Source organism: Hyperolius riggenbachi, chromosome 10, assembly GCF_040937935.1.
Source record: "Hyperolius riggenbachi isolate aHypRig1 chromosome 10, aHypRig1.pri, whole genome shotgun sequence".
NCBI lineage: Eukaryota > Metazoa > Chordata > Amphibia > Anura > Hyperoliidae > Hyperolius > Hyperolius riggenbachi.
This window is the reverse complement of record NC_090655.1, coordinates 229,908,283-230,052,461: the sequence shown is the minus strand read 5'-3', so window position 1 is coordinate 230,052,461 and position 144,179 is coordinate 229,908,283. Positions and strand designations below refer to the sequence as shown.

The 144,179-nt window shown below is 44.9% G+C and overlaps 4 protein-coding genes across 6 annotated transcripts; all 4 read right to left on the bottom strand.

Moving 5' to 3' along the window:
• Nucleotides 1-26,037: 26,037 nt before the first annotated feature.
• On the bottom strand, nt 26,038-46,693 carry LOC137534727 (zinc finger protein 605-like). 3 transcript variants are annotated; one of them, XM_068256347.1, is made up of 6 exons: nt 46,632-46,693; nt 38,046-38,212; nt 33,685-33,763; nt 33,464-33,561; nt 32,878-33,361; nt 26,038-27,656 (listed from the first exon to the last, which is right to left on the bottom strand). In XM_068256347.1, exons 3-6 carry the CDS (start codon nt 33,716-33,718, stop codon nt 26,128-26,130), a joined length of 2,145 nt encoding a protein of 714 aa, XP_068112448.1. In that variant the 5' UTR covers nt 33,719-33,763; nt 38,046-38,212; nt 46,632-46,693; the 3' UTR covers nt 26,038-26,127. The 3 variants fall into 3 exon arrangements, with proteins under 3 accessions (XP_068112448.1, XP_068112447.1, XP_068112446.1); XM_068256346.1 differs by lacking the exon at nt 38,046-38,212 and having other exon boundaries at nt 46,632-46,676; XM_068256345.1 differs by lacking the exons at nt 38,046-38,212; nt 46,632-46,693 and having other exon boundaries at nt 33,685-34,519.
• A 10,901-nt stretch (nt 46,694-57,594) lies between these two features.
• On the bottom strand, nt 57,595-66,039 carry LOC137534735 (oocyte zinc finger protein XlCOF6-like). Its single transcript, XM_068256358.1, has 5 exons — nt 66,002-66,039; nt 64,333-64,411; nt 63,770-63,867; nt 61,291-61,723; nt 57,595-59,219 (listed from the first exon to the last, which is right to left on the bottom strand). The coding sequence occupies exons 4-5, from the start codon at nt 61,646-61,648 to the stop codon at nt 57,904-57,906; spliced, it is 1,674 nt and encodes a 557-aa protein (XP_068112459.1). The 5' UTR covers nt 61,649-61,723; nt 63,770-63,867; nt 64,333-64,411; nt 66,002-66,039; the 3' UTR covers nt 57,595-57,903.
• Nucleotides 66,040-70,713: 4,674 nt separating this feature from the next.
• On the bottom strand, nt 70,714-105,996 carry LOC137536885 (uncharacterized). The gene is made up of 9 exons (XM_068259067.1): nt 105,958-105,996; nt 101,686-101,811; nt 96,165-96,243; nt 95,973-96,070; nt 95,423-95,849; nt 91,380-91,676; nt 81,551-81,766; nt 77,657-77,819; nt 70,714-72,411 (listed from the first exon to the last, which is right to left on the bottom strand). The coding sequence occupies exons 1-9, from the start codon at nt 105,994-105,996 to the stop codon at nt 71,676-71,678; spliced, it is 2,181 nt and encodes a 726-aa protein (XP_068115168.1). The 3' UTR covers nt 70,714-71,675.
• Nucleotides 105,997-107,656: 1,660 nt separating this feature from the next.
• LOC137536884 (zinc finger protein 852-like) lies at nt 107,657-141,934 on the bottom strand. The gene is made up of 7 exons (XM_068259066.1): nt 141,827-141,934; nt 140,209-140,287; nt 140,001-140,098; nt 139,070-139,490; nt 126,163-126,251; nt 112,426-112,615; nt 107,657-109,091 (listed from the first exon to the last, which is right to left on the bottom strand). The coding sequence occupies exons 1-7, from the start codon at nt 141,932-141,934 to the stop codon at nt 107,746-107,748; spliced, it is 2,331 nt and encodes a 776-aa protein (XP_068115167.1). The 3' UTR covers nt 107,657-107,745.
• Nucleotides 141,935-144,179: the final 2,245 nt, after the last annotated feature.

The following is a 144,179-nucleotide window of genomic DNA, read 5'->3' as shown; positions in this document are numbered from 1 at the left end:
TTACTCCAGATAAAATTTTGAAAAATTTTATGCCAGTTTTGGAACCATGACTTGGGGATAGCCACTGGCAGGCTCCGCAAGAGAAAAATAAGTTTTGGTAAAACCAGCATTTTTAATATGCTGATCCTACCGATGACATTAAAACAGGGTCGATCCCATGATTGGAGTTTACCCTTGTACTCTTTAACAGTCTTAGAAAAGTTAGCCGTGAACAGGTCGTTAGGGTCTCTAGTGAGGGTAATACCAAGATATTTAATTGCTTGATCACTCCATCTAAATTTACTGTGTGTTTTAATAGCATTCACGGTGTCATGTGAACAACTCAAATTCAGGATTATAGTTTTAACCTGGTTAATCTTAAAATTAGAGTGTAACGAGAATACCTCGAGAAGTTTCTCACACCTGGCGATGGATTGGATTGGTTTGATCAAAGTTAGTAATAAATCATCGGCGAAGGCAAGTATTTTAATCTCCTCCGTCTTTGTTTTAACTCCTTTTCCGCCGGAAATCGCGGAAATTCTGCCCGACTTTAACATCGATTTTCTCAAAAACTATAAGGTCTTTTTGAAAACAGTTTTTTGCATCTTGTTCAGGAGATTCTGCTTAATAAACCCTGAAAATTTGGTGTTTCTATGACTTACAGGGGCTTTGCTATTAACCGCTAAAGTCGGAGGATTTTTACTGTAATGTAAAATGATCTGCATCTGCCTATTTTCTGCATTTTACATTACAGGAAAAATCCGCCGATTTTAGCGGTTAATAGCAAAGCCCCCGTAAGTCCTAGAAACACCAAATTTTCAGGGTTTATTAAGCAGAATCTCCTGAACAAGATGCAAAAAACTGTTTTCAAAAAGACCTTATAGTTTTTGAGAAAATCGATGTTAAAGTCGGGCGGAATTTCCGCGATTTCCGACGGAAATTCCGCATTGGAATGCGGAAATTGGTAGCGGAAAGCGGAATCGGTATTTGGCAATGGCGGAATGTGGATTTACCGCAGAATCAGAAATTGGCATTTCCGACCATCCCTATTCTGAATTAGTTGTATAAATGCTTCTAAACTAAAATTGAAGAGCCATGAAGACAATGGGCAACCTTGCCTAACCCCATTCTTAATATTGAAAGTATTGGATACGGATCCGTTTATATTGACACCTGCACTTTGATTGATATATAATTTCTTTATTCTGTTTATAAAGTTCCGGCCCAAACCCAATCTTTCCAATATAGCAAAGACCAATTCCCTTGATAGACGGTCAAATGCCTTTTCTGCATCTACTGCAACCATAACTGCTTCTATTTTTCTCTTTTTACAAGTATGGATCAGATTTGTTGCAGCGTAGATATTGTCTTGAATTTGGCTATTTTTGACAAAGCCCGATTGTTGTTTGCCCAGAATTCTATCGGCAACCCTGGTCAGTCTATTTGCCAATATTTTTGCATAGATTTTCACATCGCAATTTAATAGTGAAATTGGCCTAAAGTTTGCACAGTCTAAATTTGATTTCCCTTCTTTAGGGATTAGTGTTAGTATAGCTTGGTTAGATTCTTTTGAGAAGGTAGCAGTTCCTTCTTTGTTATTGACCAAGTTGCAGAAAAGAGGGGCCAAAATATGAGCAAAGTGCTGATAGAATTCTATGCAGTAACCGTCAGGGCCCGGGCTTTTCCCCTTCTGAAGCTTAGACACTGTTTCCAGAAATTCACTTTCAGTCACTGGTGTTTCGAGCATTTCGCGGTCACTGTTATCTAAGACAGGTAGGTTAATATTTTCTAAATATTCTCTTGTGTTTGTGGGTTTTGGTATGTCAGTATTGTATATACCTTCAAAGAAACTAGAGAATATCTTACCTATGGTTTCGGTGTCCTGAACAATGCTTCCATCTTGATTTTTTATTTGGTGAATGAAGTTATTTCTTTGTTTTTTGTTGAGTAGGTCTGATAGTATTTTACCTGGTTTGTTCTTCCCGTGTATGAACTGTTTTTTTAAATTTTTGTACTCCTGTGAACATTTGTTATCAAGCAACTGATTTAGTTCTGTCTTAATCTTTGTGAGCTTAAGCAAAGTTTTAGATGAGGGCCAGATTTTATGTTCTGCTTCTTCTGATTGTAGGTGGGCCAGAAGCTCAACAATCCTTTTCTGTTTTGCCTTTTTTTTTCCTATTACTTACCAGAATCAGAACTCCTCTAGATACACATTTTAAAGTGTCCCAGAGGATCAATGGTGACGTTACAGACGTCAAATTGAATTTAATAAATTCATTTAATGACTCAGCTATCTGACGTCTGGTGTCTTCTTCCTCTAGTAACGTTTTATCTATTCTCCAGACTTTTTTCTGAGGTGATTTAAGGCCTAAATAGATTGTCATAATTACGGGGGCATGGTCTGAAAAAGTAATATGGCCAATTGAGACGTCAGAAACTGAAGTGATAAGATTTTCAGGGACTAGGAAGTAGTCTAGCCTGGAATAGTTTTGATGTACGCTAGAGAAAAAAGTGTAGTCTTTTTCGTCTAGATTTTTAATTCTCCATATATCGACAAGTTTTAAGGTCTTGAGTTCATTTTTGAGATTAACAATGTCACGTTTGGGAATACATGATAGCCCTTTGGAGGTATCATATTTGGGATCAATCGTGAGGTTAAAATCCCCACCAATAACGGTTAAACCAACTGCTTTATCTTTGACTTTATTGAGGAAGTTAGTCAAAAAGGCCACTTGACCTTTGTTGGGGGTATACACATTAGCTAATGTTATTTGTCTGCCATTAACCGTCCCCAACACTATCAGTTCCCTGGCTTCTTTATCTTTGTATACGCGATTTATACAGAAGTCCATCCCAGATCTTATTGCAATCGCAACTCCGCATGTTTTTTTTTGCTCATTGAAGTTAATGATCCATTCTTTATGTCTTTTGTCAAAGAATCTCGGGGTTTTTCCCTTTTGAAAATGTGTTTCTTGAATAAAGGCTATGTCAATTTTATTCTTTATTAATTCATCAATAATTCTTCTACGTTTACATCCGGAGTTGGCACCTTTAACATTAAGTGTAAGAATTCTTAATTTATCAGTCATATTAAAGGTTTATTTATTAAGGCCAGAAGAGAAGGGAGTACACTCTGTACAGGTTGCGCAAGATGGAGCAGAAGGGCGGGACCGCGTCGACAGATCAGGTCAGAATAAGCAACAACACACTCGTACATACCATTCAAAGACTCACATCCATTCAACCTTTCGACAAACAAGCCAGTCTTGTCCGGGTTGACAACTAAGGCCCCGTTCACACTTGCGGTTTTGCGAAAACCGCACCGGATGTCCGGACCGCACCGGAACCGGATCGGACCTGAACCGTATGGTTCCTGTCCGGATCCGGTCCGGTTGCATACGGTTTCCGTGCGGTATGAACACGGTTGCGGTCCGGATCCGGATTTTTAAAGAGATAACAACCTGTATAAATACCTGGGGTTCTGGGAGGTCAGCAGAAGCTCTGGGGTCATTGTTGGAGACAGCTGGACGTGTGGAGACCATCCTTGGATACAGAGACAGCAGTTGGGACCATGGATCCAGTCATTTTTTACGCTTATTACCTGGGAATTCTCTCCTTCCTGTTGTTTACCTACTACTATGTGGGGAGAAGGCGTGCTCCTCGCAGGAGATGGTGGGTGCACCCTCTACTAGCCAGGAGGCAGAGGAAGGGAGAGTTCCAGGCCCTCTACCGGGACCTCAGACGACACCCACAGAAGTTCTACAGCTACACTCGGATGTCTATTCCCCTGTAAGTATATAGGCCTAAATACACCAACCCCCACCATTCCTAAACACCCCACCCTCACCCCCACGACACCTCATCCCTGTATACCTAGCTAAACACACCACCCTGACCCCCACACCCCTGTATACCTAGCTATACACTACACCCCCACCCTCCACAACACTCCCAAACCTCTGTAAACACACCTCCCCCATCCTCCACCCAACACCTTGTCCCACAACATACTTTACAGCTTCTTCCTTTCCATCTCCTGACAGGTTTGATACCCTTTTGGAGATGGTGAAGGATGACCTTAGGAAGAAGGATACCACGTTCAGGAGAGCAGTCACACCACAAGAACAACTACTCATCACACTGAGGTATGTAAAAACAAATTTTTTTATTGCAAAAACAACCACTTTCCAACATGGAAACATTCTTCCAACATGGAAGACAAAAAAATAACATATCTATGGTATAGCCCGGTCAGTTTTAAGGAACACCAACCACCAACTTTGTGCTGGAAGAGTTGCAGGGCATAGCTGCCCAAGTGTCTTTCGGGGACACCAGTCCCTAATATTAAAGTGCTTCAAAAACCTAACCACTGGCACAGGACCCTCTGAGCCATGGATGAAGGACACAGGTCAGTGAAAAGGCTAGGCCTCTCACCGACCAGTCAAGGTGTCCTTCATCCATGGCTCCAAGGGTCTTGTGCAAGTGATTAGGAACAAGAACAAAGTGAGGAGCAAGAGGAACCGATGGCAGAGGTGCATGACTACAGGTGCAGTGCAACAGGCACAAGGTTGTGACCCAGGTAGTGTCTTTCGGGGACACCAGGCCCTAATAAATTGAAGTGCTTTAAAAACCTAACCACTGGCACATGACCCTCTGAGCCATGGATGAAGGACACAGGTCAGTGAAAAGGCTAGGCCTCTCACCGACCAGTGTAGGTGTCCTTCATCCATGGCTCCAAGGGTCTTGTGCAAGTGATTAGGAACAAGAACAAAGTGAGGAGCAAGAGGAACCGATGGCAGAGGAGCAGGACTACAGGTAGTGTCTTTTGGGGACACCAGGCCCTAAATTATTAGTGCTTCTAAAACCTAACCACTGGCACATGACCCTCTGAGCCATAGATGAAGGACACAGGTCAGTGAAAAGGCTAGGCCTCTCACCGACCAGTCAAGGTGTCCTTCATCCATGGCTCCAAGGGTCTTGTGCAAGTGATTAGGAACAAGAACAAAGTGAGCAGCAAGAGGAACCGATGGCAGAGGTGCATGACTACAGGTAGTGTCTTTTGGGGACACCAGGCCCTAAATTATTAGTGCTTCTAAAACCTAACCACTGGCACATGACCCTCTGAGCCATGGATGAAGGACACAGGTCAGTGAAAAGGCTAGGCCTCTCACCGACCAGTCAAGGTGTCCTTCATCCATGGCTCCAAGGGTCTTGTGCAAGTGATTAGGAACAAGAACAAAGTGAGGAGCAAGAGGAACCGATGGCAGAGGAGCAGGACTACAGGTAGTGTCTTTTGGGGACACCAGGCCCTAAATTATTAGTGCTTCTAAAACCTAACCACTGGCACATGACCCTCTGAGCCATGGATGAAGGACACAGGTCAGTGAAAAGGCTAGGCCTCTCACCGACCAGTGTAGGTGTCCTTCATCCATGGTTTCAAGGGTCTTGTGCAAGTGATTAGGAACAAGAACAAAGTGAGGAGCAAGAGGAACCGATGGCAGAGGTGCATGACTACAGGTAGTGTCTTTTGGGGACACCAGGCCCTAAATTATTAGTGCTTCTAAAACCTAACCACTGGCACATGACCCTCTGAGCCATGGATGAAGGACACAGGTCAGTGAAAAGGCTAGGCCTCTCACCGACCAGTCAAGGTGTCCTTCATCCATGGCTCCAAGGGTCTTGTGCAAGTGATTAGGAACAAGAACAAAGTGAGGAGCAAGAGGAACCGATGGCAGAGGAGCAGGACTACAGGTAGTGTCTTTTGGGGACACCAGGCCCTAAATTATTAGTGCTTCTAAAACCTAACCACTGGCACATGACCCTCTGAGCCATGGATGAAGGACACAGGTCAGTGAAAAGGCTAGGCCTCTCACCGACCAGTCAAGGTGTCCTTCATCCATGGTTCAAAGGGTCTTGTGCAAGTGGTTAAGGAACAAGAACAAAGTGAGGAGCAAGAGGAACTGATGGCAGAGGTGCATGACTACAGGTGCAGTGCAACAGGCACAAGGTTGTGACCCAGGTAGTGTCTTTCGGGGACACCAGGCCCTAAAATTGAAGTGCTTTAAAAACCTAACCACTGGCACAGGACCCTCTGAGCCATGGATGAAGGACACAGGTCAGTGAAAAGGCTAGGCCTCTCACCGACCAGTGAAGGTGTCCTTCACCCATGGCTCCAAGGGTCTTGTGCAAGTGATTAGGAACAACAAAGTAAGGAACAAGAGGAATCAAAGGCACAGGTGCAGGACTACAGGTGCAGTGCAACAGGCACAAGGTTGTGACCCAGGTAGTGTCTTTCGGGGACACCAGGCCCTAAAATTGAAGTGCTTTAAAAACCTAACCACTGGCACAGGACCCTCTGAGCCATGGATGAAGGACACAGGTCAGTGAAAAGGCTAGGCCTCTCACTGACCAGTGAAGGTGTCCTTCACCCATGGCTCCAAGGGTCTTGTGCAAGTGATTAGGAACAACAAAGTAAGGAACAAGAGGGCACAGGTGCAGGACTACAGGTGCAGTGCAACAGGCACAAGGTTGTGACCCAGGTAGTGTCTTTCGGGACACCAGGCCCTAAAGTTCAAGTCCAGCAAAAACAAAAGTTCCCTGACATGGTCATCTGAACACCTCTGAACCTTGGTTGAAGGAGATGGGGCAGGGAAAAGGTTGGGCTAAAAAGCCCTGTGATGGTATCCTTCCTCCGAGGATCGGAGGTATTCAGAGGAGCATGTCCAGGAACAATCTGACTTTTTTTTTCAAATTGTATCGGCACCACTACTAGAAAAGGTGGGAGTTGATGCCTGGAAATCTGGACTCTCTTGGGTGCTGGTCGTGGATGAGCTGGACCCTGACAGCGGTGGCCCATATTGACTGCCTCTGTAGCCGGTGTACATCTGTGATGATTGCCAGGTGGGCACCGCTGTTGGTTGTGGGGGTCTAAAAATTGGTGGTTGCAATAATGGCGTGTCCATGTGTTGTTTGATCACCTCCAGCAAAGTGGAATGGCACGCCATCATGTTTTGGGAAGGCACCTTTTCCAAATATGGTATTAGAGACATCACAGTGTGAAAACACGGGTGTGCCTGCAATTTCAGTAGTTCCTTGCTTTGTTGATGCATTTGCTGCATCATGTTCTGCAGCTGGCCCACCGACTGATGATGCTGCGCACGCAGTTGGTCGATTTCTCCTCTGTGCATCTCATGCATCATTTTAAGCTCGTCCCTGTAGTGCCCATGTACAGCGTCGAGCTCACATTGCAGTGAAGTGATGTGAGACTTGTACTGCTCCATGATATGGCCCCTGTCCTCATCTTGCAACTGCCGGGTTATGAGAGTTTGGTGGCTCTGAAGAATCCCGAGAAGTCCGGAGACAGCCCCGGACATCTCGGACTCTGTCTCTCTCCTTGTTGGGGGGAGGGTACCTCGACGCCTCACTGGTGGGGTGGTCCTCACTGGTGGTGTGGCAGCATCTTCCCGTCCTCTGGCCTGTGTCGGGGTTGCCCTGCGCGCTGGTTGTGCTGCAGTCTCTCGGTGCTCCTCACTTTGTTCTTGTTCCCCTGGAGCTTCCATAGCGGTCGATTGTGGAGGTGCAGCTTCTTCCACACTCGGTCCTGCAACCTCAACATCCAAGCTCTCTTCTCCCAAGTCATCATCAAAGGAGAGAGCTGGGATAGCTAAGGACTCCCTCCTCCTACTCCTCTCCTCGGGGAAATAGGTTACATCGGCGACGTCATCATCCACCAAGCTCTCCTCACTGCTGAACCGTGCCTCCTGGGTCGGTTCCTCTTGCTCCAAATTGTCTTCAGTCCTGTAGATAAAAACAATATTTATTGGTGTGCCAAACAGCATGTGGCGTCAATTCACAGAGCTAGCAAACACTAGCAAACACTTTATCAACCGTTTCTACCAAACATTTGATAAAGCTTGTGAGAAAAGTTCGCTAGCCATGGGAATTGAGGCCAGTTTATAGCAATACATGGCCGAAGTCATGGTAGTTGTCTGCTAAAATGAGCTCTCAGTTCCTGCCCACAGTAGTGGTACTTACAGTCTAGGTTCCAGGCTTGCATTGATGAAAGACAATTGCTTGGCAAATTGGTAGTCTTTTTGTCGCTTTCCCCCGCCACTGCCACTTCGTTCGGCAAGTTTTTTCTTCCGTAGCCATTTCACGTATGCATCACGTATATTGCGCCACCTTGTCTTGAACCTTTCTCCTGTAACGACATGAAAAATTGATTTCGATTATTTCTCTTGTAGGTACATCGCAACTGGACAAACATATACATCGCTACATGTCACATTTCGTATTGGGAAGAGCACGGTGGCAGGCATCGTCGTGAGGACTTCGAGGATCCTTTGGACGCGACTGAGGGCCAGATACATGCCTGTGCCGGACACCACGAAATGGGAGGAGATCGCCCAGGGCTTCTGGACCGAGTGCAAGTTTCCTAATTGTGTTGGCGCACTGGATGGGAAACACATCCGGATTCAGAAACCCGTGGGGAGTGGCAGCCATTATTTCAACTATAAAAAATACTTCAGCATTGTTCTAATGGCAGTGGCAGATGCGGACTACAAGTTTGTGTACGTGGACGTGGGGTCGTACGGTAGTTCCAATGACTCTGGAATTTTCCAGCGTACGACCCTTTGCCGGCTGATGGAGGAAGGCAGACTGCGCCTCCCCCGTGACAGACCCTGGCCTGGGACAAGGGCACCAGCCTACCCCTATGTGTTTGTGGGGGACGAGGCCTTCGCCCTGTCCGACCATGTAATGCGTCCGTACCCAGACAGGGGACTTGATGCCAGCCAGCTACACTTCAATGCTCGGTTGAGCCGTGCAAGGAGAATGGTGGAGTGCACATTTGGGATCCTGGTGTCAAAGTGGAGGGTGTTCCACACGCCCATGCTGCTGAAACCGGGCAACGCAGTTGTCGTGGTGAAGGCAGCATGCATCCTCCACAACTTTGTGCGGCAGGAGGAAAGAGAGACTCCGGAACCCCCGAATGTGCTTCCACTAATGCCCCTGCGGAGGTATGCAACCAGGCCAAGGGTAGTGTCACTGCGGAACAGGGACCAACTGAGACTTTATTTTACCACACCACCAGGACGAGGGTGAATGTTTGGTTTTTAATATGTTTTGTTGAAATGTGTTTATTTTGGAGTTTCAAGTTTTTAAGTGATTTTAAATGTCTTAATTTTTTACAATAAATTGATGTTTAATAATTGGTCATTGTGTATGTTTTATGTGCACAGGTGGGGTACATCGCAGGTGGGTGGGAGACATCACAGGTGGGTGGGATACATCACAGGTGGGTGGGATACATCACAGGTGGGTGGGATACATCACAGGTGGGTGGGATACATCACAGGTGGGGTACAGGTGGGTGGGATACATCACAGGTGGGTGGGATACATCACAGGTGGGGTACAGGTGGGTGGGATACATCACAGGTGGGGTACAGGTGGGTGGGATACATCACAGGTGGGTGGGATACATCGCAGGTGGGTGGGATACATCGCAGGTGGGTGGGATACATCACAGGTGGGTGGGATACATCACAGGTGGGGTACAGGTGGGTGGGATACATCACATGTGGGTGGAATACATCGCAGGTGGGTGGGATACATCGCAGGTGGGGTACAGGTGGGTGGGATACATCACAGGTGGGGTACAGGTGGGTGGGATACATCACAGGTGGGTGGGATACATCGCAGGTGGGTGGGATACATCACAGGTGGGGTACAGGTGGGTGGGATACATCACAGGTGGGTGGGATACATCACAGGTGGGGTACAGGTGGGTGGGATACATCACAGGTGGGTGGGATACATCACAGGTGGGTGGGATACATCACAGGTGGGGTACAGGTGGGTGGGATACATCACAGGTGGGTGGGATACATCACAGGTGGGTGGGATACATCACAGGTGGGGTACAGGTGGGTGGGATACATCACAGGTGGGTGGGATACATCACAGGTGGGTGGGATACATCACAGGTGGGGTACAGGTGGGTGGGATACATCACAGGTGGGTGGGATACATCACAGGTGGGGTACAGGTGGGTGGGGAACAGGTGGGTGGGCCACGGGTGGGTGGGCAACACGTGGGTGACACAAATCCATAGCAAAAGTGGAATACATCACAAGCTAACCACAAGCCAGCCCAAAAACTTCTAGTCAACATACCCTCTGTGCCCTGCTGTCTCTTGCTCAAGTTCTCAAAGTCCTCCACATACAGCTTGGCAATTTTTTTTTCCACAGGCCTCTGCATTTTTTGATGTTGCTGTGGTCCGCATCCCCCTTGTCCCACAGGGCTGGTACCTGCTGCACCTGTAGGATGAGGTCTTCTGATGTGTAGGGCCTCACCCCCTCGTTATCAGACATATCGTCAGACATGTTGCTGCCAAACAGCTCCAGCATGAAGTCACTGCTGCTCCACTCTGTGAACGCTGGTGCCATGTGGTCCCCATCCAAAATGGCCACCATACCATAGAGTCAGCATAGGAAGTGTGGTATAACATCCGGTTTTTATAGCCAGTGTGTTGTGCGCTCTCCGGTTCTCATTGGTTTCCATTGGCCGGATGCAACATTCCGGCTCCGGTCCGGATACGTCAGCCGGACCAGCCGGACCAAAAAATAGCGCATGTTGGAACGGACGCCGGAGTCCGGATCCGGTCCGGCTCCGGACGAAACGGACGCATGTGAACGGTCGCATAGACTTTCATTGCTATGCCGTGCGTCCGTTTCGTCCGGTCCGCATGCGGTCCGGCTCCGGCACGGCGATTCCGGATAGCAACCGCTAATGTGAACCGGGCCTAAGAGTTGCCGTAGAGTACCGGACTTTCCTGTTCCAATATTGATTGACATCAACTGGAACAGAGCCCCGCTTATCAGGAAAGATGCCTACAATTCCTCCTATTTGGTAATATGTTTAGAGCGGTGAGGGAAAGTGCAAAAAGTAGAGAAGGGAGAACAAACATAAAAAAAAATAACATAACAAAATTACTATGCGTTTTAAATGTCCTCCCATCCTGGGCTCGTCACCAATGGTAGGCCGAGGTTGTTTAGGAACTTTTGCGGTGGTTCTCCATCATTAACCATTTACCGCCATCCTAACGTATTAAAACGTCATGCTTACCGCTATTAACAGCAACATGACGTTTTAATACGTCGCGCATTCCCGCCGCTGCTACCGCCGTGTGTCCGCCGCTACCGCCGCCATTACCGTCGGGATCCCGTGCTGGGCGATTGGGGAAGAGGACTGAACAGTCCTCTACCCAATCGCAGTGCCTGGAGTGAATGGACGTGACCGCGAACAGCGGCTGCGTCCATTCACATAAACAGGAAATGTAACAGTTTAATAAAGTGTGTAAAAAAAAAAAAAAAAAAAGTGAACACGTCCTATGAGTGTTCACCAGCGCCATCTTGTGGCCAAAAAGTATATTACACTTACAAAATACATACATTTTCAAGTATATACACATCATTAATAAAATTACACTTCCAACCCTCCCCCCCAAAAAAAACACTTGTAAAAAAAAAAAATCAGCTTAAAAAAAATAAATAAATAGTTGCCTTAGGGACTCAGCTTTTTTTATTCTATATTTTATGGGGGAAAATTAATTTTAATTTATTACATAGGGGCTTGTAATTATGGCCAGAACAAACAGAAAAATAACCACTTATATTTCAAAATAATATACTGTCGCCATACATTGTGGTAGGGACATAATCTAAACGGTTTAATTATCGGGACCACTGGGCAAATAAAACGTGTTTGTTTTATCCACAGGAGAATGTTTAATTTTAAAACTATAAAGGCTGAACACTGAGAAATAATGATTTTTTTTTCTTTTTTTTTCTGTTTTTCTCATTAAAATGCATTTAGAATAAAAAAATTCTTAGCAAAATGTACTATCCACAGAAACCCTAATTGGTGGCGAAAAAAACGAGGTATAGATCATTTTCTTGTGATAAGTAGTAATAAAGTTATTAGGGAATAAAAGGGAGGAGCGCTGACAACTGAAAATTGCTCTGGTCCGTTAGGATAAAAACCCTTGGGGGTGAACTGGTTAAGAATGCATGTCTTCCCATCAATCGTGGCTCTCAGGGAAAGAGGGAAACCCCACTTATAGATTCCCCCCTTTTGCTTGATTTTTTCTAGCAATGGTTTCAGTAGTCTCCTACGATCAATTGTTCTTTTGGACAGGTCTGGGAATAGCTCGATTTTCCATTCGTTGAACTTAAGAGAACCTAGGGCGCGTGCTTTAGTTAGAATCTGTTCCTTTTCATCACCTTTTGATTTTCAAAGGGAATGTTTCATCTGCTACCATTCTCTTATACTGGTAATAGCAGATGCCTCAAACCTGGTACAGTTGGTCACTGGGTGATTAGGGTCCAAATTCAGGAAGGGGGCGGAGCCACAAACAGCCAGATTTGTTTATTTTTCAATGAGAATATACAAAGTATTGATACCAAGGACCCCAAAGCTGATAAACTTGATGATTGAGTGACTGTATGTCATGGTTAGAAAAAGTGGGCGGTGCCAACAACTTCATTTTTTTACATTGCAGGGTTCCCAAACTTTACACAATTGGCCACTGGGTGACTGGGATGAATATTCAGAAATGTGGGTGGAGCCTACAACAGCCAATCAAAATGTACCTATTGATTTTCAAGGGGAATATTCACATTGCTACCATTCTTACACTGATAGTGGCAGAGGCCTCAAACCTGATACAGTCAGTCATTGGGTGACTGGGGTCCAAATTCACTAAAGGGGTGGAGCCACAAACAGCCATTCAGATTTGTTAGATTGATTTCAGCCATTCTGTTATTGGCAGGGTTCTCAAACGTGACACAGTTGGCCACTGGGTGACTGGGACTAATATTCAGAAAAGTGGGTGGAGCCTACAGCAGCCATTTAAAATTCACCTTTTGATTTTCAAGGGGAATATTTACATTGCTGCCATTCATGCACTCTTAATGGCAGAGGCCTAACATCTGCTACAGTCAGTCACTGGGAGACTGGGGTTTAAATTCTGATGGTAGCGGGCCAAAAACAGCCAATCAGATTTGTTTAATTTCAATGGTAAAATGCAACTTTTTGATGCCAAAGACCCCAAAGCTCATAAACTTGGTCATTAACTGACTGTATGTCAAGATTAGAAATAGTGGGCGGAGCCAAAAACAACTAACTTTTTACATGGGGAAATGTAAACTGCAGCTTTTCTTACATTGTTAATGGCAAGGTTCTCAAACTTCACACAGTTGGTCACTGGGTGACTAGGATTAATATTTGGAAAAGTAGGTGGAGCCTACAAGAGCCAATCAAAATTAATCTATTGATTTTCAAGGGAAATATTGAAACTGCAGCCATTCTCACACTGTTAATGGCAGAGGCCTCAAACCTGCTACAGTCGGGCGTTAAGTGTTTGGGGTTCAAATTCAGTAAAGGGGCGGAGCCAAAAACAGCCAGATTTCTTTGCTGGATAAACTGCTTCCATTAGCACAATTTTGATGCCAGGAACCCAAAAGCTCACAAACTTGGTCATTGAGTAGTGACTGTGTGTGAAGGTTACAAAAAGTGGGTGGAGTTAAAAACAGAATTTTCTGGGAAACTGCAGCCCTTCTTCACAGTTAATGGCAGGGTTCTCAAACTTAGCATAGCTGGTTACTGGGTGACTGGGATTAATATTCAGAAAAGTGGGTGGAGCCTAAAAATGCCAATCAAAAATCACATGTCACTTTTCAAGGAGAATATTAAAATTGCTGCCATTCTTGCACTGTTAATGGCACAAGCCTCAAACCTGGTACAGTTGGTCATTGGGTCACTGAGGTTCAAATTCAGAAAAGGGACAGAACCACAAACAGTTATTCAGATTTGTTTCATTTCATGGGAAAATACAAATTATTGATGCCAAGGACCCCAAAACTCACAAACTTGGGCATTGAGTAGTGACTTTGTGTCCAGGTTACAAAAAGTGGGCGGAGCCAAAAACAAATTTCACTGGGAAAGTGAAACTGTAGCCATTCTTACACTGTTTATTTCAGGATTCCCAATCTTTGCCCTGATGGTCACTGAGTGACTGAGATTAATATTCAGGGAAGTGGGTGGAGCCTATAATAGCCAATCAAAATTCACCTGTTGATTTTCAAGTGGAATATTTAAATTGTTGCCATTTTTACACTGTTAATAGCAGATGCCTCAAACCTGCTACAGTTGGTCATTGGGTGACTGGGGTTCAAATGCTGGAGAGGGGTGGAGCCACAAACAGCCTATTTGATTTGTTTAATTTCTATGGGAATATACAAATTATTGATGCCAAGGATCCCAAAGCTCACAAACTTGGTCATTGAGTGTTTGTGTGTTAGGGTTAGAAAGTGGGCGGAGCCAACACCAGTCAAATACATACACAGGCAACGCCGGGTCATCAGTGGCTGGAGACAAATACAAATTTCACTGGGAAAATGTACACTGCAGCCATTCTGTTAATGGCAGGGTTTTTAAACGTTGCACCGTTGGTCACTGGGTGACTGGGATTAATATTCAGAAAAGTGGGTGGAGCCTACAAAAGTGAATCAAACTTCACCTATTGCTTTTCAAGGGGAATATTTAATTGCTACGATTCTTGCACTGTTAATGGCACAGGCCTCAAACCTGGTACAGTTGGTTATTAAGTGACTGGGGTTCAAATTCAGAAAAGGTGGTGGAGCCACACACAGCCAATTAGATTTGTTTCATTTCATTGCAAATTATTGGTGCCAAACAATGCAAAGCTCACAAACTTGGTCAGTGAGTAATTGTGTGTTAGGGTTAGAAAAAGTAGGTGGAGCCAACACCAGCCAAATACATACCTGGGCAACGCCGGGCAATCAGCTAGTACTTAATATTAAAACAAAGTGAAAAAAAAAAAAAGGCACAGAACTGATCTACATTCTCTTCCATTAGTTTTGTTTTTTTCTGAATGAAAGTGAAATTTCCCTTTAAAGGAATACCGAGGCGGGGTGAAAAGGTACAGTATGTTTTTACTTACCTGGGGCTTCTTCTAGCCCCTGTAGTTTGGAAGATTCCTCGCTGTCCTTCCAGGTCCTCTCCATTTATCCGCCCTTAGCCCTGGTAAAGTAAGTGTGTTGGCTGGGCTGTGCAATACTGCGCATGAGCTGACCTTGCATTGTGCCTCCTCAAGTGTCCTCCCAAGTGCTAGAACTGTTCTGCACATGCAGTTACAAATCTTGGCAAGCCTCATCACTTTTCTTTTTGGCAGAGGACAATGAAGAGTTAAGTTATAGAGGACAATAGAGATGGCTCGAACCTCCGATTTTCGGTTCGCGAACCTCGAACGCGAAAATCCGCAAAAGTTCGGTTTGCGCAAACTTTTGCAAGCCGCAATAGACTTCAATGGGGAGGCGAACTTTGAAAACTAGAAACACTTATGTTGGCCAGAAAAGTGATGGAAAAGATGTTTCAAGGCTTCTAACATCTGAGTTTTTGCATGGATGAGTGGGATAGACGCCAAAAGGCCCAGGGAAAAATCTGGATTTGATGCAAAGCAGCGTTTTAAGGGCAGAAATCACATTGCATGCTAAATTGCAGGCCTAAAGTGCTTTAAAACATCTTGCATGTGTATACATCAATCAGGGAGTGTAATTAGTGTACTGCTTCACACTGACACACCAAACTCACTGTGTAACGTACCGCAAACAGCTGTTTGTGTAGTGACGGCCGTGCTGGACTGGAGCGCACCATGGCGAGATTGCTCTTCCTCAGTGATATCAGGTAATGTCTGACTGCCTTATCAACTTTCGATGGTTATTTCTCTACCATTGTTAAAGCTTACATCTTTTTTTTTAAAATGACTTTTTCTGCTTGTTGTTCAGTACCTTCAACGAGAATCTATTATGGAGGGCAAGTCTGCCATTGTGACCACGGGTAATGGCCGGGGAATCAGGGTTCGATTCCGGTCCAGAGTGGGAGCCTGAGAAACGGCTACAACCACACATCCAAGGAAGGCAGCAGGTCTGCCATTGTGACCACGGGTAATGGCCAGGGAATCAGGGTTCGATTCCGGTCCAGAGTGGGAGCCTGAGAAACGGCTACAACCACAAATCCAAGGAAGGCAGCAGGCATGGCATGCAGGTCCCAAGGTAGTGACAAAAAATAACAATACAGGAGGACTTTCGAAGCCCTGCTGTATATGAGACTAATCAACTTTAATACCTTTAACGACAATCTGTTATGGAGGAAAAGTCTGCCATCCATTCAGGTGAAAGGTATGCACTGACTGCCAGGTATAATGCAATGTGCAGTCACAGACACAGTGAAAGGTATGCAGTGACTGCAAACAGCTGTTTGTGTAGTGACGGCCGTGCTGGACTGGTGCGCACCATAACGAGAGTGCAGGTGATGGCGGCTTTCAAGCCCATATGGTCACCGGGCTGAGGTAGCTGAATACCAGAACAGTGACTGTCCAGCTGATCAAATTTGGTCTGTCCACAATGAAGCAACAACCTTATTATCTTTGGTGTGTCAACCCCCGGGACACTCATATAGCCGGCGGTCATTGCTTCATTGTGATACGCAAGCCCCTTCACAGCGAAAAGGTAACGATCACGAAGGGGAATTGGCACATGTACATGCCTTTTGTTTTGTTGTTGCAGCTGCAGTGCAGTCAGAAAAATTAGGCAGGCATGTACACGCACCAGAAAAAATAGTACAGTGGCAGCTGCTAGCAGCAGCCTTAAAAATTCAGGAATCCACCTGGAGTCCTGGACCCTGTTGGTGGTGGCGGAGAAGGCAGTCAAGCGGCCTGCAGGCAGAGATGCTGTGTGGGGAGCGACTTAGTCTTGGGGCAGGCCTGACCGTGCTTTGCAGACCACGTGGTCAGATGGACCCTTGATCCAACGCTGTGTGCCAGAGATGACACCACTTGCCTTTCAACATCACGATACAGTTTGGGTATTGCCTTTTTTGAAAAATATTTTTTGGTTGCAGGTGGCAGAGAGTACAGATGGCATTGCTCTCATTTGAGGCAGCAACACAAAATAAATTCCCCACCGCTGAGCCCTGGGGTGATGGCACTTTGGTGGTGGCAGCTGACTGAGTGTTAAGTGGGGTGCCAGAATCAGAGCAGGAGGAGGAAGATATGTCACGCTTCCGTGCGGAAGCTGAGGAAGATGAGGTGTTCTGTCTTAAATAGTCAACTACTTCCTGACACTCCTGGGGGTTGATGGCGCGTGCCTTCTGAACACTGTACTTTGGTCCAGGGCCGCACAGAATCACGACAGAACGACCTCGAACAGACCTGCCGGGTGGCCTGCCTCTTCCTGTCTTGCCCATATTGGGGGGGATGAAGTGAAAGGTATGCACTAACTTGACTAATACAATGTGCAGTCACACAGGTGCAGTGAACAGGTATGCAGTGATTGTTATCAATACAATGTGCAGCTGTGTCACACACACAGGTACAGTGACTGGTGGTATTAAATATCACACTGCATGCAGTGATGGGTATTAAATGTGCAGCTGTCACACACACACGTACCGTGAACAGGTACAGTGACTGGTGGTATTAAATTTCACACTGCGTGCACTCACGTAGGTAGGTGGGTGCACTGAACAACAGATAGGTATATGCAGTGATGGGTATTAAATGTGCAGCTGCCACACACACACGTACCGTGAACAGGTACAGTGACTGGTGGTATTAAATATCACACTGCGTGCGCTCACGTAGGTAGGTGGGTACACTGAACAACAGGTAGGTATATGCAGTGCTGCTGGGTATTACAAATGTGCACCTGTCACACACACGTACCATGAACAGGTGCAATGACTGCTGGTATTAACAATGCGTGCGCTCACGTAGGTAGGTAGGTAGGTGCACTGAACAGTGAACAGTTGCAGTGATTGGAATGGGATTACAAATCTGCAGCTGCCTGTCACACACACAGGTAGATACTGAATGTGCTGGGTCTGGCAGTGGCACAGTAGGAATTACCCCAAAGGAGATTGCGATTGACTGACAGGCTGTATATAATGCAAGTGGGCCACAAAAAAAAAAAAAAAAAAAAAAAAGGATCACAAGAACAAGATTAGCTCTCAAAAGAGCTGTTGAGGGGTGCTTTTTTAGCAATAAGAATCAGCAAGGAGCAAGCTAACAAGTTTACAAGAGCCTAACTAAGTTTTCCCTATGTGAGTCTGCAGCAGCTCTCCCTTCTCTAATTACTGCAGGCACACGAGTGAGTAAAATGCCTAACTCTGCCTGCCTTTTATAGGGGGGGGGGGGCTCCAGGAGGGAGTGTAGCCTGATTGGCTTCACTGTGCCTGCTGACTGTGATGTAGAGGGTCTAAATGAACCCTACTGATGTAGTATAGGAGGTCGGTCAAACCGCCATAAAGTTCGCATTTGTTCGCAAACGCGAACCACCAAAGTTTGCGCGAATAAGTTCGCGGTCAAACCATTCGGGCCATTTCTACAGGACAATAGCCTCAATTTACTAAGATCATGCCAGTGATAATAAGGACAGTGAAACTTATCACCACACATCGATCAGTATTTTCAGTGTTAATTCACTAAAGAAGCTTGCCTTATTAACCACTTGAGGACCACAGTCTTTTCGCCCCTTAACCTCCTGGGCGATAATCCCGAGCTGAGCTCGGGGTATATTGCGCAGGGGGATTTCTCAGGCCCTGGTGGGCCGATTTGCATAATTTTTTTTTTGTTACACGCAGCTAGCACTTTGCTAGCTGCGTGTAACTTCCGCTCGCCGCCACTCGCCACCGATCCGCCGCTACCCACCGTGCCGCGCAGCCCCCCCCCCCCCGACCCCTTGTGCAGCCTGGCCAATCAGTGCCAGGCAGCGCTGAGGGGTGGATCGGGACTCCCTCTGATGTCACAACGTCCGTGACGTCATTCCACCCCGTCGCCATGGCGACCAGGGAAGCCCAGCAGGAAATACCGTTCTGAACGGGATTTCCTGCTTACTCTCATCGCCGAAGGCGATCGGAGTGGGCGGGGGGGATGCCGCTGCACAGCGGCTATCATGTAGCCAACGCTAGGCTAGCTACATGATTTAAAAAAAATAAATAAATTAAAAAAAAGTGCTGCGCCCCCTCCTGGGTGATGTAAATGTATCGCCCAGAGGTTTAAGGACCAGAGCCTTTTTCTCCATTCAGACTACTGCAGCTTTCACGGTTTATTGCTCGGTCATACAACCTACCACCTAAATGAATTTGACCTCCTTTTCTTGTCACTAATACAGCTTTCTTTTGGTGCTATTTGATTGCTGCTGCGAGTTTTAGTTTTTATTATATTCATCAAAAAACACATGAATTTTGTCAAAAAAATGATTTTTTTTTTTACTTTCTGTGCTGACATTTTTCAAATAAAGTAAAATTTCTGTATACATTTTTGTTCAAATTTATTGTGCTACATGTCTTTGATAAACAAAAAATCCATTCAGTGTATATTTATTGGTTTGGGTAAAAGTTATAGCGTTTACAAACTATGGTGCCAAAAGTGAATTTTCCCATTTTGAAGCATCTCTGACTTTTCTGACCACCTGTCATGTTTCATGAGGTGCTAAAATTCCAGGATAGTATAAATACCCCCCAAATGACCCCATTTTGGAAAGAAGACATCCCAAAGTATTCACTGAGAGGCATGGTGAGTTCATAGAAGATTTTATTTTTTGTCACAAGTTAGCGGAAAATGACACTTTGTGACAAAAAAAAAAAGTTTCCATTTCTTCTAACTTGCGACAAAAAAAATGAAATCTGCCACGGACTTACTATGCTCCTCTCTGAGTACCTTGAAGTGTCTACTTTCCAAAATGGGGTCATTTGTGGGGTGTGTTTACTGTCCTGGAATTTTGGGGGGTGCTAAATTGTAAGCACCCCTGTAAAGTCTACAGGTGTTCATTGGACTTTGGGCCCCTTAGCGCAGTTAAGCTGCAAAAAAGTGCCACACATGTGGTATTGCCGTACTCAGGAGAAGTAGTATAATGTGTTTTGGGGTGTATTTTTACACATACCCATGCTGGGTGGGAGAAATATCTCTGTAAATGACAATTTTTTGATTTTTTTTTTACACACAGTTGTCCATTTACAGAGATATTTCTCCCACTCAGCATGGGTATGTGTAAAAATACACCCCAAAACACATTATACTACTTCTCCTGAGTACGGGAATACCACATGTGTGACACTTTTTTGCAGCCTAGGTGCGCTAAGGGGCCCAACGTCCTATTCACAGGTCATTTTGAGGCATTTGTTTTCTAGACTACTCCTCACGGTTTAGGGCCCCTAAAATGCCAGAGCAGTATAGGAACCCCACAAGTGACCCCATTTTAGAAAGAAGACACCCCAAGGTATTCCGTTAGGTGTATGGTGAGTTCATAGAAGATTTTATTTTTTGTCACAAGTTAGTGAAAAATGACACTTTGTGAAAAAAACAATAAAAATCAATTTCCGCTAACTTTTGACAAAAAATTTAATATTCTATGAACTCATCATACACCTAACAGAATACCTTGGGGTGTCTTTTTTGCAAAATGGGGTCACTTGTGGGGTTCCTATACCGCCCTGGCATTTTACGGGCCCAAAACCGTGAGTAGTCTGGAAACCAAATGTTTCAAAATGACTGTTCAGGGGTATACGCATCTGCAAATTTTGATGACAGGTGGTCTATGAGGGGGCGAATTTTGTGGAACCGGTCATAAGCAGGGTGGCCTTTTAGATGACAGGTTGTATTGGGCCTAATCTGATGGATAGGAGTGCTAGGGGGGTGACAGGAGGTGATTGATGGGTGTCTCAGGGGGTGGTTAGAGGGGAAAATAGATGCAATCAATGCGCTGGGGAGGTGATCGGAAGGGGGTCTGAGGGAGATCTGAGTGTTTGGCCGAGTGATCAGGAGCCCACACGGGGCAAATTAGGGCCTGATCTGATGGATAGGTGTGCTAGGGGGTGACAGGAGGTGATTGATGGGTGTCTCAAGGTGTGATTAGAGGGGGAAATAGATGCAAGCAATGCACTGGCGAGGTGATCAGGGCTGGGGTCTGAGGGCGTTCTGAGGGTGTGGGCGGGTGATTGGGTGCCCTAGTGGCAGATAGGGGTCTAATCTGATGGGTAGCAGTGACAGGTGGTGACAGGGGGTGATTGATGGGTAATTAGTGGGTGTTTAGAGGAGAGAACAGATGTAAACAATGCACTTGGGAGGTGATCTGATGGCGGGTCTGCGGGCGATCTGATGGTGTGGGTGGGTGATCAGATTGCCCGCAAGGGGCAGGTTAGGGGCTGATTGATGGGTGGCAGTGACAGGGGTTGATTGATGGGTGAATGACAGTGGGTTAATACAGGGGGTATAGATGCATACAGTACACGGGGGGGGGGGAATAGGGAGAATCTGAGGGGTGGGGGGTGATCAGGAGTCCCCAGGGGGCAGTTTAGGGAATAAAAAAAAAAATAGCGTCGACAGATAGTGACAGGGAGTGATTGGGTGCAAACAGTGGTCTGGGGGGTGGGCAGGGGGTAATCAGTGTGTTTGGGTGAAGACTAGGGTGGCTGCAGCGTATTATACGCTACCTATGCGGCGATCGTCGGCTTAACAACACACTTCTGTTTGGCCGGCGGGTTGACGACGCAGGTGGGCGGAGCCTATTGCCGGAGGATGCGCGCGCATAACAGCGCGCGATCCCCGGCCAGCAGCCACATAACGACCCATCGGCTGGAGGCGTTCATTATGTGGTTAAGGTGTAGAGATAAGTTTTCACAGGGACAGTGTTGTCTTATCACCTCAGTCCTTAAAGGGAACCTAAACTAAGAGGGATATGGATGTTTCCTTTTAAACAATACCAGTTGCCTGGCAGTCCTGCTGATATCTTTGGCAGCAGTAGTGGCTGAATCACACACCTGAAACAAGCATGCAGCTAATCCACCTGATCTGACTGCATGCTTGAGGGGCTGTGGCTGAAAGTATTAGAGACACATGATCAGCAGGAGAGACAGGCAACTGGGAGGCCTGGTGCACACCAGAGGAGATTTTCTGAGCGTTTTGAGTTTTTAAATCTGCTGCTAATGTTATCCTATGTGTCTGTGCACACTGGAGCAATGAGGTTTTGTAAAAAAAAACCATAGCATTACATTGGGAAGAGCTTTTGAAACCTGTAAAAGCTCTTCCCAATGTAATGCTATGGGGTTTTTTACAAAACCTCATTGCTCCAGTGTGCACATACACATAGGATAACATTAGCAGCAGATTTAAAAACTCAAAACGCTCAGAAAAACTCCTCTGGTGTGCACCAGGCCGTATTAAAAGGAAAAATCCACATCCTTCTCAGTTTAGGTTCCCTTTAAGTTCTCATATCTGTAGTTATTTTCACATGCAGTATATAGGAAAGGGGAGGAGCAGTTGCTGGCAGAATGTAGCTCCACTCCTCCTGCTGCCTCCTCTGCCAGGACGATTACAGCTAGCCTGTGTAGACAGCCAGGGTAGTAGAGAGAGAGGCTGTGAATGGGTATGTGTGTGCGTGCCTCAGTGTGTGAATGTGTATGTATATATATATGTGTGTGTGTGTGTATATATATATATATATATATATATATATATATATATAGTATATACACTTGGTGTCTCTCTCTTCCTCCCTCTGTGTGTGCCTGCTGTGTATATTTATCTCTATACCCACTTAACGACCGCCTAACGCCGATAGGCGTTGGCAGGTCGTAGTGGTGTTACCATGGAAACGGCAGCTCGTTCGAGTGGCCGTTCCAGGTCAGTTCATGGAGGGTGTCTCCGTGAGCAGCCTCCGATCGCGGCTCGCAGACTAAATGTAAACACGCGGGGAAGAAATCCCCGCTGTTTACATCATACGGCGCTGCTGCGCAGCAGCGCCGTAAAGGAGATCGCCGATCCCCGGCCTCTGATTGGCCAGGGATCGCCGGCATCTGATAGGCTGAAGCCTATCCTAGGCAGCGCAGGACGGATCGCCATCCTGTGCCACCCACAGCGTGAGGGAGGGAAGGAGAGGGAGGGCGGAAATCGCTGCGAAGGGGTGCTTTGAGGAGCCCCCCCGCAAAACACAGATAGCCGGCGGCGATCAGACCCCCCCAGCAGGACATCCCCCTAGTGGGGAAAAAAAGGGGGGGGGGGGGGAGTCTGCTGATCACCATGCTGCAAACCTGATCTGTGCTGTGGGCTGGAGAGCCCACGCAGCACAGATCAGGGAAAAAGAGCCTGGTCCTTAAGTGGATACAGAGTCCCCGTCTGCATAAACCAGTAAAAAATAATGCAGATCACTCACAATGCTTCTCTTTACATTGCGGTCTGTAGTAAAGGTAGCCAGACATCTAGCGATGATGGGCAGATTCGACCAAGAGACAAATCTCTCTCCAATCAAATTTGATAAGAGAGATCTGTCTGCAGCCCATACATCACAAGTCGATTCCCAATCAATTTCATGCTGAAATCGATCCAGAATCGGCCTTGTGCGCCGCATCCATCCGCCTCGCTGCTGTCCCCTAATGTTAATACTTGTACACGGCCTGCACTTGTCCCCCGCTGGCTTGCATGATTCCTCCTCTGCATACACGCGCGCCCCACATGGTTTCCTAGTAAGGGCGTGCGTTTGTGACGCCACACTCGCACCCTTACTATAAAACCACCTGGGTCATGCGTGTATGGAGGCACCAGGGGAACATTTCTCATTGGGGGGACAGCGTCAGGGGTTTAGTTGTGTTCGATCGTCACAAAACCGTCTGCCACTCAACCGATCAAGCAAGTCAGACTAACATCTTGCAGCATCCGTGGTCGACAATGCAACCAATTTTCATCCCGAAATTGGTCGCTCAGTCGGCCGGGCATGCACCGATTCTCATCCAATTCGTTTACAATAATCAAATTGGATGGTCGATCAGCTCTCTGTGAATTAACAGCCTGTCTTTAACTTAAGAATTCTGTCATTATTTTAAGAATTGAAATGTCAACTTTTGAGATCTCTCCTTAACTTAAAGACAGAATAGTTAACTTTAGGTTTGTCTGAGGTAAATTGTTTAGTGAATACTACATGCCTTATCACCATGTTCATAAAACTAGAAACAGCTCAGAAACGTTATTAAAGACAGGAGATGAGCTTAGTGAATTGACGCTAATATTTTTTAGGGGTATCTGCTCAGCTTTTGGGGAATTATAGCTGTGTAGAAAAAGCCGTCTAGACATGACTGATATGATAGCAATGTTTTCTATTATACAGCCAGAAATATATGCAAAACTAAATTCAGCCAATGCCAAGGCAGCCAGAGGTGCCTATGGTGAGAATCCGGTCTCCTTCTGCTGTGAAGTCCGCAATCCATGCACGGGTCCAGCTGTCTGTATCATCTGATTGCGATTCCATAGAGGAGTGTGTTCTGCACAAGTGCAGTTACAGGATATGGAAGCTGCAAAAGATGCTGTGATTAGGTGGCGCACACAGCTTAGACCCCGCAGGCACAGTAGTCTGAAAGCAGTGCAACTGTGGAGACAGGGAGGATCGCGAAGGGAAATGATGGACTACAGGAGGCTGGAAGAAGCCCCAGGTCAGTAAAAATTATTTTATCAATTTATCTCAGCCACACTTTAAACTTGGAGGGGCACTACAGCGAAAAACTGTAAAATTTAAAATATGTGCAAACATATACAAATAAGAAGTACATTTCTCCCAGAGTAAAATGAGCCATAAATTACTTTTCTCCTATGCTGCTGTCACTTACAGTAGGTAGTAGAAATCTGACAGAAGCGACAGGTTTTGGACCAATCTATCTCTTTATAGGGGTTTCTCAGGGATATATTTATTTTCAAAAGTCAAAAGCACTTAGTGAATGGCAGTTGCTCTGTCCAACTGCCAAAAAAACTGTGTAGGGAGCAGGTAAGCTGGCCAGCATCATTGTTTAAACCTTTTTTAGGGAATATCTTTATAAAGAATAAAAGCCTTGCTGAGAATCCCCTATGAAGAGATGGACTAGTCCAAAACCTGTCACTTCTGTCAGATTTCTACTACCCTACTGTATGTGACAGCAACATAGGAGAAAGGTAATTTATGGCCCATTTTAATCTGGAAAAATGTACTTATTTGTATATGTTTGCACATATTTTACACTTTACAGTTTTTCGCTGTAGTGCCCCTTTAATAACTGCAGCCAGATAACTGATATTAGGCTGTCACATCACTAATAAGTAATTGAAACTCACAATTGTTTGCCAAACTTAGATTAATACACATTGCCAGATTTTAAGCTGGCCATACATCTACCAATATTGTGGTCCATTCGACTGCAGGATTTGATACTTTTATCAAATCAGATGAAAACTGGTGCCACAACAAGCTTGCCCAATCTGCAATTCAACCAATTTGGGGCCAAAATCTGTGACGTACCCTGGAAGCTAAAAAATCTTGACGCAACATGGTCCATCAGGTGTGGCGGTAACAGTGTGTGATGTTGCAAAGACCGCAGAATGCCACAATCCCCCAGCGGATAGATCTGTGTCTTGGTCGATAACAAACTGCTTGTTCCGATTTATCACCCAAATTGGGTTCCTTAATTGTATATATATATATATATATATATATATATATATATATATATATATATATATATATATATATATATATATATATTATATAAATTTTATTCCTTTTCTAACTTATCTGTATGGTTTTGGGATGTTGGGGAACACTGGAGTGCCCGGAGGAAACCCACACAGGCACCGGCAGACCATACAAACAAAGCAAGACTGATTTGTGCTCTGTTTAACATTGTTAAACAATATCTTAATTATGTTCATTACCTTGTGGATATTTTTTGCAATAATTTTATATAACTTGCTAAGTTTTTTTTCTATGTATAACATAGTTACTGGTTACAATGTGTACAGGACCTTTGTTATTTGAAATTGTTATACTCGTCTGTCACTTGCTCATTAAATAAAAAAAAAAAATCATTGCCATTAAAAAAAAAGTAATAAAAGACTCTACCCACATACAAAATATCACATCTCAAGCAAACAATGTATTAGAAACTCATCTCACATGTATATATGTTTTTTTTAATTATTAGCAGAACAATTCTCTTTACTGATAGATTAATTCAGTATGTGAAACACCAGCATACATACATCCCACCAGCGTCAGCGGGAATGAATTTTCTGATGGTCAGTTAGACTTCTTTTCCTTGTGAAACATTTCCCACATTCTGAACATGAAAAAGGACGCTCACCAGTGTGAGTTCTCTGATGTGCGATGAGGTCTGATTTTTCAAAAAAACTTTTCCCGCAGTTTGTACATGAATAAGGCCGCTGGCCAGTGTGAACTCTCTGGTGCCTGATGAGGCTGGCTTGCTGAATGAAACCTTTCCCACACTCCGAACATGAAAATGGCCGCTCGCCTGTGTGACTTCTCAGGTGTCTAATCAGGTCTGTTTTTTCAATAAAACTTTTCCCACACTCTGAACATGAATAAGGTCGCTGCCCAGTGTGAATTCTCTGGTGTCTAATCAGGTGAATTTCCTGTATGAAACCTTTCCCACACTCTGAACATGAAAAAGGCCTCTCGCCTGTGTGAAGTCTTCGGTGTACAATTAAATCACGTTTAGAAATGAAACATTTCCCACAAACCACACAGGAGAAAGGACGCTCTCCAGTGTGGGTCCTCTGGTGTTGAAGAAAGCTAGAGTTGAAAATAAAACATTTCCCACACTCTGCACATGAAAAAGGACGCTCAGATTTGTGTATTCTCTGGTGTCCTATAAGGCTTGATTTGTGACTGAAACTTTTCCCACACTCTGTACATGAGAAAGGCCCCTCTCCTGTATGACTTGCCTGGGTTTCTTCAACCTTTACTTTCACGATAAGACTGTTCCCAGACTCTACACATGTAGAAAGCTGATTCTCCAAGTGACTCCGTTCATGCTTCAAAAAGTCTCGTTTAGAGTTAAAACTCTCCCCGCATTCCGTGCATGAAAACTTGCGCTCTTCTTTGTGCTTCTTCTGATGCTGAAGAAACTTTGATTTGTGTGTGAAAGATTTCCCACACTCTGTACATGAGAAAGGGCGATCACCTGAATGAGTTGCCTTGTGCAGTCTCAGGCTAGTTTTATAACTGAAGCCTTTCCCACACTCCAAGCATGAAAAAGGACGCTCAGTTTTGTGAATTTTCTGGTGTGCGGTAAGGTTTGACTTCTCAGGGAAACTTTTCCCACATTCTGAACAAGCAAAAGGACGCTCCCCCGTGTGACTTCTCTGGTGTATAACAAGCTGTGATCTCCGGAAGAAACATTTCTCACACTCCGAACAGGAAAACGGGCGCTCACCTTTGTGACTTTTCTGGTGTGCGTTAAAGTTAGATTTGTTGCTGAAACTTTTCCCACACTCTGAACATGAAAAGGGGCGTTCCCCGGTGTGGAGCCTCTGATGTACAATCAGATAGGATTTCTGTTTATAACTCTTGTGACACTCAGAACATGAAAATCTCTTATCCTCTGTAGTCATAGTGTGAGACGCACCAGCAGACAGTTCCTCATAGTTACAGTGGTCTGGTGATTGGTTTGCACAGGGAAATCTTGGGATGACAGGGTGTGATTTATTAGAAGAGTTCTCAGGATTAGAACGATGCATTGATCTACTCTTGTGGTAAAGTCTGTGATGTACATAGCGTCCATCTGTTGGGAAATAATAATAGTTATAGAACATTCATTCTCCTGTGTGCAGTCAGCAGTCATGTACAGGTGAAACTCGAAAAATCAGAATATCGTGCAAAAGTCCATTTATTTCAGTAAGTCAACTTAAAAGGTGGAACTAATATATGAAACAGACTCATTACATGCAAAGCAAGACATTTCAAGCCTTTATTTGATATAATTTTGATGATTATGGCTGACAGCTTATGAAAACCCCCAAATCAAAATCTCAGTTATCAGAGTATTGTGGAAATGTTAAAGAGCACCTACCATATTTTCCACTGTATAAGACGCTCCGGAATATAAGACGCACCCAGGTTTAGAGGGCAAAAACCAGGAAAAAAAAAAAATATATATATATATACTAAACCTGGTGCGTCTCTATTCAGAAGCGTCTTGTAGATGTCCTACAGTGTCCCCCATGTGACCTCAGATGTCTGCATGTGCCCTTAGGTGTTCCCAGGTGTCCCCCATGTGCTCTCAGGAGTCCCCAGGTGTCCTTAGGTGTACCCCATGTGTCCCTCGTGCCCTCAGGAGGTCCCACTGTGGTTCTTAGGTGTCCCCCATGTGCTCTCAGGAGTGCTCCGTGTGGTCCCAATGTATACCCCGCTACCTGTGTGGACTGCCCTTCCCGTGTTCCTGTATCGGCATGTATGAATATGCAGCCCATATACTAACTCCCCGTGTGTGGTCCGCTGCCCCTCGCTACCCTTGCCGCTTGTGTCCGTGTCCGCTCTGCAGGTGGGGACCGGAGTTCTGCAGGAGGCGGGGAGAGCAGCAGACTGACACTATAGAGATAAACACAGCCAGCTCTGACAAGCTGTTTGTCAGCAGCGTGGCTGTGATTTATGAGGGATTGCAGAGTGCAGGGGGACCTTAGGGGGGTTTGGGATAGTAACAGAGGCTGGGCTGTATAGGCAGATCCAGCCTCTGTATGCAGATAACATTCTTCAAACCCACCTCGGGTTCTCTTTAAGCTTAAGTCAAACTTCACCTCCCTGCTCCACCACTAACTGTAACCCCTCCACCATATACTTATCTACCCCCTTGTTCTGTGACTAGCTCCTTGTCTGGCTCCTAACCTTTGCCTAACCAACTTCACCACCCTGCTCCTCCCCCCCCCCCCCCTTGTGCCTATCTTCAGCCAAATGCTGGTTACACACTATGTTTGTTTGATCAATTTTCCATCCAATCGATTTCCGATTTGATTCTGTTATCTTTTCTTATCTATTTCCGTTCACTTCTATGAGAAATCGATCAGAAAAACAAACAATCGAAAATAAGATCGGACATGTTGGAAATTATCTATCGAACCCTCTAACACAAAATTGTATGGTGTGTCCCTAGCATAACAGTACACGCTAACTCTAACCTCACCTGATGCGCTATGTCTTACTCTAGAGATGAGAACGAATTGAGATGAACATTCGATATGATATACAGTATCTCCTCCTCATTTGTTGGTACTATGTTATACTGAGGAATGGAGATGGGCCTTTCATATGGCGTACAGTATCTCTCCTCATTTGTTGGCACTATGATGTTATACTGAGGAATGGACATGGGCCTTTCATATGGTGTACAGTATCTCCTCCTCATACTATGATGTTATACTGAGGAATGGAGATAGGCCTTTCATATGGTGTACAGTATCTCCTCCTCATGTGTTGGTACTATGATGTTATACTGAGGAATGGAGATGGGCCTTTCATATGGCGTACAGTATCTCCTCCTCATTTGTTGGTACTATGATGTTATACTGAGGAATGGAGATGGGCCTTTCATATGGTGTACAGTATATCCTCCCCATTTGTTGGTGCTATGATGTTATACTGAGGAATGGAGATGGACCTTTCATATGGTGTACAGTATCTCCTCCTCATTTGTTGGCACTATGATGTTATACCGAGGAATGGAAATGGACCTTTCATATGATATACAGTATCTCCTCCTCATTTGTTGGCACTATGATGTTATACTGAGGAATGTAGATGGACCTTTCATATGGTGTACAGTATCTCCTCCTCATTTGTTGGTACTATGATGTTATACTGAGGAATGGAGATGGGCCTTTCATATGGTGTACAGTATCTCCTCCTCATTTGTTGGTACTATGATGTTATACTGAGGAATGGAGGTGGGCCTTTCATATGGTGTACAGTATCTCCTCCTCATGTGTTGGTGCTATGATGTTATACTGAGGAATGGAGATGGACCTTTCATATGGTGTACAGTATCTCCTCCTCATGTGTTGGTGCTATGATGTTATACCGAGGAATGGAAATGGACCTTTCATATGATATACAGTATCTCCTCCTCATTTGTTGGCGCTATGATGTTATACTGAGGAATGGAAATGGACCTTTCATATGATATACAGTATCTCCTCCTCATTTGTTGGCACTATGATGTTATACTGAGGAATGGAGATGGGCCTTTCATATGGTGTACAGTATCTCCTCCTCATTTGTTGGTACTATGATGTTATACTGAGGAATGGAGGTGGGCCTTTCATATGGTGTACAGTATCTCCTCCTCATGTGTTGGTGCTATGATGTTATACTGAGGAATGGAGATGGACCTTTCATATGGTGTACAGTATCTCCTCCTCATGTGTTGGTGCTATGATGTTATACCGAGGAATGGAAATGGACCTTTCATATGATATACAGTATCTCCTCCTCATTTGTTGGTGCTATGATGTTATACTGAGGAATGGAAATGGACCTTTCATATGATATACAGTATCTCCTCCTCATTTGTTGGCACTATGATGTTATACTGAGGAATGGAGATGGGCCTTTCATATGGTGTACAGTATCTCCGCCTCATTTGTTGGTACTATGATGTTGTACTGAGGAATGGAGATGGGCCTTTCATATGGTGTACAGTATCTCCTCCTCATGTGTTGGTACTATGATGTTATACTGAGGAATGGAGATGGGCCTCTCGTATGGTGTACAGTATCTCCTCCTCATTTGTTGGTAGTATGATGTTATACTGAGGAATGGAGATGGGCCTCTCATATGGTGTACAGTATCTCCTCCTCATTTGTTGGTATTATGTTATACTGAGGAATGGAGATGGACCTTTCATATGGTGTACAGTATCTCCTCCTCATTTGTTGGTACTATGATGTTATACTGAGGAATGGAGATGGGCCTTTCATATGGCGTACAGTATCTCCTCCTCATTTGTTGGTACTATGATGTTATACTGAGGAATGGAGATGGGCCTTTCATATGGTGTACAGTATATCCTCCCCATTTGTTGGTGCTATGATGTTATACTGAGGAATGGAGATGGACCTTTCATATGGTGTACAGTATCTCCTCCTCATTTGTTGGCACTATGATGTTATACCGAGGAATGGAAATGGACCTTTCATATGATATACAGTATCTCCTCCTCATTTGTTGGCACTATGATGTTATACTGAGGAATGTAGATGGACCTTTCATATGGTGTACAGTATCTCCTCCTCATTTGTTGGTACTATGATGTTATACTGAGGAATGGAGATGGGCCTCTCATATGGTGTACAGTATCTCCTCCTCATTTGTTGGTATTATGTTATACTGAGGAATGGAGATGGGCCTTTCATATGGTGTACAGTATCTCCTCCACATGTGTTGGTACTATGATGTTATACTGAGGAATGGAGATGGGCATTTCATATGGTGTACAGTATCTCCTCCTCATTTGTTGGTACTATGATGTTATACTGAGGAATGGAGATGGGCCTCTCATATGGTGTACAGTATCTCCTCATTTGTTGGTACTATGATGTTATACTGAGGAATGGAGATGGGTCTCTCATATGTGTACAGTATCTCCTCCTCATTTGTTCATATTATGTTATACTGAGGAATGGAGATGGGCCTTTCATATGGTGTACAGTATTTCCTCATTTGTTGGTACTATGATGTTATACTGAAGAATGGAGATGGACCTTTCATATGGTGTACAGTATCTCCTCCACATGTGTTGGTACTATGATGTTATACTGAGGAATGGAGATGGGCCTTTCATATGGTGTACAGTATCTCCCCCTCATTTGTTGGTACTATGATGTTATACTGAGGAATGGAGATGAACCACTTTGTTGGGAATGACTAGTTTAACAGAGGCACCAGTGTTGAGTAAAATAAGATTAATTTTTTTTTAAAAGAGAGGTAGTGGTGGACTTACATCCCCAGAAGACTCAACATTTGGTTTTATCAGTAAAATTCAATTTATTTGTAGCTCCAACTTTGCAACGCGTTTCACGGGCCTAAGTCCGCTTACCCAGGCCATAAAACGAGGATTGAGGTTTAGCAGTAACATGTATGTGTGCCTCACTGTATGAGAGAGGAGCTCATACATGTTTCTGCTAAACCTCAGTGCTCCTTTTATGGCCGGAGGAAGCAGGCTTAGACTTGTGCAACGCGATGCAAAATTGGAGCTATGAATACATTGAATTTTACTGATAAAGCCAAATGTTTAGTCTTCTGGTGAGGTAAGACCATCCATTTTTTAATAGTTTTAAATTTTATTTGACTCTACAATGGCGCCTCTGTTAAACTAGTCATTCCGTAAGTCTACTCCACCCTTGTTGGAGGGGTGTTACCCTATCTTTTTTCCTGTCTACAGAGGGCAACTTTTACCTGAGTGGGTTCGGGTTAGACTCCCCACCTGCAGATACAGTGGCTGCCTGTGTGGTAACCCACCTTTGTGAGTACCTTCCTTGTAATCACTCACGTCATACTACATGTCTTAACCTACTACACTATTGCGGGCTCTCGATTTTTCTCTTTGTGTTTTGCAAGCACTTTGTTGGGAACATGGTGTTTTGTTGAGGATGGCTGTATATAGTTAAAGGATACCTGAAGAGACGGAGTCAGCCACTTACATACCTGATATTTAACTCTTTCAGGCAGAGAAAGAAAAAAAAGGAACACAGCATAGTTATTTATGTGCTTAGCATTGTACATACACATATATATCTCATGTCACATGTCACTTCAGGTATCCTTTAATATGGACTACTGTACTTCCATCCATTTGTTGGTTACATTAGTGGTATGGTATGCAAAAAGTTGACAGTTTTCTGGTGAGGACTAAATATACATTTACTACAGGAGGTACAATTTTCCCATCTTAATCTGTTTGGACTCTGATTATAGTGTAGGCAATAATGATGATTTCTCAAAGGGATACCTACCTGTGCTGATTTCTAGAGAGCATTCCTCCTTTGTAGTTGGCAATGTCAGAGTTTCTTCTGTAGGGTCACCTCTCTCATCTGTCAAATCTTCTTCCACCTTTATAGTCCTGATCATGTCATCCTCCTCCATGCACTGCTGGTCATCCATCACACATGTCTCTTCTTCTTCCTCTTTCATTGCCATCAATTCTTCCTCCTGTGTCAACGGTTGATCACATGTCACATACATATCTTCTTCTTCCACTTTAATTGTCCTCATCATGTCATCCACCTTTATAGACCTCTGATCATTCCTCACATTAATCTCTTCTTCTTCCTCCTCTTTTATTGTTATCATATCACCCTCCTCTGCAGACTGATCACCCATCACATATGTCTCTTCTTCCTCTTTAATTGTCCTCAATGCTTCACCGAACTCTTTAGACTGCTGATTTTGCCTCACGTATATTTCTTTTTCCACTTTCACATCAATTGGTTTACCATCCTACATCAATAAAATGAGATAGATGAACATAATTTCATAGCAAAATAGAATCTCACACGGCCTGGAGTCACTTCTCGGTTCTAGACCTTGCGTTCCACCTACCTGATAATGGTGAGGGGTGGTGAGATCTTCTGCTGTACAATCCTGGGAATAAAGAGTACCTGTACATCTCTCTGGAGGATTTCTGCTACTGGATCCATCTGTAGGAAACACACACACTGACTGAATACATTGCCTCTATGTGATTATCAGATGATGGGGTGGATCTAGGTGGACCCTCCGTACTGCTCTCTCCTTCACAAGAAATGAAAGTCTCCTCTTACCCGGTGATGTGAGGGGTGGCTTATTCTCCATCATGATGTTGATGAAGAGGTCCTTGTGTCCTTCTAAATACTGCCCCTCCTGCATAGAGAAACAGACATGACATCCTCGCATAAGTAGCATGTGGCCCACAATGACCTTCTGTGCGGACCACAGTAGGATTACAGGCACATGATGGGTATTGTGTGTTTTATTAACTCCCCCATTCTGAGAGTCTCCTCCACATGAAGTTGCATCTCCATCTGTGTTCAGCAGAGATGGTCAGTGAGATGCAAAGAATACCAGCTTGCATGCATATTTAACAAAATTTGTATGCATCTTAAAATTGGGCCAATCAAATGTACATGACAACTTGGGCAGCCCGGTGGCGTAGAGGTTGGTGCTCTCGGCTTGCAGTGCTGTGTCCCTGGTTGGAATCCCAGCCAGGTCAACATCTGCAAGGAGTTGGTATGTTCTCCCCGTGTCTGCATGGGTTTCCTCCAGGCACTCCGGTTTCCTCCCACATCCCAAAAACATACAGTTCAGTTAATTGGCTTCCTCCTAAATTGGCCCTAGACTATGATACATGTACTACACGATATATACATAGACATATGTCTATGTGGCTGTCAGACTCCTGCAATGCATTGTGGGACTTGTAGTTCCTTAACAACTGGAGGGCCACGTTTGCCAATGCCTGGTCTAGCATGTCATTTACCCTCACTAGTGTTTAGCGACTGTCACATGGCAAAACGACACTGCTTGAAGCAGGAGATGTGGCCACACAGCAATCAATGCAATAGAGAAGAGTCTAAGGCCTGTATGCAATTAACTTTTTCTCCTGAGTTTTCTCTTACAAGATAATTTTTATCTTATCTTTAAAATAACTTTTCAGCATTTTACAATTGAAGAAGTACCCAGAAATCGGTGAAAAGGTAATATTAAAATTATTTTGAGTATTTTCTTGCTTGCTGGTGGTTTAAAAAACATTTTATGCAGAGCTGTGGAGTCAATATAAAAATAATTTGACTCCAACTCCTCATGAAACTGTACCCCTTATGAAAACACCGACTCCAACTCCAGGTACCCAAAATTGCTCCGACTCCACAGCCCTGATTTTATGACAAGGGGGTTGATTCACTAAAGTAAATAGCGATTTTTACAGCGTGCTTTACATGTAATGGGCTGCACACTTCCCCCATCTTCCTCCATCCCTCCATTGCAGCGCTCAAAGCTCTCAAACACCGGGGTGGGGGAGGGGGGGGGGGGGGGGAGGGTTGTAAGTATTTACCTACTGCGATCCAGCGCAGGTGCAGTAGTGGATTTCCATTCGGGCAGAGGCGGAAATAGCCGAGCCCGATTGGGTCTGCTCTAGTACACAGACGACTTGTGCCTGCGCAGTACAGTGGACGTGATCTGCCTGAGCCTGAATGGAAAGTCACTACTGCACTTGCTCTGGAGCCGGGGAAGGTAAATACTGCAGAGGCTGCATCTGTGCCACAGTCAACAAGCTTGTCAGCTGTAGTTCAGGAGCAGTCAGCGCTGGAACAGAGGGAGGGAGGAGGATGTGATAGCCTCATTAGGATCCAGAGGCTTCCCTCCCCCGAGTATCCCCCAGGTGTTTTTTTTTTTTCATTATAGTGTCTCTTTAACCCGCCAGCAAGCAAGAAAATACTCCAATTAATTTTGACAGTACTTTTTCAAATACTTTTTCAATTGCTAAGTGTTAAAAAAGTTATTTGAAATTAAAAATGATCTCCTAGGTGGAAAGGTGAATTGGATGGGTCCCAAAGTGAACTGAACAAGGGTCTTGGAAAAGGGAAGAAGTAACTAATACACAAGCACTTCCCCACTCTAGTCTGCACTCTGAGGGGTGTAGTGGTTAGCTCTCTTGCCTTGCAGCGCTGGGTTCCCTGGTTCGAATCCCAGCCAGGTCAACATCTGCAAGGAGTTTGTATGTTATCCCAGTGTATGTGTGGGCTTCCTCCGGGCACTCCGGTTTCCTCCCACATCCCAGAAAACATACAGATAAGTTAATTGGCTTTTCCCTAAAAAAAATGACTAGGATACATACACACACACACACACACACACACACACACACACACACACACACACACACACACACACACACACTTATTCGTATAAATGATCAGAAATGATTGTTGGGGACCACTAACAAATAAAAGTCTCCTAAACAATTAGATCAGATTAATAAAGTTGACCCGATCGATCCATTTAAGCTGATTGCATTGGTTAGGAAATTTTTGTCTAGTAGTGGTGCCAACTGATCATTTCCGATCGTTCATACAAATAATCATTCGTAAACGATCGTTCAGCAAATTGTATCATTAGTGGCCACCTTAAAGGACAATTGTAGCAAGGGCTATGGAGGCTGCCATGTGTTACGCTCGGTGGTATATTCTCCAGTCAGCACGTAATGCATAACCTGACGTGAAGGAGACACACACGCAAGCACAAGGAACCAGGATATCCCCAGTGGAGGAGAGGACTGACTCCACGCACAGAGCAGGCGTAGATCCGAGCAACCACAAACAATACTTAATATACAATGGATATGATATTCCTAGCGTATTATAATTACATCTATCAATGAAACTACAAACGACTGACTAACATATGTATATATCGGCGAGGAACCGATATATAACATAAGCAAGGAACACTAGCTAGGAACTGGAGCAATACAAGGAACAGGACTAGGAAAGATTCACTACTTCTACGCAGAAGTGAGCGCAATCCACGCAAGGTTACAGGAACAGGCCTGAACTAACTAAGCACGGATGAACACGATAAGCGCAACCTACCGAAACGTGCTGGAACCTGACTGACTGAACAGTTCGAGTATGTATATATCAGCGACAATGATGTATTGACGTAACACGAATACAAGGAAAATAACAAACGTGCTAGTATGCGTATATATCGGCGATGAACCAATATATGATGCAAGACTAGCAAAGTAACAAATACTGACAAACAGGAACAGGACTAGAAGGACTCACTGACTCCTACGCAGGAGATCAGCGCAGTCCACATGAATTACACTAGAACTAGGAACACGGTCTGGGGCCAGAGTAACAGCAAGAGGGGCTGATGCTGAAACTATGATAGCCCGAGGAGCACTGCAGGAAGCAGCTCTTTATACTGAGGTCATCCAATAAGAGCAGACATGCAGATTCCCACACAGGTGAATGATAATCAGTCACAAGCTGGCAGACTAAGCTATGCAACCTGCATGAAAGGGATTGCAGCTCCACTGCAACAGACAATGTTTGACTTCACAAGAGCATCTTAAACTGTCATTAACTTCAGGAGCGAATGCAGATGGAATCAACACTTAGTGTGATTGCAAGCAAAACTATGCGAGCAAATGCATGTAAAAAAATCTACAACTGCTTGTCTACAGTACACCTGCAGCCAGCAGTACATGCTGCAGAAGTGATCATAACACCATGTTTATTTCCTTTTAAGTAATGCCATTTGCCTGGTTGTCCTGCTGATCCTCTGCCTCTAATACTTTTAGCCATAGACCCCTAGCAAGCATGCAGCAGATCGGGTGTTTCTAACATTATTGTCAGATCTGACGAGATTAGCTGCATGCTTGCTTCTGGTGTTAAAGGGAATCTAAACTGAGACGGATATGGATTTTTCCGTTTAACATAACACAAGTTGCATGACTCTCCTGCTGATCCTGTGTCTCTAATACTTTCAACCACAGCCCCTCAACAAGCATGCAGATCAGGTGCTCTGACTGAAGTCAGACTGGATTAGCTGTATGCTTGTTTCAGGTGTGTGATTCAGCCACTACTGAAGCCAAAGAGATCAGCAGGACTGCCAGGCAACTGGTATTGTTTAAAAGGAAAAATCCATATCCCTCTCAGTTAAGGTTCCCTTTAAGCAGACACTTCTGCTGCCAAATACATCAGCAGGGCTGCCAAGCAACTTGTATTGTTTAAAAGAAATTAATCATGGCAGCCTCCATATATCTCTCACTACAGTTGTCCTTTAACATTAAACTTGACACTATAATCAGGACAGAGGGGTTCAATGGGATAGTATAATGGAACAGCATAACTAGGGGGAGTACCATAGCAGGACAGCAAAACACAGACGATGTTGTTATGGGAAGGGCAATCAAGGGCCAATATAAAGGGAGGACATTAATGATGACAAACTAATAGGGAGAGCATAATACTGGGGGGCAATATGATCATGGGAACGCCAGACTGGGGGGCAGGATAAAATGCAGCCAGCCTGTAGATAAGGCGTCACTTGTCTTATAGGAATGTGACACACACAAGTCACCATGCAGAAGTATCTCTTATTACTGCACAATGCTCATAAGTAAAGCAATACTCACCTCTCCCGCAAGCAGCTCAGTAATTATAATCTCAGTGCTGATAATCTTATTGCCGTTTCTGTAAAGTGGCAGGCGGAGAAGTGAAGGCACTGTGATGGGGAGCAGCCAATGGAAACAGGTTGTGAGGTCTGAGCAAGTAATCAGATGGCTCCTTCAAAATCCTGTGACTAAAAACATAGCAACAATGACCACCATGCAGTTTCCCAGAATGCTCCTCACCTCTCCAGTCTAGACTAGGGTTAGGGTAGGTGAACTTCCTCTTCCACTGGGAAGATCCAGAGCCGAAAGGAAGCCAGAGGTGAAAATAGACTGATGAGATAAATAATTGTATCTTTTTCCCTTGGGCTCATTTCCACTAGGAGACACAGCCGTTTCCGATTCGGCCACGACTCCCATTCTGCTGCATAGCCTCAGCCTGAATCGCTAAGCTGTGCAATGCATGGCTGTAGGGATTCAGCTGTGTGCTGCATAAAACTGCAGCATGCCGTCCTCATTCGCACTGTAGTGTGATCTGTACGGCAAGTCACTAGATGGATAGCCAGTATTTCCCCGTCCCACTCTTATGCAGGTAAAAGCTGGAGATCCAGTCCAGATTCAGGCATAGTGGAAATAGCCCCTATCCTAAACATGACATTTTTAAAGATCCCATAGCTTCATTTTACTTGTATCAGCTAAAAAGAAAGTATATTTATTGTTGTATTGTCTCAAATGCCTGATGCAGTTTTTCAGTGTCCCAGAAGCTAAAATCTATGAACTATTGACCTTTTCAATCTATCCCCTGCACTCAGAAGCGGTTATCTGCCAAGAAAGCGGATCGCTCAAACTCAGTCTTATCACGCGAACGACAGTCTGTACACACGCCCGATTTAGCGGGCGAACGACGGGACGTTCAAACGACCCGTCGTTCACGAAAATCCGCCGTGTGTATGGGCCTTTACCCTATAGCCCCAATAGAGATAAACCTTCACTTGCAAACCAGATTTTAAACTCTTTCAGGCATAAAAAGAACACAGCCTAGTTACACCTCATCATGGCACATGCCACCTGGGGTACATTATAACCCATTGGAGATAATGGTTCTCATGGAAGTCTGGTTGAGGCTTAGAGTCAGAGAATAAGGCTTAAAGTGGACCCAAATTAAAAATACAAGAGTTCAGAAATAAAATCTATTTTCTAAATCATAATAATAAATAGCAGCCTTCTTTCAGCTGCATGATGACAAATACAAAATATTTTACATTTATTGTAGGAACCCCTCCCTTCCTGACCCAGACAGGAAGTGACTACAGTGTGACCCTCACTGATAATAAATTCCAACTATAAAACACTTTCCTAGCAGAAAATGGCTTCTGAGAGCAAGAAAGGTAAAAAAGGGGAATTTCTTATCAGTGAGGGTCACACTGTAGTCACTTCCTGTCTGAGTCAGCCACTTACATACCTGATATTTAACTCTTTCAGGCAGAGAAAGAAAAAAAGGAACACAGCATAGTTATCTGTGTGCTAGGCACTGTACATACCCATGTCTATCTCATTATGTCACATTTCAGTTGTGGTATCCTTTAAGGAAAATATCACATTCGTCATACTGAACTGTGTTATGTAATATAAATGCCTTTATAACCCTTTCTCCTGTGCTTCCCATTTCTACTCACAATTCCTCTTTGTTTTGCCCATAACACCCCCTGCATTACCTGGGCTCACACCTACTCATTTTATCATGAAAATCTTCCACATCCAGCTAAAGGTGGGTACACACATCAGATAAAAGTCTTTGGAAAATGAAAGATCACAGACCAATTTTACCCCCTACCATGTAGTATGAGAGCATACTTTACACAGTCTATTCTATTGAGCTGAACTCTCCATCAGATACAAATCTTTGCAAGATGCTGCACACAAAGATGCTGTACACATGCAACATGCAACAGATCTGTATCTGCAAAAGATCCATTCCTGCAAAATGCATTCATAGTCTATGATATCTGCAGATCTCATACACACCTTGTTTAATAGACATTCATCTGCAGATCAGACAATCATCTGTAGATCTGAAGATCCATCCTGGTGGATTTGCAGATGAATGTCCATTAAACAAGGTGTGTATTGAGATCTGCAGATATCATAGGCTATGAATGCATTTTGCAGGAACGGATCTTTTGCAGACACTTTACCCTCTACTTTTGCAGACACTGATCTTTTGCATGTGTACAGCATCTTTGTGTGCAGCATTTTGCATAGATTTGTATCTGATGGAGAGTTCAGCTCAATAGGTGTAGGTTTGGCTCTCATACTACATGGAAGGGGGTAAAATTGTTCTGTGATCTTCCATTTTCCAAATACTTATCTGATGTGTGTACCCATCTTTAGTTCTGCTTACTCCTCCTCCTGTGTCCTTATTTCTGCTCACTCCTCCCCCTGTGTCCTTATTTCTGCTCACTCCTCCCCATGTCCTTATTTCTGCTCACTCCTCCCCCTGTGTCCTTATTTCTGCTCACTCCTCCCCCTGTGTCCTTATTTCTGCTCACTCCTCCCCCTGTGTCCTTATTTCTGCTCACTCCTCCCCCTGTGTCCTTATTTCTGCTCACACCTCCCCCTGTGTCCTTATTTCTGCTCACACCTCCCCCTGTGTCCTTATTTCTGCTCACACCTCCCCCTGTGTCCTTATTTCTGCTCACACCTCCCCGTGTCCTTATTTCTGCTCACACCTCCCCGTGTCCTTATTTCTGCTCACACCTCCCCGTGTCCTTATTTCTGCTCACACCTCCCCCTGTGTCCTTGTTTCTGCTCACACCTCCTCCTGTGTCCTTGTTTCTGCTCACTCCTCCTCCTGTGTCCTTGTTTCTGCTCACACCTCCCCCTGTGTCCTTGTTTCTACTCACACCTCCCCCTGTGTCCTTATTTCTGCTCACACCTCCCCCTGTGTCCTTGTTTCTGCTCACACCTCCTCCTGTGTCCTTGTTTCTGCTCACTCCTCCTCCTGTGTCCTTGTTTCTGCTCACACCTCCCCGTGTCCTTGTTTCTACTCACACCTCCCCCTGTGTCCTTGTTTCTGCTCACACCTCCCTGTGTCCTTGTTTCTGCTCACTCCTCCCCGTGTCCTTATTTCTGCTCACACCTCCCCCTGTGTCCTTATTTCTGCTCACACCTCCCCCTGTGTCCTTGTTTCTGCTCAATCCTCCCCCTGTGTCCTTGTTTCTACTCACACCTCCCCCTGTGTCCTTGTTTCTGCTCACACCTCCCTGTGTCCTTGTTTCTGCTCACTCCTCCCCGTGTCCTTATTTCTGCTCACACCTCCCCCGTGTCCTTATTTCTGCTCACACCTCCCCCTGTGTCCTTGTTTCTGCTCAATCCTCCCCCTCTGTTTTTGTTTCTGCTCACTCCTCCCCGTGTCCTTGTTCCTGCTCACTCCTCCCCCTGTGTCCTTGTTCCTGCTCACTCCTCCCCCTGTGTCCTTGTTCCTGCTCACTCCTCCCCCTGTGTCATTGTTCCTGCTCACTCCTCCCCCTGTGTCCTTGTTCCTGCTCACTCCTCCCCCTGTGTCCTTGTTCCTGCTCACTCCTCCCCCTGTGTCCTTGTTCCTGCTCACTCCTCCCCCTGTGTCCTTATGTCTGTTCACACCTCCACCTGTGTCCTTGTTTCTGCTCACTCCTCCCCCTGTGTCCTTGTTTCTGCTCACTCCTCCCCCTGTGTCCTTGTTTCTGCTCACTCCTCCCCCTGTGTCCTTGTTTCTGCTCACTCCTCCCCCTGTGTCCTTGTTTCTGCTCACTCCTACCCCTGTGTCCTTGTTTCTGCTCACTCCTCCCCCTGTGTCCTTGTTTCTGCTCACTCCTCCCCCTGTGTCCTTGTTCCATGCTCACTCTCCCCCCTGTGTCCTTGTTCCATGCTCACTCTTCCCCCTGTGGCCTTATGTCTGTTCACAACTACTCCTGTGTCCTTATTTCTGCTCACTCCTCCCCGTGTCCTTATTTCTGCTCACTGCTCCCACTATGTCCTTATTTCTGCTCACTGCTCCCACTATGTCCTTATTTCTGCTCACTCCTCCCCCTGTGTCCTTATTACTGCTCACACATTCCTGTGTCCTTTTTTTCTTCTCACTCCTCCCCGTGCCCTTGTTTCTGCTCACACGTTCCTGTGTCCTTTTTTCTTCTCACCCCTCCCCGTGTCCTTATTTCTGTTCACACCTACTCCTGTATCCTTACTTCTGCTCACACCTTCACCTGTGTCCTTATTTCTGTTCACACCTCCACTTGTGTCCTTATTTCTGCTCACTCCTCCCCCTGTGTCCTTATTTCTGCTCACTCCTCCCCCTGTGTCCTTATTTCTGCTCACTCCTCCCCCTGTGTCCTTATTTCTGCTCACTCCTCCCCCTGTGTCCTTATTTCTGCTCACTCCTCCCTCTGTGTCCTTATTTCTGCTCACTCCTCTCCCTGTGTCCTTATTTCTGTTCACACCTACTCCTGTATCCTTACTTCTGCTCACACCTACTCCTGTATCCTAACTTCTGCTCACACCTACTCCTGTATCCTAACTTCTGCTCAATGTCCTTATTTATGCTCACACCTCCCGCTGTGTCCCTATTTCTGCTCACACCACCCCCAGTGTCCTTATTTCTGCTCACACCACCCACGGTGCTCTCCATTTCTCTTTACACAACCCCTTGTATTTCTGCCAAAAGGTGCTCCCCTCTTTGGTGGCCAATGTGCTTTTATCTCACACACAGCCATGACAATAATTACCGGAACAGGTAACCTTCTGCCAAGTGGCCACATACACTGGAACCCACCTGGAGAAGACTAAGGGCTCGATTCAGTAAACCGTGCTAAGTGTTAGCACGCCTGTGAAAAGCCCTATATCATGCCTAAAGTTGGTTTAGGCATGATAAATTCACATCTAAAGACTTTAGGCGTGATAACTAGGGTGCTAACTGGGTTAGCACCCTTTACTAAATTCACATCGCGCGCACAGTCCCGCACGCAAAACTTTGCGCGCGCACCACGAAAACAACGCACCCGATGCGCCTATAAGGTCGCATTGGGTGCGACCTTAATGTCGCACCATGTGACGTTAAAGTCGCACGCAATGCGACCTTATAGGCGCATCAACGCACCGTTTTCGTCGCACAGCGATGCGACATTTCGCGCACACCGCGCTGTGGGCACGCAAAGTTTTCAGTGTGGGACTTTGCGCGCGATGTAAATTTAGTAAACGGTGCTGACCCAGTTAGCACCCTAGTTATTACGCCCAAAGTCTTTAGGCATGCTAACTGGGTTAGCACCGTTTACTGAATCAAGCCCTAAAGGTGCAATTACAGTTCATGTCGGGGTGCTAGTCTGCTTGAGGTGACCCAGCGGGAAACCTCATACGGATATTCCGCTAACGTGATTGGATGACAGCCCTGTCTAAAACTTTTAGGTTTCGGATAGATTGTAAAGATAACTACAGTATTCATCCAATTAGAACACTTCAAGTTGTAGAGGGTGCTGGGATTGGATAATTGTTCCCATGAGGTTTTCTGCTGGGTTTCATCAACCATACTAGTAGCCCCATGTAAGAAGTGTTGTGTGTGACTGCATATCTTACACAGAGAACCATTATATAGAACTGGACAGGTTATGGCATGGCATGTGCAGCAGCCTGGCAGGAGGGTCACATTGCCCAGCAATTATGTACACCGCAGTAGCAGTTCAATACGAGCCCAGAGAGTCGGTGGGTTCAGAGGGTAGTTGTTGCATAAGCAAAATGTAGGCAGCATCGGACTGGGAGGTGGAAAACCTGAGGAAATCCACTTACTGGCCTAGGTGTTGCTGCTCACAGTGAAGACTTGCTGCAGGTGTCTATTGAGAGTGATAACACAGGGTTTCTGCTGCTTGGCCAGTAGGTGGATTTTCCCAGCTTATCCACCTCCCAGTCCAACACTGAGGGCTAGTTCACACTGGGCGCTCAGAGTGCCGCTAGCCCGCGATCGTGTTCAACTCACAATCTTAACTTAAATCCTGCGATTCTTGCGCTTGTGATTCCCGTTCAAAACGCAGGGCTGTGGAGTCGGAGTCGTGGAGTCGGGCAATTTTGGGTGCCTGGAGTCGGAGTCGGAGTCGGGAAAAAATGCACCGACTCCGACTCCTAATGAATTTGTAACTGTAATTAAAATAGAAAATATGATAAAATGTTCTATTTCTCAGATAATAGTCATTAAAGGGAAGGTCCAAGCAAAAAAAAAAAAAATGAGATTCACTTACCTGGGGCTTCTACCAGCCCCATGCAGCCATCCTGTGCCCTCGTAGTCACTCACTGCTGCTCCAGTCCCCCGCTGGCAGCTTTCTGACCTCGGAGGTCAGGGTCAAATTGCGTACATTTTTACACATTCCCGCTAGTGCAGGATCATTAACACATACATTTTTACGCGTTAGTGGTGAAACGCGTAAATTTTTGTTCCTGCACTAGCTGGAATGCGTAAAAATGTATGCAATGTGGCCCTGACCTCTGAGGTCAGAAAGCTGCCAGCGGGGGACTGGAGCAGCAGTGAGTGACTACAAGGGCACAGGATGGCTACATGGGGCTGGTAGAAGCCCCAGGTAAGTGAATCTCATTTTTTTTTTTTTTGCTTGAACCTTCCCTTTAAAAATAATGTATATATACGCAGTATATATACAGTAATAGCTGTGCTTAGTCCACAAAAATGAAATAAACCAATCAAAATTAGTTACTTGTGCTGCTTCAAAAAAAAAGCAGTCCCCGTATTTTTAAGGACAGATATACATATCTGATTGTGACTGTACATATGATGTGTACAGAGGAACCTCTTATATATACTAAATAACATCTATGCTGTAAGAATAAAGCCTGATGTGTAGCTGTGTCACTAATAGAGATGGTCAATGAGATGGAAATAATTCCGCATTGATGCTGATTTATGCAAATGTATGCACTCCCTTTGCTGATGAAATCAAATAATTTGATATGTTATTAAAATTTTGGTTTGGTGACTACAAATTAAAGGGTAACTGAGACGGATGAAAAGTAAAGCTTTATACATACCTGGGGCTTCCTCCAGCCCCCTTCAGGCTAATCAGTCCTTCACTGTCCTCCACCACCCGGATCTTCTGCTATGAGTCCTGGTAATTCAGCCAGTCAGCGCTGTCCGGCCGCATGCCGCTCCCACGGCCAGGAACATTCTGCACCTGCGCAATACTGCTGCACAGGTGTAGTATGCTCCTGGCGGCGGAGTGTGTGCATGCGCACTACGCCTGACTGGCTCAAGTACCTGGACTCATAGCAGAAGATCCAGGTGGTGGAGGAGGACAACGAGGGACTGATTAGCCTGAAGGGGGCTGGAGGTTACCCCAGGTATGTATAAAACTTTAATTTCATCTGTCTCAGGTTTACTTTGTTACACAGTAGTACTATACTCTACATATGCACTCCCCACAGAGCTGCAGGGAATCCACTGAGAATGCTGTGCACATTGAACACAGAGGTGTTGTCTGTTTACAATCTCCTCATTCCCCTGCAGAGTACCTGCACATCATGCTTACATGTACCCACACTTACATTGCCTAGGGCCTGATAGATGTTCTTTGTTCCGGTTTGTACCTTTTACAAGTACTCTTACCAAGGACTAGTTTTAGTCTAAAGGGAATAAATATAGTAGTTTACATATCCTTCTCACTTCAGTTGTCTTGTAAAATTCCTAAGCGTTGGCAGTTAAGAGACGAATTTCATGTTACATACTTTTAATCAACAAAATTGTAATATGCAAATTAGAGGAGTCTGAGTCGTGGAGTCGGTGGAATCCTAAACTGAGGAGTCGGAGTCGGAGTCGGTGGATTTTTGGACCGACTCCACAGCCCCAAAAGAACAGCAATCACAGAGCAATCGCCCCCAAAATGCTGCAATTGCGATTGATCGAAATCGCAACCACTGCAGTGTGAATGTATCCATAGGGATACATTGTAGCAGCGCTTTGCTGATGGTCGTCGATCAGCAAAGCACTCAAGAATCTCCCCAATGTGAATCAGCCCTAAATGTAGGTGAAAGTAACCATCAACGGTATTGTGTTGGGGTTATTTTTGATTTTGAAGCACTCACGTCTCTATGATATGAGTGTTTGACCGTCCCTTGGGCTATTATGTATAGTCTTAATCACCTTCAAAAGTGGGTCAGAAACGCTGGATTTGAATGACCAATATGGCTCAAATAAACGTTTAAATGAAATCTAATGATTATCTGGAGACCTTTGTAGGAAAACAATTATGTGATTGATGCTTTAGGTGGCGGCATCCAAACACCAGGTTACTACACCAGGACCACAAGGCCAACTGGAGGGCAGGATCTCTCCGGTACTTCCCGGACACGTTATAGGGTTAAATTCTGGGCCATAATTGCTGTTTTTTTTAATCTCCGGGTGGAGGGAGACGAATCAGAAGTAGGGGGAGGGGAGACTGCACGGATTTGCTATGAGGCTCTACGGAGATTAATACATACACAATTCTGCTCTATTTGTATAGCAGCTGCTGCTGGTGGTGGTAAACAAGGGGGCATTACTGGATGTAAATATATTTATACATTGGTACAATAATATCTCATTACCTCCTCTGCTGCCATCACCGTCTCCTCTCTGCTTCCTCCAATTGCAATTTCCTATCTGTACTGTAGATTCCGCCCCTTCCTGTGCATGAGTGCGCTCCACCTTGTGGAAAATAGTGGCACTGCAGCAGCCATTACAAATCAAAATAGTTTTATTGGCTTGTCCAAAGTAGAAGCAAGCAAGACGTTTTGATTCAGGATGCTAACATTTATTGGCTAATTGAAAAGATATAAATTATTGGCATGACCAACGTTTGCCTTCTTAAAACAAAAGGTATTTGTGATTGTTAAAGTTGGAGTGAGCTTTGAGGTGCCCACAAGTGCATCATTGCTGAAAATGCAAATCGTCTCTTTGTTGTCCCTGATAGCTAATACAGCAGTGAGTATTTGAATGACCACAGAGGCGCTGAGCTTTGCATCAGACTTATTTGAGTTTTATGCTCCGTTTCTATTGCCTGATGAAGTGGGAGATGCCCACGAAACGCTTTGCACTTGCACTTTCTGGAGTATATAAATACATTTTTGTTGTTTTGAATATACACAACAGTCGTGTGTGTCTGCTTGGGGGAGGTCAGTCCACCTCTGCCTCCTCTCATTCTAGAATATTTTATCCTTTTGGCACCTCTGTCTGCTTATACAGTTCCTGAGTCCACCCTTGGCGGAGGGATGTTGCCCCTTATTTCCTATCTACAGAGAGCGACTTTTTAACCCTGAGTGGGGACAGGTCTAATCTCCTCACCTGCTGATATAGTGGTTACCTGGACGGTAACTCATGTTTGTGAGTATAAATAGATACTTGCTTGTCATATCCACATACCAGTACATACTACACTATATTGGGCTCTCTTTGTCTCTATTCTGCAATCCATTTTAATGATCTCCCCCTCCTTTCCTAAGCTCTGCCATTTCCATGCACTGTGCAGTGTGTAGGGCTCATTACTTGCTGCTGAGCCGCTGGAATCCTGTGGGCCTCTACCTTCTCACAATAGTGTAAGGGGGTGTCCTGTCACTCGGTGAGGGGGGGGGGAGCAGTGCCCTCTAGCTCCGCCCCGCAATGCATGCACTCCAACATAAAACATTATTATGCATTGCAGCATGGTACCAGACAATGTAGGTGGCCCTAATACCCTCACATAATATTTGTATTACAAGCCGCAGCAGCAGAGCCGGGACAAGGTCCTCCAGCACCCAAGGCTGAGACACCAAAGTGCGCCCCTCCCACCCCAGCTGTCACACACTGATTGCTATTAGACTAAGAGGCACCACAGGGCCCACAACCTCCCCGACACCTTAATATCTAGTTATCTGGCTTGCAGTCACTGCCATGTATCCCCTTTTCTTATTTCTTTCTGCTTCATACACAATTAGGAATGGCAGCTGAATGAATTGTGCGCCCCCTCCTACACTGCGCCCTGAGGCTGGAGCCTCTCCAGCCTATGCCATGGCCCGGCCCTGCGCAGCAGCACAGCTTGGTGGCGTTGAGGGTCAAAGTTTCAAACGTAGTCTCTGTCGTATCACACTATTTATTATTTGTATTTATTGTACATACATTGCTGACGCAGTATGACAGTATGGGACTAATAGTTTGTATTTCTACAGAACCGAGTGTCCCAATTGCTAATGTCGCCTGAACAAATGACACGGTATTGTAAAGCAGAACTTGAAGAAGAACTACGTTAGCTAGCACTAACATGGGCCTGCATTCTGGATCTATGCCCTGGATGAAAGCAGTAAATGCCAGCAGGATTCAGTAGTTGGAAATACAGGTGATTGAATGCTAACTATTCTGAAAGGCTGCTCAAGGCAGATAGCAGAACCTTTCAGAAGGGATGAAATACACAGTGTGCACACAGCACAAAAGCATGCTGATGAAGCTCATCGGGAATGGCTCAAATGGAGTTTTGTGAATAGAGATGGTCAATGAGATCCTATAAATGCAGCAACATGTAAACCTGAATCATTTGCACCTCATTGCCCATCTCTACCTGCCAGTCTGACACTCCTCCTTTAGCCACAAGCAGGGGGGACTGTCATTGCTCCATCAGGTGAAGCCACGCCTCCCTACTGCCTGATAACTCAAGTTGCTAGCAGATCAGTAATATCACTTGATCCCTCCCTCTATTGATGACTAACCACGCCCCTCCCTTTCCCTTAACTTACACAGACATACCTTTTTCCCTAGACAGCTCTACATAAGCTTCAGTGGAGAACTGCCTTGAATGGCTCTCAGCTGTTCTTGAGATGTGATTGCTCCAGCATATGCAGGGCCAGCATCCCCTTGAGTGTGAGGATCCCTCCCCCCATGTGCAAGTATTATGTCACTGCAGTAAATACAATGTAACAGTAGAGATGTGAAATGAAAACATTTTTTAGTTGACTTTGTGCAAACTTCTATACCAATGAGACCAACAGGGTCGGGAGAAATCTAGTATCCTTTTTTTCTTCTTTTTACCACTGTTGCCATGATTTCCTGAAAGATTCCTAAAACTGGTGTAGGAGTTGCATCTTGCTGAAAGATGTCTGGAATGGTTTGTACTAAAGTGAATGTTACAGCAGGTTTGAAAGTTTCATCCTACCTGGAGACTTCTTTATATTAATATCAAAGCAAGTATTAGCAATAATAGGAATGTTTTGTGTGTTCTATTTGCAGTTTGCTTAAACCTACTTACAGCCACACTGTGCAGTCACCTTATACACATTGCACCTCTATTACTTCTCACATTCCCTGTTCACATAGTATACATAGTGTATAACTTATTTAACATCCCTATTACTTCTAACCTTGCCTGTGTACACATGGGCGTCGCTAGCCCTATTTTAGGGGGGCCTGTGCCCCTAACATGTCCGCGGGTGCCCTCAATCTATTTACTGGGGTGCCCCGCTGTCTCCCCCGGCCGCCGCTGCCCCCCACCCCCCCACTAGCCGTCGCTACCAGCATCAGACCTCGATCATCCGGTCTAGTGCGGACGCTAGAACCTAGCAGACACCGCACTGATATGCGGAAGTGACATCACTTCCGCATATAGAGCATGGTGCGTCCGTGCGCCCACTCTAACTGGTCGGGTCGCCGGCTGATACTGAGGTCTGACACTGGGCTGCTGCTGCTGGGAGGTGAATGAGGGGCACCTGTCACTACCTAACTGGGGGTCCCTGTCACTACCTAACCTGGGGGGTGCCTGTCACTACCTAACCTGGGGGTCCCTGTCACTCACTACCTAATCTGGGGGTCCCTGTCACTCACTACCTAACCTGGGGGTCCCTGTCACTCACTACCTAACCTGGGGTCCCTGTCACTCACTACCTAACCTGGGTTCCCTGTCACTCACTACCTAACCTGGGGTTCCCTGTCACTCACTACCTAACCTTGGGGGTGCCTGTCACTCACTACCTAACCTGGGGGTCCCTGTCACTCACTACCGAACCTGGGGGTCCGTGTCGCTCACTACCTAAATTGTTGGTCCCTGTCACTCACTACCTAACCTGGGGGTCCCTGTCACTCACTACCTAACCTGGGGGGCACCTGTCACTCACTACCTAACCTGGGGGGCGCCTGTCACTCACTACCTAACCTGGGGGTGCCTGTCACTCACTACCTAACCTGGGGGTGCCTGTCACTCACTACCTAACCTGGGGGGTCCCTGTCACTCACTACCTAACCTGGGGGGCTTTTGTCACTACCTAAACTGGGGGACTCCTGGCGCTACCTTAACTAGAAGACACCTGTCACTACCTAAACTATCCAGGCCAGCCAGCCCAGAATCACCACCAGCCAACCAGCCTAGAATCACTGTCAAAAAGGCCACAGCATCACCACCAGTCAGGCGAGCATTTACTTCAACCAGCCAAGCACAGCCCAGCATCACCGCCAGCCAACCCAGCCACAGCATCACCGCCAGCCAACCCAGCCACAGCATCACCGCCAGGCCAGCCAACCTGGCCACAGCATCACCACCAGCCAGGCCACATCATCACTGCCAGGCCTTTCAGCCCACACATCATCCCCAATCCAGCCAAAAACAGTATTGCCAGGCACAGCAGCCAGTAGAGGAGAATTCAGAAACCAGATGAGAGGTGTCTACCATATTAAGGGGGCATTCTGCCTATTTATGTGAAATGCTTTCTATTTATGTGCCTCATGGCTGCTGAATTTGTCTTGTAGGGGGCCTCATGATTTGTTGGGTGCCTCAAGATTGCTGAATTTGTCTTGTTGGGGCCTCATGATTTGTTGGGGGCCTCAAGATTGCTGAATTTGTCTTGTTAGGGGCCTCATGATTTGTTGGTGGCCTCATGATTTGTTGGGGGCCTTATGATTGCTAAATTTGACTTGTTGGGGGCCTCATGATTGCTGAATTTGTCTTGATAGGGGGCCTCATGATTGCTGAATTTGTCTTGATAGGGGGCCTCATGATTGCTGAATTTGTCTTGTTGGGGGTGGTCACATGATTGCTAACTGCGAGACTATGGGAAAAGCTGAATCATCATCATGTGAGACAATAGCATTAAACCTACTTTTTTAGCTTTTTAAAACAGAAAATACAACTGGGAGGTTCTAAAAAAATGAATCCATTTTTCAGGAGTAGGAAGGATGAAACTGTTTATCTTCACAGTTTGTTTTCAACTTGGATTTTCCATAATGTTCATGTATGAGTTAAAACGTTTGTACAGTATTTAGTTTAAATTGCTGTTGCCACTTTGCGATAGATAAGTGACTTTTGGAATGCAGTTTGGGCACTCGGCCTCCAAAAGGTTCGCCACCACTGTCCTAATCTAATGTCCCACCATTGCTTAGTTCATGTAAATTTGTCTCCACCCGTTACCACACTTACATTCTGGTCCATGGCCCTCCCAGTTTTCGGTGCAGCGCGCTGTACAACGTAACCCTCATTTTTCGGCGCGCTAGCTGCAGTGTGCTGAATTCTGCTGCCTACAGTATGTACAGTATAAGCTCTTCTCTAGTGCCTGCACTGTGTGCTGATCTACCTCCAGTGTGTACAGTATAAGGTGTTACTCTGTGCCTTTACTGATTGTAAACCAGCTGTATTGTATGCTGATCCCTGCTACTTTCAGTATGTACAGTATTAGCTGTAAAGCCTGGTACACACATACAATTTTGATTAGCCAATTTTAGCTCTGTTCATCAAATTCATTGTCTGTTGGCCCACTTACTGCATGTGGGTGGTAAAATTGGTCAGTGATTGACCAATCAAAATTGTATGTGCGTATACATCTTTGATCTATGCCTATACTGATTGTAAATTATCTAAATAAAGGACAGGGGGCTCCATCCAATATTTTGATGGGCAGGCCCGTTATCTGTAGCTTACACCGCTGCTAAGTTCATGTACATTTGGCCCCACCCATGGCCACACCCACTCACCACATGGCCACGCCTATTTTTTTGCTGCGGCGCATATACTCCCCACCTAGTGCTCACAGGTGCCCCCAATCTCCAAGGACCCTACTAATGCCCCTGTGTGTACATATAACTCTTAAAACACATCACACCCCTATTACTTCTAACTTTGCCTGTGGACATATAACTCATTATGCACATCACACCCCTATTACTTCTAACCTTGCCTGTGTACATATAACTCATTAAACACATCCCACCCCTATTACTTCTAACCTTGCCTGTGTACATATAACTCAATACTGCCACACTATGCAGCCACATTACACAACATACTGCTTTTTACGTTCATGTGTCCAGTGATTTTAATTTAAGCTGTTGTTTCCTTTAAATATAAATATCTCAGAGCTTTCTTGAGGCTGAAGAGTTCTATTTCCCACTGGCAAGTTTATATCCCTGGGCATTGGCAGTGGTGAGAACCCAGCGTTGGGGCTTCCATCTCTGCTTCCACCATTACAAGGGGCTACACAGGTCGACACTGCCTTATCAATCGAGCCACTGATGGCTCGATTGATAATATCCGACAGGTCCGATCACCGCGCGGATCGATTCCCCGCTCGATACCCGCGGGCGGACAATAGCGGGGAATCGAGCGGAAGATAAGGAAGCGCCCGTGGGGACGAGCGGGAATCGAACCGGGCGGCCGTGGGGACGAGCGAGGACGGGCGGGGACACAGCGGGAGTCGATCCGGCGGCTAGACGAGCCGCCGGATCTAAACGTGTATGCATAGAGACACTATCCCAGAGAGGACATCCAATGTCCAACAGTAACCAGGAGGAGAGCCAGGAAATATGGCTGAAGGTCTTCTCAAAGTGGCAGACCCAGGACCACGTAACGCAGATTGGCGTCGGGTCCTGGGTCTCTCCTGGGCCGTAGTATGGTGAGTTCATAGAAGTTTAGAAGTTTTTATTTTTTTGTCACAAGTTAGTGGAAAATTACACTTTGTGAAAAAAATCAATTTCCGCTAACTTGTGACAAAAAATAAAATCTTCTATAAACTCACCATACAACTAATACCTTGGGGTGTCTTCTTTCTAAAATGGGGTCACTTGTGGGGTTCCTATACTGCCCTGGCATTTTAGGGGCCCTAAACCGTGAGGAGTAGTCTAGAAACCAAATGCCTCAAAATGACCTGTGAAATCATAAAGGTACTCATAGGATGTTGGGCCCCTTAGCGCAGTTAGGGTGCAAAAAAGTGCCACACGTGGTATCGCCATACTCAGGAGAAGTAGTATAATGTGTTTTGTGGTGTATTTTTACACATACCCATGCTGGGTGGGAGAAATATCTCTGTAAATAGACAATTGTGTGTAAAAAACACAGAGATATTTCTCCCACCCAGCATGGGTATATGTAGGGCTGATCGGGAACAGCTGAATTCCGATTTCGTTTAAATTTTGTGTACTGCATGCGAAAACCGAATTTCGTGTTCCGAGTGCATTTCTATAGAAGTCAATAGTGCCAACTTCTGCGGTTAATTGTAAAGCCCCTGTACATGCTATCATCACCACATTTGGCATGTGTAATAAGCAGATGAGTAGGAACATGGTAAAAAAAAATATTGTGAAAAGACCTTATAGTTTTTGAACAAATAGATTTCAAAGTTTCATAGGAAAAATGGTTTTTAAACTGTGTAAAATTACACTGCTGCAGTACAGGTTACTGCATTCCGAGTTCTGTATACATATTGTATACATTTCATGACAACAGACAGCGTGGGGTCCCCCCTCCCAAGCCTCCTTAACTCCTTGTCTCCCATGCAGCTGGGATAGCCAGAATGCGGAGTCCCGGCCACGTGGGGCATCGCACCCTGAGCTATACCAGCCCGCATGGTCCATGGTATGGGGGGGCTCTGGAGGAGAGGGGCAGTCAACCTCCCCCTCTCCCCTAGAGCCCTTGTCCAATCCATGGGCAAGGGGCTCTTCCCTACCTCCGGTGCCCCAGGAGGAGGTGGGGCCGCCGACGACCTGGGGGGTTCATGGTGCCATCCGGGGTTCTCCTTTAACAAGCGGACCCCGGAAGCCGCCCCCACCCCAGGAGAAATGAGTATAGGGGTACACGGTACCCCTTACCCATTTCAGCAGAGTTAAAAAAAAGAAATAAAAACACTACAACGAAAAAAGTCCTTTATTGTTCTAAATTAACCAGGGATACTTACCTTGCAAAAATCCCACGCCAGTATCCTTAGAAGTGGTTCCATGCCAGTATCCTCTTAGGACATCTCACCACCCTCCCACACCGACGAACTCCCGCCACTGAATGGTCACAGTCAGCCTCTGCATCTGTATAGCATAGGCTATGAACACGAAAATGTTGCCTTTGAAACAAGAAATTTCGGCAAACAGTGATGTAATCAAAATGGCCACTGGGAAATCCCGGAACGCTGGAGGCCACACTAGAGTGGCGAAACCAGCCATTTTTCACATAGATGGTGGGTCCAGGTGACCAGAGCAGGAGGTGCCCTGGTCCCCTGGACCCACCTATTTATGTGAAATAACGCTCAGTCTGACTCTCTGAGGTGGCCTCCAGGGAACAGGAATTCCCCAGCAGCCATTTTGTTTATGACACTGTTTGCCAAAAATTCTTGTTTTAGCAAACAATTTTTGTGTTTCTAGCTTATGCAATACAGATTGCAGAGGCTGTCTATAGCCATTCAGCCCCGGGAGTTGGTCGGGTGCGTGTGACTATTCCTGACTCCTGAGGATACTGGCGTGGGACCACTCCTGAGGATACTGGCGTGGGATTATTGCAAGGTAAGTATCCCTGGTTAATCCAGAGCAATAAAGGACTTTTTTCGTTGTCGTGTTTTAATTTCTTTTTTTAACTCTCTGCTGAAATGGGTAAGGGGTACCGTGTACCCCTATACTTTCTCCTAAGGAGGGGGCGGCTTCCGGAGTCTGCTTGTTAAAGGGGACCCCCGGATGGCACCATAAACCCCCCTGGACGTTGGCGGCCCCCACCTCCTCCTGGGGCACCGGAGGTGGGGAAGAGCCCCTTGTCCATGGATTGGACAAGGGCTCTGGGGGAGAGGGGGAGGTTGGCCGCCCATCTCCTCCAGAGCCCCACCATAACATGGACCATGCGGGCTGGTATAGCTCAGGGTGCGAAGCCCCACGTGGCCGGGACTCCGCATTCTGGCTATCCCAGCCTGCATGGGGGACAAGGGGTTAAGGAGGCTTGGGAGGGGGGACCCCACGCTGTCTGTTTTCATGAAATGTACACAATATGTATACAGAACTCGGAATGCAGTAACCTGTACTGCAGCAGTGTCATTTTACACAGTTTAACCTCCTTGCCGGTCTAAAAAATCCGGCAAGGAGGCAGCGCCGCACTTTTTTTTTATTTTTATTTTTTTTAAATCATGTAGCGAGCCCAGGGCTCGCTACATGATAGCCGCTAAGCGGCGGCATCCCCCCACCCACTCCGATCGCCTTCGGCGATCAGAGTATGCAGGGAATCCCGTTGAGAACGGGATTTCCTGCAGGGCTTCCCCGGTCGCCATGGCGACCGGGCGGGATGACGTCACCGACGTCATAGACGTCGTGACGTCAGAGGGAACTCCGATCCGCCCCTTAGCGCTGCCTGGCACTGATTGGCCAGGCTGCGCAGGGGTCTGGGGCGGGGGGGGGCGGCTCGGCGCGGTGGGTAGCAGCGAATCGGCGGCGAGCGGCGGCGATCGCGACCTACACGCAGCTAGCAAATTGCTAGCTGCGTGTAGGGAAAAAAAAATTATGCAAATCGGCCCAGCGGGGCCTGAGATATCCTCCTGCGCAGGTTACCCCGAGCTGAGCTCGGGATAACCGGCAAGGAGGTTAAAAACCATTTTTCCTATGAAACTTGAAAATCGCTTAATTCCAAAACTATAAGGTCATTTCACAAAAAATGTTTTACCATGTTCCTACTCATCTGCTTAATATACATGCCAAATTTGGTGATGATAGCATGTAAGGGGGCTTCACAATTAACCACGGAATTTAGCACTATTGACTTCAATGTAAACGCGAATTCGGTACTCGGAATTGCTGAATTTTCGAGTTTCGAGTGCTTACTCGAAACTGCCAAATTCCGATGGCAAACTCGAAATTTGGAATCCGAGAGCTCAGCCCTAGCTATATGTAAAATACACCACAAACCACATTATTCTACTTATCCTGAGTACGGCGGTACCACATGTATGGCACTTTTTTGCACCCTAACTGCGCTAAGGGGTCCAAAGTCCAATGACTACCTTTAGGATTTCACAGATCATTTTGAGAAATTTGGTTTCAAAACTACTCCTCACGGTTAAGGGCCCCTAAAATGCCAGGGCAGTGTAGGAACCCCACAAGTGACCCCATTTTAGAAAGAAGACACCCCAAGGTATTCCCGTTAGGGGTATGGTGAGTTCATAGAAGATTTTATTTTTTGTCACAAGTTAGCGGAAATTGATTTTTATTGGGTTTTTTTTTTCACAAAGTGTCAATTTCCGCTAACTTGTGACAAAAAAAAAATCTTCTATGAACTCACCATACTCCTAACGGAATACCTTGGGGTGTCTTCTTTCTAAAATGGGGTCACTTGTGGGGTTCCTAAACTGCCCTGGCATTTTAGGGGCCCTAAACCGTGAGGCATAGTCTTGAAACCAAATGTCTCAAAACGACCTGTGAAATCCTGAAAGGTACTCATTGGACTTTGGGCCCCTTAGAGCAGTTAGGGTGCAAAAAAGTGTCACACATGTGGTTTAGCTGTACTCAGGAGAAGTAGTATAATGTGTTTTGGGGTGTATTTTTACACATACCCATGCTGGGGGGGCGAAATCTCTCCGTAAATGAACAATTGTGTGTAAAAAAAAAATAATCAAAACATAGTCATTTACAGAGAGATTTCTCCCACCCAGCATGGGTACGTGTAAAAATACACCCCAAAACACATTATACTACTTTTCCTGAGTACAGAAATACCACATGTGTGGCACTATTTTGCAGCCTAGGTGCGCTAAGGGGCCCAAAGTCCAATGAGCGCCTTTAGGCTTTACAGGGGTGCTTATAATTTAGCACCCCCAAAATGCCCCCATTTTGGAAAGTAGACACTTCAAGGTATTCAGAGAGGGGCATGGTGAGTCTGTGGCAGATTTCATTTTTCTTTTGTCACAAGTTAGCAGAAATTTTTTTTTGTCTCAAAGTGTCATTTTCCGCTAACTTGTGACAAAAAATAAAATCTTCTATGAACTCACCATGCCTCTCAGTGAATACTTTGGGATGTCTTCTTTCCAAAATGGGGTCATTTGGGGGGTATTTATACTATCCTGGAATTTTAGCACCTCATGAAACATGACAGGTGGTCAGAAAAGTCTGACATGCTTCAAATGGGAAAATTCACTTTTTGCACCATAGTTTGTAAATGCTATAACTTTTACCCAAACCAATAAATATACACTGAATGTTGTTTTTTTTATCAAAGACATGTAGCACAATGAATTTGGACAAACATGTATACAGAAATTTTACTTTATTTGACAAATTTTATCACAGAAAGTTAAAAAAATATTTTCTTTGACAAAATTCATGTCTTTTTTGATGAATATAATAAAAACTAAAAATCACAGCAGCAATCAAATAGCACCAAAAGAAAGCTGTATTAGTGACAAGAAAAGGAGGTGAAATTCATTTAGATGGTAGGTTGTATGACCGAGCAATAAACCATTAAAGCTGCAGTGGTCTGAATGGAAAATAAGGCTCTGGTCCTTAAGGGGTTTTATGACTGCAGTCCTTAAGTGGTTAATCTATTAAAAACTTGTTTCTATCTTCTCCTTTTAATTTTAAAGACAATTTATTGACAGAACAATTTATTTAGAAAATACCAATAAATGTATATCACCTGCATCAGCGGGAATGTGTTTTATGATGTCTAATTAGGTTTCCTTTTCCTGCAAAGGATTTCCCACAGTCTGAACAAGAATAAGGACGTTCACCGGTGTGACATCTCTGGTGTTTACGAAGGTGTGTTTTCATAACAAAACGTTTTCCACACTCTGTGCATGAAAAAGGACGCTCACCAGTGTGAATTTTTTGGTGGATACGAAGGTAGGTTTTCTCAACAAAACTTTTTCCACACTCTGCACATGAATAAGGACGCTCACCTGTGTGACTTCTCTGGTGCGCCAAAAGATCCCGCTTGCTATTAAAGCCCTTCCCACATGTTGTGCATGGAAAAGGATGCTCACCTGTGTGACTTCTCTGGTGTGCAAGAAATTGTTTTCTGTGCACAAAATCTACCCCACACTCTGAACATGAAAAAGGACGCTCGCCTGTGTGACATCTCTGATGGTTAAGAAGGTCACCTTTTTGAGTGAAACTCTTGCTGCATTCTGAACATGAAAAAGGACGTTCTCCTGTGTGAATTCTTTGATGTCTAATGAGGAGACTTTTGTTAACAAACCATTTCCCACACTCTGGACAAGAAAGATGGTCATCTGTATGAGTTCTCTGGTGTTTATAAAGGAATGATTTCTGGACAAAACTTCTCCCGCACTCTGAACATGCAAAAGGTCGTTCACCTGTGTGACTTCTCACGTGTCTAACAAGGTGACCTTTGTTACTAAAACATTTCCCACACTCAGAACATGAAACAATACGTCTACTTGTGTGAATTTTCTGGTGTTTAAGAAGGTGTGAATTCTGAGTGAAGCCTTTCCCACACTCTGGACATAAGAAAGGCCGCTCGTCTGTGTGAATTTTCTGGTGTGCATGGAGAGCTTCTTCGCAAGTGAAAGATTTCCCACACTCTGCACATGAAAAAGGACGCTCCGTTATGTGGATTCTCACGTGCCTGAGTAAATCTGCTTTATGAATAAAGCCTTTTCCGCATTCTGAGCATGAAAAAGACCGAACACCTGTGTAAATTTTCATGTGTGCATAAAGGTTTGGCTTTGTACTAAAGCACTTTCCACAGTCTGCACATGAAAAAGGACGCTCCCCTGTGTGGCTCCTTATGTGGACAAGGAGGCTTGAATTTTTAAAGAAAGTTTTCCCACAATCTGAACATGGAAAAGGACCCTTCCCAGTATGACCTTCATGATGTGTATTTCCAGTACTGGGGTTTCCTCCTGGAGAATATTGGGTGACACCTTTATCTTCTGCATTATAATCTGGAGGTGAGATAAGACATCCCTCTAAGGTGCTCCCCACATCCTGTCCATCTATTGGAGAAATAATAGCAATAATAAACACAACTCTTCTACAGATCCCAACCTAACATTTTAGAAAACACAATGAATGAAGAATGTTTAAGATAAGCCCCTTTCCTGGATGCATACAGTTTAAAACAGTTGACTATTCAACTCTCTTAAAGTGGACCTGAACTCAGAACTCCTTCTCTGCTCTAAAAGGTAAGCAACAGCATACTAACTGTTAAAGAAAAACATTTCTTTGTTACAGCTGATACAAATCTGCAATAAATCTGCTGTGTATCAACTTCCTGCTTTCATGGAAACAGACACATTGTTAACAGCCTGTGCTTTCAAATGAGCCTCTTTGTATTGGCAGTCAGCTGGCACAGCTGAGGGATCAAATTACTACATGTGATTAGACACAGGTAAGGGGGAATTAGACAGGCTAAACTCTCTGCACAGGGCAGCCAAGCAGCACAAATAGATGGTACGCTGGCGATGCACAGCCAACGTCTGGTGTACTATTTTAAAATTCAGACCGCAATCTACCCATCAGACCTTCTGGATCTAACATCATAGTACCAACAAATGAGGAGGAGATACTGTACACCATATGAAATGTCCATCTCCATTCCTCAGTATAACATCATAGTACCACCAAATGAGGAGGAGATACTGTACACCATATGAAAGGCTCATCTCCATTCCTCAGTATAACATCATAGTACCAACAAATGAGGAGATACTGTACACCATATGAAATGTCCATCTCCATTCCTCAGTATAACTTCGTAGTACCAACAAATGAGGAGGAGATACTGTACACCATATGAAAGGTCCATCTCCATTCCTCAGTATAACATCATAGTGCCAACACATGAGGAGGAGATACTGTACACCATATGAAAGGCCCATCTCCATTCCTCAGTATAACATCATAGTGCCAACACATGAGGAGGAGATACTGTACACCATATGAAAGGGCCATCTCCATTCCTCAGTATAACATTATTATTATTAAGGAATGGAGATGGACCTTTCATATGGTGTACAGTATCTCCTCCTCATTTGTTGGCACTATGATGTTATACTGAGGAACAGAGTTGGGCCTTTCATATGGTGTACAGTATCTCCTCCTCATTTGTTGGTGCTGTGATGTTATACTGAGGAATGGAGATGGGCCTTTCATATGGTGTACAGTATCTCCTCCTCATTTGTTGGCACTATGATGTTATACTGAGGAATGGAGATGGGCCTTTCATATGGTGTACAGTATCTCCTCCTCATTTGTTGTGAACATGATGTTATACTGAGGAATGGAGATGGGCCTTTCATATGGTGTACAGTATCTCCTCCTCATTTGTTGGTATTGTGATGTTATGCTGAGGAATGTAGATGTACCTTTCATATGGTGTACAGTATCTCCTCCTCATTTGTTGGTACTATGCTGTTATACTGAGGAATGGAGATGGGCCTTTCATATGGTGTACAGTATCTCCCCCTCATTGGTTGGTGCTATGATGTTATACTGAGGAATGGGGATGGAGCTTTCATATGGTGTACAGTATCTCCTCCTCATTTGTTGGTACTATGATGTTATATTGAGGAATGGAGATGGGCCTTTCATATGGTGTACAGTATCTCCTCCTCATTTGTTGTGAACATGATGTTATACTGAGGAATGGAGATGGGCCTTTCATATGGTGTACAGTATCTCCTCCTCATTTGTTGGTGCTATGATGTTATACTGGGGAATGGAGATGGGCCTTACATATGGTGTACAGTAGTATCGCCTCCTCATTTGTTGGTACTATGATGTTATACTGTGGAATGTAGATGGGTCTTTCATATGGTGTACAGTATCTCCTCCTCATTTGTTGGGGACATATTGGGCAGTGTGGTAAATAAAGAGTACATTCTTCTGGTGAGGATGAGAGATGCATTCATCACATGGCATAAAATACTAGTTCCACCTTATCTTTCGGACACTTTTGGGGGTAAGCTACAAATTGTGATAGTTTTCTTATGGATAATAATGGTGGGTTGTCAGTGTCCTCACAAGTAAAGTATGGATCTCAAGGAATGTAAACATTTCCCTTACCTGGGCTAGTCTCTAGAGAACACTCCTCGTTTTTAATTTTCACCATCGTTATATCGTCATTGTCCAAATACTGCTGTTCACTTCTTATATTTCTCTCCTCTTCTTCCTCACCTATTGTCCTTGTCATTTTACCCTCCTGTGCTGACTGCTGATCTCCTGTCACATACGTCTCTTCTTCTTCTTCTTCTTCTTTAATTATAACCATCATTACCCCTTCCTCCTCAGACTGCTGATCATCTCTTGTACACAACTCTTCTTCTTCCTCTTTAACGTTCCTCATTATTTTATCATCTTCTGTAAACTGCTGATCAACCATCACACAGGTCTCTTCTACTTCCTCTTTAATTGTCCTCATCATGTCACCCTCCTCTGTAGACTGCTGATCATCCCTTACTTACGCCTTTTCTTTTTTAACCTCAATCTGTTTGTCACCCTAAACCAAAAAAAAAAAAAAAAAAAGTAAACAGCATATCTAATAGAGTAGCAGTACTGAACTGAGCTACATAGGGCCACACTATCATCTAGTTTCATGGAGCCCAGAGCCAAGTCTAAGCATGGACCATAACAATCTAAAACATTTATTTCCATAACAATATGAAGTTGCCTTTTTAAATTATTATTAAAAACTAATGTTAAAATATTAGGGATGATATAACTAGGTATTCATTCATTAAAGTCCAAGATCACGTTTGCTATTAAATATATAACAGAAAAGGGGAGGTGAGCACCGCTCCACACCCCTCTCCACCCCAGGACAGTGTTTGACCAGGTCAGAAAGGCCCAAAACGTCAGTGAAAAGGAAGGAGGTCCGCACTTATCTAGAAATCCGATCCTTTATTGCTGGACATATCCACATCTTAAAACGACCACAGGCATCACATAGCTGACATGTTTCGGACAGAAATTAGTCCTTAACCTTCCTGGCGGTAACGTTCGGGGTAAGCCGCGCAGGAGGTTTTCTCAGGCCCTGCTGGGCCGATTCGCGTAATTTTTTTTTTGCTGGACGCAGCTAGCACTTTGCTAGCTGCGCCAGCACACCGATCGCCGCCGCCCCGCGCTCGATCGCCGCGCCGCCGTAGAGCCCCCCCCCCCTAGACCCCTGCGCTGCCTGGCCTATCAGCGCCAGGCAGCGCTAAGGGGTGGATCGGGACTCCCTTAGACGTCACGACGTCCATGACGTCGGTGACGTCATCCCGCCCCGTCGCCATGGCGACGGGGGAAGCCCTCCAGGAAATCCCATTCTTTAAACGGGATTTCCTGATCGCCTATCGCCGGAGGCGATCGGAGGGGCTGGGGGGGGGGCTCGCTACATGATTTAAAAAAAAAAAAAGCAAAAAAACGGCAGCGCTGCCCCCTGGCGGTTTTTGATATACCGCCAGGGAGGTTAATCATACCTGCCACATCAATGACAGTCTAACATATATAGAGAGACCCATGGGTTAGACCTGGAGGTGGGACTAGTGCGTAGGAGGTCTATATATATATTTAGAGTGCCATTATGTAACTAGCTATGATTAAAGAAAACCTGAACTGAACATTAAAAGTCAAAATAAACATACACAAGTCATACTTACCTCCCGTGTAGTCTACTCCTCAATCTATTTTTCCTCTCCTGCATCCTGTTTGTCCACTGTGATCAATGGAATTCTCCGTCCTCCATTTTGAAAATGGCTATAACCCCATAACAGCTTCCTGGTCAGCACACTGTTAAACTGTAACATCGCCCACTTGAGCCATAGGGAAACATGGACACATCAGTTCTCCTCTCAGCTGTAACTGACAGCAACTGATATATAACTGACAGCAACTGATATATTTCAGTTCTGACAAAATGTTGTCAGAACTGGAAGGGATCACAGTAAGAAGAAAATGGTGAGCTTCTGAGAGGAACTGATAGCAAGGTAACTATGTAATGTTCATTTGAAGTTACCTCATGTGTTTATTTTAAATAATTTTACTCAGTACAGGTTCTCTTTAAGCTATAGAGTAAACAGAGGTGCCAAAAGGATTAAAAAAAAAAAACACAAATCTTAAAATTGCCAAGGAGGCAGTGGTGGACTTACCTCCCAGAAGCAGACACAAGAACTGTCAATTTCAAAACAGTCGTAAATTTATTAGCATACTCCAAAACAAAGTTGCAACGCGTTTCACAGGTTTGACCCCGCTTCATAAGGCAATAAACAAGGAGTACATGGCAGCATCAGGTCAGAATTTCGCTAAGCGCCTCTGTTACAGAGACGTTTAGCGAAATAGGTTGTTACAGAGACATCTAGCGATGTAGGTTGCACATATTATTATTATTTATTATTTATGAAGTGCCAACATATTCCATGGCGCTGTACAATGTAAGAAAACAAACAAGGGATACATAATGATACAGACAATGATATACATCAAATATGAACACTGATACATACATTAATATATTATCCTACAAGTAGAATACATTTTTCAGTTTTAAACCTTTCGTTCCACCTACCTAATAATAGTGAGAATTGGGATAATCTCCAGTTGTACAATCCTGGGAATAAAGAGGACCTGTACATCTCTCTAGTGGGTTTCAGTTACTGGATCCATCTGTAGGAAACACACACACTGACTGAACACATTGGGCTTGATTCACAAAGCGGTGCTAACTGTTAGCACGCCTGTGAAAACCCCCTTAACACGTCTAAACAAGCTTTTCACGCATAAAACTTTACGCGCGCAAAACTTTATGCGCGTAAAACTTTACGTGCGTACTGCACAGAACGCAGGGCGCACCGCGCGAAGTGCCCATTAAAGCCTATGGGACTTAGCGCGCGTAAAACTTTGCGCGCGTAAAACTTTACGCGCGCAAAGTTAGCGCGTGATCTGATTGAGAAATCCGGTGCTAACCTACTTAGCACCCTGGTTAGTGCATCTAAAGACTTTGGATGTGCTAAGTAGGTTAGCACCGCTTTGTGAATCAAGCCCATTGCCTCTATGTGATTATCAGATGATGAGGAATGTAGGTGGCCCATACTGCTCTGTCATTTACAAGAAATTATAGTCTCTTCTTACCCAGTGATGTGAAGGGCGGCTGATTCTTCATCATGATGTCCTTGTAGAGGTGTTTCTATTCTTATAAATATTGCCACTCCTGTAGGGAGAATGTGTAATTATAAAATACAGAATATCATGGTTAGGTTTAAATCCTGATACTATCAAAACTCCCACCTGAAATTTGCCATTAACTTACTGAGTATCCTCATATCAGCTTCATATTATCCTGTGATCTAGCCCTAACACTGATCTACCCCTGCTGCATCTAGCATTAACCATATCCCCTGACACTGTCCATGCCTACCACTAACCTTATCCCCTGACCTAACCCTAGTACTAACCTTATCCCCTGACCTTGACCTACCCCTAACAATGACCTTCACCTTCTATGCCGAATACTAACCTTATCCCCTGACCTAACCCTAGCACTAACCTTATCCCCTGACCTACCCCTAACACTGACCTTCCCCTTTTATGCCTACCACTAACCTTATCCCCAGCACAAACCTTATCCCCTGACCCACCCCTAACACTGACCTCCCCTTCTATGCCTAACACTAACCTTATCCCCTGACCCACCGCTAACACTGACCTTCCCCTTCTATGTCTACCACTAACCTTATCCCCTGACCCACCCCGAACACTGACCTTCCCCTTGTATGCCTAATACTAACCCTATCCCCTGACCTCCCCCTAACACTAACCTTCCCCTTTTATGCCTACCACTAACCTTATCCCCTGACCCACCGCTAACACTGACCTTCCCCTTCTATGTCTACCACTAACCTTATCCCCTGACCCACCCATAACACTGACCTTCCCCTTGTATGCCTAATACTAACCCTATCCCAACACTGACCTTCCCTTTCTATGTCTGACACTAACCTTATCCCCTGACCTCCCCTTCTATGCCTAACACTATCCTTATACCCTGACCTCCCCCTAACACTAACCTTATCCCCTGACCCACGCCTAACACTGACCTTCCCCTTCTATGCCTATATTTAAAGACACTCCCCAGAAACAGCTAAGAGGGAGACACAAAAGAAGAAAAACAGGTTATCAGAGCAGCTCTTTGCCCCCAAAAGCTACGTCTCTGATCTGCGGACAGGCTAATGTTTTCAGGAGGCGGGCACAGAGCACGGGATCAAACTGCGCAGCCAGAGAGTCCGGCTGCCAGGACATTTGGCAGCTCACTTGGGACATATATGTGCCTGGGATAGAGGACCCTAGTTCTGGGACATGTCCCAAAAAACTGAGAAGCCTGATAACTGTAGGTTTGCAGCTGCTATTCTTTACTTTAGTTGTTGAAGAGGCTCCTCTTCCTCCACAGGTATCAATGGGAGACTTCATCTGAGTGTTATGTTTGTCATGTTTTTAAAGCAATCATGGTGACTCTCAGAAAACCAGCTGAATTGCCTGGAGTTCTCCTTGAAGGGTTGTAGTTTTGTGGTTTCATAGTTATTATGGTCTGTGTTATATGATCACTGGATCAATAAAAACACTTTTCCCATTTCTCAACACTCTGAGCAAGTCTTATTCCACCTCAGTCGTGTACAGCAGAATGCCAGAGCTATTGAAAGTAATGCTATAGATGCATGCTTTATTCTCCTTTAGGTGTGTTGCAGCAGCTGCTGCTGGGGATGGAGGAGTGGAATATGTGTAAATAAAAACATTATCTTATTACCTCTTCTCCTGCCAGTTCCAGCAATGTCTTCTCTCTACTTCCTGTCTAGATGGTCCAGGTCCAACTTTTCCTGAGTGTAAGTGCTCCATCTTGCGGACAATAGAGAAACTGCAATCATCATTGCACTGCCTTGTGCAATATCTCCAAAATAAATGATCACGGTGAGGATAATTTATATAGTACTAGTGAGGATAGTTTACATAGCACTCATATGTTATTTTTCCGCTCCCGTTGAAAGTTAGTCACAAGCACCTCGGTTTTGGGAACTACACCTCATTTATTTGAATGGAGTATCTCTGGTTCTGGGGGGAGGGGGCTAACCCCCAAATTGCAGCCCACGATCTCTTCTACCTGCACCCCAAGTTTTATATTTTTGTCAAACCGGGTGAACCACAGCACTACCGTTGGACACTTCATCCTTTCCCGCAAGGAGATTGCATAGCCATGGTCAAAACTTTGGAGGGCCGTATCTCCAATTCTGGGGGCGCAGTGAAACCAAATTTTGGGTGCTCACTCAGCTCATCCCAGGGGTCCCAGTGACCCCATTTTGGGGTGTCTGGCTCACTTGGATCGGAAGATGGAAAAAGAGACATGCCAAAAAAAGTGGGGTTTTGGGTCTACCCCGCCCGAAGCCCAAAGGGCCAGCACCCCCAAACTAAGGATGTACATAGCCCCAACCCTGGGGCCCCTCTGACCCAAAAGAAGAAACCCAAAAATACTCAAAATTAGCATCTAAAACAGCCCAAAAAAAGCCAACCATTTTGCTCAGCTTTTTTTGCGGTCTCATCTCTGGTTCTGGGAGTGCCAGTGACCCCAAATTTGGGGTGCTCCCTCAGCAGGCTCCAAAGGCCCCGCACAGTCACACCAATTTGGGGGTGCCCGTCTTAGGGACGGTTTCCACTATCACGAATTCGCATGCGTTTGCCACATGCGAATTCGCATAGCCAATACAAGTGGATGGGACTGTTTCCACTTGTCAGGATTCCTTTGCGTTTTTCAGTGCAGAAAAAATCTGCACGGCAGAGCCATCAGAATTTGCATACCGCTATGCGAATCACATACAATGTATTTAATAGGGAATTTTGCATGCGGCATTGGTATGTGAATTTTCATGCAATTTCGCATGGAATCAATGGAAAAGCACACAGGCACTGCCATGGTTAAATTTGCATACATCGGCATGCATGTGAAATCATATGCGAATTTGCATGAAAATTCGCATATGCATGCAAATTTTTACCGGGGCGATTCCCACCGCACAAGTGGAAACGGGCCCGTATCAGGAGATAGAAAAAGAGCCACTTGACAAAAAAGGGGGGGTTCGGGTCTGCCCTGCCCAAACCCAAAGAGCCATAGCCCAAAACTATGGGTGCTGGTAGCCCCAACCCTGGGGTCCCCGACTTAAATTTGGGATCAATGGCACAGACGGAATCAAAGTTAGGGCCTTTGATGACCCACCCTTTACCCCCCCTTAAGGACCAGCGCTGGTTTGATTGATCTGTGCTGGGTGGGCTCTGCAGCCCCCAGCACAGATCAGGGTGCAGGCAGGGAGATCAGATTGCCCCCCTTTTTTCCCCCCTATGGGGATGATGTGCTGGGGGGGTCTGATCTCTCCTGCCTGCTGTGGGTGGCGGGGGGGGCACCTCAAAGCCCCCCTCCGCGGCGAAATTCCCCCTCCCTCTCCTACCTGCTGCCTCCCCCTGGTGTTCCGGGCTGCACAGGACGCTATCCGTCCTGTGCAGCCAGTGACAGGATGTGGTCTGTCACATGGCGGCGATCCCCGGCCGCTGATTGGCCGGGGATCGCCGATCTGCCTTACGGCGCTGCTGCGGCGCCGTACAAATGTAAACAAAGCGGATTATTTCCGCTTGTGTTTACATCTAGCCTGCGAGCCGCCATCGGCGGCCCGCAGGCTATTCACGGAGCCCCCCGCCGTGATTTGACAGGAAGCAGCCGCTCGTATGAGCGGCTGCTTCCTGATTAATTAGGCTGCAGCTGGCGACGCAGTACTGCGTCGCTGGTCCTGCAGCTGCCACTTTGCCGACGCACGTTATGAGTGTGCGGTCGGCAAGTGGTTAAAAGGTAGAGTACAAACTATTTTTTTTCCAAAGTTTTGATGAGCGTCTCTCTGCTGTGAAAAGGGGCCTGAAGAGGTAGAATACCCCAATAAGGAAGGCAATTTCTCCAGAGAAACAACTGCAAGTTACCGTGAGGTACATACCTTTGTTTGGGGTTTTAGCTCACATTATATTTACAAAATAGGCGATTAGGCTTCTTTTACACTGCAAATTGCAATTCCGATTTGTGATTCTGATTTGCCATTCCAATTTTCGTTGGATGCTAGAACACCGAAGAAAAACGCAGCATACAGGACTTTTTACAATTGCGTCAAAATGCGGAATTGTGTGTAAAATCACATCAAATTGTACACCACAACACATAGGACAAGCACCATCAAATGTACGCAAGGCTTGTAAATGCCTAATAACAGTCAGTTGTGTGCAGAAAGGCCACTGAGTGCAGTAATCCACAACAGAAAACAACAAATGTGGTAGCCCTAAAATGTACAATGATATATATCTTCATATATTTACCATTCGTGTCCTTACCTCTCCCTCTAGATTGTAAGCCTTTGGGCAGGGTCCTCCTTCTTTTGTGTCTTACCTGATCATGCACCTCCATTACTGTGAACCCATGCTATGCATCCGAGTGAACCTAACTTGCCTAATCTCCATGCTCCCCTCCAGTGACTGACTAAGCATTACCTTGTACTCATACTGTGCTGCGTGATCTGGTCTTTCTTGTATTCCCGTATTGTCATTTTGCTGTATGTCACCCCTAAATATTGTCTGTAACCTAAATTAATGTCCAGTGCTGCGTAATATGTTGGCGCTTTATAAGTACAATAAATAAATAATAGGTATCAATAAAAGTCAGATTGCAAAGTCCCCCAGACAGTGGAAAGTATGAAAAAAAGTGAAATTGGTGAGAGCTGCTAGTGAGCAGATACAACCTGTGTAAATGCACCCTGCATAATATATGCACAGGTGTAAGATAGTGACAGGGTGAATGAGCACTGGAGAGCTTTGCACGCCTGCGCCCGCCCGCTCTGTCCTCCTCTGGTAAGCCTCTTTCCTTACTGGCGCTCCCCGTTGGGGTCCATTACTTTGGGTTGGTTTCCACATCTCTATACTTTTTTTCTACCGCGGTTACTTGCACCCTGCCTCTAATTACACTGCTGTGTTCTTTACTGGTGCGCACTTCCACTCTCCAGTGCTCATTAACACTGTCACTCTCTTACACCCGTGCATATATTATGCAGGGTGCATGTACACAGGTTGTATCTGCTCACTAGCAGCTCTCACCAATTTCCCTTTTTCATACTTTCCAGTGTCTGGGGGACTTTGCAATCTGACTATTATTGATACCTCTTATATGGAGATTATATATCATTGTACATTTTAGGGCTACCACATCTGTGCAATTGTTTTTATGGTTTTAATTTTTATATGGATTGGATAAAGGCTTGTTTATATTTTTTATAGCTTGTTTATATTTTCAATACTGTTGTGGTGCGGTTTATTGAGGGCCTTTCCTTTTTCTCTGTTGTTGATTAAAATCACATCAAAATCGGAATCACACGTAGTGTAACAGAATTGCAAATCAGAATTGCGATTTGCAGCATAACAGAAGCCTAATGCCTATGTGTCAGTAAGTAAGGTTGAATTGGTAATACACACAGGGTATGCATGGTGTGAGATGATGAAGGGAAAACAGGTGAGAGACATATGGAGACACTAACTATCGCCCCCCCCCCCCCCCCCATAGCCTGCACCCACATACCCAGTACACACATGGCAACCTGGGTCAGCCACTACTCACATGCTACCAAGTATCCTCCCATGGACCATAACAATATACCACTCAGTCACCCAAATTGTTCTCCCCCATAGCCTGCACCCACATACCCAGTACACATATGGCAACGTGAACCAGCTACTACTCACATGCTACCCACAAGTACCCTCCCATGGACCGTACCAATATACCACCCATTCACCCATATTGATCTCCCCCAACCCCCCCCCCCCCCCCCCCCCCCTGCCCCTAGCCGGCACTCACATATCCAGTACACACATGGCAATCTGGGCCAGCTACTACCCACATGCTACCAAGTATCCTCCCATGGACCGTACCAATATACCATTCAGTCATTCATCTTTCAACCAGATCCTCAGTATACACAATAGCCTGTGTAGTCTGCCATGAAAACCAGTCATTTGAATCATGGGAGACAAGAACATTTCATGAATGCGATGTACAGATGAACAGAACAAAATGACATTGCAAACAGCAAAATATGTTTTTTATTCTATATATAAAGCAATAGAAAACCCTTTTGGCCTGTATTTTTTTGTGGCCATAAATAAAATTTGTGGTATAGAACAACAGAAAATAACTTTTGAATTTGTAATTTTCAAAAAAAAATACAAAAATATAAAACAACTGTTGCATACATCATTAGCATACATATCAATAATAAACGTCACAGCATATACAGTGCCCCAATATCCTGATTGGCTGAGGGGTGATGGCAAGGGACAAGTATAGTTTCCAGCCTCCTTGACCTTGTCATTGCTACCTAGGGCAAGATACATTTTTTAACAGTTTGGTTTTTCTCGTGCAGCAAGAACATGCAGTCATTTTTTGCAGAAAAAAAAAAAAAAGTTCTGCTCAAAACGTGTAACAACTCACTCCTGTGCTGCTCCATTCTGCTGCATAAGGCCCATTAGCGGCTGTGCCTTGGTCAAGTCAATGCCCTTTAACCCGGATATACCAGGATGGACATGCGCATTATGTCCGATCTTCCCCCTTTTGACCGTGCCCCCCTAGCTCCTGCGTTCCCACCGTGCACGCTCCTATACAGACAGTATAAAGCTGGTTTCACAGTGGGACGTTACAGGCGCACGTTAGAGCAGCCTGTAACGCACCCCACCGCACAGCAATGAAAAATCAATGGGCTGTTCACAGTGCCCACGTTGCGTTACATTGTAACACTGCACCATAAGACAACGTACTGCATGCAGTACTTTACACGCGGCAGAGCCGCGTTAGACTGCTTGCACATGCTCAGTAAAGTTGGGGAGGAGCGGAGAGCGGCCGGGCAAATGGCTAATTAATATTCACTGCACTCAGTGACGTGCAGTGTTTACTTCCTGGAGCGGCCGCTCTGTGCGGCGATTGGCCGGGTGGGACCACGTGATGCCGCATGCGTCCAAGAGTGCGCATCACGGACGCCACAGTGAGCTGCACAACGCGGCTCACTCTGACATCCACATCAGAGAGCACCAGGCGTTGCGTTAGGGGCATGTTATGCGACCTTAACGTCCCCTAAAACGCAATGTCCTGGTGTGAAACCAGCCTAAGGGGCTTATTGGACATATCGCACATGCACAGCCTAGTATGTCCAGGTTGAAGGTCAGTGACTTGACAGTTCGCACAGGAGTGATCAGGAAGGGGCATAAGCCTCAGAACTCATGCCCACATACTGCAGTAGCCTCCATTTTAACAGACTTCTTTAGATCTGGTATCCTTTAATAATAAATTCTAAACTCTTAAAAATATAAACAGCATCCATCCTAATACCATTCGTTCTGAATGAACATCCATAGATCTAATCATGGTCATCAAACAGAGCCTGCATGTAGGTTCTCTCAGGTTGGGGTGGCGTCTCTCTACCAAGGCAAGATTGAGAACTTTCCATAACATGATAAGTAGGCCCCCTAAAATCAGGATATTGCTGAGAATAGGAATGTGGATGTTGACGGTTGCTTTGGGGCGTTCTTCTTGGTTGTGCTGGTGGTCTACAGTAATCTGGACCACGGGCATATCTTGGGCCATACTCTGCCGATGGCTGACTAGATGGATTGTGGCCATTGGTTATGGCCATTTGTTCTCGTTCCTTTGATTTGGAGATGTATGTCTGACATACCCTTATTAGATCAACATTAAGATCTGGATACAGATCAATATGGATTTTTTTAAACAAGGGAATGAGAGAATTAGCCAATGCATAGTGATCAGTCTCGTTCCTTCGCATCAGTTGTTGTTGCTGTTCCATGTTGTTTTGCATGTAAGTTAGAATACTTTGAAAAATGTTGGTCACGTCTGTGTTAGTTTGGTCTTCAATATCGACATCAATACTTTTATTCCCTTTCTGTCTTTTTTTGAGGGGTGCATTTTTTTCTGGATTACAAATAAAGGTTGGTCTTGATGCATATATAGGCAAGCTAGGAGGTGTTGATTCAGATTGCAGGTCTTCAGCATCCACAGAAGATACTAGGCTGTGCTGGGTATCCTCTGCGTTTTCATCAAACACAACGGGTGTGCTTGAAAAACGGTCTTCAGTGCTGTAATTATAAACAAATGATTATTATAACCCAACTGTAGCTGTCCTTGATGTGCATACAGATAGGGAAAAAATTACAAAGAACACCTATGGATGACCTTGCTTAAAGGACAACTGTAATGTCCTAAAACAAAAAAAGTTAGATACTCACCCAAGAGGAAAGAAGGCTCTGGATCCCTTACAGCCTTTCTGTCCCTCTCTGCATCCCCTCGTTTCATCACTGGGCTCCCATTCTAATCTTCCGCCGGCTGTGTCTTGGAGTCCCCTTTAAAAGTACTCGGGTCTCTGAGTACTTCTGAAGACTAACAGCTCCACACTGCGCACACATGAGTCCATGCTTGTGAGAGTGCAGTACGAAGTTGTTCGTCTTCAGAAGTACTCAGAGACCCGAATACTTTTTCAACATTAAAGTCAATCGGTGGAACGATGGGACGTGGAAAGGAATGAGAAGGATCTAAGACATCCAGAGCTTTCCCTCCTCTTACGGAAGTATCTCATTTTTTTTTTCAGGACAGTGCAGTGGTTTTAACTACTTCGCATCCAGACCTTGTTTCCCCCTTTTGGACCTGAGCAGTTTTGATGTTATAGCTATGTCCCTATTTAAGCAGCAATAATTTTATCCCTACTTATAACACCTAAATTAAATATATATTGTTTCTTCCAAGACAAACTAGGCTTTAATTGTATGGCATTTTTTTCCCTCAAACTATTTTGTTTTCTATGTATTTGAATGGAAAAAAAAGAGGGGAAAAATAGAAAATATACATTATTTCTCAGTTTCACCAATTACAGTTTAAAAATAATAAGCACTATTGTAGATAAAAACAAAACTTAGATTATATTCCTGTCACAATTTATGGTAATGATATTTAATTCTGAAATAATGCTACAATGTGTATTTTACACTATGATCTGAGGAAATAAAAGTATTTTTAATGGTAAAAATCTATCTTATTGGCTCAGGGAACATATATTCCCATTCACCATTTAGTGTTGCATCAGTGCTGGAAATGTGCACAGGAGCAATGCCAAATCCTGCATAGCTGTGCTTCAGCTATAGGATGTATATCTACATCCTCATGGCTTAGATGTGTTGGAATTTAAGTAGGATATGCTTGAATTTGGAGCCCTAAGTTACTTTATATAACTGGTCTTAGTAAAAGGACTTGCTCTGCAGAGTTTCTCTTTAAGGAGGATTTCTTTTGGGGAGAAATAGAGGCATTTATAGCAGCACAATGTAGAACTTTCTATGTGTCTTCTAAAAGTCCATAGAAAAGATATCCAATGCATATGCCAGACTAGCTGATGGCAAGCACCAGAAAAAATGAGCCATTGTTATGAGAACATTCTCACAGTACATTAAACAATGGTGTTGGGACATATTACCTCATTTTCGGGTTATTAGGGGAGGAAACGCCATATTTGGCTTTTCCCATCTGAGCAGGCGTGGACAGAGTCATCCATCACAGGATCTTATCAGCCAATTGCAGGCGATGGGTGACTGGTCAGTCCCTGCTGGTTGAAGTCACATTTAACTCTTTAGAGGCTAGTATAGAAATCTAGGCCGGAGCTACAGAGCGCACTTCCACTGGCCTCTAGTTACTCATACTTCTATTCACTTCCGAACTTCTTGTAACATAATTTATCTGTATGCTGTAAATAGGCCAAGTGCTGTCTTAGCACTTGGTAGCAAAGATGTTCATACGATAAAGCCTGGTCAATTCACAAGGAATGGACCAAGAGCATGAAACGCTTAAAGGGAACCTAAACTGAGAAGGATATGGATTTTTCCTTTTTAAATACCAGTTGCCTGACTCTCCTGCTGGTCCTGTGTCTATAATACTTTCAGTCACAGCCCCTTAACCTCCTTAGCGGTAACCCCGTGCTGGACACGGGGTAAGCCGCGCAGGAGGATTTCTCAGGCGCCGCTGGGCCGATTTGCATAATTTTTTTTTAATACACGCAGCTAGCACTTGCTAGCTGCGTGTTACTTACGATCGCCGCAGCCCTGTGCTGATTCGCCGCTACCCGCCGCATCAGAGGGTGCATGCCCCCTCCCCCCTCGAGACCCGTGCGCTGCCTGGCCAATCAGTGCCAGGCAGCGCTGAGGAGTGGATCGGGACTCCCTCTGACGTCACGACGTTGATGGCGTCAGCGACGTCATTGCGCCCATTGCCATGGCGCGTTCAGAACGGGATTTCCGGATGGGCATACGCGCCGGCGGCGATCGGTGCGTACGGGGGGCGCCGCAGGGAGGAGGGAAGCATGTAGCTAGCGCTAGGCTAGCTACATGCTAAAAAAAAAAAAAGTTAAGCCGTGGGAATCATACCGCCAGGGAGGTTAACAAGCATGCAGATCAGGTGCTGAAGTCAGACTGGATTAGCTGCATGCTTGTTTCAGGTGTGTGATTCAGCCACTACTGCAGCCAAAGAGATCAGCTGGACTGCCAGCTGTTTAAAAGGAAACATCCATATCTCTCCCAGTTTAGGTTCCCTTTAAGATGAATTATACAGATTGATTGCTTCGCTGAGGTAACGAACATGTAACGAAGATTGCTGATGAACACACCTGTATATCTGTTTTGCCGAATAAACTCCTTAAACTTTGAAGACGTTTAACAACTCTATCTCCTTTGCTGTTGCTGTGACAAGTGTCAAGTTATCACAAGTTCTGTGATATGGTGCCGAACAAATGTGTAATGTTGTTGCCCAAAGCAACCAACAAATATTTATTACAAGATGAAGCCACAGAGGACGTAGATGTATTGTAGTGGTGGATAAAGTGGTTAAACACATGCAACAAGCAGATGTTGTAGCATCTGTTATAAATGGGATCAATTGCAAGCAGAGGATTGCAAAACAGAGTACCTCCTTAGGACTCTCCTTGGACACTACGTCCAAGGAGAGTCCTACTAAGGGGGTACTCTGTTTTGCATAGATTTTGATATATAGGCCCTTATTCAATTCCCTTTCTTCTCCTAAATGCTTTTTAAAGAACCCCTCCGGGGAGGATACTGACCTCGGGAAGGGGAAGCATCTGTACCCTATTGATGCTTCCCCTATCCTCCTAAAGCCTAAAGTATCCAGTGCTAGCAGCGCCCAGAATACAGCCAACAAGCATGTTGCACAGGCATAATAGCTCCAGCAATATTTACCTTCCCTGGTCCAGCGCAGGTGCAGTAGCGGCAGCGTGAATTGCCTGTGCTTGCACAGTAGATCCGACCCAGTCGGAGTGAAGAGCCGCTACTGCGCCTGCACAGGATCGCAGTAGGTAAATATTTACCTCGCAGGAGTTCAGGGGCTGCCTGCACTGGATCCCGGAAGGTGAGGAGGATGGGGAAGCCTCAGTAGGGTTTTTTTTTATTATTATTATTATTATTATTACAGATTTTCTTAATCCACTAGCAAGTAAGTAAATGCTCAGAATAATTTGACTGTACATTTGAAGTTACTTAGACTTTGGTACTTTTGAGTTACTTACTTAACCCTTAGACTGCTGCGGATATCTATAGCTGTTCTGCGTTTTCACATCTATACACCACGGACCTCTAAATGCAATTTAGTGCAAAACATCTGCCAACAGCGGATGTCTATAGGCATTTTTGTTTCCCCATAATTCTTTGCCACGGACATCATACAGTACAAAGTTTAGGCTGAGTGCTAACTTTCTTCTTTACTGGAAATATGCAAATAATAATAATGTGATGCAGATATTGCAAATGTTACTGAAAACCTATGCAGTTTGAAAATGGACCAAATAAATGGTATCACAGCAAGATCTGATTAGTTAATTTTACAATATATTTTCAGAATAATTAACATAATTCTGTATCATAACAATTAGCATAATTCTCAACCATCTCAATTTTTTTGCACCTCAATGACATCCCTACTGGCTAATGAGGACTTTAATGCCTGTAGATTTTGGCCAACACATTTAAAGTGGAACTGTAACCAAGGATTGAACTTCATCCCAATCAGTAGCGGATATCCCTTTTCCTATGAGAAATCTTAACCTTTTCTCAAAAAGATCATCAGAGCTCTGTGTGGCTGATATTGTGGTGAAACCCCTCCCACAGTGTGATGTCAGGACCTAGGTCTGTGGGAGCCTTAATGCATTGTGGGAAATAACAGCTGTTTCCAACAGCCAAACAACCAGTATCTCCTTCTGTGCATATGTAGATCTATAAAACAAAACAACCTTTTAGCCGATCACATTTTTAGTGTGGTTATAGATAATGGCAGTTGGTTCTGTCTGTTTTTTTCATGTCTGCCAGTAATAAAGATGATTAATTGCAGGCGGATTGTGGATCAAACAATATAAACAAATTACACGGGGAATATCAATTATTTCTTGATCTCTCTTCTATTTTCTAACTTCTCACTTTGCAACGTATGGATTGATTTTTTTACCTTTTAGCTAAAATCACTCTTTAACCAGCTAATGTTTTAAGTACAGTATATCTACGCCCCCAGAGACTTCATTTTAGCTCCAGGGGTGTAGATAGACGTACCTCGCTGCTCCCGCTACTGTGCGAGCTCCCTTGCGTGTACTCGCTGCTGCCTGTTAGCCCAGAGATCAATGAATGGGAATGCAGTTCCCACTCATTGATCTAAGTCCCGTGTCAATGAACGCTGGCATCAATGAGATGCCTGCGTCATTGTGATGTCGGAAGTAACACGTCCATGCAGTACTTCCTGCTTAGTGTACTAATAGTATGCAACAGAAAATAATGTGCGATGTTATCTTGTGGCCAAATAGTAAAATTACACCTACACATTTTTTTCAATAAAAACCCTACACATATTATTAAAGCTAACCCGTTACCTCCCTCACTCTCCCATAGTTACCCACATGTGAATTTTTATTTATTTTTTTATGCAACATTTATAGATTAGGGACTGAACATTTTTTTTATATGTATGTCAAGAGGGTATATTGCTAATTTTTTTTAAATATGGGCTTGTAAATGGTTTAAAAAAAAAATAGCTCGCAGTCTAAGAGTTAAACAGAAGGTGAAAAGCAATCTTGTTGGAGAAAACTAGAAAAAAAAGGGAATTGAATAAGGGCCATAGAGAGCAACACATGAATGAGGAGATAATGCTAGGAAAACTCTTTGCAATGATATTTGGATGGGAGATAAAGAGAAGAGGGCCAGAAGGACCACCTGGGTCAGGAACATTTTGCTTGCTAAAAATGGAATTGTATAGATTATGTCATTGTGAGATATCATTTGTAACACTTACCTTCGCCCTTCAAAGTAGGGAGTGAGGAATGACAGGATCTCGAAGTGACGGTAACGTGGCCGGTAATTTCTGACACTGCCACTCCGTTCCAAGTTCTTCTTCTTCTGCAGCTCCTTCTTGAATGTGTCCTTTACAGAACGCCACTTTCGCTTCATTTCTTCAACTGGAAGACACAATGACAAAGAAACAATATATACTGTATATTCTGTTTTCTTACAGATAAGTTGCAACTGGCACAATGTATGCATCTTTACACTTTGCATGAAAACTTGGAAGAACCACAACATATGTCTAATATTGTGAAAAACACATGCATTGTGTTATGATGAAAACTGCAACAAACATGACGCGATCTGACAGGAAGAGTTCTCTGTGTCCATCTCCTGGGCACCACCATCTCCAACAACCTGAGCTGGACGGCCAACACCATTTCCACCCAGAGGAAAGCCCAGCAGAAACTATTCTTCCTCCGCCAACTGAGGAGCTTCTACATCGACCACAATGAAATTTGTCCTCTGCTCTGCCATCCTGGTCTGGTACCCCGGCTGCTCCACCAGTGACAGATGCAAACTACAGAGGGTCATCAGATAAGTGGAATGGCTCATCAGGAAACCACTCCCCCCCCCCCCCTGCACCTCCTGTACAACTCCAGACTGCACTGCCAACAACCCCTTACACCCAGGCTACCGCTTCTTCTGTCGGCTCCCTTCGGGCCGGAGGTATGCGTTTTTGTGAAGTTATGTAACCCTGCTGTCTCTGTATGTGAAATCGTGTCTCTGATTGATCGGGTTTCCCATTCTATGCTTAAGCCCGATATGTGCCGAGTCCATTTCTGGGCACAACCAAATCCTTCCTGCAGGGCAACCGCTTTGCGGTGTTGGTTTTTGACCCTGCATAGTTTGCCATGTGAAAGCAAATGCATTCTTGCATGAGCATTACCTCATGAATAGCCAATAAGGCCAAATTTGCAAAGCCAGAAAAGTCAGGTGTTCACTTGGTGTTTAATGCACACATTCAACTCTTTGTGTAAGAAAGTCTGGTTTAGCATTGATGTTGGTGCCTATGGCAGCTCACGTGCCCTGGAACACAAATTATACAAGGACTTGCGGAAGGAACCCTGGACCTGCCAACACCAAACTCTTGGCCTGGGACAAAAGAAAAAGAAATACTCTCCTTCCTTCACCTACCGGTAAGTCTTCATTGGAGATGAGGCCTTTCTTCTACTCACATCACGGGCTAGAGGGTGTGTGATGTGAGTAGAACAAATCTTTCCAGAAAACGGTTTCATTTGAAGAAGGTTTTTAAAGAGGGATTGTCAGCCACAAAATCAAAATCCATTTACCTACTGCTCGGTGATTATTATGCAGCCTGCAACCTGACCCTGCATTGTAAGCACTCCAGTCTATTCAGAAATGTTTCTGCTGTAATAAATCTTATCTCAGTCAGGCTGGCTCTATTTTTGCCATTGCCAAAGAGAAGGAAGCTTGTCATCACCCCTCCCACATTCCTGCTCCTCACTGATTGGCTGAGGGCGGTTCAGTGAGTTGCTGAAATCTGATCTGTGATGTGCTCACATATGTTTACAAAGCAAGCTAGCTATGATAGTGCAGTTTCTAGGAGAAAAAAAAAGTAAGAGGAAATGAAATCAGGACTGGCTTCAGTCAGAGGGAGTGAAGATGGAAAATGCCAGAAATGTCTCTATTTACTGTATAAAATTTACTGAAATCAAAACATGGACAGTACAATACATCTGTTATGTAAGTAGAACAAGTAGTTATCAATTTATATGTGTTTTTTTTTCCTGGAATAGTATGGCTGACCCAGCTGCTTTAATTACAGGCTGAACTGTGCACAGTGGACGGTGGAGTGTATTTTTGGAAATTGGAGTAATAAATGACGAGTGCTCCATGCAGACATTAAAGTGGATCCGAGATGAACTTTTACTCATTGCATAATTGTGTTCCTTTCCTATTGTTTATAGGGCATTCCTCAAGCCAAATACTTTTTTGTTTTTGTTTTAATACTTTAATTCCCTATAAACTAAACAAGCCACACCCACAGGTTTTCAGAGAGCCAAGGCACTTTCAGACAGTAGCAAGGGCTCATGGGAGCTCAGTCTGGGCAGGAGGAGGGGGAGGTATTACTAGCCAGGGATTTCAGAGGCAGAGGGGAGGAGGGAGTTAGGGTGGTTTTTTTGCTCAAGATGCAGATAAGCCTGCCTCTGTGTAATGTTTACAAACAACATGGCTGCTGTCATTGTATCACAGGAAGAAAGAATCATATTCTATTAAAGAGACTCCGTAACAAAAATTGTATCCTGTTTTTTATCATCCTACAAGTTCCAAAAGCTATTCTATTGTGTTCTGGCTTACTGCGGCACTTTCTGCTATCACAGTCTCTGTAATAAATCAATGTATCTTTCCCTTGTCAGACTTGTCAGCCTGTGTCTGGAAGGCTGCCAAGTTCTTCAGTGTTGTGGTTCTGCTATGAATTCCCCCTTCCAGGCCCCTCTATGCACACTGCCTGTGTATTATTTAGATTAGAGCAGCTTCTCTCTTCTCTCTTATCTTTTACAAGCTGGATAAATCGTCCTCTGAGCTGGCTGGGCTTTCACATACTGAAGAATTACAGACAAGGGCAAAGCTGTTTGCTGGAGAAAAAAGAGCAGCCTGAAACTTCAGTGCATGAGAACTGCAGGGGGAAAGAAACACACAAATGATCTCTTGAGATTCAAAAGGAAGGCTGTATACAGCCTGCTTGTGTATGGATGTATTTTCTATGTGTGGACATACAGTACATCAACCTACTTCCTGTTTTGGTGGCCATTTTGTTTGTTTATAAACAAACTTTTTAAAACTGTTTTTAACCACTTTTAATGCGGTGAGGAGTGGCGAAATTGTGACAGAGGGTAATAGGAGATGTCCCCTAACGCACTGGTATGTTTACTTTTGTGCGATTTTAACAATACAGATTCTCTTTAAAGCTGTTTGCAGCTAGATTTGCTGTGTAAACCATCTAAACTTTAAATAAGATATATAGACAAGTTACTTATTATAGTTCGTTTTTCATCTCGGATCCACTTTAATTTAAAAACTGACACAGAGGTAGCGGTAGTAAAGGCAATAGTGTATGCTACATAATTATCTGCCACACCATGAAGGCTGCATTGTCAACAACATTCTAGATGTGCCGCTGGAGGAGTTACCAAGGGAACAGGTTTGTTCTACCAATGAATGTTCACAAACCGGCACTTGCTGGCAAACTGCTTTTTATCCCCAGAGGGTTTGGTTGCTAGGCAGGAAGGAGCATTTCATTTGAAGATGAACCTTAAACCAGGATTGGTTCCTTCATACCAGTCAGTAGCCAATACCCCCTTTCCCACGAGGTATCTTTACCTTTTCTCTAATAGATCACCAGGGACATCTGTGTGGCTGATATTCATATTATATAGCCTAGCACAATGTTTGTGTGTGTGTTTATAGATAAGGGCAATTGGTGCTGTGTAGTTTTTTTTTCACGTCTGCCAGTAGTAAAGATGATGACCTGCGGACTCATAATGGATCTAATAACATGAACGAATTACACAGTGAGTATCAATCATTTCTTGATCTATCGTCTATTTTTTAAACTTCTTACTTTGGAGGGTATAGATTTTTTCCCCCTACTGATATTTTTCAGTAAAGTAAATAGGAGAGTCTATTTTAGGGCCTATGTCAGAATCAGAAGTATGTAAGGGCCTACTACATTTTTTATATATCCTTTTACTTCTCATACGCACAATGGATCAAGGGACCCTTTCTTTACAAGGTAACTGCTATCCAACATGACAATGTTTCTGAGTGGAAAATACATAGCGGCCGCTGCTACATAAATAGGTAAAATAAATGCACTTACTTTTTTGATTCTGGATCTTTGAAGGCAATTCATTCCAGTGACTGAAGAAAGAGGAGGTTATCCTTGTCCATATTTTCCTGCAGTAGTTATGGTCACTATGCTTTTTATCCCCTTTATCAAAAATGCAAGGGTTGGCCTGCACCTTTCTGATCAGGTCTTCTATACAGTATGTGCTGCTCACCATGCTTCTCTCTATGCTTCTCTCCATGCGTCTACCTGTCAGAAACAAACAGGAAACCATAACAGGAACTTGTTAGAAGGTATGCTGGGAGTTTTTAAAAAACGCATGCACTTTTGACTTGAACAAATCGCATTTTGCATGCAGTGAAGTGCGTGGTAAGAAAATTTGCAGCATGCAGGTCATTTTTTTAACTGTAACCGAATGCGTTAGAAAAAAATGCATTCAGTGGAGACTACTCCATTGATGTGCATTGGTAACAGAGCAAATGCAAATTTTTGCAATATGAATTTGCTCTCAGTGGAAATGGGCCCTTTGGCAGGCTCGCCAAACATGAAGCTGCCATACATATCTAAATTCCTTACCTTATAATACAGTGTCATGGCTGTACCCTTCACATATAAATGATCCCCCACAGAGCTGGCACCTGAAGTGAGAGAGATATGTAGGCTGACATTTATTTCCAATGCACACTTAACAATGCACATTGCCTGGCTGTCCTGCTGATCCTCTGCCTCTAATACTTTTAGCCATAGATCCTGAACAAGCGTGCAGCAGATCAGGTGTTTCTGACATCATCAGATCTGACTAGATTAGCTGCATGCTTGTTTCTGGTGTTAGTCAGACACTACTGCAGCCAAATAGATCAGCAGGGCTGCCAGGCAACTGGTATTGTGTAAAAGGAAATAAATATGGCGCCCTCCATATCCTTCTCTCTTCAGTTGTACTCTAAACACATTACTCAAAAAAGTGTGTGCCCTTAAAGAAAACCTGCAACTTTAGAAAGTTCCCCTGGGGGATCCTCACCTCGGTAGGGTGAAGCCTCTGGATCCCATCGAGGCTTCCCCAGTCCTCCTGTGTCCCACGGCGGTCTCGCTGTGCCACCCCCCCCCCCGAATAGCGGAGATGTAAATATTTACCTTCCCTGGCTCCAGCGCAGGCGCAGTATCGGCTCTCCACTCGGAGATTGGGTGGAAATAGCTGATCGCTGTTGGTCCGCTCTACTGCACAGGCGCAAGTCTCCTGCACCTGCATAGAAGAGCGGACCCAACAGAGATCAGCTATTTCTGCCTATCTCCGTACTGAGAGCCGTAACAGCACCCCCGCTGGAGCCAGGGAAGGTAAATATATCAAGGCTTGTCGAGGTAGGATTGCAGGACACTTCGGGGGAGCCGGCGCTGAATTGTCTGCAGCTACAGGGGAGGGGGAAGCCTCATTGGGACCCCGAGGCTTCCCCCTCCCAAGGTGAGTACCTTCTTACAGAGGTCTCTTTAACTCCCAGAGTTATTCTCAAGCTTATGCTTAGCACAGCCAGATTGCACCAATTGCATAGCCAATAGTCATGGCTGCCATTTTGGTTTCAAAGTCTCACACATATGATGCCATGTCTTGCACATGCTCATTATCAATGAAACATATACTGTATACTTTACCACACCCACCCAAAAAAAAATCAACTTTTTCACTTAAACCAACTTTATTTACAACAGACGCTAACACACAGAGATATCTGAACATGCTGCTCAATTTCACAATTTTTACAGTGTGGCAGGGAATGCACATGAGTCCATGGAAAACAGCCACAGATTTCTAAAAAAATAAATCTAAGAATAGATCAGGATTTTTCACCACATCAATAGATGAATATGGACAATTCAGGAAATTCTAATATTTTTTCTCAATTGAAGAAAAAATTTAATTATTTTTTTTCTGTACAATTGATCATATTTTTAAAGAAAACTGTCTAAAATCAAATATTTTGGTTGAATTGTGTATGGCCACTTTTAGGATACCCATACATGCATCAGTTATCCTATGGAAATCCCAACAGATTCGATTACACTACTGAAATCTGCCAAGTGTATATTGCCCAAACTATCTAAATCGATTGAATTTCAAATGATTTGGATCTAAAATTGATGGAAATGACTGTCAATTGGACAGCAGTAAGCAGTGAACGACTGCAGTTTGATCAATTTTCAATAGATGTCATGCTGGAATCAAAATCCAATCAGATTCTGTTTAGAGAATGAGCGATTGGATAGCCACACACACACATATACTGTACATACACACACATATATATGAATACACTGTATATGATAAATTGCTATGGCCCAGTGGTCTCTATTTTAGTATCACTAACATTTCCTAGACTAGTACAATAATGAATTAATAGCCTGCAGATATTAATAAAATAACATGCATAGCAATTTCAGTAAACACTGTGCTATAACCACATTAAAGATACTGAGACACTATTCATAGATCAATATAACCAGCTGAAACATTGAATACAGAAACCAGAATATTTTGAAATTACACGCACAGCCTTATCTGGGTCTAATAATTGCCCTACACAGTTCTCAGTCCCTTGTGGCAGTTCATCTTATGTCCAAGTATAAATAAGAACTATCAGTACAGCAGTACTGAGGCTACATCTCAGGTCAATGTAATGAACTATACAGGTGCTCTAATCAGCTATTCAGTTCTCAGTCCCTCACAGCAGTCCAACTAAGTACCAGGGATAGTTATGATATTATCTTCACCAATTCTTTCCTTTCCATGAGAATAGGGCCAAACCAAATCCAGATGCAGAAACACAATGGGATCTCTTGATATTATCCATTAAGTGATGCTGGTGAATTCAAAGATAGATATTGGCTGTCACATGTCAGCATGTAATGATGTTTGTAATCCACGGATATCTTTAATCATCAGTCAAACTCAGTCTTCTCTTATAGGTAATCCAAGTCTGGCTAAGCTGAGTGTACAGGTAAGTGCTTTTAGGATATTATCAACCCATCTCCTAACCAAACAGTACTGCTGCTGGAGATTAATGCATTCCCATTACAAAAGAGCAAATTCATAATTTGTTGGGAAGGGAGAGACATATGGAGGCTGACTTAAAGTGGATACGAGATAAATTTTTAATCATTGCATAATTATGTTCCTTACATATAGTTTATAGGGCATTCCTCAAGCCAAATACTTTTTTTTGTTTTAATACCCTAATTCTCTATAAACTAAACAAGCCTCGCCCACAGCTCCTCCATTGCCAAGGCACTTTGAGATCCATGTAGCAAGGGCTTATGGGAGCTCAGTCTGGGCAGGAGGTGGTTACTAGTCAGAGATTTCAGAGGCAGAGGGGAGGAGGAGAGGGGAGGGAAGTTTTCACAGGCTGAGGGGAGGACATGCAGAGCAGCTTGCCTGTGTGTAATGTGACATACAGAACATGGCTGCTCTCGTATCACAGGAATAAATAATCATAAACTGTTGAAGCTGTTTGCAGCAATATTTGCTGAGTAAACTATGTAAACTTTAGATAAGATATATAGACAAGTTACTTGTTATAGATAGTTTTTCATCTCGGATCCGCTTTAAACAATGCAAATTGCCTGGCTGGTCTTCTGATCCTCTGCCGCTAATACTTTTAACCACAGACCCTGAAAAAGCATGCAGCAGATCAGGCGTTTGAGTAAACTGTAATTGGGTCATCTGCATGCTTCCTTCCAGTGAATGATTCAGACACTAGTGAGGCATGAAAGATCAGCAGGTCTGCCAGGCAACAGGTATTGTTTAAAGCGGACCTGAACTTCCTCTCCGTTCTAAAAGATAAACAACAGCATAATAACCTTTAAAGAAAAACATTTCTTTGTTACAGCTGATAGAAATCCTGCAATAAATCTGCAGTGTATCCCCTTCCTGCTTTCATGGAGGCAGACATATTGTTAACATCCTGTGTTTACTAATTAGCTGCTGTGCAGTAGCAGGAAGCTGACACAGCTGAGGGATCAAATTACAACTTGCGTTTAGTCACAGATAAGGGGAGAATTAGACAGGATAAGCTCTCTAAATACATACAGGGCACATTTCTCTATGTTTTTCTTCTGTCCTGTGCAAGAGTTCAGGTCCACTTTAAAAGGAAATAACTGGCAGCCTCCATATACTTCCTTTTAAGATGCCTTGACAGTAGCACATGCTGAACAGGCTATTTCATATATGGCTCAGAAAGGTTCAGTAGATTATGTTGACTGGGAAAACTACCGTAAATCAGATTACTGTGGTAATTTTAGACCAATCAGAGAATGCTACATTTTTTCAGTGGAAATTGAATTACCGTTTTTAATCTTAGAGCAATCAGAGAATGCAGAATTTTTCCACAGAAATGGGATTACCGCACAATTTTTTGGCGAATCAGAAGATTTTGGAAGTATTAGACCAATCAGAGATTGCGGATGTCCAATCGGAAATAACATACAGCCACCAAAAATAGCAGATTCCGCAATTTTGTTTTAATTTTTACTAATTTTAATGACAAAAAAAATGGCATTCTTTAGAGATATGCAGAAATCAGCAAAATCAGAAAGTCATTTTTCGAAAAGCGGAAGTTTTGATTGAAATCTGCATTTCCGACCATCCCTACACTAAAGGTGGCCTAACAATCCAATTTCTAGCGTAAAATCATTCAAGCGATCAGATAATTCCGATCAGCAGAAGAATCGTTCACTACACCATCAACAAAGCAATCTTTGTTTCCTATATATCACAACCAACAAGAAAATCCAAATTTTAGTTTGAAGAAAATCCAGTCGGAGGACTATTTTTATAATCGTTCATAATCAATTGTGCCCATCAACAGAGATTATTTACAACCAATCTGATCAGAGTATCTGATCGCTTGAACGATTTTTTCGCTAGAAATTTGACCGTTAGTGGCCACCTTAAGACAGCCCAGGTATATAATTGGACAGATCTCCCCAGCCTTCTTTTAGTTAAGCTGGCCGTACATTACTCGATGTATAGCCAGATTGACCATTAGAGATCCCTCTCATATCGAATCTGATTAGAGAGGGATATATTGCCTGCCCACACACTGCCCAGTGATTTCCATCCATCAGGCCCCCCAAATGTAAAGTTCCCCCTCCCTCTCGTGCTTTATGTTTTAAAGTCCACCTTTCCGCTGGCATGACTCCTGGCCTCCTCCAGTGTCCACCGTCACCACAAGCCCCTGTACAACATGACTGGGTACAGGATGTGACATCACACAAGCACCAGTGCCACATGACTGAGTACAGGATGTGACATCACACATGCTACTGTACCACATGACTGGGTACAGGATGTGACATCAGACAAGCCCCTGTACCACATGACTGGGTACAGGATGTGACATCAGACAAGCCCATGTACCACATGACTAGGTACAGGATGTGACGTCAGACAAGCGCCAGTGCCACAAGGTACAGGTGCACGCGGTAATGGCAGACCCTCGAGGCAGCCAGGAGTCACGCCAGTGGAGAGGTGAAACGTGTGTGTGTGTGATCCATTCGACTAATTTCAGCACTAATTCTCTTCTGATTTAAGATCAGAACGTCGATCGTCCCCACAATCGAGTGGCCTTGTGACAGGTTTCTCTGTCTGCAGCAAACCATCACCTCAGCTTTGCCATCTTTTTTCTGTTATCTGTTTTGATGCTCTGATTTCTCCTCACTCAGCTAAATTTCTTACTATTACTCACAGCATACTAATACTCACTTTCTATTAGCCTCCTCTCCGCTTTCCTCTTCTGTCTCTTTCTTGCTCTTTCCTTGTCTGCTATGCTTATTCTCACTCTATGTCCTGCTTGCTCGGCTGTCTTCTCACTCAGGTCCATATGCAATTCACTTTTTCTCCTTAGTTGGCTCCTAGGAGATAACTTATCTTCTCTTTAAACAAACTTTTCAGCAATTTACAACTGAAAAAGTACCCAAAAGTTGGCGAAAAAGTGCTATCAAATTTATTTTGAATATTTTCTTGTTTGCTGGTGGCCTAACCTCCTTGGCGGTAACCCCGAACGTAGTTCGGGGTAAGCCGCGCAGGAGGTTTTCTCAGGCCCTGCTGGGCCGATTTCCGTAATTTTTTTTTTTTTTGCTGGACGCAGCTAGCACTTGGCTAGCTGCGCCAGCACACCGATCGCCGCTATCCGCGCCGCCGTAGAGCCCCCCCCCCCTAGACCCCTGTGCTGCCTGGCCTATCAGCGCTAAGGGGTGGATCGGGACCCCCTTAGACGTCACGACGTCCATGACATTGGCGACGTCATCCCGCCCGTCGCCATGGCGACGGGGGAAGCCCTCCAGGAAATCCCGTTCTTTGAACAGGATTTCCTGATCGCCTATCGCCGGAGGCGATCGGAGGGGCTGGGGGGATGCCGCTGAGCAGCGGCTATCATGTAGCGAGCCCTAGGCTCGCTACATGATTTAAAAAAAAAAAAAAAAAAAGGCAGCGCTGCCCCCTGGCGGTTTTTAATATACCGCCAGGGAGGTTAAAAGGCATTCTATGACTAGTTGTGAGAATATCACCTAGGAGAAAACTCAGGAGAAAAAGCAACTAGCATATAGGCCTCAGTCTCTTTCAGAGCTTGCACTGCATCCCCTTTCCTTACAATGCCTCCTGTTTAGCTTTTCGGCTCCGCTACCTCTCTGGTCTGTTTATCTCTCCTTTCCCTTTCAGCCTTTCTTCTCTCTCTGTTCCCTCACAGCAAAAAGTGCACCACACAACTCACAAGTCTTCCTGAGACCACCGCTTACAAGTGAATGCCTCTTACTAAATCTCGTGAGAGTCGCGAGGTGTGCCTCCCACTGATCTGACCGTGCACTCAGTGCACCAGCAGCTTCAGCCAGTGAACGGTCTGCCACAGCCACCTCCTCATAGCACCTCCCCATGTCCACACTACCTCTGCTGCCGCTATGGACCTGGATACACCCGCACCAGCAGCACCTGTCAATCTATCAGTGCTGGCCGGGTGACCAGATGTTTCTGGCATCTGACAAGATTAGCTGCATGCTTGTTTCTGGTGTTATTCAGACACTTCTGCAGCTAAATAGATCAGCAGGGCTGCCAGTCAACTGGTATTGCTTAAAATGAAATAAATATGGCAGCCTCCAAATTCTTCTCACGTCAGTTGTCCTTTAAACTAAAAAGGTTACACAGATCGGCAATCTTTTTATAGATTTAGAGCAGTGGTGTCAAACTCAAGTACAAAGTGGGACGAAATTGAGCAATGGGACCAAGTCACAGGCCAACCTCAATGTCTAGTGGCCACCTCCCTTCTTTATATAGTTCCCTGGTGTGTCATAGCCACCTCCCTGCCCTATACAGTTCCCTGGTGTCTAGTGGCCCTCCTCCCACCCCTATACAGTTCTCTGGTGTTTAGTGCCCCCCCCCCCCCATACAATTCCCTGATGTATATTCTTCCTCTCTCCCTCCCCTATACAGTTTCATAGTGTGTAGTGGTTCCCTTTCCCTATACAGTTCCCTGGTGTCTAGTGCTCCCCCCTCCCCATATGGTTAGAGAGGGCACAACATAATGCAAAGTGGGAAACCACCTGAGAGCCAAATCTGATGGCTCCTATGGCCAGATATGGTCCACGGGCCGGAGTTTGACATGTATGGTTTGGTGTGGCAAAAGCTTTTTATCCAGTAAGGACATCGAAGAGTAGTGACCTTTTTCATGTCCAGAGTGTGGGAAAAGTTCAATTCAGAAACAAGCATGCAGCTAATCTTGTCAGACCTGACAATAATGATCGAAACACCTGATCTTTATATGCTTGTTCAGGGGCTATAGCTAAAAGTATTAGAGGCAGAGGATCAGCAGTATAGCCAAGCAACTGGTGGGTAAATGGAAACAAATATCTCTGCCTCCATATCCATATGAACTGTTAACCATTTTGTGGGATGCACAATTCAGCACATTGATTGTGCCCACTCTGCTATGCATTGTTCCTGGCTTACCCGCTATGCTGTTTACTAATGGCCAGTAATTTGAGCAGTGTTGTTCAGCATGGACAACTCAGCATGCTCTATTCAACATATTGACTGTGCCCACTCTGCTATGCATCATTGCTGGCTTACCTGCTATGCTGCTTATTGATTGCTAACAACCTGAACTGTTTTGATCAGCGTGTACAGCCTAGTGTGCACAATTCAGCATCTTGATTGTGCCCACTCTGATATGCATCACTCCTGGCTTATTTGCTACGCTGCTCCCTAACTGCCAACAGTTTGAACTGTTTTGGTCAGCGCCAATTTGTGCTTTGCTGCTGCATGCCTATTTCAGTTGAATTTATGCTTCGGTCCAATTGGTTTTGGGGATATCCCTATGTCACAAGTGCAGGGCCGGGACAAGATTCTACAGCACTAGAGGCAGAGATTCCAAATTGCACCCCCTCCCCTGCCAAGTTTATCAAGCCAGACGTGCCGCCAGTATTTGGTAGGGACCCCTCCCCCCAGTATAGGTAGCCAGATGTGCTCCCAGCGTTAGGTAGCCTCCCTCCACTATAGATAACCAGATGTGTCTCCCAGCATAAGGTAGCCTCTCCTACCTCCCTGTTATGCAGAGCAGATGGCGAGTGTACAACTCACTTATCACCACCGGGAACTTCAGCATGTCTTCTCTGTGTCACACAGTCACCGCGTCCTCCTTCAGCAGTGCAGTAATAAGAGGCACCACTAGATGGCATCAGAGAAAAGACTCCGAACTGTGGGATGTGGAGAAGACATGATGAGGTTCCCTGCAAACTAAGTGAGTTGTGCCCTTTCTACTCTGCAAGTATCTGGGAAAGGGGGAGCACTTGGAGAGGCACAGAAGCACCCTCTTGGATCTGTGCCCAGAGGCTGGTGCCTTTCCAGCCTCTCCCTCGGCCCGGCTCTGCACAAGTGATACTTATCTCTTGAACAGCAGTGTACTAATAATGACCATAGATTGGCTAGTCACACACAACTAATAATTGGGTTTTATATCCTATTCAATTAGACAGATTGTATGAATGATGTTGATGACTGTGCGTAGTGCTGTGCGATCGAATAGGGGGATTTAATTAAGTATTTCAGCAAAATTGTAATATCTTTCCTATTTCATTATATTAATAAAACTCTGCACCTTCTGTTAATTTATAAGCGTTGTTGTGATCAATCGATGCACATACCTCCAGTTTCTCCAATCTCTCATATTTGTCCATATCCCTAACTTCAGTTGTCCTTTAGCACTGCCCACATACTGGACATATAAAATATTCTTGTCTGTGTGAATTTTCTGATGTCTAATAAGCCCTGACTTTTCACCAAAGCTTTTCCCATACTCAGAACAGGAAAAAGGGCGCTCACCTGTGTGCACATTGTGGTGTCTAATAAGGTCTCTTTTGTGTATGAAACATTTCCCACACTCTGTGCATGAAAAGGGACGTTCACCTATGTGGGTCTTTTGATGCTTATTAAGCTCTGCTTGGACAATGAAGCCTTTCCCACACTCAGAACATGAGAAAGGCCGCTCACCTGTATGCACTTTCTGGTGTCCAAATAGCTCCCTTCTCCGAATGAAACATTTCCCACACTCTGTACATGGAAAAGGGCGCTCACCTGTGTGTCCTCTCTGGTGAACAAGACAGTCACGTTTATAATTGAAACCTCTCCCACACTCTGCGCATGAAAAAGGTCTCTCACCTGTGTGACTTCTCTCATGTACTAGAAGCTGTTCTCGCAAAACAAAGCACTTCCCACACTCTGAGCATGAAAAGGGATGTTCCCCTGTGTGCACCCTCCGATGTAAAATTAGACGAGAATTCCTTGAATAACTATTTTCACATTCAGAGCATGAATTTCTCTTATGTTTACCTCTAGATATAATTCTATGTGATGTAGCAGCTGAGGAATCCTCTTTATAATGGGCAGATGATCTGTTTGCACCATGAGGTTTTAAATGGGTTTTTGAAGAAACAGAAAATGATCTGTCAGAAGCTTCCTCAGGATTAGAGGGATCCAGTGATCTGTCCTCATGGTAAAGTCTGTGATGTGTATTTCCAGTAATGGGGTTTCCTCCTGGAGAATATTGTGTGACGCCATTATCTTCTGCATTATAATCTGGAGGTGAGATAAGATGTCCCTCCGAGGTGTTCTCCACATCCTGTCCATCTGTTGGGGGTATAATAATAGTTATAGAACATTCATTCTCCTGTGTGCAGGCAGCAGTCATGTATGTGGCTCTAGCAGTGTATGATATCACAGTGTACTGGCTCTAGGTTTATACTTTGGAATAAAGACCATCCTTTCATATGGTGTACAATATCTCCTCCTCATTTGTTGGTGCAATGATGCTATACTGAGGAATGGAGATGGGCCTTTCATATGGTGTACAGTATCTCCTCCTCATTTGTTGGTACTATGATATTATACTGAGGAATGGAGATGTGCCTTTCATATGGTGTACAGTATCTCCTCCTCATTTGTTGGTACTATGATGTTATACTGAGGAATGGAGATGGACCTTTCATATGGTGTACAGTATCTCCTCCGCATTTGTTGGTACTATGATGTTATACTGAGGAATGGAGAAGGGCCTTTCATATGGTGTACAGTATCTCCTCCGCATTTGTTGGTACTATGATGTTATACTGAGGAATGGAGAAGGGCCTTTCATATGGTGTGCAGTATCTCCTCCTCATTTGTTGGGAAATTATGTTATACTGAGGAATGGAGAAGGACCTTTCATATGGTGTACAGTATCTCCTCCTCATTTGTTGGGAATATGATGTTATACTGAGGCATGGAGATGGGCCTTTCATATGGTGTACAGTATCTCCTCCTCATTTGTTGGGAATATGATGTTATACTGAGGCATGGAGATGGGCCTTTCATATGGTGTACAGTATCTCCTCCTCATTTGTTGGTGCTATGATGTTATACTGAGGAATGGAGATGGGCCTTTCATATGGTGTACAGTATCTCCTCCTCATTTGTTGGTGCTATGATGTTATACTGAGGAATGGAGATGGGCCTTTCATATGGTGTACAGTATCTCCTCCTCATTTGTTGGCACTATGATGTTATACTGAGGAATGGAGATGGGCCTTTCATATGGTGTACAGTATCTCCTCCGCATTTGTTGGTACTATGATGTTATACTGAGGAATGGAGATGGGCCTTTCATATGGTGTACAGTATCTCCTCCTCATTTGTTGGTGCTATGATGTTATACTGAGGAATGGAGATGGGCCTTTCATATGGTGTACAGTATCTCCTCCTCATTTGTTGGTGCTATGATGTTATACTGAGGAATGGAGATGGGCCTTTCATATGGTGTACAGTATCTCCTCCTCATTTGTTGGTGCTATGATGTTATACTGAGGAATGGAGATGGGCCTTTCATATGGTGTACAGTATCTCCTCCGCATTTGTTGGTACTATGATGCTATACTGAGGAATGGAGATGGGCCTTTCATATGGTGTACAGTATCTCCTCCTCATTTGTTGGTACTATGATGTTATACTGAGGAATGGAAATAGAACTTTTATGTTTTGTACAGAATCTCCTCATTGGGCGGTTTAGGAAATACAAAAAGTTTCATTAAACTTTGCATATCCTTTTGAACTTTTAACATATTCATATAAATTTGATGTAAAGCATGACATATTTTCTACCTGAAAGTCCTGAAGCTAGGTCTTGAGAACTCAAAAAACAAGTGTCTAAAGTCTAAAACATTCAAGTGAACCCAAGATAGCAGGGGGAAATAAAGAGTTAGATTCTCTGAAGGAAGCAAAAACAGTGCCCGAGAACTTGGCGCACCCAACGCCGTAATAGGAATTACGCTAAAGCGGCGGTCAGACAATAATGTGGGCACCATCAAAAGACGGAGTTCAAATTACTATAATAGCATAATTTGGCCGGCAGCAAGAGCTGGATACCAAATTATGTCTTTCCCCCACTATCCACGGTGACTGGAGGGGAAATAGTAATTAACCGCACCGGGACTTTTGCAGGAGCAGGGTGAGATGTTTTCCCGGCTCTACCCTGTCCCAAATATCCCAGGGGCTTATAGGTACGCAAATACTTACCTAGGTAGAGGGAACCCTCTGGATAGACCAGAGGTTTCCAGTGTCTTCCTCAACTCCACTGCAGGGCTGTGGAGTAGGTACAAAAATCATCCGACTCCGACTACTCAGTTTATGCAACCTCCAACTCTAGGTACCCAAAATTGCTCCGACTCCACAATGCTTGCAGGTCCATGGAGTGGGTACAAAATCATGCAACTCCGACAGACTACTCCGTTTATGAAACCAACTCCAGGTACCCAAAAATTGCTCCAACTCTGACTCCTCGACTCCGCAGCCTTGGTTTCCGTGCCTGGACCCTCTGAACATATCCGACAAGAACTTTCCAGATATGTTCTCATTGCCGCCCCATATACAAGAGCAGCCATGCTAAGCATGTGCGAGTAAGGCCACACCTGGCAGTAAATCAGACGAGGATGAACAACTTGTGAATGAGCTACTCTGTGCTACTGCACTGGTGCAGCTACACTTGCATAGCTGCAGTACAGCCGCACTTGTAAACGGTCAGAGGTGGTGGGGTCAAAAAGCATGTAGGAAGTCTATGGATGAGCCAGAGGCTTCCGCCTTCTTCAGTAAGAATCTATCTTAGAGGGTTTTTTAGCAACCTTGGGCTTGCTTCAACCTGCCTGGCGTTCTATTAAGATCGCCAGGCTGGCGACCGGATGGTTTTTTTTTTTAATAAAAAAAAAAAAACTATTTCATGCAGCCAACTGAAAGTTGGCTGCATGAAAGCCCACTAGAGGGTGCTCCTGATCCGCACTTCTGATCGCCTCCGGCGATCAGAAGTAACAAGAAGGGCCTGTTTTGCTTTCCTCGTCGCCATGGCGACAAGCGGAGTGACGTCATGGACGTCAGCTGACATCCTGACGTCAGCCGCCTCCGATCCAGTCCTTAGCGCTGGCCAGAACTGTTTGGTCCGGCTGCGCTGGGCTCGGGCGGCTAGGGGGACCCTCTTTCGCCGCTGCACGCGGCGCATCGCCGCGCTGCGGCGGCGATCAGGTAGCACACGCGGCTGGCAAAGTGCCGGCTGCGTGTGCTCCTTTTTATTTCGTCTAAATCGGCCCAGCAGGGCCTGAGCAGCACCCTCCAGCGTCTCTGGATGAGCTCAGCTCGTCCAGAACGCTCAGCAGGTTAAAGGACAACTGTAGTGAAAAGAATATTTGGGCTGCCATATTTATTTTAAACAATACCAGTTGCCTGGCAGCTCTGCTGGTCTATTTGGTTGCAGTAGTGGCTGAATAACACCAGAAACAAGCATGCAGCTAATCTTGTCAGAAACATATGATCTGTTGCATGCTTGTTCTGGGTCCATGGCTAAAAGCATTAGAGGCAGAGGATCAGCAAGATAGCCAGGCAACATCAGCACCTAATGTGCTGATGTGAAGGAACTATGCACAATATTGGTAGACAGTGATGCTCTCGGAAATTGCAATGTTAATGAAGCGGTGATTAAACAGCTGAGACAGCAGTAGAGGAAGGGGGGGGGGGGAATTAACTTACCCAGAAGTGTGCAGAATCCATTGTGGTCCATTTGTGGCACAGCCTGTGACGCAAATGGTCTGCAAAAGATCCCACAGACTTCTGGGTAAGTTAACCCCTCCCCCCAACTGCGGTCTCAGCTGTTTAATCAGCACTTCATTAACATTTCGATTTCCAAGAGCATCACTGCCTACCAATATTGTGCATAGTTCCTTCACATCAGCACATTAGGTGGTGGGTGGGGAGGGGATAGAGAGATAATCCTATTATATACAATAAAACAGATTTTTCATAACTGAGGCAAGTTCCCTAGGTTGAAAAATATTTTTCAATGTCAGAAGATGACTTACCTGTCCTTAAGTCTAGATAACATTCCCCCTTTTTGATTGGCTGTATTATCTGACCCTTTTTCGTAGTCAGATGATTATTCCTCACATAGATTTTTTCTTCCAGTTTAAGTGTACTTATTTCATCCTCCTCCATACACTCCTGATCACTCATCACATACGTCTCTTCTTCTTCCTCTTTAATAGTCCTCACTATTACATCCTCCTCCATAGACTGCTGGTCATTCCTCACATACGTCTCTTCTGCCTCCTCTTTATTTGTCCCCATCATGTCACCACACTCCATAGACTGCTGATCACCCCTCTCATACGTCTCTTCTTGTTCCACTTTAATTGGCCTCATCATGTCACCCTTTTCCGTAGACCGCTGATCGGCCTTCACATAACTCTCATCCTCTTCTTCAACTTTAACAACAACGTGATCATAACCCTTAGATAAAAATATAAAGGGAAGTTAACATTTTAAATACATAATAACACTTATTAACTAAAACTGCATTATAAAAATGTAATACCATATAGTATCAAGTTTAGGACCCTCGGTTCCACCTACCTGGAAATAGAGAGGGTCAGTGTGAACGTCCTGTGGACAATCCTTGGAATAAAGAGGACCAGTGCATCTCTCTGGTGGTTTTCTGTTACTGGATCCACCTGTATGAAACATAAACATTGACTGAATACATTGTTTCTAAGTAGACCCTCCGTACTGCTCTCTCCTTTACAAGACATGAAAGTCTCCTCTTACCCGGTGATGTGAGGGGCGGCTGATTCTCCATTATGATGTCCTTGTAGAGGTCCTCGTGTCTTTCTGTATACTGACACTCCTGTATGGAGACACAGACAATGACATCCTGACAGCTTATAGGAGCCTGACATCACATACAGTCACCATCCAGACACACTCCTTGCTGTTACTAAATAATGTTCCATCACAATTCACTTTCTCCATTAGCGGTAGTGATAAGTGGAACTACCCCAACTCTGCTTCATCTGAATCTCACTTTTCTCTATAGATATGGAAAGTACCTTGCTGCGGCATTCACTTAAGATGGTTTTATAAAACGGCAGGAGAATAGGTTTGCTTTAACCACTTGAGTGACCAGGCCATTTTTACTTAATTGGGCCACTGCAGCTTTAAGGCAAAGCTGCAGGGCCGCACAACACAGCACATAAGTTATCCCCCCCCCCCCTTTTCCCCCCACCAACAGAGCTCTCTCTTGGTGGGGGTCTGATCGCTCCCCCATGTTTATTTTTTTTTATTATTATTACTTTTTAAATAAAAATACATATTTCTTTAAATGTTTTCCCTCCCTCCCTCCGTCCCCCAGTCAGCCAATCACTGCGATCGGCTGTGATAGGCTTCAGCCTATCACCGCCGTACACTTCTGTGTCACCCAGGGGGACAGCCGTGTTACACAGCGCTGATCGCTACCCTATTAGACGGCGGTTTCGCCGTCTAAGTCTCCCGAGCGGCGATTGATGGCAGGGCGGAGCTCCGCCCCCCAAGCAGGAGATGCGCGCAGCGTGCGCTCGATCTCCTGCTAGCCCCAAGCGGCGTGGAAAGGTCCTGGGGCTACCGCACTGCTCACGCCAATTGGCGTGGAGCAGCCGCCAAGTAGTTAATTACCCCCTCCCCCCTCTTTTTTTAAAAAAAACTTTTTTAAATCACTTAAGGTGCGTACACACGCACTACTGTAACGAACGACGGGTCCATCAGACCCTCCCGCTGGGCGAGCAGGCGTTCTGCCCACAGTAGGGCGTGTGTACAGTCTGTCGGCAGACTGATAAGGCTGTTTCTGAACGATCCGCTGAGCTGAACTCTTGCACAGGACAGAAGGAAAATGTAGAGAAATGCAACCTGAATGTATTTAGAGAGTTTAGCCTGTTTAATTCCCCTCATTTGTGTCTAATCACAAGTTGTAATTTGATTCTACCCTGTGTCCCATGACTGCCTATGGCAGATAAGCAGCTAAGCCTATTTGAGAGCACAGGCTGTAAACAATATGTCTACTTCCATGAATCAGGAAGTAGTAACTGTGCAAATTTATTTTAGGATTTGTATTAACTGTAACAAATACATGTTTTTTGTTTAACCTTTTGGGGACCGGTGGCCTAACCCCCCTTAAGGACCAGGGCATTTTACCTGCGGGGGGAGGGGGGGGCATGTCGCATTTGGGGGGTCAGACAGCCGGATCCCCAGTATAGATAGCTAGGCATCGATGTCCCCAGTATAGCCATGTGTCCCCAGTACAGCCAGCAGCCTTTGCTCACCTTCCTGAGTCCTGCGGTAAGCAGCTCTAGCCCCCTCCGCTCTAGCCGGCATCCCTGCTCCAGTGTTCTCCCCAGGCTCTTTTAGCCGGGTGCTCCACCCAGCTAGTTTTGATGAGCAACCGGCTGTCATCGGCTCACCTCTTTCTCTGCTATAAGGAGAGTTTTGCACAAAAGAACCAGCCACGCATTTTCTCATATTGCCCCACCTGCTTACTTTTTCATGCCACCTGGCTACTATTTCATACCACCCGGCTGGAAAAAAATTCTGGGGAGAACACTGCTGCTTGTCCATGATGTCATCAAGCCGGGACTCGACATTAGAGTCAGAGCGAGCAGGGATGCAGAGGGAGCGAAGATCATTGGAGTAATGTCCAGAAGGTGAGTGGATCCACTTCTTCCCCTCCCACCGCCATTGCTGTAATCCACCGGCGATCGTAGTGATCACATGATCAGGAGCCGATCGCGATGGCTCCTGATCACTGAGGGGAGATGTCAGCTGTCATATGCGCACGATCGCGGCGGGACATTCATTCACAAGGACGTTGAATCCACGTCCAGTCAGAGCGGCAGCACCACCTGCTGGACGTAGATTCGTACTGCGTCGGTCCGCATGTGGTTAAAGGTTATTATGCTGTTGTGTAACTTTTAGAGCAGAGAGGAGTTAGGAGTTCAGGTGCACTTTAGAACATCTCTTATAAAAGGCAAGGCTACCTAAGGTAAGATGCTGGATCCACATATCTCTGTGTATTGTCCATTCTGCTCCAAGTTCTCCCTACATCCCCTAAAGACAACCTTTCAAACAGGAAGAGGAAGGCTTGCTGTGAGATGAGGGAATGGGGTGGGGCAGAGAAGGGAATGGGAGGGTGATAGGATGGAACATCACAATAAGCCTGCCTCTTCCGGTCTGAAAATTTGACTTCAGCCAAAAGTCAAATTTTTCAAGGAGTGATTACTGGAGCCAGAAGGAATGAGAATAGGAACGGACAATGCACAGAGGCATGTGGGTCCAGTATGAACCTACCTCTGTGCTTACCTTAGGTAGCTTTACCTCAAGTCAGGTGTGCCTTAACCAGATTAGTGTGGTCTTCCGAGAGTTGCAGAGAAAGAAAATCCATGTAAAGTCAGATTTTAAACTTATTTCTAACCACAATAAAAGCAATGGCATTACAGAGAATTGCAGTGTAAGTGGTATGATTTTAAGAGTTGGTTTCTCAATAGGTTAATGGAATTCATGTATTATAATACAGCGAGAGATCGCTCGCCCTGCATCGCTGCAAAATAATACACCAGCCTATTTATTATAGGGCAGTTTGAATTTTTCATATGTGTTTATCACCACTAAAATAAGCAGTGATGCCCTACATCCTATTGGCTTGAATGGGTTACATGACAGTGAAAAAGATCAAGTGACCTCACTGACCAATGAGAGAGAATATCTCGCCCTCTGGCAGCTGGGGGTGGCTGAGGGCGAGCCATCTGAGTGCATTGGGCTTGGGATTATTGTGGAGTGCAAGCTTCTCTGTTGGCCCATAGACATGAAAGGCAATCTCCATCTTTGAAACTGCAAAGTTATTCTTGTGGAGAGCTGTGTCCTGTCACACTAGCTATGTGCCCCATTACTTTTTCATCAGCATGATGTTGGCATGTTTCTGCACTGAGAACACAAACCGGCTGGCCACATATTATAACGTCACTTCATATATATATATATATATATATATAGGTGACACGGCAGAACTGAAAGGCACCTCTGCATTAGTCCCTCTACACAGAATTTGGCAGCACATTTTGATGAGCAGAGGTGAAGCCATGCCTCCCTGCTAATTTACTATTTACTACCTGTGACTCCTACACTCCCCCATTCTTACTTGTAGCCTTAGAGGTTTCTACAGCCGGTTTGATTTTCCTTTAAGAGACACCTCCAAAAAAGTTTGAATGGCAATACATATATGTAGTCTATGCATATTTTTTCAAAATTTGCCTCAGGCGGCAAAAAGTCTAGGGCCGGCCCTGACTACAGCAGCCAACGACGGGTCCATCGGCACCTCCCGGAATGAAAAAAAAATTACCCTGGCCCAATTTTACACCGGGGGCAGAAATTCCAAGACCATATGTGGAGTACGGACCCTGGTGGTGATAAAATCACACTTTACTATGTGTGATTTTATCTTGGCAACTTATTCTGTTTAAGCCAAACAGTAATTTATAATGTAGGTATTTTTTTTTTTTTGTTGAACAAAAGATACATTCGATTTTGTATGAATAAATTAAAGCTTGACAGGACATTGCATTTTTTTAATCCACTCATTTTATAGACTAAACCAAGGACTCAATGATTTGTTTTCATTGCATATATATTTCGCCAAAATATATTTCGGCAAAAGCGACAAAACTAGTCGAGTGGAGGGCGTGTACGTGACAACTCATAGGTGTGACAGGTGGACCATGGATGAGGCGTGGAGAGAGTGTGCAGCCATGTGCCCAGCCAGCAAGGTGGCCATCACTGAGTAGTATAATCTCTGGGCGCTTGTTTTATGCTGTGACACGTGCATTTTTTAATATAATTTATATGACGGTTTTATGCTATGGAGGCTCGATTATTTGAGGCGATTGGAACTTTAGACATACGCAAGCTGGAGTACTGACAGTGATATCTGGAAAAGGCGGGCCGGCCTAGATGACCCCAAAGCTCTTTTGACCCCATCTTACAGAGGGTCTAAGAAAAGAGTGAGTGCCCCTTCTTACTGAGTTAGGTGCTGGTATTACCATAAAGCATATTAGGACTCTTTCACTATGAAGATACGTCAGTTTATAGTGTGAATTTGAAGTACAGCCGTAATACGGTCTATGGCAGTGCCACACTATGTGCAGGGCCGGATTTGTACTTCTTACCGCCCAAGGCCGACTATTACCAGCCGCCCCAACCGAAACCGTATCCTACCACCTCTCTCCACACACACCAATCCAAACATTTTTGGGCCGATGGTGTCCACTATTGGGGCTAGTGCCGAGGTCTCCATGGCAACATGAAGTGAATCAATCATGTCACACGGGGGAACTGGTCAATCAAGCGATCTACAGGTGATGGGCGTGGTGGGAGCCTTCCACCACACACACATAGTCAAAAGTGTCTCACAATTGGACATTGGGTGGGGTCAGTAACACGTAAAAGTGAGTCCTGTACCCACTGCTGTCTCCAGGGTAACAGCGCTGGCCAATCAATAATTAAGAAATGGGTACTGTGAGAGGCTGCCTTCTGTATTCTGTACTATTTGCTGGTGCTGCCCCTGGTCTTTTCATCCCCCACACCAAGTGTGTGAGACCCGGCCTTCTGTAACTGCCTGGAGCTGCTGCTATGTCATTGGACAAAGTCTGGCTTTTTGCTAGTCACACACTGATTACAAACGTTTGGTTAACACACTGCAGCTGCCTGTAGCACAGCACAGGCAGATGCCAGCTGGTACTAATAGTGCAGTTATCCTGACCACTTTCATTTGTTTGGACACTTGCAAATAATGCCCTGAAAATAATGCCCACTGTCTGCAGGCCGCCCCTTGTTTATCTGGTGCCCTAGGCCATGGCCTATGTGGCCTTGCCAGAAATCCGGCCATGACTATGTGGCTCTGAGAGCCGGTGCTCCAACGTTTTGACCTACCAACACCAAAACCACAAACCCTTTTCTAAAGTCAGAACTTTAACCTTGCCCCTTTGCTGATTCTGCATTTTGTGAGTTTTGGGGTTTCCTCCTTTGATTTTTGTACTGCAATTTTGGATTTGTGTGCACGTGTATTTCAAATTATGTTGTTTTCTTTTTCCATGCATACCAATCTACATCAATATAGCTCAATGAATAGCTGCACTACTAGATGTGCCAGATATACAAATGTGCATGCATGATTGCCTTTGTTATTCTCCTCTAAGCATGTAGCAGCCGCTGCTGGAGGTGGGTAGGGAACACAGGGACTAAATAGTACAATAATATCGTATTATCTCACCTCTTGCCAGTTCCAGTTATGATACTCTCTGCTTCTGCCCAATTTAGCTCTAACCAGGAACTTCCGGTCTGCAAGATTCACCCCTTCCTGAATTGTGTGCCCTCCATCTTGTGGACGGCAGAGGAACTGCAACAATCCAGAGCCTTAGGCAATGGTAGCAGAGAGGCGCCATCATCGTCCGTGGCGTTGTACAGGGTGCAAGGCAAACAATAGTGAGGAATATAAGTATATACATAGCTCATGCAAAGCACAATTGGAACAGATTCCATCAGCACAAGCTCAAAACGCATACATGGATCAATCAATCATGCATGGTATAATAACATCCTGCCATACAGCAGAGGCATATCTGGGTAATATAACATCTACAACAAACAAGAAGGCCTCCATCACATCTAAAAACAAAAATGCAAGCGTTTAGCGTTTTTGTGCACCCCCACTCCCGGTGGTCCACTTTCTGGTAAAAGCTCTTTTCTAAGAGCTTTTCCAGAGCGGTTTTGTAATTCATTCCTTGACGCAAGTCAGGAAGTGATCCCTTTGACCCGGAAAATAATACATACAATGTATTTTATTCTAAAAAATGCCAACGCAATAGCCGCATAAAGCGGTTTTGTGAGCATTTAGCACTCTCTATACCAGTGGTCCTCAAACTACGGCCCGCGGGCCAAATGCGGCCCGCCGAGGCTTTTTCACTGGCCCCCCAAACACAAAATGTATAACTTATAGATGTGGCTCACTGCAACTTTAAATGTCGGCGGCCCACATATAGAATAGCAGTGCTGGCACCACCCGTCCACCCACATACTGTAGAAGCAAGCCATTCTCTGGCTTCCAATTCTGCATCAGGTGACACTGCTGTCTAACTGGAGGGCAGGTTGTCACCTGGGTATGCTTCACTGTCTGGTGCACAAAGACGTTCTTTGGGTGCCACATGACTGAATGGCTGCTGCTGGGAGTTCTCCTCCAGGCATGATTGGGGGGAATCAATGCCTAGATTTAAAGTAATGTTTTTCAACATTGTATGTATTTTCCAGCTCCTGAGCAGTCTGAAGTATGCTGAACTGGCCCATGACCGAAAAAGTTTGGGGATCCCTGGTCTATACCTTCCATTATAGCAAAAACGCCCCAAAAATGGTACACGAACAGCGCTGATATGAACATTCTCATACAGATTCCTTTGCTGAGCTGGGTGCTTTGCAGGGCTGGGTGCTTTGCAAGACCCTTTGCAGGGCTAGGGGCTTTGCTGGACTGGGAGCTTTGCTGGGCATTTTGCGGGGCTGGGTGCTTTGCAGGGCTGAGAGCTTTGCTGAGCTGAGAGCTTTGCTGGGCTGGGAGCTTTGCTGGGCTGGGGGCTTTGCAGGGCTGGGGGCTTTGCTGGGCTGGGGGCTTTAGGGATCAGAGGCGACAAAAAAAAGGTACTTACCTAAGACGAGGGAAGCCCCTGGATCCTCCAGAGGCCTCTTGTATCCTCCTCCAAACCACTGCTAAGATGGCACACCTTCCGATAAACAAGCTCCATGTAGCGGTCTCAGTCTGTCTAATCTAGTCCACTAAAGACCATTGTAGTTATTGCACAAATTGCAGTAAATATAGCTCAAGATGCAGCAACAGGGAGTATCACCAAACCGGTGATGCCATTTACTGCCGAAGCAGTAAATTTGGGCGCATGTGGCAAGCGGACAGTAGAATGTATTCTAGCTTATGTTACTTATCTCTATATTAATGACCAGACACTTGAGGTCATTTCAAAGGGTTAAATAAAAAGCAGGTAGTGTGTGTGGCGAGGTTTATGCATTAGGCAGGTAGTGTGTGCGGGGAGGTTTAGGCATTAGGCAGATTGTGTGTGCGGGGAGGTTTGGGCATTAGGCAGGTAGTGTGGGCACACTGGGCAGGGAGGTTTAGGCATTAGGCAGGTAGTGTGTGCGGGGAGGTTTGGGCATTAGGCAGGTAGTGTGGGCACACTGGGCAGGGAGGTTTAGCCATTAGGCAGGTAGTGTGTGCTGGAAGGTTTGGGCATTAGGCAGGTAGTGTGTGCGGGGAGGTTTAGGCATTAGGCAGATAGTGTGGGCACACTGGGCAGGGAGGTTTAGGCATTAGGCAGGTAGTGTGTGCGGGGAGGTTTAGGCATTAGGCAGGTAGTGTGTGTGGGGAGGTTTAGGCATTAGGCAGGTAGTGTGTGCGGGTAGGTTTAGGCATTAGGCAGGTAGTGTGTGTGGGGAGGTTTAGGCATTTGGCAGGTAGTGTGTGCGGGGAGGTTTAGGCATTAGGCAGGGAGTGTGTCCGGGGAGGTTTAGGCATTAGGCAGGTAGTGTGTGCGGGGAGGTTTAGGCATTAGGCAGGCAGTGTGTACGGGAAAGTTTAGGCATTAAGCAGGTAGTGTGTGCGGGGAGGTTTAGGCATTAGGCAGGTAGTGTGTGTGGGCAGGTTTAGGCATTAGGCAGGTAGTGTGTGCGGGGAGGTTTAGGCATTAGGCAGGTAGTGTATGCGGGGAGGTTAGGTTCAGGCATTAGGCAGATAGTGTGGGCAGGGAGGTTTAGGCATTAGGCAGGTAGTGTGTGCGGGGAGGTTAGGTTTAGGCATTAGGCAGATAGTGTGGGCAGGGAGGTTTAGGCATTAGGCAGGTAGTGTGTGTGGGGAGGTTAGGTTCAGGCATTAGGCAGATAGTGTGGGCAGAGAGGTTTAGGCATTAGGCAGGTAGTGTGTGTGGGGAGGTTAGGTTTAGGCATTAGGCAGATAGTGTGGGCAGGGAGGATTAGGCAGGTAGTGTGTGTGGGGAGGTTTAGGCATTAGGCAGGTAGTGTGAGCGGGGAGGTTTAGGCATTAGGCAGGCAGTGTGTACGGGAAAGTTTAGGCATTAAGCAGGTAGTGTGTGCGGGGAGGTTTAGGCATTAGGCAGGTAGTGTATGCGGGGAGGTTTAGGCATTAGGCAGATAGTGTGGGCAGGGAGGTTTAGGCATTAGGCAGGTAGTGTGTGCGGGGAGCTTTAGGCATTAATGTGTGCAGGGAGGTTTAGGCATTAGGCAGGTAGTGTGTGTGGGGAGGTTTAGGCATTAGGCAGGTAGTGTGTGCGGGGAGGTTTAGGGATTAAGCAGATTGTGCGGGGAGGTTTAGGCATTAGGCAGGTAGTGTGTGGGGAGGTTTAGGCATTAGGCAGGTAGTGTGTGCGGGGAGGTTATGTTTAGGCATTAGGCAGGTAGTCTGTGCAGGGAGGTTTAGGCATTAGGCAGGTAGTGTGTGCAGGGAGGTTTAGGCATTAGGCAGGTAATGTGTGCAGGGAGGTTTAGGAATTAGGCAGATAGTGTGTGCGGGGAGGTTTAGTGATTAGGCAGGTAGCGTGTGCGGGGAGGTTAGGTTTAGGCAGGTAGTGTGTGCGGGTAGGTTTAGGCATTAGGCAGGTAGTGTGTGCGGGGAGGTTTAGGCATTAGGCAGGTAGTGTGTGCGGGGAGGTTAGGCATTAGGCCGGTAGTGTGTGCCGGGAGGTTTAGGGATTAGACAGGTAGTGTGTGTGGTGAGGTTAGGTTTAGGCAGGTAGTGTGTGCAGGAAGGTTTAGGGATTAGGCAGGTAGTGTGTGCGGGGAGGTTAGGTTTAGGCAGGTAGTGTGTGCAGGGAGGTTTAGGGATTAGGCAGGTAGAGTGTGCGGGGAGGTTAGGTTTAGGCAGGTAGTGTGTGTGAGGAGGTTAGGTTTAGGCAGGTAGTGTGTGTGTGGAGGTTAGGTTTAGGCAGGTAGTGTGTGCGGGGAGGTTTGGGCATTAGGCAGGTAGTGTGTGCGGGGAGGTTACGTTTAGGCAGGTAGTGTGTGCGGGGATGTTAGGTTTAGGCAGGTAGTGTGTGTGGGGAGGTTAGGCATTAGGCAGGTAGTGCATGCGGGGAGGTTAGGCATTAGGCAGGTAGTGCGTGCGGGGATGTTAGGTTTAGGCAGGTAGTGTGTGCAGTGAGGTTAGGTTTAGGCAGGTAGTGCGTGCGGGGAGGTTAGGCATTAGGCAGGTAGTGCGTGCGGGGAGGTTAGGCATTAGGTAGGTTAGGTAGTGTGTGCGGAGAGGTTTGGCATTAGACAGGTAGTGTGTACAGGGAGGTTAGGTTTATACAGTAAATCATGATTTATCTCTTCTAATCTCTTTATCTCATGAATTATTTCTTCTGATTTGTTTATCTCATGCATTAGCTCTCCTTACAGTTTAGGTAAAAAATAAATAACCTTTGTGAATTAACCTCCATATCACCTCAGGTACACATTAAAGCAAACCTGTGAGTAAGAGAAATTAGATACTTACCTGGGGAGGAGGAAGTCCTCCTCCAGAGGCTTCTCCCATCTTACTCCACCAAGCCGTTTGAGAACAGAGATGCCAAAAGCATGGCCACACTGCGTCTGCAAAGTAGCATGGACTCACTCAGGCTTTGGCGGAAATAGCTGAGCTTGATCAGGCCCCTGCTACTGTATAGACACAGATGGCTCGTGCTTGCACAATAGCACAGGCCAGATCAGCGCAGCTTTTCTAACAAAGCTTGAGCAGGACCATCCTACTGCGCATGCTTGAGCCACCAGCAAGACCGACTAGTAGCAATAATTTGGTTGTAAATGGGCGCAACTAATTGTTTCCAAACTATCATATTGCCGGGACTGTACTGTTAATGGCCACCTTCAGTGGGAATTGATTGGTTTTAAAATAAACATGTAATGAGGAAAAACAATTACATACTTAGGTCAGTAGGGGGAAGGTTCTGGATACTCCAGATACTTCCCTGACGCTCAGTAGCCCCTCCATTGCCAGCCTGGACCCTCTTCCTCTTAGCGTCTGCACTCCCCTCCTTGTACAAGCGCGGCTACACTGCGCAGATGCCAGTGGGTTTGCACCTGCGCAGTGGCACAGAGCTTCTACTGCATGGAAAAAAAAAGCCATGAACGAGCAGCTCCATGCTACTGCGTAGGCCATACTTTGAGCCTGCGCAGTGCTGTCATGCTTGTACATGGAGGCGAACACTAGTGATCTTTAACATTAACCTCCTGCCGACCGCTCCACGCCAATTGGTTGTGAACGCAGCGGCAGCCCCAGGACCACTCTACGTCGATCGGCGTGAAGTGCTAGGGGCGGGGATTGCTGGAAATCGCGCACGCCAACACGCGCACATCCTCGCTGGAATGACGGAGCTCTGCTCCACCATCAGTCTCCCAGCTGCGATCGCCGCTCGGAGACTGTTAGATGCCGAAACCGATGTCTAATAACACTGTACAGAGCTGCAATCTAAGGCAGCGCTGTACTGGGGACAGCCGTGTCACTCGGCTGTCCCCTCCAGAGGCACAAAGGCGATCCACTATCATAGGCTGAAGCCTATGACAGCCGATCGCACTGATTGGCTGGCGGGGGAGGGAGGCACACACACACACAAAAAATAGTAATATTTAAAAAAAATATATTTACATAAAAATAAACAAAACATGCCAGCAGGTTAAAGACTCCATGAACAGAGAGCTCTGTTAGTGGGAAGAAAAGGGAGGGGGAATAACTTGTGTGCTGAGTTGTACGGCCCTGCCTTAAAGCTGCAGTGACCTATTTAGTAAAAAATGGCCTGGTCACTAGGGAAGTTTAGCACTGCTGTTCTTAAGTGGTTAATGCCGAGATTGTTTAGAGGCTCCCAGCATAGCACTTTGGATCATCCAGTGGCTTCCCCCTACTAATTGTGTCTTTTTTGCGGGGTGTGGGGAGAGCCTACAGGTGTAAAGTTACATACTCTTTAATAACCTTTCTTATAGTAGCCCCAACTGATATTCTTCCTTTCTAAGAATCAATATTGTGGTCTACTTTATAGCTTCTATTACAGAAGGAATACAGAAAATTACTGACTCCATCCTAAAAACATGTGACAGTTAGTGGGAACTGTGGCAGGGGCCACACAAAAAAAATCCAGTGGTTGACTCCACCTATCCCTAAAATATCACATTTGCATGGGGTAATATATCAGAAACTAATCAACTCAGATATAGTTTTTTTTATTCTTGAAAATTCAAATCCATGACAGAACAATTAAAAATATGACAGGCCACTGTACTTATTTTGTCAGCATTAGCGTGAGTGCCTTCTCTGATGTGCAATTAGGTTACCTTTCTCTTTAAAACATTTCCCACACTCTAGGCATGGGAAAGGGCGCTCACCAGAGTGACTTTTCGTATGTGTATGAAGGTGTGCTTTCTGCCTGAAGCTCTTCCCACACTCTGAACATGAAAACGGGCGCTCACCCGTGTGACTCCTCTGGTGTCTAAGAAAATCTTTTTGAAAGTTGAAACCTTTCCCACACTCCGTGCAAGGGAAAGGAGGTTCACCTGTGTGACTTCTCTGGTGTGTAAGGAATTGTTTACGGTCAAAGAAACCTTTCCCACACTCTGAACATATAAATGGAGGTGCAACAATGTGAATTCTCTGGTGTTTATAAAGTTCTCCTTTCTGAAAGAAGCATTTTCTGCAGTCTGGACATGAAAAAGGACGGGCCCCTGTGTGAATTTTTTGGTGTCTAACCAAGCTGCCTTTATTAGAGAAACCTTTCCCACATTCTGAACAAGGCAAAAGGCTCACATTTGTGTGACATTTTTGATGTCTAACAAGACTTGCCATGTGAATGAAGCCTTTTCCACACTGTGAACAGAAGAAAGGACGCTCACCAGTGTGAATTATCCGATGTCTAACAAGATCTGTTTTCTGAATGAAACCTTTCCCACACTCAGAACAAGAGAAAGGACGCTCTCCGTTGTGACTTCTCATGTGCCTAGTGAGGTTTTCTTTCCTGCTGAAACATTTCCCACACTTTGAACATTTAAAAGGGCGTTCACCTGTGTGGCTTCTCTGATGTATAATGAACTGCTCTTTCCAAATGAAATTTTTCCCACACTCTGTACATGAAAAAGGTAACTGCCCCGTGTGACTTCTCTGGTGCCTAAGGAGATCTTGATTATGGATGTAACGTTTCCCACAATCAGAACATGCAAATGGACGCTCAGTTGTATGACCCCTTTGGTGCGTAAGAAATTCTTCTTTCCAAACAAAACACTTCCCACACTCTGCACATAAGTAAGGATGTTCCCCGCTACACACTGTCTGATGTACAACAAGGTCTTCTACTGGTGTAACAGCATGTGACGTAACAGGAGAGGATTCCTCATTACTACACTCATCTGATGACCTATCTACACCATGAAGCCTTGGCTGGTTATTTGAGGAAACAGTAAGTGATTTGTTAGAAGATTCCTCAGGATTAGAGGGATCCAATGATCTGTCCTCATGGTGAAGTCTGTGATGTGTATTTCCAGTAATGGGGTTTCCTCCTGGAGAATATTGTGTGATGCCATTATCTTCTGCATTATCATCTGGAGGTGAGATAAGCCGTCCCTCCGAGGTGTTCCCCACATCCTGTCCATCTATTGGGGAAACAATAACATTATAGGACATTCATTCAACTGTGGGCAGACAGCAGTCATGTATGTGGTTCTAGCAATGTATGATGTCACAGTGTATTGGCTCTAGGTTTATACTTTGGAATAAAGACTGTCTTTTTGTAAGGTGTACAGGATCTCCTCATGTGTTGCTGTTATGACATTATACTGAGGAATGTAGATGGACCTTTCATATGGTGTACAGTATCTCCTCCTCATTTGTTGGTACTATGATGTTATACTGAGGAATGGAGATGGGCCTTTCATATGGTGTACAGTATCTCCTGCTCATTTGTTGGCACTATGATGTTATACTGAGGAATGGAGATGGGCCTTTCATATGGTGTGCAGTATCTCCTCCTCATTTATTGGTGCTATGATGTTATACTGAGGAATGTAGATGGACCTTTCATATGGTGTACAGTATCTCCTGCTCATTTGTTGGCACTATGATGTTATACTGAGGAATGGAGATGGGCCTTTCATATGGTGTACAGTATCTCCTCCTCATTTGTTGGGAACATGATGTTATACTGAGGAATGGAGATGGCCTTTCATATGGTGTACAGTATCTCCTCCTCATTTGTTGGGGCTATGATGTTATACTGAGGAATGGAGATGTGCCTTGCATATGGTGTGCAGTATCTCCTCCTCATTTATTGGTGCTATGATGTTATACTGAGGAATGTAGATGGACCTTTCATATGGTGTACAGTATCTCCTGCTCATTTGTTGGGGCTATGATGTTATACTGAGGAATGGAGATGGGCCTTTCATGTGTTGTACAGTATCTCCTCCTCATTTGTTGGTGCTATGATGTTATACTGAGGAATGGAGATGGTCCTTTCATATGGTGTACAGTATCCCCTCCTCATTTGTTGGTACTATGATGTTATACTGAGGAATGTAGATGGACCTTTCATATGGTGTACAGTATCTCCTCCTCATTTGTTGGCACTATGATGTTATACTGAGGAACGGAGATGGACCTTTCATATGGTGTACAGTATCTCCTCCTCATTTGTTGGGAACATGATGTTATACTGAGGAATGTAGATGGACCTTTCATATGGTGTACAGTATCTCCTCCTCATTTGTTGGCACTATGATGTTATACTGAGGAACGGAGATGGACCTTTCATATGGTGTACAGTATCTCCTCCTCATTTGTTGGGAACATGATGTTATACTGAGGAATGGAGATGGCCTTTCATATGGTGTACAGTATCTCCTCCTCATTTGTTGGGGCTATGATGTTATACTGAGGAATGGAGATGGGCCTTTCATATGGTGTACAGTATCTCCTCCTCATTTGTTGGTACTACTATGATGTTATACTGAGGAATGGAGATAGACCTTTCATATGGTGTACAGTATCTCCTCCTCATTGGTTGGTACTATGATGTTATACTGAGGAATGGAGCTGGGCCTTTCATATGGTGTACAGTATTTCTTCCTCATTGGTTGGTACTATGATGTTATACTGAGGAATGGAGCTGGGCCTTTCATATGGTGTGCAGTATCTCCTCCTCATTGGTTGGTACTATGATGTTATACTGAGGAATGGAGATGGGCCTTTCATATGGTGTACAGTATCTCCTCCTCATTTGTTGGTACTATGATGTTATACTGAGGAATGGAGATGGACCTTTCATTTGGTGTACAGTATCTCCTCCTTATTGGTTGGTACTATGATGTTATACTGAGGAATGTAGAGGGACCTTTCATATGGTGTACAGTATCTCCTCCTCATTTGTTGGCACTATGATGTTATACTGAGGAATGGAGATGGGCCTTTCATATGGTGTGCAGTATCTCCTCCTCATTGGTTGGTACTATGATGTTATACTGAGGAATGGAGATGGGCCTTTCATATGGTGTACAGTATCTCCTCCTCATTTGTTGGTACTATGATGTTATACTGAGGAATGGAGATGGACCTTTCATTTGGTGTACAGTATCTCCTCCTCATTTGTTGGTACTATGATGTTATACTGAGGAATGTAGACGGACCTTTCATATGGTGTACAGTATCTCCTCCTCATTTGTTGGCACTATGATGTTATACTGAGGAACGGAGATGGACCTTTCATATGGTGTACAGTATCTCCTCCTCATTTGTTGGGAACATGATGTTATACTGAGGAATGTAGATGGACCTTTCATATGGTGTACAGTATCTCCTCCTCATTTGTTGGCACTATGATGTTATACTGAGGAACGGAGATGGACATTTCATATGGTGTACAGTATCTCCTCCTCATTTGTTGGGAACATGATGTTATACTGAGGAATGGAGATGGCCTTTCATATGGTGTACAGTATCTCCTCCTCATTTGTTGGGGCTATGATGTTATACTGAGGAATGGAGATGGGCCTTTCATATGGTGTACAGTATCTCCTCCTCATTTGTTGGTACTACTATGATGTTATACTGAGGAATGGAGATAGACCTTTCATATGGTGTACAGTATCTCCTCCTCATTGGTTGGTACTATGATGTTATACTGAGGAATGGAGCTGGGCCTTTCATATGGTGTACAGTATTTCTTCCTCATTGGTTGGTACTATGATGTTATACTGAGGAATGGAGCTGGGCCTTTCATATGGTGTGCAGTATCTCCTCCTCATTGTTTGTTACTATGATGTTATACTGAGGAATGGAGATGAGCCTTTCATATGGTGTACAGTATCTCCTCCTCATTTGTTGGTACTATGATGTTATACTGAGGAATGGAGATGGACCTTTCATTTGGTGTACAGTATCTCCTCCTTATTGGTTGGTACTATGATGTTATACTGAGGAATGGAGATGGGCCTTTCATATGGTGTACAGTATCTCCTCCTCATTTGTTGGTACTATGATGTTATACTGAGGAATGGAGATGGGCCTTTCATATGGTGTACAGTATCTTCTCCTCATTAGTTGGTACTATGATGTTATACTGAGGAATGGAGATGGGCCTTTCATATGGTGTACAGTATTCTCCTCCTCATTTGTTGGTACTATGATGTTATACTGAGGTATGGAGATGGACCTTTCATTTGGTGTAGTCTCTCCTCCTCATTTGTTGAGAATAGGTAGTTCATCTATCACATAATGTATAATTCCTTTAACTTGTGTGTTGGTTATATCAAGTGGTGAAGGATGGACACAATATTAAGGTTTTTTTAATGTAAAAAAATAAGAATATTTTCTATGGTGATTTTATTATATGTCAAAGGGCTACTTACCTGAGCTAATATCTAGAAAACATGCCTTCTTTTTGATTGGCATTATCATATGATGTCCTTCTGTGGACTGCTGATAACTCCTTACCTACATAACATTTTTCTTTAACTATCAACATTATTTCTCCTTCCTCTGTAGACTGCCGATCAGTCCCCACATCCGTGTCTTCTTCCTCTTTAATAGTCACTATCATGTCACCCTCCTCTGTAGATGGCCGATCACTCTCTCCATCTGTCTCTTCTTTAACCTCGACTTTAACAATAATCAGATTGTCATCCTAAGCCAACAGAATATGGAAAACAAGAGAAGGAAAAACAAAAATAAAAAGCAAAAATTATAATCTCATACAATTTACAATTCATACAAACTCCTTTAGAGTTTGAGACCCTCAGTTTCACCTTAGTCAAAAATTATATAAACGAGCATAACCATCATATCCTGGTTTTGTAAGGAATAAAATATACCCAAATGTGGGGGATACAGTGGGTTGCAAAAGTATTCGGCCCCCTTGAAATTTTCCACATTTTGTCATATTACTGCCACAAACATGAATCAATTTTATTGGAATTCCACATGAAAGACTAACACAAAGTGGTTGTAATGATTTGCTCAGCTGCCTGTGCAGGCAGCCAGCCTTTTGACCATTGTGTAGGTTTGCATATGCTGCAGGACTCTGGAAAGAAGAGCTTCTGTCAGTTTTGCAGCTTGTGCTTGCAGAGGAATTTGCATACGTTGTCATGCAAATTGCCTGGCCACATTCATTGGAGGCGTGTACTATAAGTACTATGTCTTTCCCACAATGCTTCGCTGTTCATAAGGATTTCGTCCTATGTAACACTCCTGGTGGGGTGTCAGCCTTGCTCTCTGTTTGAACATCAGCTTAGAGTAATTCCTGAATCTGCGCTAGGCAGATTTCCCTAGTGCAGTTAGGATTGTATTATCTGTATTGCCTGTTCTGTCTTGTCTTGCCTGTTGCCATTGTCTAGTCCCTACGGTGGTCGACAGGAAATGGTTCTGATCTCTGTTCTTGGAGTATAGCTGGTGCAGCGGTTGCAACCAGCTATCTCTTCTGTTCTGTCTCCTGGGATCGCGCTAGCTACTTTTCGCTAGCGCTGGGGATCCTTCTGTTCTGTCTCCTGGGATCGCGCTAGCTACTTTTCGCTAGCGCTGGGGATCCTTCTGTTCTGTCTCCTGGGATCGCGCTAGCTACTTTTCGCTAGCGCTGGGGATCCTTCTGTTCTGTCTTCTGGGATCGCGCTAGCCACTTTTCGCTAGCGCTGGGGATCCTTCTGTTCTGTCTCCTGGGATCGAGCTAGCTACTTTTCGCTAGCGCTGGGGATCCTTCTGTTCTGTCTTCTGGGATCGCGCTAGCCACTTTTCGCTAGCGTTGGGGATCCTTTTGTTCTGCTACTCTGTACCTGGATCGCGCTAGCCACTTTTCGCTAGTGCTGTGGATCCTATCTCTCGCTTGTCCCTGTTTTCGTGTGTCTTTCTTGTCTGCTACGCTTGCTGGAGGCTTGGTGAGGTAACCGTTAAGCAAGCGCTCGCGTCCTCTGTTTCATGTTTGTCTGTTAATGGTTAGTTAGGCGTGCTTGTCTCTATTGTGCTTATCACGTGGAGACCGCGAATAACCGCGTGCACTGTTGCGAATGAGTGCGGTTTTCGCGGTTAGCTAGCGTTTGTTGTTTTCCGTATATTCTCATTGTATTATTTGCTGTGCCTTTGCTAACCTCGTATTCTGTTCTGATCTGCCTTGTGTCACGTCTGGCGATCGCACCTCTCGCGATCGCGTTCCTATTTCATATCTGCTGTTGTGTGTGCGCGGTCGCGGGGTGGCGACTAGATTGGCGCACACACATACAATCTGTCCCTTTGCTCATTCTCATTCGCAATCGCCTCTCTTGCGATTGCGTTCTGCGTTTCGTACAATTCCTGTCTGGCATTTGTGGAGGTATAGAGGATTGGTTCCTCTGCACTCCCCAGCGCCATCTGCCGACAGGAATTTTCCCTCTACAGGTGCGTAACACCTTTTGCTGGGTTCCTGCAAATTATACGCTTGTGGAGGATTTCCGCCGTGTCAGCGCACGCGTTGTGCGCTGATCACAGGGAAAGTTCCGCAATCGTTACAGTATGAACAGCCCAACCCAAAACCCCAGTGTAGACGGAATTTCTGATTTGTACGATTTTGTCGAGTTTGGGTCCTGTGTCTTTAAGAGCTTTAAAAGGCTAAATTCAGAGACCAAGGCGGAATTTCTTTCTGAATGTGCTCTTAAAAGACGATTTGTTCACCTGGGCATATAATCCGTTAAAAATCAATTCTTGGAATGGTAATCTGTATCAGTTGCTTGCAGTGATATTCTCTCACTGGTTTAAACTGCCTGGCTTACCACCTGCTCTGATTGAGTGTGTAGCTGCTGATAAGTCAGCTGATCTTTCCCTTCCATGCAAAACTTTTCAGTATGACAATCAGTTCAATGTGTCTGTTGCCACTTCAGGTTTTAAACAGCAGACATGCAAAGTGGCGAAAAAGAGAAAAACTAAAAAACGCAAGCATCGGAATAAAAAACTTCCTATTGATGTTTGTAATGATGTTGTTCCGTCTCTGGCTTTTTTGCCCCAATCCAAAGCTTATGTGGATCCTGCTATAGGTAGGATCGCACACTACATTAACCACTTGAGGACCTAGGGCTTTCTACCCCTTAAGGACCGGCCACTTTTTTTCCATTCAGACCACTGCAGCTTTCACGGTTTATTGCTCGCTCATACAACCTACCACCTAAATGAATTTTGGCTCCTTTTCTTGTCACTAATACAGCTTTCTTTTGGGGCTATTTGATTGCTCCTGCGATTTTTACTTTTTATTTTTACTTTTTATTATATTCATCAAAAAAGACATGAATTTTGGCAAAAAAATGATTTTTTTAACTTTCTGTGCTGACATTTTTCAAATAAAGTAAAATTTCTGTATACATGCAGCGCGAAAAATGTGGACAAACATGTTTTTGATAAAAAAAACCCATTCAGTGTATATTTATTGGTTTGGGTAAAAGTTATAGCGTTTACAAACTATGGTGCAAAAAGTGAATTTTCCCATTTTCAAGCATCTCTGACTTTTCTGACCCCCTGTCATGTTTCATGAGGGGCTAGAATTCCAGGATAGTATAAATACCCCCCAAATGACCCCATTTTGGAAAGAAGACATCCCAAAGTATTCACTGAGAGGCACAGTGAGTTCATAGAAGATATTATTTTTTGTCACAAGTAAGCGGAAAATGACACTTTGTGAGAAAAAAAAAAAAAAAAAAAGTTTCCATTTCTTCTAACTTGCGACAAAAAAAAAAATGAAATCTGCCACGGACTCACCATGCCCCTCTCTGAATACCTTGAAGGGTCTACTTTCCAAAATGGGATCATTTGTGGGGTGTGTTTACTGTCCTGACATTTTGGGGGGTGCTAAATTGTAAGCACCCCTGTAAAGCCTAAAGGTGCTCATTGGACTTTGGACCCCTTAGCGCAGTTAGGCTGCAAAAAAGTGCCACACATGTGGTATTGCCATACTCAGGAGAAGTAGTATAATGTGTTTTGGGGTGTATTTTTACACATACCCATGCTGGGTGGGAGAAATATCTCTGTAAATGACAATTTGTTAATTTTTTTTACACACAATTGTCCATTTACAGAGATATTTCTCCCACTCAGCATGGGTATGTGTAAAAATACACCACAAAACACATTATACTACTTCTCCTGAGTACGGCGATACCACATGTGTGGCACTTTTTTGCACCCTAACTGCGCTAAAGGGCCCAAAGTCCAATGAGTACCTTTAGGATTTCACAGGTCATTTTGAGAAATTTCGTTTTAAGACTACTCCTCACGGTTTAGGGCCCCTAAAATGCCAGGGCAGTATAGGAACCCCACAAATGACCCCATTTTAGAAAGAAGACACCCCAAGGTATTTCGTTAGTAGTATGGCGAGTTCATAGAAGATTTTATTTTTGTCACAAGTTAGCGGAAAATGACACTTTGTGAAAAAACACAATTAAAATCAATTTCCGCTAACTTTTGACAAAAAATAAAAAGCTCTATGAACTCACCATACTCCTAACGGAATACCTTGGGGTGTCTTCTTTCTAAAATGGGGTCATTTGTGGGGTTCCTATACTGCCCTGGCATTTTAGGGGCCCTAAACCGTGAGGAGTAGTCTTGAAACGAAATTTCTCAAAATGACCTGTGAAATCCTAAAGGTACTCATTGGACTTTGGGCCCTTTAGCGCAGTTAGGGTGCAAAAAAGTGCCACACATGTGGTATCGCCATACTCGGGAGAAGTAGTACAATGTGTTTTGAGGTGTATTTTTACACATACCCATGCTGGGTGGGAGAAATACCTCTGTAAATGGACAATTGTGTGTAAAAAAATAAAAAGATTGTCATTTACAGAGGTATTTCTCCCACCCAGCATGGGTATGTGTAAAAATACACCCCAAAACACATTGTACTACTTCTCCCGAGTACGGCGATACCACATGTGTGGCACTTTTTTGCACCCTAACTGCACTAAGGGGCATAAAGTCCAATGAGTACCTTTAGGATTTCACAGGTCATTTTTGTTTCAAGACTACTCCTCACGGTTTAGGGCCCCTAAAATGCCAGGGCAGTATAGGAACCCCACTAATGACCCCATTTTAGAAAGAAGACACCCCAAGGTATTCCGTTAGGAGTATGGTGAGTTCATAGAAGTTTTTATTTTTTTGTCACAAGTTAGCGGAAATTGATTTTAATAGTTTTTTTTCACAAATTGTCATTTTCCGCTAACTTGTGACAAAAAATAAAATCTTCTATGAACTCACCATACTCCGTACGGAATACCTTTGGGTGTCTTCTTTCTAGAATGGGGTCATTTGTGGGGTTCCTATACTGCCCTGGCATTTTAGGGGCCCTAAACCGTGAGGAGTAGTCTTGAAACCAAATGTCGCAAAATGACCTGTGAAATCCTAAAGGTACTTATTGGACTTTGGGCCCCTTAGCGTACTTAGGGTGTAAAAAAGTGCCACACATGTGGTACCGCTGTACTCAGGAGAAGTAGTATAATGCGTTTTGGGGTGTATTTTTACACATACCCATGCTAAGTGGGAGAAATATCTCTGTAAATGACAATTGTTTGATTTTTTTACAAACAATTGTCCATTTACATAGAAATTTCTCCCACCCAGCATGGGTATGTGTAAAAATACACCCCAAAACACATTATACTACTTTTCCTGAGTACGGCGGTACCACATGTGTGACACTTTTTTGCAGCCTAGGTGCGCTAAGGGGCCCAACGTCCTATTCACAGGTCATTTTGAAGCATTTGTTTTCTAGACTACTCCTCGCGGTTTAGGGCCCCTAAAATGCCAGGGCAGTATAGGAACCCCACAAGTGACCCCATTTTAGAAAGAAGACACCCCAAGGTATTCCGTTAGGTGTATGGCGAGTTCATAGAAGATTTTATTTTTTGTCACAAGTTAGTGAAAAATGACACTTTGTGAAAAAAAAACAATAAAAATTATTTTCCGCTAACTTTTGACAAAAAATAAAATCTTCTATGAACTCGTCATACACCTAACATAATACCTTGGGGTGTCTTTTTTTTCTAAAATGGGGTCACTTGTGGGGTTCCTATACCGCCCTGGCATTTTACAGGCCCAAAACCGTGTGTAGTCTGGAAACCAAATGTCTCAAAATGACTGTTCAGGGGTATAAGCATCTGCAAATTTTGATGACAGGTGGTCTATGAGGGGGTGAATTTTGTGGAACCGGTCATAAGCAGGGTGGCCTTTTAGATGACAGGTTGTATTGGGCCTGATCTGATGGATAGGAGTGCTAGGGGGGTGACAGGAGGTGATTGATGGGTGTCTCAGGGGGTGGTTAGAGGGGAAAATAGATGCAATCAATGCACTGGGGAGGTGATCGGAAGGGGATCTGAGGGTTTGGCCGAGTGATCAGGAGCCCACACGGGGCAAATTGGGGCCTGATCTGATGGGTAGGTGTGCTAGGGGGTGACAGGAGGTGATTGATGGGTGTCTCAAGGTGTGATTAGAGGGGAGAATAGATGCAAGCAATGCACTGGCGAGGTGATCAGGGCTGGGGTCTGAGGGCATTCTGAGGGTGTGGGCGGGTGATTGAGTGCCCTAGGGGCAGATAGGGGTCTAATCTGATAGGTAGCAGTGACAGGGGGTGATTGATGGGTAATTAGTGGGTGTTTAGGGTAGAGAATAGATGGAAACACTGCGCTTGGGTGGTGATCTGTTGTCGGATCTGCGGGCGATCTATTGGTGTGGGTGGGTGATCAGTTTGCCCGCAAGGGGCAGGTTAGGGGCTGATTGATGGGTGTCAGTGACAGCGGGTGATTGATGGGTGTCAGTGACAGGGGGTGATTGATGGGTGATTGATAGGTGATTGACAGGTAATCAGTGGGTTATTACAGGGGAGAACAGATGTAAATATTGCACTGGCGAATTGATAAGGGGGGGTCTGAGGGCAATCTGAGATTGTAGGCGGGCGATTGGGTGCCCGCAAGGGGCAGATTAGGGTCTGATCTGATGGGTAACAGTGACAGGTGGTGATAGGGGGTGATTGATGGGTGATTGATGGGTAATTAGTGGGTGTTTAGAGGAGAGAATAGATGGAAACACTGCGCTTGGGTGGTGATCTGATGTCGGATCTGCGGGCGATCTATTGGTGTGGGTGGGTGATCAGTTTGCCCGCAAGGGGCAGGTTAGGGGCTGATTGTTGGGTGGCAGTAACAGGGGGTGATTGATGGGTGATAGGTGATTGGCAGGTGATTGACAGGTGACCAGTGGGTTATTACAGCGAAGGACAGATGTAATTAATGCACTGGCGATTGATAAGGGGGGGGGGTCAGAGGGCAATCTGAGCGTGTGGGCGGGTGATTGGGTGCCCGCAAGGGGCAGATTAGGGTCTGATCTGATAGGTAAAAGTGACAGGTGGTGATAGGGGGTGATTGATGGGTGATTGATGGGTAATTAGTGGGTGTTTAGAGAAGATAACAGATGTAAACGATACATTTGGGAGGTAATCTGACGGCGGGTTTGCGGGCGATCTAATGGTGTGGGTGGGTGATCAGATTGCCCGCAAGGGGCAGGTTAGGGGCTGATTGATGGGTGGCAGTGACAGGGGGTGACAGGGGGTGATTGATGGGTGATAGGTGATTGGCAGGTGATTGACAGGTGATCAGTGGGTTATTACAGGGAAGAACAGATGTAATTAATGCACTGGCGAATTGATAAGGGGGGGTCTGAGGGCAATCTGAGCGTGTAGGCAGGTGATTGGGTGCCCGCAAGGGGCAGATTAGGGTCTGATCTGATAGGTAACAGTGACAGGTGGTGATAGGGGGTGATTGATGGGTAATTAGTGGGTGTTTAGAGGAGAGAATAGATGTAAACAATGGATTTGGGAGGTGATCTGATGTCGGATCTGTGGGCGATCTATTGGTGTGGGGGGGTGATCAGATTGCCCGCAAGGGGCAGGTTAGGGGCTGATTGATGGGTGGCAGTGACAGGGGGTGATTGACGGGTGATTGACGGGTGATTGACGGGTGATTGACAGGTGATCAGGGGGATAGATGCATACAGTAAACAGGGGGGGGGGGTGGTCTGGGGGGGGGGTCTGGGGAGAATCTGAGGGGTGGGGGGTGATCAGGAGGGGGCAGGGAGCAGGGGGGGGGGGGGTAAAAAAAAAATAGCGTTGACAGATAGTGACAGGGAGTGATTGATGGGTGATTAGGGGGGTGATTGGGTGCAAACAGGGGTCTGGGGGGTGGGCAGGGGGGGGTCTGATGGGTGCTGTGGGCGATCTGGGGCAGGGGGGGGAGAAATCAGTGTGCTTGGGTGCAGACTAGGGTGGCTGCAGCCTGCCCTGGTGGTCCCTCGGACACTGGGACCACCAGGGCAGGAGGCAGCCTGTATAATACACTTTGTAAACATTACAAAGTGTATTATACACTTTGTATGCGGCGATCGCGGGGTTAACATCCCGCCGGCGCTTCCGTATAGCCGGCGGGATGTTGCGGCGAGCGAGCGGTGACAGGCGCCGGCGGAGGATCGCGTCACGGATGACGCGATCGCTCCGCCCATGCCCTTAAATGGACCGCCGCCTCTGTGGGTGAGGCCGTCCTGAAGGGCTCCACTTCCCCGCCGCCCCTGTGTAGTGGGCGGTCGGGAAGTGGTTAAAGCAGTTAAAAAATGTGTTCTTGTTCCTGAACTCCAACCCTATGGAGATTATCTGGATACTGGCCTGTTTGAACCCCCATTTGCTTCCTGGGATGTTGGGGCCTTGCTGGAGGAATTCGATTTTGATTGGAAAGCCTTTTGCGATTTTTACATCGCAAAAAGCGAAGATGTCTTGAATGCTTGTCTTGACTCTATGTACTTTCTGATTGATTCCGATGAATGTGACAAGGATGATGTGGATCTGGTGATCTATGTATGGCAAACGATTTTGGATGAGTTGCACACACACCAACCAATTGATTCCAATAAAGAGACATCGTTGTCGGATGATTGTTCCTGCCTTTCTGGGGTAAAGCATGTGAGTCTTGACTTTGTGCAATCTGAAATGAATGAGTGTGCCGCTGTGGTTGATTCCTGTGCGAATCCTGAAGGATTCGCTTCTGACAGTGTGCAGTTTGAATCTGTGCGATCTGATGCCTGTTTCTCGGATGTTCCTGCAGATTGTGATCGGCATGAGTCTGCCGGTTTCCTCAAGGATGTGTGGGATCCTTTGTCATTTAGAAACAGATCTTTGAGATCTTCCGTCTGTGACCCTGCTATGGGGAAAAGTTCTCGACTATGCAGCGTCAAAAGTAAATTTAATATGCCTAATAAAGTTTGTCCTGTTGATGTCACTATTTCTTCTGTAGATGAGTCTCTGTCTCACCCTGTTCACACCTGTAAGGGCCCGTTGCCTGGGGACAGTTGCTTCATCGTTTCGGTCCTAGATGCCTTGCAGTCTGCTCCGCAGATCGCGGAGGTTTGCGCTATAGAAGCGTCAGTTTCACAACCTAAAGTGAATTTTGATTCGCAGGTTTTGCGTTCTGATTCCTCGGATTCGACATTGTTAGCCGAATCTAAGAGTGAGACAGCGCTTCGGTTTTGCGAATCTGATGCTGAACCCTCTTTGCCTTATTCAGAGACGCTTTCTCTGAACCTGCCCTGTACCATGAATAACAATATGATGTCCAATCACACTGACATTTATGAGTCCCTTTCTTGCTCTGAGGGAAGTTTTGACTCTCCACCCTGTACTCTGGATGAGTCAACATTGCCTTGTACAATATCTCCTGCCCTGCCCCTAGAGGCTCGTCTAGGTATTGCTGCTATTTTTACTTGTTTTTCTGCAGTTTTGGAGTTACAAGCTAGTTTGACTGCCACGCAGAATTCTGGGTACAGTGAGAATGAAGTTAGGGAGTCAGTGTGTGTTCCAGTAAATATACCTGTACATTCCCCTCATGATGATGAGATCCAGTCTCAGGTTATGGTGGAACCATTCCTGGGACATCTGCCCTGTCCACAAAATAAAGTTCCAGTTTTGCCCTGTAACATGGATAGTTCAGAATCCTTCCTAGAAAACTTGAAAAATGATGTTCCTGAGGTCTTGTTTGATGTTCTGGAGGTCTCAGAGTTCCTCCCAAAGGGTGCAGAACTTGTAGGAGATGTCTCCTGTCCCCCAAGTCCTTCTGAGGTGTTGCCCTCTTCCGTAGGCATTGCTGCCTTGCTGGCTACCTTTTCAGCTCTGGTGGAGCTTCAGTCATGTGTAGTCAATGATGATATTGCAGTCACAGAAATTTCCGAATTTGAATCCGAGTCTTCTTTTGAAAGTCCAGTGCTTGAGACCATTGCTCGTGATGATTCTCTGCCCAGTCCTGGTTTTGGTTTCCTCGTGCCGGACTCTGAGGTTGGCAGTTCCCCGACATGTCCTGAGGTTTCTCCTGTGCTGGTGTACCCCAGTGTGCTCTGTGACCCAGAAAGCCCAAGTGTGCCTCGGTTACCAGCGTACTCAGATGCTTCCTCGGTGGAGACATGCTCTGATTTAGCCTGCCTGCTTGCATGCCCAGAAGTGGTCCCTGAAAGTCTTCATCTTGATGGGTGTCCTCGTAATTCTGAATCCGGAATTGTCATTGGTTCCATGGGGGTTCTTGGTAATTCTCCATGTGAGCCTGGTGATTGTTCTGCCCTCTTGGGATCTCTGTGGAGCTTCAAAAGGTTCTGGGAGATTCCGGGAGAAATTTTGCTTGGTCCCCTGGATAAGATCAACGGTGGCTTTTGTGTTGTAAGGGACACTTCGAACAGGTATTGTGGCAAGTTTGGTATTTTCGGACGCTCCTTGGAAGGTGGTGGGTATTGTCTGGAGGGTGTCGATGGCTTCTTCTCTGGCAGTCACAGTCCTGATGGGTGTTATACTGAGACTGGTAGTACAGATGGGCATGTTTCGGTGGCTTCTGTTTCCGATGAGGTCGGTTTCGGGTGGACTGACTCTGGAATTGGACCTTGTCGGGCTACCCCAACCTTCATGAGTCTTCAGTTTGAGTCTGTTGCTAATAGCAGTTTTGAGGGTCGTCTGGAATTCGACCCTGGAGGGGGGGGGGTACTGTAATGATTTGCTCAGCTGCCTGTGCAGGCAGCCAGCCTTTTGACCATTGTGTAAGTTTGCATGCTGCAGGACTCTGGAAAGAAGAGCTTCTGTCAGTTTTGCAGCTTGTGCTTGCAGAGGAATTTGCATACGTTGTCATGCAAATTGCCTGGCCACATTCATTGGAGGCGTGTACTATAAGTACTATGTCTTTCCCACATTGCTTCGCTGTTCATAAGGATTTCGTCCTATGTAACACTCCTGGTGGGGTGTCAGCCTTGCTCTCTGTTTGAACATCAGCTTAGAGTAATTACTGAATCTGCGCTAGGCAGATTTCCCTAGTGCAGTTAGGATTGTATTATCTGTATTGCCTGTTCTGTCTTGTCTTGCCTGTTGCCATTGTCCAGTCCCTACGGTGGTCGACAGGAAATGGTTCTGATCTCTGTTCTTGGAGTATAGCTGCTGCAGCGGTTGCTACCAGCTATCTCTTCTGTTCTGTCTCCTGGGATCGCGCTAGCTACTTTTCGCTAGCGCTGGGGATCCTTCTGTTCTGTCTCCTGGGATCGCGCTAGCTACTTTTCGCTAGCGCTGGGGATCCTTCTGTTCTGTCTCCTGGGATCGCGCTAGCTACTTTTCGCTAGCGCTGGGGATCCTTCTGTTCTGTCTTCTGGGATCGCGCTAGCCACTTTTCGCTAGCGCTGGGGATCCTTTTGTTCTGCTACTCTGTACCTGGATCGCGCTAGCCACTTTTCGCTAGTGCTGTGGATCCTATCTCTCGCTTGTCCCTGTTTTCGTGTGTCTGTCTTGTCTGCTACGCTTGCTGGAGGCTTGGTGAGGTAACCGTTAAGCAAGCGCTCGCGTCCTCTGTTTCATGTTTGTCTGTTAATGGTTAGTTAGGCGTGCTTGTCTCTATTGTGCTTATCACGTGGAGACCGCGCATAACCGCGTGCACTGTTGCGAATGAGTGCGGTGTTCGCGGTTAGCTAGCGTTTGTTGTTTTCCGTATATTCTCATTGTATTATTTGCTGTGCCTTTGCTAACCTCGTATTCTGTTCTGATCTGCCTTGTGTCACGTCTGGCGATCGCACCTCTCGCGATCGCGTTCCTATTTCATATCTGCTGTTGTGTGTGCGCGGTCGCGGGGTGGCGACTAGATTGGCGCACACACATACAATCTGTCCCTTTGCTCATTCTCATTCGCCTCTCTTGCGATTGCGTTCTGCGTTTCGTACAATTCCTGTCTGGCATTTGTGGAGGTATCGAGGATTGGTTCCTCTGCACTCCCCAGCGCCATCTGCCGACAGGAATTTTCCCTCTACAGGTGCGTAGCACCTTTTGCTGGGTTCCTGCAAATTATACGCTTGTGGAGGATTTCCGCCGTGTCAGCGCACGCGTTGTGCGCTGATCACAGGGAAAGTTCCGCAATCGTTCCAGTGGTGTACACATGAGAAGTGGAACGAAAATCATACATGATTTCAAACATTTTTTTACAAATAAATAACTGCAAAGTGGTGTGTGCATAATTATTCAGCACCCTTTGATCTATCAGTCAGTTGCCTATAGACATTGCCTGATGAGTGCTAATGACTAAATAGAGTGCTCCTGTGTGTAATCTAATGTCAGTACAAATACAGCTGCTCTGTGAGGGCCTCAAAGGTTGTCTAAGAGAATCTTGGGAGCAACAACACCATGAAGTCCAAAGAACACACCAGACAGGTCAAGGATCAAGTTATTGAGAAATTTAAAGCAGGCTTAGGCTACAAAAAGATTTCCAAAGCCTTGAACATCCCACGGAGCACTGTTCAAGCGATCATTCAGAAATGAAGGGAGTATGGTACAACTGTACACCTACCAAGACAAGACCATCGACCTAAACTCACAGGCCGAACAAGGAGAGCGCTGATCAGAAATGCAGTCAAGAGGCCCATGGTGACTCTGGACGAGCTGCAGAGATCTACAGCTCAGGTGGGAGACTCTGTCCATAGGACAACTATTAGTCATGCACTGTACAAAGTTGGCCTTTATGGAAGAGTGGCAAGAAGAAAGCCATTGTTAACAGAAAGCATAATAAGTCCCTTTTGCAGTTTGCCACAAGCCATGTGGGGGACACAGTAACCATGTGGAAGAAGGTGCTCTGGTCAGATGAGACCAAAATTGAACTTTTTGGCCAAAATGCAAAACGCTATGTGTGGCAGAAAACGAACACTGCACATCACTCTGAACACACCATCCCCACTGTCAAATATGGTGGTGGCAGCATCATGCTCAGGGGGTGCATCTCTTCAGCAGGGACAGGGAAGCTGGTCAGAGGTGATGGGAAGATGGATGGAGCCAAATACAGGGCAAACTTGGAAGAAAACCTCTTGGAGACTGCAAAAGACTTGAGACTGGGGCGGAGGTTCACCTTCCAGCAGGACAATGACCCTAAACATAAAGCCAGGGCAACAATGAAATGGTTTAAAACAAAACATATCCATGGGTTAGAATGGCCCAGTCAAAGTCCAGATCTAAATCCAATCGAGAATCTGTGGCAAGATCTGAAAACTGCTGTTCACAAACGCTGTCCATCTAATCTGACTGAGCTGGAGCTGTTTTGCAAAGAAGAATGGGCAAGGATTTCAGTCTCTACATGTGCAAAGCTGGTAGAGACATACCCTAAAAGACTGGCAGCTGTAATTGCAGCAAAAGGTGGTTCTACAAAGTATTGACTCAGGGGGCCGAATAATAACGCACACCCCACTTTGCAGTTATTTATTTGTAAAAAATGTTTGGAATCATGTATGATTTTCAATCCACTTCTCACATGTACACGACTTTGTATTGGTCTTTCACGTGGACTTCCAATAAAATTGATGCATGTTTGTGGCAGTAATGTGACAAAATGTGGAAAACTTCAAGGAGGCCGAATACTTTTGCAACCCACTGTATATACAGGGAATTGGTGTCAGACCAGCCCTAATAATCAAACCAATAAAAAAAAAAAGTTCAAGAAATGAACTAGAATTCCCAATACTATATTGAATAAACTGCAAAACTGTGCATACAATTGTATTTGCATTTGTATGCAAATTTGCATAAAGATGTATTTGCAGATATATTGTATGCAAATTTTTGCAGTTTATTCAATATACTATTGGGAATTCTAATTCGTTTCTTGAATTTTTTTTTTTATTAACCTCAGCTTGACTTACCTGGTGAGGGATAGTGTGATCCTTTGTACTATTTCTGGAATAAAGAGGACCTGCACATCCCTCTTGTGAGTTTCTGTCACTGGATCCATCTGTAAGAAACACAAACACTGACTAAATACATTGTCTCTATGTGATTATCAGATGATGTGGGGGATCTAGGTGTACCCTCTGTAGTGGCCTCTCCTTTACAAGAAATTAAAGTGTCCTGTTACCTGGTGATGTAAGGGGCGGCTGATTCTTCATCATGATGTCCTTGTATAGGTCCTTGTGTCCTTCTAAATACTGCCCCTCCTGCATGGAGAAATAGACAGTGACATTCTGACACCTTTTAAGAACCTGATTCATACAATGTTACCATAGAGAAACCTGTTACTGGATAATCTCCCATAATTCCCATCACTGTTCACCTTTCCCTTCAGCAAATCTGTGATCTTATTGTCAAATGTAATACTTGTTCTGCCATGTCTTTGGCAATGGGGACAAGAAACTAACATGGTGGACTGTCAAAGAAAACTGAACTGATTGCTAGCCGTCTCTCCAAAGTCATCATCACTCCTTTACAATTGTGTTTGTAAATACACAATAACAATGATCACTGTGGGCACTCCCAGAGTCCTCCTTACCTCTCTAGTTAGGTCTGTGCTTTCATAAAGACCCCACCTTCACTGTGAAGACCCATAAATGTTTCATGTCTTTTCCATTAAGAGATATGGGCTCTGAGTGTGTTCTGGTGGAGAAAATGAATTTACAGGCTACTCCAGACTGGTGCATAAAACAAAACTATCTGTGCTTTGATTAAAGGAACACTATCAATAACCAAGTGTTCTAAAAGCACAATGTACAAACAATGTCTAAGTAGCTGTGTGAGCATTTTCCTACTTTTCCTGTTAAATGTCAGAGGCAAAAGCTGTAATTTCTTGAGTGTTAGTTGTAGCTACATTGGTACAAATCATTAGCAAAGGGGAGTCTGTGCTTCATGCAAAATGTGACACAGCCAGTACTGGTCTCTGCATATCTCAGTATCTCAGATGACTACAGAGTATTTTTCTTTGAAAGCAAAAAAAAAAAAAAACCTTTAATATGAAAATCCTGCCTTGGTATCAGGTTTCACACACAATTACAAATGTTGCACATAAGATACATTTCCTCTGCTCTCAGTGCATTATTCTCCTCAGACGGCTCATACAGAGAGACAAAGAGCTGCAGTTTAAGATAGTGAGACATGTCACCTGCGAAAGGTATAAAGTACACACAGGGTTAACAGATGTAGGGAGAGGGATTCCCCTCTCCTCCTCATGATGCACTGGTCTCACCCTCCATCAGTAAATTGTGAAAGTCATTTAATAACATTAAAGGAAGAGATAAGCAGGGGGAGTTATACAGCAGTCTTTATGAACACTTAAACTATTCCCATCCCAGTTGTTAATTGATAGTGTTCCTTTAAGTCACAGTTCTCCTAGGAATACTGTGCTGATTATCTCAGCCTTATTGTAAAACTTGCAATACACAGTTTGGTTTGGTCACTTTGACCAAATATGACTGTGATCTATTGACCCCATAATATTTGATCAATAAACTTTCAATTATTTTGGTCAGTAATTGGACTGGAAGAGTACTCCGGTGAAAGGTAACATTTTCAGTTGGTGGGTGAAAGGAGTAACAGCAAGATGTGGGTGGCTGGGCAGCGGTATAATCAATTATTTATCATCCATTCTCATGGAAACTTAGATCGTGTACAGCATTGGTCACTTTCTCCGATCAGGGACAGATCAATCAGGCCACTATGGTCCCTGTAAAGCCTGGTACACCTGTTCAATTGATTGGAAAATAACTGACCAATTTTACCAACTCTATCTAGTATGAGGGTTAACCTACACAATCTGCTCATATTATACAATATCTGTTGACCCTCATACTAGATGACCTGGCAGCTGGTTAATCAGACTGTCAGGTAATTGATCATTATTTTGCTATGCTGATTAGCTCTGTGCATAGATCTGAGGGCCAGTGCACACCAAAAAGCACTAGCGTAATCGCAAACGCTTAAAGCTTTTTGAAGTGATTTTTCTAGGCGATTCTAGGCATGTGCAGAGCGATTTTCTAATCATGCCTATCAATTTTTGGAGCGTTTTTGTGTAGTGTTTTTTATTTTTTGTTACAGTAGAGCTGAACAGCTTCTGTGACAAAAACGCTTGGAAGATCCTTCTGTTCCAGCGCTTTTCAGTGCGATTTTCAACTTTCCTATACTTAACATTGAGGCTGAATGGCATCAGAAATCAGCAAAAATGCTGCAGGACCCACGTTTGCATTTGGGAAAAAAGCTCATCGCTCTGGTGTGCTCCATCCCATTCAAATACATTAGCCAAGCGCTTTTCAAATCTCATTTTAAAAAGCGCTCAGAAGCGCTCTTGGTGTGCACCAGCCGTTATTCTGATTGTGGGAATTCTGCTTCCCGTGGAGCAAGAAAATCACCTAAAGGTAAATTATAAGGGTGCTGGCCTATTTAGGGGACCTAGCAGGAATCCAAATAGGGCGGGAGCAGTTCTAATTACAGCACCCTCCTACAGCACAAAGCATCGTGTTTGGCTAAATAGTGTGTGTATAGTTTACTACAACCTATTGGAAACCTAGCAGTTCCTGAGGTTGCTGTCCACCCAATTACATTAGCTGAATTTCCCTATGAGGTTCCCTGAAGTTGCACCATTACAAAACTCTTCCCTAAACACTATAAACAACTCCTCAATCTAACACACCATCCAGACTACTGTTAAGTCAAACTGCAGCCCAGTTATTAACTTTGTACATCATATACTGTATACATACTTTGCAGGATTCCATATAGTATTGTCTTTTGAGTGTTTACAGGCAGGCCTGGATTTACAAGACAAGACAAGACAAATAAAATTTATATTGCGCTTTTCTCCTTGCGGACTCAAAGCGCCAGAGCAGAGCAGCAGCCACTAGGGCGCGCTCTATTGGCAGTAGCAGTGTAAGGGAGACTTGCCAAAGGTCTCCTACTGAATTAGTGCTGGCTTACTGAACAGGCAGAGCCGAGATTCGAACCCTGGTCTCCTGTGTCAGAGGCAGAGCCCTTAACCATTACACCATCAGCCAACTGCTTACATCACAGGAGCCTATAGGCACAGATGGCCTGGCACCCTAAACTTCCCTCTTCCTGAACCTACAAAACCCCCCAGAACCGCACCACAAGTGTGCTGGCTGACCCAGCTGTCACTTCTCTCTAAGTTCCCTTGCCCGTCATAGGAAGCTACAGGTGCCCCTTAGTATTAGGTAGCTAGCCCAGAGCTATCCTCGGTATTAAGTAGCTAGAGGTGCCTCCAGGAATTAGGAAGCTAGAGGTGCCACCGACTGAAGGGAGGTCTGGTTAGTGGAATGCAGAGAGCAGTGTGAGTAGCCTCCCATTTACACCCCACTCAGGACTCTGTATAGGGAAAGAGGCAGGCAGGGAGGAGCGTGAGACATATTTCGATCATCAGTCGCCTGTGGGCATGTTCCTACAGTGCCTTATGGTAAATCCGGCCCTGTTTACAGGGTGCCTGAAGCCAGACCAAAGAAAAAGTTAGATGCCTCAGTATAAGGAAGCCTCGGAATTGTCCAGAGGTTTCACCAATCTTTCTACGACCTGCCATTACTGCACTGGAACCCTTAGAAAATATTCAACCATGATGTTGAACGCAGTGCTCACGGCCACACGATTCTCCATGTAAAAGCACGGATGCACTGCCTGGGTGCAAAGTACGGCCTGCGCTATCATGGACCTGCTCGTGCTGCACAGTGTTTTGTTCCGTGCACAAGTGGCTCCACGCTACTGCGCATGTGTGAACCCTACTGGCGCTTGTGCAGTGCAGATAAGCTCATACAGAGGGGAGCATGGCCGCAAATCAGAGGAAGCACAGAGGATGATGAGGATTGGATAAGCCTCTGGAGCATCCTTCTACTAAATATAAAATAATATGTGTATATCTATTATTATGTATGAATAATAAGATAACACAAAATAATACCTTGCTAGCAAAACTGGGCACAGGTGGTATCTGAGCAGAATGAGCTGTTGTTTCCTGAGGTAAGGAAGGTGCAGACAGAGCAAGGGACAACAAGGTAAGAGAAAGAATAAAAAGAGACACAGAGAGTGATGTGTGTGATAAGATTACCTTCCTTGTTGCCAGTGCCAACAGAATATTACACTCTGTGCAGCCTGCCAGTATCAGCAATGTCTCCTAATTCCTATTACACCTTTAACCTGGAACTTCCTGTTTGCAAGTCCCTCCCCCTTCCTGTAAGTGCTCCATCTAGTGAAGAATAGAGGAACTACAGCCACATTTATCTATTGTGGTTTGTGTCTGAGAGGAACAGAAATTTGCCTTATTAAAAATAAGGTATTTGAGATTATTCAGGTTGGAGTGAGCATTTGCGGTGTCCCACAATGCATCACTGCTGAATATGCAAATCATCCCTGGAGGTGTGTTTAGCCATCAGGGACAACAAAGGGGTGCTCTGCATATTCAGCAGTGATAGATTGTGGGATGTGGCCTTTTCACTGTCCCCCAAACACAAAATGTATAACTTATAGATGTAGATCACTGCACTTTTAAATATTGGTGGCCCACATATGGAACAGCAGTGCTGGCACCACCCATCTACATGAAGCCAGCGAGCAGTAATTCGCTGACTTCCAATCCAATTCTGCATCAGGTGACACTGCTGTCCAACTGCCCGGCAGGTTGTCACCTGGGTATGCTTCACTGTCTGGCGCACAAAGACGTTCTTCAGGTACCGCATGACTGAATGGCTGCTAAAAGTTCTCCTCTGGGCATGATTGGTGGGAATGAATACCTAGATTCATTGTAATGTTTTTTTAACATCATTTTATGTATGTTCCGGCCCTCCAGCAGTCTCAGTATGTTGACCCGGCCCTTGACACAAAAACGTTTGGGGACCCCTTTCATAGAAGGTGGCAGGTGGGCCCCTTGACACCCACTAGGCCCCAAGCACCTGCCTAGGTTGCCTAGTGGATGATCCTGCTCTGCTGAGAGGCACTGGATTCAGGTGTGTGTGTGTGTGTGTGTGTGTGTGTGTGTGCGTGCGTGCGTGCGTGCGTGCGTGCGTGCGTGTGTGTGTGTGTGTGTGTGTGTGTGTGTGTGTGTGTGCGTGCGTGCGTGCGTGCGTGCGTGCGTGTGTGCTTCCCAGCCCTTCTAGGCTATTGGCACGGCCCTAGATAAAAAGTTATGCGTAGTGATGACAACTGGAGGAGAGTGTCATTGGATAAATAAGAACAGATCATGGGAAGAAATCTGAGGGGAAGTTAAAAGTGAAGAAGAGATGTAGTGGTCATACTTGTAAGGTGTCAGACAGACAGGCATGAAGAACAGGTGATGCCTCAGTCTGCTGTAGCTGAGATATACATAGCAGGCTGCCTCAGGTGATGCCTCGGTCTTCTGTAGCTGAGATATACATAGCAGGCTGCCTCAGGTGATGCCTCAGTCTGCTGTAGCTGAGATATACACAGCAGGCTGCCTCAGGTGATGCCTCGGTCTTCTGTAGCTGAGATATACATAGCAGGCTGCCTCAGGTGATGCCTCAGTCTGCTGTAGCTGAGATATACACAGCAGCCTGCCTCAGGTGATGCCTCAGTCTGCTCTAGCTGAGATATACACAGCAGGCTGCCTCAGGTGATGCCTCAGTCTGCTCTAGCTGAGATATACACAGCAGGCTGCCTCAGGTGATGCCTCAGTCTGCTCTAGCTAAGATATACACAGCAGGCTGCCTCAGGTGATGCCTCAGTCTGCTCTAGCTGAGATATACACAGCAGGCTGTCTCAGGTGATGCCTCAGTCTGCTCTAGCTGAGATATACACAGCAGGCTGCCTCAGGTGATGCCTCAGTCTGCTCTAGGTGAAATATACACAGCAGGCACGAAGAACAGGTGATGCCTCAGTCTGCTCTAGCTGAGATATACACAGCAGGCTGCCTCAGGTGATTCCTCAGTCTGCTCTAGCTGAGATATACACAGCAGGCTGCCTCAGGTGATGCCTCAGTCTGCTCTTGCTGAGATATACACAGAAGACTGCCTCAGGTGATGCCTCAGTCTGCTGTAGCTGAGATATACACAGCAGGCTGCCTCGGGTGATGCCTCAGTCTGCTGTAGCTGAGATATACACAGCAGGCTGCCTCAGGGGATGCCTCAGTCGGCTCTAGCTGAGATATACACAGCAGGCTGCCTCAGGTGATGCCTCAGTCTGCTGTAGCTGACATATACACAGCAGGCTGCCTCAGGTGATGCCTCCGTCTGCTCTAGCTGAAATATACACAGCACTCCACTGCAGTTCACACTCATTATAACGCATGCGTTATGCAACGGACCACTGTGAACCGAGCTTTAGGGGTCGATCATGGGGTGGTTTGTTACTGAAGTTTGTGATTGGCAGTGCGCCACTGAGGGTCTTAATACAATACAATAACATTTCTATAGCGCTTTTCTCCCATAGGACTCAAAGCGCTTAGGCTCTCTCAGATTCAGTAATTGGTAGTAGGATGAAGTATTCACACAACAAAAGTTATATTTCTGCAAATGCCAAACTGAACAGGTGGGTTTTCAGTCTGGATTTAAACACGTCCAGGGATGGAGCTGTCCTGATCTGTTGAGGTAAGGAGTTCCAAAATGTAGGGGCAGCATGACAGAAGGCTCTGGGACCAAAAGTTTCCAAGTGGACTCTGGGTATGACTAGATTATTAGAACCTGTGGATCTGAGAATGCGAGGATTGCTACACAGCTGCAACATATCTTTCATGTATCCAGGGTCCAGATTATTCAGGGATTTAAATGTCAGTAGGCCGATCTTGAATAGGACCCTCCACTCTATAGGTAGCCAGTGAAGGGAGTGCAGGACTGGCGTTATGTGGCAGTGACGGGGTTGGTTGGTTAGCAGTCTGGCAGCAGTATTCTGTATCAGCTGTAGGCGGTACAAGACCTTTTTGGAAGGCCAGTGTAGAGTGTCTTCCAATAAGAGTCCTGTTACTGAGGTCTGTCACTTCTAGTTTAGTCAGTTAAAAAGTCATATAACAGAACAAATCAACCTAGGAAACGCTGCCATGCGTATGGAACAAATTAGATAAGGACATCACCTTAAAGTACAACTATCGAAGTTAACTAAAATTTTAAATGCTACATATATTTCTTGTAATTACTGGCAAATAGCAATACAAAGGCTTTTTTTCATCTTTTCATTTCTTAGGTGTAGAAAATATGACATTTACAGAGAACAATTTTCACTGTGGGAATTACTATGGAGGATTGTATCCAGCACATCCAGCATATAGAAACAATCTTCACTGGCAGTAATCCTATAGGCCCATACACACGTCGGATTTCCGCGAACGACGGGTCGTTTGAACGTCTTGTCGTTCCATCGTTCGCCCGCTAAATCGGGCGTGTGTACGTCGTTCGCTTGATAAGGGTGAGTTTGAGCGATCCGCCGGGCCTTATGACTGAAATGTCTTCAGAATGACAGAAAGCAGAGATATAGCATCAAAATAGTGTGTAAATAACTCATCAGCTGCAGCTCTGTGTGCCTCAGTCTCTGCTGTGCATCTGATTCACACAGATCTAAAGTAAACAGTCAAGATTACAGCCAGAAAGAGCTCCTGGTGTAGTTGAAATCTCTCTCAGTTGTTCTCATCCGATCTGTGAGAATGCAGTGTGTGTGGGCAGGGCATAAACAAACCGTAAGTCATTCGCTGTGAATAATGACAGGGAAGTGGCACCTATCTACATGGTACAGTCCTGGTATCAACACCGACTCAAGAAGCAGGGCTCTGATACACAAGGCCTATCCTTCACACAGGCCAGTGATAAGAGACTTCTGAAAAGCCTTTTATTGTTACTGGCTCTATAGGTATGTTGGGTTTACAGAATGACAGGTTCTTTGATAGTTGTCCTTTAAAGGGGACCTGAAAAAAAAGTAACTTGTCTCTGGATAGTCCTGAGGCTTCCCCAATCCTCTTATGTCCCTCTGTTCCTGCACTGGAACCCTTAGAGAATATTCAACAATAATGTTGAATACAATTATTAGTATTATTTAGTATTTATATAGCGCCAACATCTTCCGTAGCGCTGTACAGAGTATACTGTCTTGTCACTTAACTGTCCATCAGAGAGGCTCACAATCTAATCCTACCATAGTCACATGTCTATTTATGTATCGTGTAGTGTATAAAACAGAAGAAAAAGCTTGAGGCACTGTAACTTGCAAAAAAAGTGTACCTTTACTCAACGGTATTCAGACAGCGGGAGTGCGGTGGGGGTGACAAAGGCCTGACAGCCGTTTCGCTAAACAATAAGCTTCCTCAGAGGCCAGTGGTATCAGGCCTTTGTCAGGCCTTTGTCACCCCCACCACACTCCCGCTGTCTGAATACTGTTGAGTAAAGGTACCCTTTTTTGCAAGTTACAGTGCCTCAAGCTTTTTCTTCTGTTTTATATACAAGATATTCACAAAGATGTGCACGTAGCTTTGGGTAATACTCCGGTAGTGGAGCCAATCTACCTCTGATTAACATCTAGTGCTAGTAGCTTTTCTCCCTAACCTACACGTATCGTGTAGTGTATGTATACACATAGTCTAGGGCCAATTTATGGAGGAAGCCAATTACCGTAACTTATCAGTATGTTTTTGGGATGTGGGAAAAAAACGGAGTGCCCGGAGGAAACCCATTTAGACATGGGGAGAACATACAAACTCTGTGCAGATAGTGCCCTGGCTGGGATATAAACCGGGGACGCATCACTGCAATACAATGCTCACAGGCACACTCCTCTCCTGCGCAGAGTCGCCTGTGCACAGCTTTTGCTCTGAGCTACTGTGCAGGCGTGAACCCTACTGTCACCTGCACAGTGTGGCTGTGCTCATACACAGAGGAGAGCATCGCAGCAAAGAAGAAGAGGGTCCCAGCAAGAAGCAGAGGGGCCCAATGAGGATTGGGGAAGCCTCCGGAGCATGCAGAGGCTTCCCTCTACAATGAAAAACAAAGCAGATTGAGAGCACCAATAGTGCAGTATGTCAAACCAATTGGTCATAAGAGTAAATACAGTATATGAGAATATACTCACAAAGGGGGGAGGTGGGGAGATTAGACCCGACCCCACTCGGGTTAAAATGTTGCTCTCCGTAGAAGCTGAAGAAAGGGGGTAACACCCCTTCACCAAAGGTGGGCACTCAGAATAAACAATTGTTCAAAAGGGAGGCGCCAAATAAGGATAAAATAGTTTAAAAATGTTTATACCCTTTTTAAACGGTTTTTAACTATTTTATCCTTATCTGGCGCTTCTTCAACAATGGTGAGTTTTTAACCTTTTAAAATAATGGCAGCAATGACCAATACGCAGCAAGTCCCTTCCCTCATTGGACAGTATCCATCTCTGAAATATCGCATCTGGGTGCAGCAATCTAACAGAAACTCACCATCTCAAGAAAAACACTTTTTATTTCCAAAAAGACAATTAACCTTATTCACATAAAAAAAAAATTAACTTTGAAATCATGACACCATTCGTATTTAACTCATTAGGAGCTTCAATAGAGTTATCTCATTTGAGATAAGCGCACTGCTCTTTACTTCAGGTGGCAGAACTCGTTGTGCTGTAAATTCTTTGGAATGCTTTGATGCCTCTCTGCAGAGCAGAGGATATAGAAACTGAAAGCAGAAGCCCTCTGTTATTGTTTCACACTGCCCCCTAGTGACAAGTGGCCATAAATACACATTGCAGCAGGACTATGGTATTTAGTAGCAAACAAATGTAACAAATAAAAAAGCCTCTAAATAAATTGGCTGCGAAAGGGTTAAACAGCTTTAGCGGGAATGTCTTTTCTGATGTGCAATTAAGTTGCCTTTCTCTGTAAAACATTTTCCACATTCCAAACAGGAAAACGGACGCTCGCCTGTGTGACTTTTCCAGTGTGTGCGAAGGTGCGCTTTTTGTCTGAAACCTTTCCCACACTCTGAACACGAAAAGGGGCGCTCACCCGTGTGACTCCTCTGGTGTATAAGAAGGTCTCTTTTAAAATGGAAACCTTTCTCACACTCAGTACAAGGGAAAGGGCGCTCGCCTGTGTGACTTCTCTGGTGTGTCAGAAAGAGTTTTCTGTGAATGAAACCCTTCCCACAATGTGAACAAGTAAATGCAGGAACACCTGTGTGAATTCTCTGGTGTTTACGAAGTTCTGCCTTGTCAAAGAAAGATTTCCCACACTCTGAACATGAAAAAGGCCTCTCTCCTGTGTGAGTTCGTTGGTGTCTGAGAAAACTTCCTTTATTAGTGAAACTTCTCTCACACTCTGAACACTTAAACATGTGAACTTTTGAAGTACGCTCATTTGTGTGACTTTTTTGGTGTGTAACAAGCCCAGCCACATGAATGAAAGTTTTCCCACACTGTGTACACAGGAAAGGACGCTCACCAGTGTGAATTCTCCGGTGTCTAACAAGGTCTCTCCTCTGAATGAACCCTTTCCCACATTCAGAACACGAAAAGGGGCGTTCTCCTGTATGACTTCTCATATGCATAGTGAGGTTTTCTTTCCTATTAAAGCTTTTCCCACACTCTGAACATGAAAAGGGGCGTTCACCTGTGTGAATTCTCTGATGTGTAATAAACTGTTCTTTCCAAATAAAACTTTTCCCACACTCTGAACATGAAAAAGGACACTGCCCTGTGTGGCTTTTCTGGTGTCTAAGAAGGTCTCGATTGCGAATGTAGCATTTTCCACACTCTGTACATCTAAATGGCCGTTCAGTTGTGTGACTCTTCTGATGTGTAAGAAGCTGTCCTCTCCAAATGAAGCATTTCCCACACTCTGGGCAAGAAAAAGGTTGCTCTCCACTATGCACTCTCTGATGTAAAACCAGAAGAGAATTCATTGTAAAACTCTTGTCACATTCAGAACATGGAAATCTCTTATCTCCCGGAGGTGTAACAGTATGTGATGTAGAAGGAGAAGATTCCCCATAAGTACTGTGATCTGGTGATCTATTTATACCATGATATCCTGGCTGGATATTTGGGGTAACAGGATGTGATGTGTAAGAAGATTCCTCAGGTTTAGAGGGATCTGGTGATCTCTCCTTATGGTAAAGTCTGTGATGTGTATTTTCAGTAATGGGGGTTCCTCCTGGAGAATGTTGTGTGACGCCATTATCATCTGCATTCGCATCCGGCGGGGAGATAAGACGTCCCTCTGAGGTGTTGCTCACATTCTGTCCATCTATTGTGGAGATAATAATAGTTATAGAACATGCATTCTCCTGTGTACAGGCAGCAGTCATGTATGTGGCTCTAGCAGTGATTGATGTCACCAAGCTCTGGTGTGTGTGACAGGAGTGCTGGGGAAGAGATAATGGGGTGCACATCTCTTCCGGTCAGAGGGGTTTACCCACCAGCTGTCCCCCAGCACTGAGCTTTTCCAATTATCAAGGATAGTACAGTGCTACTAACATGATGCTATACTGAGGAATGGAGATGGACCTTTCATATGGTGTACAGTATCTCCTCCTCATTTGTTGGTATACTATGATGTTATACTGAGGAATGGAGACGGACCTTTCATATGGTGTACAGTATCTCCTCCTCATTTGTTGGTACTATGATGTTATACTGAGGAATGGAGATGGATCTTTCATATGGTGTACAGTATCTCCTCCTCATTTGTTGGTACTATGATGTTATACTGAGGAATGGAGATGGACCTTTCATATGGTGTACAGTATCTCCTCCTCATTTGTTGGTACTATGATGTTATACTGAGGAATGGAGATGGGCCTTTCATATGGTGTACAGTATCTCCTCCTCATTTGTTGGTGCTATTATTATTATTTTTAGTATTTATATAGCGCCGACATCTTCCGCTGCGCTGTACAGTGTATATATTGTCTTGTCACTAACTGTCCCTCAGAGGAGCTCACATTCTAGTCCCTACCATAGTTCTATGTCTTTGTATGTATTGGGTAGTGTATGTATTGTAGTCTAGAGCCAATTTTTAAAGGGAAGCCAATGAACTTATCTGTATGTTTTTGGGATGTGGGGGGAAACTGGAGTGCCCGGAGGAAACCCACACAGACACGGGGAGAACAAACAAACTCCTTGCAGATGTTGATCTGGCTGGGATTTGAACCAGGGACCCAGCACTGCAAGGCAAGAGCACTAACCACTATGCCACCATGCTGCCCGGTGATGATGATATACTGAGGAATGGAGATGGACCTTTCATATGGTGTACAGTATCTCCTCCTCATTTGTTGGTACTATGATGTTATACTGAGGAATGGAGATGGGCCTTTCTTATAGTGTACAGTATCCCCCCCCCCCCCTAAATTGTTGGGAACGTGATGCTATACTGAGGAATGCCGGTCCGGCGCTGGTTTCATTGGCTCCTGACCCCGTGATCACAGTGAGCCAATCTCATTGGCTCACATTGATCACAGGGTCAGGAGCCAATGGGTGAGCAATGGGTGAGCGGAGCAAATGGCGAGAGTGGCAGATCCGTGTGGCGATTGGTGGGTAGGATTCGTTTTTTGGTACCAGCAGTCTCTGATCATAAAGGTGCCAGAGACTGCTGCTACGCAACTGGTTAAAATATGCAGACTGGAATATTTGCCTCTATCTTATACAAAAAATATTATCAACAATAAATTATCGTCTGTTGATGAGGATGACCTCAGGGTACCACAGAAGGTTTAGATGCCCCGAGGGTGGCCAGACTTCCAGTAAGATGTAGTTCCGCTAATGTGGACAACATGACAACAGTGCTTGATACAGTTTTTCTAAAGTAGAGCTTTTCTTAACCTCATAAATGAAGTATGTTCTCTATGGTGATTAGTATGTGAAAGGGCTACTTACCTGGGTTCGTCTCTAGAGAAAATTCCTCCTTTTTAATTGGCACCGTCATCTGACCTGCTGCTTTGGGCAGTTGTAACTTCCTTAGATTATTCTCTTCATGTTTGATTGTCGTCATCATGTCACCCTCCTCCATAGGCTGCTGATCACCCTTCATATGAATCTCTTCTTCTTCCTCTTTAATTGACTTTCTATGACCCTCCTCCGCTGACTGCTCACCCCTCACATATATATCTTCTTCTTCCTCTTTAATTGACCTTACTTGACCTTTATCTGTAGATTGCTGATCACTCCCCATATATGTACCTTCTTCTTCCTTTTTAATTGCCACCATAATTTTCCCATGTTCTGAAGGCTGCTGATTACTCCTCATATATGTCTCTTCCTTCGTAACCTCGATTTTAACATAAATAGGTTTGTCAACCTAAACCAACAAAATAAAGAAAAGATAATGTGAGACCTACCAGTAACATCTTACGTCTTTCCCTGGAATCAAAGAGATAAAACCCATAACCACAAAAAGTAGAGTATCCACTCAAACCTCTAACACAGAAATCGTGTTGGATCAGTATGCACCAAGTTCAACCAACCAAATGGATCTGCACAAATGACTGTTGTCTCAAAATGCTTTATTACTGGACATATCTATGTTAAAAGGTCCTTACTAGCTGCAGTTTGTCTGGTTAGCCTATTAACATGGTAATACCCAGTAATAAAGCATTTTGACATGACGGTTATTTGCGTACATCCATCTGCTCCTAATCCCACTTTCTCATTGTGCAGTGACTTCGTTGGCCACCAGGTGGAGAGGCGATCTCTCATGGGTGATCTCCTGAGATAATTTGGGGAAATAACATTAAATACACCGAATGTAACAATCTCATACTGATTGAATGATGTTACTTTTCAGTTCTAGACCCTCAGCTCCTCCTACCTGATAATGTTGGGGGGTGGTGTGACCTTCCTGTGTACAATCCTGAGAATAAAGAGGACCTGTATGTCTCCCTGGTGGGTTTCTGTTAGTGGGTCCATCTGTAGGAAACACACACAGACATTGTTTCTATGTGATTATCAGATGATGGGGAATCTAGATGGACCCTCCATACTGCTCTCTATTAGAAAAAGTGAAAGTTTCCTCTTACCCAGTGATGTGAGGGGCAGCTGATTCTCCATCATGGTGTCCTTGTACAGATCCTTACATCCTCCTAAACACTGCCCCTCCTGCATGGAGAAATACACAGAGTAGATTATATTGACAAAAACATTCCATAAAAGGCAGGGTCTACTAATTATAGTATGCAGGTTGAAATATAAATGTCAGTTTTGACCGTGCAGAGTAGTATACCTTTTTACCAGAGGAATACTCATATAAACCTCTTACACGCACGCACGCACGCACGCACACACACTATATTTTCCCTTGTTTCTTTGCACCCCTGTGCAGCCCTTATATTTCCATTGTTTCCTTGCACCCCTGTGCAGCCCTTATATTTCCATTGTTTCCTTGCACCCCTAGGCAGCCACTGAGTCCTTCCCCCAACCGTTACTGCTTCTATATGTATCTGTGCAGCGACTAACCCCCCACCCATTCTTCATTCCTGACACCAACCTTATCCCCTGACCTACCCCTTCTATGCCTAACGCTATCCTTATGGCATAAGAGGATAAATATGGCAGCCTTCCTATTCCCCTCACTCTAGGTTTCCTTTTATACTAACCTTATCACCAAGCAACCTCATAGGGAAGTTCCGCTAACATGATTGGGAGGACAGCACCCTCTCAAACTGCTAGATTTCAGATAGAATGTAGCAAACTACGCCCCCACTATTCGACCAATCACAGTGCTTTGTGCTGTTTTTTCGGTCGTCCTGTCATTCCTGGGCCATCCCCTATTGAAGTTATTCGACCGGCAAGGATGACTACCTCTTCGGCACTCCACAGGTGGCCTTCAGGAGTAATCGTGTCCCTGAATACTTCAGAAAACAAGTGCATTCATATTGCACACACACGAGTTCTAGCTTGAGTATGCACAGTATGGATGGATGCACTCATCCTCTGAAGCACTTGAATGCTCAGTATGGATGGATGCAGTCATCCTCTGAAGCACTTGGGTACGTGAGGCTGACCGAGGGGTACTGGCAGAATTTCAATGGGGGATGGCACTGGAACGATAGGACGAACCGAGGACCAGCACCGGGAAGGCTCTATGGCATACATGTTAAACTCTGACTCGTGGTCCAAATATGGCCCTCAGAGCCATTAAATTTGGTCCTCAAGTGGTTTTCCTATTTTGCATTATGTTTGGCCCACTCCACACCACCAGGGAAGCTATATTGGGAGTTAAGTCCTAGAACACCAGGGAATCATATGGGGGAGGTAGGGGGAAAAAGCACTAATTACTAGGGAATTGTATAGGGGAGGGTGGGGGCCAGTAGACACCAGGGAACTGTAAAGGGGTGGGAGGACCACTACTATAGACCAGGGAACTGTATAGCAGTTGGAGGGGGGCAATTAGACACCAGGGAACTTTATAAGGCATCCAGTAGACATTGGGGTTGTCCAAGTGTTCAGTCCAAGTGGGTAAATCCAAGTATTCTGCTTTGGCCCACTTTGTATTTGAGTTTGACACCACCGATGCTCTATGGTATCCAGAGAATTCCCTCTACATACGTATGTATCTAAGCTAAAGCGAGTTTCCTCCCTTCATGTTTGCTTTAATGGATTTAAATACGATAAAATATAACAATATGTTATTATTACCTCCAGTACTGCCAGTTCCAGCAATGTCGCCTCTCTACTTCCTGCCACTTCTCTAATCCCGAAATAGTGTCTGCAAGTCCCACCTTTTCCTGTCTGTGAGAGCTCCATCTTGTGGAGAATAAAGTAACTGCAGCCATCATTATATTGTCTTTTGTTGTGTTCTCTTGATCAACCCAGAGCCCTTGCATTGTGTGTAAGCTTTCTAGTTTTCAGAGCCTCTAATTCACTGCACAGTGTTCTCCAACCTCGGGCACCCTGCAGTGTCCACACAAGCCTTGTAAAATGCTCTGTAGACTGTTCCCAGACAGTGTTCTACTGATTGCTGATCAGTCAAAAAAAAAAAAAGCAGGGACTGCTTTATTGCACTTCCTACTGTAGGTGCTGATAAAATAGAGGACTTCCTCCTGTAACTGCTGAGAGATTACAATACTTCCTTTTGCAACTGCTGAGAGAATACGGGACTTCCTTCTTCAACTGCTGAGAGATTAGGGAACATCCTCTTGTAACTGCTCAGAGATTACGGGACTTCCTCCCGTAACTGCTGAGAGATTACAGGATTTCTTTCTGCAACTGCTGAGAGATTATGGGACTTCCACCTGGAACTGCTAAGAGTCTCTGGGACTTCCTTATGTGACTGGTAGCCTCTGACAGAAGTAAATATTATTCTATCAGCTCTTGTCTGAATGACCAGGAGGTGTCACAGAAATGTATAGATGACATATCCCGAGAGAAGATGACCCCTTCTCCTCCCTCACTTGTTGTGATGTCATGTGTACACATTGCTGCAGTCAGCATTTGTGTACCAGAAGGATCAGTGCTAGGACCAGTTCTTTTTCTAAGCTATCAACTGTTTAAGACCTCCTTTTACAATATCAGATACTACTCATAAGCACAGAGACATATTACAAAGGCATCTTGACAAAATGGCATCAGAATAGTTTAAAGGACAACTGTAGTGAGATTAGAGGGATGTGTAAGCTGCTATATTTATTTCCTTTTAAGCAATACCAGTTTCCTGGCTATCCTGCTGATCCTCTGCTTCTAATACTTTTAGCCATAGACCCTGAACAAACATGCAGATCGGGTGTTTCTGACATTATTGTCAGATCTGCATGCTTAGCATAGATTAGCTGCATGCTTGTTTCTGGTGTGATTCAGACACTACTGCAGCCATATAGAGCAGCAGGGCTGCCAGGTAACTGGCATTGTTTAAAAGGAAACACATATGGCAGCCTCCATTTTCTTCTCATATCAGTTGTCGGAGTCCTTTAAAAACAGAGCAGGCACGGTTCACCAGAAGAGGCAGCTGTTTAGACAACACAAATATACACACGTTTAGTTAAACGTACCATTAATATTCATGGCTGCCAGGCAGTATAGCTTCCAGACCATTCCCAAAATGTGTAAACCTGAACAAAGGACAGAGCACTCAGAGGGCTGTGAATAGCAACAAGCTGTATTGGAGTATAAGGATACACACACAATGTTTCGGGCGGAGCCCTTCCTTAGAGCCCTGAGGAAGGGCTCCGCCCGAAACGTTGTGTGTGTATCCTTATACTCCAAAAACGCTTGTTGCTGTTCACAGCCCTCTGAGTGCCGTGTCCTTTGTTCACTTTGGTCTATCGATTCAACATGATTGGTGTACCTGTGGGATGCAGAGCACCGGCTGGCCAGTTTATTATCAGTTAACCTGAGGTTGGGAAACCTTTGCTTTTCAAAATTTGTAAAGGGGGTGAGTTTCATCAATGAAGTTAATGCTGTCTGTGTATGTCTGTGTCATCCATGTTAAAGTTGACCTGAACTCTTGCACAGGACAGAAGGAAAGCTTAGAGAAATGCTACCTGTATGCATTTAGAGAGTGCAGCCTGTCTAATTCCCACCTGTGACTAAATACAAGTTGTAATTTCATTCCTCAGCTGTGTCAGGTGACTGCCATGGTAGAGAGCTAATAGGTAAACACAGGATGTTATCAATATGGCTGCTTCCATGAAAGCAGGAAGTGTACACACTGCAGATTATTGCAGGAATTGTATCAGCTGTAACAAATACGTGTTTTTCTTTAAAGGTTATTATGCTGTTGCTAATCTTTTAGAGCAGAGAGGAAGTTCTGAGTTCAGGTCCGCTTTAAAAAAAATTGTGCTGTGTGAAAGCAAAAACTCCCCTTGCACAAACCTTTGTGCTAGTGTTAGTTGCCCCTCCCATTGTTTCTGCTCAATGACACGGTCATTGAAGTATGCCAGAGCTAAAATATATGAACTATTGATCCTTTTTATCTCTTTCCTGCTCTAATAAGCCATTTTCTGCTAGGAAAATGTTTTATGGTTGTAATTCCTTATCAGTGAGGGTTGCACTG

Bases quoted from the DNA above. Each gene is read 5' to 3' on its own strand.
- LOC137534735 (XM_068256358.1), bottom strand. From the start codon at position 61,648: ATGATGAGGACAATTAAAGAGGAAGTAGAAGAGACCTGTGTGATGGTT. The intron at 59,220-61,290 runs GTAAGGGAAATG...TTTCTCCAATAG, and splicing joins TTCTCTAGAGACTAGCCCAG to ATGGACAGGATGTGGGGAGC.
- LOC137534727 (XM_068256345.1), bottom strand. From the start codon at position 33,805: ATGCTACTTATGCGAGGATGTCATGTCTGTTTCTCTATGCAGGAGGGG. The intron at 33,562-33,684 runs GTAAGAGGAGAC...TGTTTCCTACAG, and splicing joins GCCACCCCTCACATCACCGG to ATGGATCCAGTAGCAGAAAT. The intron at 27,657-32,877 runs GTAGGTATCCCT...ATTTCCCAACAG, and splicing joins CTCTCTAGAAATCAGCACAG to ATGGACGCTATGTACATCAC.
- LOC137536885 (XM_068259067.1), bottom strand. From the start codon at position 105,996: ATGGGAGAAGCCTCTGGAGGAGGACTTCCTCCTCCCCAG. The intron at 96,244-101,685 runs GTGAGATAATAC...GTCTCCATACAG, and splicing joins ATAACTGGAACTGGCAAGAG to GAGTGTCAGTATACAGAAAG. The intron at 91,677-95,422 runs GTAAGTCATCTT...TACCCCCAACAG, and splicing joins TTATCTAGACTTAAGGACAG to ATGGACAGGATGTGGAGAAC.
- LOC137536884 (XM_068259066.1), bottom strand. From the start codon at position 141,934: ATGGAGCTCTCACAGACAGGAAAAGGTGGGACTTGCAGACACTATTTC. The intron at 139,491-140,000 runs GTAGGAGGAGCT...TTGTTGGTTTAG, and splicing joins CCACCCCCCAACATTATCAG to GTTGACAAACCTATTTATGT. The intron at 126,252-139,069 runs GTAAGTAGCCCT...TGTTTCTTACAG, and splicing joins TTCTCTAGAGACGAACCCAG to ATGGATCCAGTGACAGAAAC.